Source organism: Theobroma cacao, chromosome 4 (genome assembly GCF_000208745.1).
Source record: "Theobroma cacao cultivar B97-61/B2 chromosome 4, Criollo_cocoa_genome_V2, whole genome shotgun sequence".
NCBI lineage: Eukaryota > Viridiplantae > Streptophyta > Magnoliopsida > Malvales > Malvaceae > Theobroma > Theobroma cacao.
The window spans coordinates 1234087-1367380 of NC_030853.1; the positions used below are offsets into that span (position 1 = coordinate 1234087).

General features: G+C 35.0%; 27 protein-coding genes, 1 long non-coding RNA gene and 1 pseudogene across 37 annotated transcripts in view; 16 read left to right on the plus strand and 13 right to left on the minus strand.

Annotated features, from left to right (window-relative positions):
* The window catches only part of LOC18600853 (golgin candidate 6), a 6567-nt gene extending 4619 nt beyond the window's left edge, over positions 1-1948 (plus strand). Inside the window, exons 19-20 of the mRNA XM_018120070.1 lie at positions 115-873; positions 1132-1948. Coding sequence (XP_017975559.1) covers positions 115-873; positions 1132-1686 — 1314 coding nt within the window. The 3' untranslated portion in view covers positions 1687-1948. The remainder of the gene's footprint in view (positions 1-114; positions 874-1131) is intronic.
* On the plus strand, positions 3569-6881 carry LOC18600854 (glucuronokinase 1). Its single transcript, XM_018120374.1, has 6 exons — positions 3569-4042; positions 4827-4976; positions 5270-5458; positions 5539-5655; positions 5796-5956; positions 6412-6881. Exons 1-6 carry the CDS (start codon positions 3824-3826, stop codon positions 6659-6661), a joined length of 1086 nt encoding a protein of 361 aa, XP_017975863.1. The 5' UTR covers positions 3569-3823; the 3' UTR covers positions 6662-6881.
* On the plus strand, positions 7182-11414 carry LOC18600855. Its single transcript, XM_018120478.1, has 9 exons — positions 7182-8284; positions 8949-9004; positions 9077-9159; positions 9330-9408; positions 9599-9709; positions 10046-10155; positions 10261-10344; positions 10494-10531; positions 10977-11414. The coding sequence occupies exons 1-9, from the start codon at positions 7390-7392 to the stop codon at positions 11045-11047; spliced, it is 1527 nt and encodes a 508-aa protein (XP_017975967.1). The 5' UTR covers positions 7182-7389; the 3' UTR covers positions 11048-11414.
* On the minus strand, positions 11846-17113 carry LOC18600856. Of its 4 annotated transcripts, none has more exons than XM_007031557.2 (16): positions 16829-17113; positions 16559-16732; positions 15580-15728; positions 15324-15423; positions 15033-15188; positions 14112-14216; positions 13756-13839; positions 13511-13626; positions 13308-13409; positions 13114-13227; positions 12958-13014; positions 12772-12838; positions 12631-12684; positions 12458-12532; positions 12343-12378; positions 11846-12151 (listed from the first exon to the last, which is right to left on the minus strand). In XM_007031557.2, exons 3-16 carry the CDS (start codon positions 15597-15599, stop codon positions 12023-12025), a joined length of 1215 nt encoding a protein of 404 aa, XP_007031619.2. In that variant the 5' UTR covers positions 15600-15728; positions 16559-16732; positions 16829-17113; the 3' UTR covers positions 11846-12022. The 4 variants fall into 4 exon arrangements, with proteins under 4 accessions (XP_007031619.2, XP_017975928.1, XP_007031618.2 ...); XM_018120439.1 differs by adding an exon at positions 16100-16175 and having other exon boundaries at positions 16559-16922; XM_007031556.2 differs by having other exon boundaries at positions 16559-16922.
* Positions 19720-24994, plus strand: LOC18600857. Its single transcript, XM_018119978.1, has 9 exons — positions 19720-19997; positions 21435-21528; positions 21758-21834; positions 22404-22513; positions 22687-22769; positions 23406-23459; positions 24045-24198; positions 24370-24383; positions 24728-24994. The coding sequence occupies exons 1-9, from the start codon at positions 19880-19882 to the stop codon at positions 24828-24830; spliced, it is 807 nt and encodes a 268-aa protein (XP_017975467.1). The 5' UTR covers positions 19720-19879; the 3' UTR covers positions 24831-24994.
* Positions 25404-27740, minus strand: LOC18600858 (GDSL esterase/lipase At5g14450). The gene is made up of 5 exons (XM_007031566.2): positions 27336-27740; positions 27000-27209; positions 26732-26904; positions 26251-26524; positions 25404-25969 (listed from the first exon to the last, which is right to left on the minus strand). The coding sequence occupies exons 1-5, from the start codon at positions 27580-27582 to the stop codon at positions 25722-25724; spliced, it is 1152 nt and encodes a 383-aa protein (XP_007031628.2). The 5' UTR covers positions 27583-27740; the 3' UTR covers positions 25404-25721.
* LOC18600859 (GDSL esterase/lipase At5g14450) lies at positions 28522-30281 on the minus strand. Its single transcript, XM_007031567.2, has 5 exons — positions 29901-30281; positions 29597-29803; positions 29333-29505; positions 28953-29226; positions 28522-28856 (listed from the first exon to the last, which is right to left on the minus strand). The coding sequence occupies exons 1-5, from the start codon at positions 30178-30180 to the stop codon at positions 28603-28605; spliced, it is 1188 nt and encodes a 395-aa protein (XP_007031629.2). The 5' UTR covers positions 30181-30281; the 3' UTR covers positions 28522-28602.
* LOC18600860 (GDSL esterase/lipase At5g14450) lies at positions 31338-33112 on the minus strand. The gene is made up of 5 exons (XM_007031568.2): positions 32872-33112; positions 32556-32765; positions 32287-32459; positions 31935-32202; positions 31338-31842 (listed from the first exon to the last, which is right to left on the minus strand). Exons 1-5 carry the CDS (start codon positions 33110-33112, stop codon positions 31586-31588), a joined length of 1149 nt encoding a protein of 382 aa, XP_007031630.2. The 3' UTR covers positions 31338-31585.
* LOC18600861 (transcription initiation factor TFIID subunit 13) lies at positions 34406-36524 on the plus strand. Of its 3 annotated transcripts, none has more exons than XM_007031569.2 (6): positions 34406-34574; positions 34689-34853; positions 34981-35018; positions 35736-35795; positions 35889-35963; positions 36203-36524. In XM_007031569.2, the coding sequence occupies exons 2-6, from the start codon at positions 34751-34753 to the stop codon at positions 36311-36313; spliced, it is 387 nt and encodes a 128-aa protein (XP_007031631.2). In that variant the 5' UTR covers positions 34406-34574; positions 34689-34750; the 3' UTR covers positions 36314-36524. The 3 variants fall into 3 exon arrangements, with proteins under 3 accessions (XP_007031631.2, XP_017974278.1, XP_017974277.1); XM_018118789.1 differs by having other exon boundaries at positions 34698-34853; XM_018118788.1 differs by having other exon boundaries at positions 34484-34582.
* On the plus strand, positions 38454-40925 carry LOC18600862 (surfeit locus protein 2). Its single transcript, XM_007031571.2, has 5 exons — positions 38454-38780; positions 39444-39541; positions 39623-39898; positions 40544-40592; positions 40707-40925. The coding sequence occupies exons 1-5, from the start codon at positions 38533-38535 to the stop codon at positions 40783-40785; spliced, it is 750 nt and encodes a 249-aa protein (XP_007031633.2). The 5' UTR covers positions 38454-38532; the 3' UTR covers positions 40786-40925.
* LOC18600863 lies at positions 41613-43336 on the plus strand (annotated as a pseudogene).
* Positions 43950-46190, minus strand: LOC18600864 (staphylococcal-like nuclease CAN2). Its single transcript, XM_007031574.2, has 9 exons — positions 45866-46190; positions 45618-45673; positions 45366-45480; positions 45146-45256; positions 44869-45056; positions 44715-44771; positions 44483-44642; positions 44342-44410; positions 43950-44258 (listed from the first exon to the last, which is right to left on the minus strand). Exons 1-9 carry the CDS (start codon positions 46013-46015, stop codon positions 44160-44162), a joined length of 1005 nt encoding a protein of 334 aa, XP_007031636.2. The 5' UTR covers positions 46016-46190; the 3' UTR covers positions 43950-44159.
* LOC18600866 (uridine kinase-like protein 5) lies at positions 50651-54376 on the minus strand. The gene is made up of 15 exons (XM_007031576.2): positions 54246-54376; positions 54063-54154; positions 53914-53983; positions 53707-53822; positions 53409-53505; positions 53216-53295; positions 52888-53082; positions 52720-52803; positions 52570-52630; positions 52271-52331; positions 51921-52014; positions 51751-51823; positions 51600-51682; positions 51097-51534; positions 50651-50946 (listed from the first exon to the last, which is right to left on the minus strand). The coding sequence occupies exons 1-14, from the start codon at positions 54355-54357 to the stop codon at positions 51391-51393; spliced, it is 1362 nt and encodes a 453-aa protein (XP_007031638.2). The 5' UTR covers positions 54358-54376; the 3' UTR covers positions 50651-50946; positions 51097-51390.
* On the minus strand, positions 54718-58437 carry LOC18600867 (probable methyltransferase PMT9). 2 transcript variants are annotated; one of them, XM_018120190.1, is made up of 8 exons: positions 58029-58437; positions 57630-57794; positions 57360-57542; positions 56556-57150; positions 56200-56312; positions 55849-56069; positions 55354-55694; positions 54718-55156 (listed from the first exon to the last, which is right to left on the minus strand). In XM_018120190.1, the coding sequence occupies exons 1-7, from the start codon at positions 58278-58280 to the stop codon at positions 55379-55381; spliced, it is 1845 nt and encodes a 614-aa protein (XP_017975679.1). In that variant the 5' UTR covers positions 58281-58437; the 3' UTR covers positions 54718-55156; positions 55354-55378. The 2 variants fall into 2 exon arrangements, with proteins under 2 accessions (XP_017975679.1, XP_017975680.1); XM_018120191.1 differs by having other exon boundaries at positions 54722-55237.
* LOC18600868 (E3 ubiquitin-protein ligase RGLG2) lies at positions 63608-67911 on the plus strand. 2 transcript variants are annotated; one of them, XM_018120096.1, is made up of 12 exons: positions 63608-63895; positions 64777-65161; positions 65331-65415; positions 65492-65632; positions 65715-65828; positions 65917-66014; positions 66311-66390; positions 66473-66578; positions 66691-66818; positions 66918-67155; positions 67378-67434; positions 67530-67911. In XM_018120096.1, the coding sequence occupies exons 2-12, from the start codon at positions 64835-64837 to the stop codon at positions 67611-67613; spliced, it is 1458 nt and encodes a 485-aa protein (XP_017975585.1). In that variant the 5' UTR covers positions 63608-63895; positions 64777-64834; the 3' UTR covers positions 67614-67911. The 2 variants fall into 2 exon arrangements, with proteins under 2 accessions (XP_017975585.1, XP_017975586.1); XM_018120097.1 differs by having other exon boundaries at positions 65492-65536.
* On the plus strand, positions 68856-69650 carry LOC18600869. The gene has a single exon (XM_018118779.1). It carries the CDS (start codon positions 69009-69011, stop codon positions 69387-69389), a length of 381 nt encoding a protein of 126 aa, XP_017974268.1. The 5' UTR covers positions 68856-69008; the 3' UTR covers positions 69390-69650.
* LOC18600870 (pentatricopeptide repeat-containing protein At4g35850, mitochondrial) lies at positions 70629-74973 on the plus strand. The gene is made up of 13 exons (XM_007031588.2): positions 70629-70870; positions 70986-71124; positions 71325-71487; positions 71638-71703; positions 71832-71929; positions 72194-72311; positions 72397-72603; positions 73142-73218; positions 73342-73435; positions 73863-73928; positions 74023-74100; positions 74236-74337; positions 74584-74973. The coding sequence occupies exons 1-13, from the start codon at positions 70663-70665 to the stop codon at positions 74680-74682; spliced, it is 1515 nt and encodes a 504-aa protein (XP_007031650.2). The 5' UTR covers positions 70629-70662; the 3' UTR covers positions 74683-74973.
* LOC18600871 (pre-rRNA-processing protein ESF2) lies at positions 75567-78200 on the plus strand. The gene is made up of 7 exons (XM_007031589.2): positions 75567-76097; positions 76195-76264; positions 76447-76514; positions 76626-76715; positions 76805-76935; positions 77638-77784; positions 77869-78200. The coding sequence occupies exons 1-7, from the start codon at positions 75704-75706 to the stop codon at positions 77884-77886; spliced, it is 918 nt and encodes a 305-aa protein (XP_007031651.2). The 5' UTR covers positions 75567-75703; the 3' UTR covers positions 77887-78200.
* LOC18600872 (putative disease resistance RPP13-like protein 1) lies at positions 79208-83410 on the minus strand. Its single transcript, XM_018118950.1, has 2 exons — positions 82060-83410; positions 79208-81912 (listed from the first exon to the last, which is right to left on the minus strand). The coding sequence occupies exons 1-2, from the start codon at positions 83408-83410 to the stop codon at positions 79208-79210; spliced, it is 4056 nt and encodes a 1351-aa protein (XP_017974439.1).
* On the minus strand, positions 84104-87119 carry LOC18600873 (ras-related protein RABB1b). Its single transcript, XM_007031592.2, has 6 exons — positions 86832-87119; positions 86588-86727; positions 85685-85767; positions 85104-85308; positions 84907-84975; positions 84104-84453 (listed from the first exon to the last, which is right to left on the minus strand). Exons 1-6 carry the CDS (start codon positions 86875-86877, stop codon positions 84361-84363), a joined length of 636 nt encoding a protein of 211 aa, XP_007031654.1. The 5' UTR covers positions 86878-87119; the 3' UTR covers positions 84104-84360.
* Positions 88728-92008, minus strand: LOC18600874 (proteasome subunit beta type-7-A). 2 transcript variants are annotated; one of them, XM_007031593.2, is made up of 9 exons: positions 91899-92008; positions 91616-91795; positions 90571-90712; positions 90323-90419; positions 90158-90227; positions 89955-90059; positions 89541-89639; positions 89365-89452; positions 88728-88992 (listed from the first exon to the last, which is right to left on the minus strand). In XM_007031593.2, exons 2-9 carry the CDS (start codon positions 91757-91759, stop codon positions 88916-88918), a joined length of 822 nt encoding a protein of 273 aa, XP_007031655.2. In that variant the 5' UTR covers positions 91760-91795; positions 91899-92008; the 3' UTR covers positions 88728-88915. The 2 variants fall into 2 exon arrangements, with proteins under 2 accessions (XP_007031655.2, XP_017975241.1); XM_018119752.1 differs by having other exon boundaries at positions 91616-91815; positions 91899-91972.
* Positions 92600-95542, minus strand: LOC18600875 (cytochrome P450 724B1). The gene is made up of 9 exons (XM_007031594.2): positions 95297-95542; positions 94755-95079; positions 94519-94671; positions 94176-94415; positions 93966-94052; positions 93813-93891; positions 93583-93689; positions 93124-93242; positions 92600-92855 (listed from the first exon to the last, which is right to left on the minus strand). Exons 1-9 carry the CDS (start codon positions 95497-95499, stop codon positions 92732-92734), a joined length of 1437 nt encoding a protein of 478 aa, XP_007031656.2. The 5' UTR covers positions 95500-95542; the 3' UTR covers positions 92600-92731.
* Positions 101901-103868, plus strand: LOC18600876. Its single transcript, XM_007031595.2, has 6 exons — positions 101901-102217; positions 102322-102468; positions 102567-102731; positions 102817-102870; positions 102973-103113; positions 103286-103868. Exons 1-6 carry the CDS (start codon positions 102068-102070, stop codon positions 103685-103687), a joined length of 1059 nt encoding a protein of 352 aa, XP_007031657.1. The 5' UTR covers positions 101901-102067; the 3' UTR covers positions 103688-103868.
* Positions 104223-105497, plus strand: LOC18600877. The gene is made up of 2 exons (XM_018120028.1): positions 104223-104913; positions 105017-105497. Exons 1-2 carry the CDS (start codon positions 104371-104373, stop codon positions 105377-105379), a joined length of 906 nt encoding a protein of 301 aa, XP_017975517.1. The 5' UTR covers positions 104223-104370; the 3' UTR covers positions 105380-105497.
* Positions 106606-111324, minus strand: LOC18600879. Of its 2 annotated transcripts, XM_007031598.2 has the most exons (7): positions 111117-111324; positions 109841-110186; positions 108426-108611; positions 107475-107567; positions 107262-107320; positions 106910-107060; positions 106606-106830 (listed from the first exon to the last, which is right to left on the minus strand). In XM_007031598.2, exons 2-7 carry the CDS (start codon positions 110156-110158, stop codon positions 106735-106737), a joined length of 903 nt encoding a protein of 300 aa, XP_007031660.2. In that variant the 5' UTR covers positions 110159-110186; positions 111117-111324; the 3' UTR covers positions 106606-106734. The 2 variants fall into 2 exon arrangements, with proteins under 2 accessions (XP_007031660.2, XP_017975518.1); XM_018120029.1 differs by lacking the exon at positions 111117-111324 and having other exon boundaries at positions 109841-111099.
* On the plus strand, positions 116372-120075 carry LOC18600880 (protein SIEVE ELEMENT OCCLUSION B). Its single transcript, XM_018118846.1, has 7 exons — positions 116372-116628; positions 116937-117032; positions 117116-117564; positions 117942-118051; positions 118144-118286; positions 118546-119037; positions 119199-120075. The coding sequence occupies exons 1-7, from the start codon at positions 116419-116421 to the stop codon at positions 119814-119816; spliced, it is 2118 nt and encodes a 705-aa protein (XP_017974335.1). The 5' UTR covers positions 116372-116418; the 3' UTR covers positions 119817-120075.
* On the plus strand, positions 123009-126398 carry LOC18600881 (protein SIEVE ELEMENT OCCLUSION B). Its single transcript, XM_018120292.1, has 7 exons — positions 123009-123599; positions 123675-123776; positions 123904-124352; positions 124458-124567; positions 124663-124811; positions 124895-125389; positions 125531-126398. The coding sequence occupies exons 1-7, from the start codon at positions 123102-123104 to the stop codon at positions 126170-126172; spliced, it is 2445 nt and encodes an 814-aa protein (XP_017975781.1). The 5' UTR covers positions 123009-123101; the 3' UTR covers positions 126173-126398.
* Positions 127025-130575, minus strand: LOC108661523. The gene is made up of 2 exons (XR_001927365.1): positions 130169-130575; positions 127025-129276 (listed from the first exon to the last, which is right to left on the minus strand). It is a non-coding gene; the product is annotated as an uncharacterized LOC108661523 (long non-coding RNA).
* LOC18600883 (protein ABHD17B) overlaps positions 132584-133294 on the plus strand; it is a 4480-nt gene continuing 3769 nt past the window's right edge. Inside the window, exon 1 of the mRNA XM_007031605.2 lies at positions 132584-133145. Coding sequence (XP_007031667.2) covers positions 132730-133145 — 416 coding nt within the window. The 5' untranslated portion in view covers positions 132584-132729. The remainder of the gene's footprint in view (positions 133146-133294) is intronic.

Consider the following 133294-nt stretch of genomic DNA (forward strand, 5'->3'; position numbering starts at 1 on the left):
TATGCTGTCACATTTTATGTCTCTTTTTCACTTGCATCTAGAGCAAAACGGTAACTGTATGCTTTGTATTTGCTTCTATTTTTCTGTAATATAATTTCAATGGACATCATGCAGGTTTTACGGATTGAGCTTGAAGCGCCAATGCCATCCTTAGGAGCTCCAGAGCTACTATTGCACCGTATTGTTAGGTACTTGGCTGTTGCCTCTTCCATGAAAAATAAAGATGGGAAGCCAGGTTACTCATATGTTCAACCAATTATCTTGAAACTGCTTGTCACTTGGCTAGCAGATTGCCCAAGTGCAGTGCAGTGCTTCTTAGATTCACGCCCCCACTTAACGTATATGCTTGAGTTGGTGTCAAATACATCATCAACTGTGTGTGTTAGGGGTTTGGCTGCAGTTCTCCTGGGAGAATGTGTGATTTACAATAAATCTAGTGAAAGTGGAAAGGATGGTTTTACCATAGCTGATGCCATAAGCCAGAAAATTGGGCTTACGGCATATTTTCTGAAGTTTGATGAGATGCAGAGAAGCTTCCTTTTCTCTTCAGTGAAGCCAGCTCAGTCCCATAAACCATTGACAAGGTCCACTGCTGCTAGTATGGCAGAGATTGAAGATGGTGAAGAGAGTGATTTGTCAGATCAGAAGAATGAGGATCATCCAATCCTCACATCAATATTTGATGCTCAGTTTGTTAATTTTGTGAAGAGTTTGGAAGTGTATATTCGAGAAAACATTGTAGATGTTTACAGTCGCCCTAAGAGTGATGTGGCAGTTGTGCCTGCAGAAATGGAACAAAAGGGTGGAGAAAGTGACAAGGACTATATCAAGCGGCTAAAAGCATTTGTGGAGAAACAATGCTCTGAGATACAGGTAATTGAAATTTCAAAAAAGAACTCTTTAATTGGAAACAACTTTACTGTTAAAGACTGGTATCAATTAGCAGGGTTAGCAAATTTTGTTTGTTAATTAACAGTCTGCTATCTGCCATTATTCTGAAACTTTTATATGATTGTTGATTAACTGCAGGTGTGTTTGCTTATAAGCTATGTTCTGGATCACTGTTCTGAACGTTTAAATGGATGCACTTAGCTACTGATCTTCTGTTTTCCTTCTGCTTTTTATTTATAGAAACTTCTTGGCCGGAATGCCACTTTGGCTGAGGATTTGGCAAGGACCGGTGGGAGTGGGAATTCTCAACCTGAGCTAAGGGTGGGCAGCGGCTCAGATAGGGTCCAGGCAGAGACACTTCGTAGAGATCTTCAGGAGGCATCTCAGAGGATAGAGATGCTCAAGGCAGAGAAAGCTAAGATCGAATCAGAGGCATCGATGTACCAGAATTTGGTTGGGAAGCTGGAGTCTGATCTCAAGAGTCTATCCGATGCTTACAATAGTCTTGAACAGACCAATCTCCACCTAGAAAAAGAGGTGAAAGGTTTGAAGAGCGGAGGTACATCAACCTCTCCTGATATCGAGTCAATAAAGGCCGGAGCTAGGGAAGAAGCTCAGAAGGAAAGCGAAGCAGAGCTGAATGATTTACTTGTGTGCCTTGGGCAAGAACAGAGCAAGGTGGAAAAGTTGAGTGCAAGGTTATCGGAACTAGGCGAAGATGTCTGCAAACTGCTTGAAGGTATAGGAGATGATATGGGGCTGCCTGAAGATGATGATGAAGAGGAAGAAGACTAATGAAGCTCGTGTTAGTTACACGATAAGATATGGTAATGTGTTCTTCTTCAACCTCTATTTGGGGTAAGGCTGGTTGTGTGGTGTCAGCTTCGCAAAGTTGTACATTTCGTGGGGAACTGTACAGTTAATTGTTCACAATGCATCAACTAATCTTTTCTTCATTTGGATTTAAATTATGATTGCTATTAGACCTTTCTGGGTATCTCTAGTTATGCGTTCATCACCATATCTCATTTAATTATCAAGAATTCTTGTTCACACACATTGGAGTTGGACATTTGTAACTGATTTAGATCCTTACCAACTTTCCATTTCAAGTGAATTTCAGTCGAAGACTGAAAAATCCCAAATCAGTAGGCATTTTGCAAAATACCCAAATACATTTTAACATTTGGTTTATTAATTTGTATATAATCTCTGTATTTTTCAAATTTCTCTTTTTTCAAATTAAAAAAAAACCGGAAAATTCAAAGCATAAATCAAATTAAAGAAGGCAAAGAGAACTAAGGTATCCGGAATTGATTATTATATTTATATATTCAGTATATAGAAATATTTTTATTATCATTTTAATATTTTTTCTGCAAAATATAGAAATAATTGATCTATAATTTATCATGAGAAGAATAACAAGACAAAGTATCACGAAAAGAATAATTACGTGATGGATAACATATTTTTAATATTATATTAAATTTTTAAGTCCAACGTTCAACTTTAAAAATTAAAAAAAAAAAAAGAAAAGAAAACAGGGAAGGAAAGACAGCAAGAGGAAGAACCGAGGGAGAAAATGGAAATATTTTTCCTTCCTTTTTATTCTCTTTTTTCTAATTTTCCTGATTACTCCTAATATCTCTATCTTCCTATTTTTCCTCTCTTTCTCTCTCTCTCTCTCTTCTCGCATGATTTTTCGAGTGTAAAATTTTGTAAACAATTGTATAAAAAAAATTAAAGTTAGAGATATTTTTGTAAATTATTTAAAGAAATTAAAATGAAATTATTCATTTATAAAAAAGTTATTATTTAATTTACAAAAATAAAATTATTTATAATAATTTAAACACAATAACGTCCGATTCATTTTTAATATTGTCATCGTTTATTTATAATTTAAAAAAAGAGAAAATAAATGAATGACAAACATAGTATTCATTACAAAATATATCAAAAATTGAACAAAAGAAAACATAAAAATTAGTTAACAAAAAAAAAATTAAGAAAAAGCAACTAATTTGCTTTGGTACTTATTTCCAAGAACCTAAAGTCCATCACCAATGGCAAATAATGGAATGAGAAGTCAAAAGCCAGGAGAAGAAAGTACAGTCTATTTGCAGAGAAGTGTTAGTATGGATGAATGCTGGAAGTCCTTTTGGGATGTAGAAATATCTTATCTTTGCAGTGGTTCGGCATTGCATTGATGATAAACATTTAGTGAAGAGTCTGCAAAAATTAAAAGGCCATGACATAGAATTTCAGCTGAACAGAACACAGAAAGTAATATACGAGTATTCATCCAATGACAAACACCCAAACTGTCAAAAAAATGTTCTGAAAAAGCTTTAAAAAGGGCACAAAAATGGGTTTAAGCTTCTATCTCTTTCTCTTCATTTCTTTCTCTCTACACTCCTCCATGTCAGTATACATGCCTTTCGGGAAGCTTCGAAAATGGAGTTAGCAGAACACAGAGAGAAGAAAAGAAAGAGGGAGCAGAAACCCCTAAGGCGCCTCCCATTTGCATCCAAAACCCGAAAAAGCCCTTCATATATAAGTGCAATAACCGAAAACCCGAAATTGCCCTTGACAAATTCCACAAAGACAAACACACACGTGTCGAATCGGGGGGTTGTATGTTTAGATGAACAGTCAAAGCGGGAGGGGGCGGAACTGAGTAAGGATAAGAACAAATGCTGGGTGCTGACTGCTGAGTTGTGTTTTACTCAATGTCCAGAAAAGATTCAACTGCAAGCGGGGTCCTGAAACGGTACCTGTTGGACTGCACGTATGTCTCCTATCAAGTACCGTCGACTACTACATAAAACCTGATCCCAAAGAAATAGGAGAAGTAGCGAGGAATTAGAGTTTGAAAGCTACAGAAATTCTAACGACAAAAAGCTGTATTGTTTTGCATGCGGCAAGAATGGATCAGATGAACTCAGCTGAAGCAGGTGTGATTGAACACAAAGCTTATGCTCGGGTTGGGTTACTTGGGAACCCAAGTGATGTTTACTTCGGAAAAACCATCTCTTTTAGCCTTGGAAACTTCTGGGCTTCTGTTAAATTGGAGCCTTCTCATAATCTTGTAATCAAGCCTCACCCCACTCATGATCTTGTCGAGTTCAACTCCCTCGATCACCTGGTAGATTCTCTCTATCTTTGAATCTTTTCAAATGTTTATTTCCTTGTTTGCGTGTTTATGTTGGTGGGATCTGATGACTTCTCTCTCTCTCTCTCTCTTTTCTTTGGGTAGATTGAATCTGAATATTTTGATTATATCAACATTTTCACTGGAATTTTGTGGATACCCAGATTGAGATGTGCTGGTTTTATATCGAATCTGTGTTGACAGGATTGTTTGTTGAGTTTTGGTTGGGCTTATTCTTTATTTAAAATAATTAACGACAACGAAAATGATTAATGAGGATAATTAAGCATTCTATAATGGAAATAAATTTGAGATTGATTGTTTATTGGGTAGACGTAAAGGTTCATATTTTGTTGAATGAAAGGTTAATTTGTTATTGAATTGTTGGTTGGTAATGGTCCAGAATTGTTTGCATGTGGCACTGATTTATGGGTTATATATGGAAACCTTCTTGGTTACTAAGTATTTGATGAAGAGTTTGGGTTTGAGTATTTGCAGTTTGATCTTTTTGATGCTAATATTCATTTCGAGATATATATGCTTCTCTATCCAGTGTTATCTTTTGATCTGACATTGATGCAATCCAAGCCACATGTAGTAGTTGCCTTTGCATTACCTTTTTAGCTGCTTTGGTAATGAGCATATTAATTGCAATAATGAAATAAAGTCCAATTTTCCCATGAATCATGTCTGGTTCCACGTGCATTCATAGGTGTAGGATATCCACATTGCACATTTGGCATGAATGGGGTTTGATAGCACGTTGTTTTACTTGCAGGTAAGTAGATTGCAGAGTGAAGGTTATTATGGAGGTGTACGACTGCTTATGGCAATTTGTAAAGTCTTCTATAAGCATTGTAAGGAGAACGAGATCAATCTTCAACAGGGAAACTTCACCCTATCGTATGATACTAATATCCCTCGCCAGGTAGAGCTCCAAATAGCAAATACAAGAAATTGTATATCCTTTAGTTCAAACTCATCATGCCATTTTAGTTGTGGAATGTATCATTGTTTGATGTCAACCATTTTCATTCATTTTTCTCATGATCAAGGTCTTATTGTTTCTGGTTTGTAATTTTGATTGTTCAATTTACCTAGCTGTGGTTACATTTCATGGACATTATACACAAGCTTCTTTTTTTTTTAATTCTCTGTGCATGTAATGTTCTTGTGTTATTCTTACAACATTATATATGGCTTATACCTTTAATTTCTCAGACAGGACTTTCAGGATCCAGTGCTATTGTATGTGCTGCCCTAAGCTGCCTTCTTGATTTTTACAAGGTCAGGCACTTGATTAAAGTAGAAGTCAGACCCAATCTTATCCTTAATGCAGAGAAAGAACTTGGAATTGTTGCTGGCCTTCAAGATAGAGTGGCACAGGTCTATGGAGGCCTTGTCCACATGGTATGTTATCTTTATACAAACTTGGTCAACAAATTTATTTATACATTGTAATTTATTTATGCATAAGAATTCTTCTGTAGGATTTTAGCAAGGAAAACATGGATAAGTTGGGACATGGCATCTACACACCCATGGATATTAGTCTTCTACCACCGCTCCATCTCATTTATGCTGAGAATCCAAGTGATTCTGGGAAGGTCAGCAGATGGCTATCTTTTATATTATCTAGTTCTGCCATTTAGAAGTTTGACTTTTAATTCAGGCATAAGATGCTTCTTTAACTTTTCTTAGAATCTGTAGTGTATTTGTTCATGAGCATAGATTGTTTCAAATGCAGGTACATAGCACTGTGCGACAGAGGTGGCTTAATGGTGATGAGTTTATTATATCATCAATGGCTGAAGTTGCAAATATAGCAGCAGAAGGGCAAAATGTAATACTTGAGAAGAATTATCAAAAGCTTGCAGAACTCATGAATTGTAATTTTGACCTCCGAAGGTAGGATGTTTTTGCATGTCACGAGCACTACTAATTATGATATTCTGACCTAGGATTGTCCATTTAAGTTCTTATTTGTATATATATGTATATGTTCAACTCGATAAATAAAGTAAAGAAGTTAGCTCTGTGTGTTTCTATCTTTATTACCGCTAGTTGATCTTATAATTTATCTGCAATTAAAGCAATTGGCTTAATTAGTTTTTGTTGCTGAAAATTGAAGTTGAGCTTCCTATCCAAGTTGTACTACTGGTACTCCAGTGGAGGAAACAAAGGGAGCTGTATTATCTTGTGGTTAAGAAAAGCAGAAAAACTGCTGCAAGCATTAGCTTAAGGCTTTTAGCAGATTTTATTCATTTCTGATGTTATAGTTCTTTTTCAGACAAATAAAGATGAAGATGAGCTTTGTATATATTCTGCTGAATGCTAGTATGATGTGAACGAATCTTATGCAGGAGCATGTTTGGAGATGAGTGCCTAGGCGATTTGAACATTGAAATGGTGGAGGTGGCTCGGAGAGTTGGTGCTGCTTCGAAATTTACAGGCAGTGGAGGAGCTGTGGTTGCATTCTGCCCTGATGGGCCTTCACAAGTGAAACTTCTTGAAGATGCATGTCAGAAAGCTGGATTTATTATCCAACCAATACAACTTGTTCCTTCATGTCTAAATGAAGTTGATCTCCAGACCCTGTCAGAGTCAAACTAGGAGAATTTTATACCCCTTCTGGGGTTTTTTTTTATCATTATTATATATATATATATAACTATTCAGCATTTGGGCCTCTGAGGCTGCGGATATCAGAAATGAAATAAAGAGCATTTAGGTATTGTTTGGGATTTATTGAGCTATTATTGAACTAACAATCAGTGGCTGTTCAAAGATGAAATAAAACTATGGTGAATGATGGGTTTCATGGGTGGTTCTACCTTCTTATTGCAAATTGCAAGAAATTTGTTATGGCTACTTTTAATCTTTGCAACAATTGAACACTTGATAATTTCTTATATAGAAAAAAAAGGGAAATTTGATGACATGTTCTTATTACTATGATTTGATTCATTGTCTAACTTGATAAAACTCTAATTAAACAATTTCCAATGCAAAAAATATGATGAAACACAAGTTTTTTGTAAACAAATTCATTGTTATTGTAATTACTTTGTTATGGTGCTTTTAAAAATAAAGAACTATGGGGGTTTCTTTTCTTCTTAAACCAGTGGGCCTTGCCCAAAACCTAACCTCCAAATAAAATCCTATGGAAATTGTTGATGGTCAATACCGGTGTTTGACAGGAGCTCTGCCAAAATCTACCAAAGGCTCTCTGCTAAAAGCCTAAAAGCCTGCCAAAACCCTGAACCCAAGAGACAAAAGAAATCTGTAGAGCTTCAAACTTCGAAACTTCACCATTGGCAAAATCCCTTTCTGTAACCTCAATGTCGCTTCTTTTCCTACGGCCAAAACTCGTCTCTTTTTTCACAGCAACTCAGTCCCTTCGCCTGTTGTCATCAAAATCCAATAATCTCAACAAAAAATTGATCTTTTCAAAGCCACTTTCTTCTATTTTCTTCTCCACAACATCTACTCCTTACCCGCTCCAATATGATATGATCATCAATGCCCCAACTCAGTCCCAACCCACTCCAACTCGCCGCCGACTCAGTCGACCAGACTCACCCAACTCAGCTGAGGAAGAGAACCCAGAAAAAGAATTGGGTTTTGATTCATGGGTAGAAAAGAAACTGACTTTGGATGATGAAATGGACAAGTCTAAGCGGAAATATTATAGAAAGAGAAGGAAAAGAATGTATGGGTCTGATTCTGAAGATGATGAAAAGGGGAAAAATGAAGATGGGTTTGTTGAATTGAAGCCTAAAGTTGTAGAATTCGATAGGTTACATGAGAGGGAAGAAGAGCTTTATTTTTATGATACATTTGCATATCCTTGGGAAAAAGATAAGCATTATAAAATGGTTTATCAATTGGAGAAGAAGTATTTTCCTGACCAGTGTTTTGATAAGGCTTTTCTCGAACCTGGAAAGTCAAATGAGAAAAACAAAGATCAGGGAAAAAGTAAAAAACCTGGTGATGATAAGGAGGTGGAGGATAAAGGATTGGTGTTTTTTGAGGAAGAGGGAAATTCTGGTAAGGATGTGAAAAAGGAGGTTACTGAGAAGAAGGTGGAGGAGTTTTTTAAGTGTTTGAAGAAAGTTCCCTATAACGATACTGAGGTTAGTGCTGGGGAGCCTTACCTTGTTAGTAGGAATACTGAGCTTCCCCCGAGATGGGATGGTCAGTACGGAACGGTAGTTTTGGTGAATAAGCCTAAAGGTGAGACAAGGGTTATACATATTGCTTGTTTAAATTATACTGGATTTAGTATTTTGAATGCTATGTCTTGATCAGTATGATGTTTAGATGTATTTAAATCAGTAGTTTATCTATCACAGAGTGGAGGTTTTTTTTTTTTTTTTTTTTTTTTTTTTTTTATTGTGAAAGGATTGCAGTTCTTTAAACCTTTTTGTGCATTTAGTGATATCTTAGCTTTTTTCCTTTTCTTTCTCTTTTTTTTTTTTTTTTTTGGGGGGGGGGGTGTGTGTGGTGGGGGGTGGGGGAGATGTTGATAATTGATATGTGAGCTTTTATTGTTCCTGAAGTATGAATACTTCCTTATTTGGTAGTATGTAGCTTACAATCAGATGCTAGTCAAGAGAAGCTTAGGCTAATGAGGAGAAGATGTAAGGTAATCGTGTAGGCCAGACACTGCTTGCTATGTGCTTTAGAAAATAGACTCTTGTACTTCCTGTTTATAGTTCAGAGGGTATGGAATCAAATTTGATTGGTCACCCAGCCAAATGTTAGCAGGATTATTTATCTAATTCTCTGATTGCTGATATACAAATTTTGAGAATTCTCAGAAAATAAATGTAGAATGACATTCTGAATTATCATATTGACTTGCGTTAAATGATAACATTGTTGTATTGCAAAACAGGATGGACCTCATTTACAGTTTGTGGGAAGCTGCGTCGCTTGATCAAAGTGAAAAAGGTGCTCTTTTGTTATTGTATGCCACTGTAGCTTATTTTCAGTTATATTTAACTTTTTGGACTGTGCTTACAGGTAGGGCATGCTGGAACACTTGATCCTATGGCAACTGGTCTATTGATTGTATGTGTTGGTAAAGCCACTAAGTTCGTAGAGAGGTAAATTTGATCTGATCTCATGTCTGAATTTTACAGACAAGCTCTTCAGTTTCAATGTCCAAAGCCAGGCTCCACTCCCCTCCTTTAATGCCCTAATGGCTTAAAACTGAATTTTTGTTATCTCACATGCACCAAATGAATTTATCTGAGGGGTTTGAATTCCAACGCAGATATCAAGGAATGATAAAGGGATATAGTGGAGTTTTTCGCTTAGGGGAGGCTACTTCAACTTGGGATGCTGATTCACCGGTGTGTTTATTCAGTAGTCAATTATAAATAAGATCTGCTGTTCTTTGGTCAAGTTATATACCCTCCGCCATACTGTTATGTGCTGTTTACTTAATTTTTCTCCTGCAACAAGACTACAAGAGTTCAGCATGTATTTAGTTCTAGGACATTAGACCTGCTATTATTTAATTGTCACTTTGATCTGATGTAGGTTATTCAACGTGAGCCTTGGGAGCATATCAAAGATGAGGACATAAAAAAAACTGCTGCATCCTTCTTGGGGGAGATATGGCAAGTTCCTCCAATGTTTTCTGCCATCAAGGTGAGGTTGTGTCTATGAGCTGTGGAGATGCTTTAGGGGAAAAGCTGTGTTGCTCATGCATTTTTGTATATTTTATGCGCAGAAGGCACAAGCAAATATCTATTTCAAAATAATTTGCTGAAACTGATATTTAGAAGTATATTTTGTCTGCATAGGGGATTGAGAGGTTTTATAAAACTCTGATACATATATGTGTTTGTGTTTGGAGCACTAAATAAATCAATTTTTATTCACCCTTGTTCCTAATATGTGCTGTATAGAATGCCATTTTCATCTCACCTTCACATGAACTTGGGAATTTATTGAATAACAAAACAATGTCAATGTTATGAATAGGTTGGAGGTGAAAAGATGTATGACAAAGCAAGAAGAGGAGAAAGTATTGAACTGTCACCCAGACGAATTTCAATTTTTCACTTTGACATTGAGCGTAGCTTAGAAGACAGGTACTTTGTATTTATCCTTTTTTTTCTCCTCAAAACAAAACTGGTTCAGTCCTCTTACTAGGAAGTATCATTGGAGCTGATTTTAAATTTTTGATGTCTTTGTAGACAAAACTTGATTTTCCGGGTCACATGTTCAAAAGGAACATATATCCGATCATTATGTGCAGATCTTGGGAAGGCTTTGGGCAGGTAATCATTTTTAATAGTTTGACCCTTTAAAAATTTTCTGCCGTGTTTTAAGTCATGACCTTTGATTTTATTATCTTATGATCAATGGTCTCAGCTTAATCATTCGAACATTTGGGTTGATATTTCTCTTATTTCCTTCCCCGTTTCAGTTGTGCTCATTTGACTGCTCTGCGAAGAGATTCAATCGGTAAGGTCCCTTCCTCATTTTAGAAGATTAGTGTTGATTAAATAGATCTGGATTTGTTAGTATGAAGACTTGTCATTTTTATATCATGTAGAATTTTTTTTTTTTGGTATTTACCCAAAGTCGAGGATCTAAGAACCAGATGATTTTCCTAATATAAAAGAAGATAGTAAGAAAAAGAGAAAAATTACTATAAAAGTTTATCATATCTTTGTCCTTTTGGTTTCAAGAGGTGCCCTTGCACTGGCTGCTAGACTTAATATGCATTAAAAGGTGGGCAAAAGACAGGTTTGTTTCTTTTCTGTTGCCCAAAGCCAGGCAAAATGAATAAACAGAACCCCATTTGTATTCCTTTTTCCAGCATAGAAGAAATCAAACATTCTTTAAGTGCTTTTTTTTTGTTTCAAGAGGCAATAGTTTGCTAAGAGGTCAGTTTTCCCCCGTATAGGAGAATATTCAGCAGATGACGCATGGGAGTTCAAGGAACTAGAAGAGGCAATCACTAAAGGTTATTTCTAACTTGTAGTTGCACCCTTCTGCATGTCAAAAAGCTTCAGAGACATAACACTGATGATCAATCAGGACTGAAAGCAGCAATCTCCGGCATTGGACTTATTGAACTTTTCCTCCACCTTATTCATTTGTAACAATAAAAATTGTAATAGCATTCAGTTACAGATGTAGTTATATCGTATTATGTTCATTTTTTGGCAAGTTCTACAAGATAATGTTCAAGTTTGTAAAGATTTTTCATTTCCCGAGGTGATTGTCTCACATGAACGCTTAGCAATCTAAGGGCAACTGCAAATTTGAAATCCTGTAGAACTTTGTATTATATCAGAACTCATCAATGAGTACTTGTGGCAGCCTGTTATTAGAACCTTTATGATCTTATAGCAAGTCATATTGTAACTGCTTGATAGAATTAAAATTGGTTCCATTTTCTCTATCAGATAGGCTGCATCTGCATTCAGCATTTTAAACTGTAAAACTGTTCATTCCGAACTCTACTTTGTACAAATGCTTCAATGATAAAAGGAAAGATCAGGCAGTCCAAAATAACTAATTTCCATTAACAGGCATGAAATTAACCTTAACCAAGTTTTTCTTTTTTATTTTTTGAAAGAAAAAATTGAAACAGTATCAGTAGTTCTTACACCTCTTCCCTGTTCTGGAAATGAGAAAGAGCATTGGTTTGTTGGTTAAGAGTGTAGTTACATTTGAAGCTCTCCTTTCTGCACAAATAGGGCCAAGATTGAAAAGAACGAATCATTTTGGTAATATCTTGGCAAGTAAATTTGGCCATAAAGAGGAAAATACTCTGAACAAAAATTGCCCAAAAATATAATATTAACATTGATAGAACTGTATGAACACAAAAGTGACTTATACAAAGAACATTGCATACGCTGATAGGACCCAAGTCACCTTTTTTATCAAAAAAAGAAGTTGCGTCACATCTAGAAGCCTACTTGTACAACTCTAATGCAAGTATTAAGACTCTATCCACTTATGAGCTATTAAATTGGAAGTATTCATTCCCATTGCTTTAAAATATGCTGTCTCTGCATCAGCCATCCGATCTTGGAACATAGCCCATTCTTTCCTACATCTTTCCCTCACCTGGCACACAAAATTTGCAACTTTAAACACTTTCATCAAAAGAAACAATGCAGATTCACAAAAAATGCAAGTAAGCATAGGTCTACCGTCTGCAGCCAATCTACCAAGAGAGAGGGAGACAAAAACAAATGCATGCATACATGTGCACATGTGCAGGTGGAGAGAGAGAGAGAGGAATATTTAGTGCATACCCCTTCCCATGGTGCCCTTCCACCCTCTGCATGCCCCTGTGAAAAGAAGAAAACAGCAATAAAGTATACTGTGCATATGGAAATGTAAAATAAATGCTTAATGGGATTCATGTACCTGGTTCCCAAGTGAAGGAACACCTTGATGCACAATCCACTGAGCATCTACAACCCCTATTTTCTCATGAGGAGGCTGCTTGTGGACCAAAGTTGCAAAATCAACAAAAGATCTTGAGTATATACAAGGAGGAGCCTGTTAACTAATGCAAAAGGAATAAGACAGTCACTAACCTCAACACATCTCCTAAGAGCGAAATCCAGACCCCATCCATGAACCAAGTCATTCTGCATTTCAAAGAAGAATTTATATCCTACACAGGGAAAAGGTGAGAAATGCCAACGTCCAGAAAAAATAAAATCACTGCTGCATACCTGAATCATATGCCAAGCACATCGCCATGCATCGCGAGAGAACACAGTAGCCATGATCTCAACAAATCTGAGCATTAAGTATGCAAGAATAATTAGCAAAAAATTCAAAAAGTCCTCGTAAGATGATCAAAGAAAGATGCAATATGTTCACTCAATTTAACAATGAGGATTAATTATGCTTCATACGCTGCACATGGAGGCAAATGTGGATCAGTACACCAGCCAGGTCTCTCCTCGGTAACCCTGCAGGAGGAAAAAGGAATACCAAAGGTCAAGCTATTAAAGACAACATTCCAACCTATGTGGAATTACCAATTAGGTATACCCATATAACACTCTTACTTGTGAACTTCAGTGTCATCTCTTTTCCTTGTCATTGCCCATGTCAGCCCACTATTTGGCTCTAAACCTGGCTGGGATATTTCTAAACCATGTTTTCTGACAAGTTTTATGTATCTGAGAACAAAAGGAGTTTATTTTAGCTTACTCAAAAATGTATTTTCATTCAAAGGAAGACAGAGAACTTATGGACTTACTCCTCCGCATCAAAGTGCTCCACCCCAAGATCCTCATCCCACATAAAAATGTAGTCATAGGGTGCAACAATGTCAGGGTGCAAAAAGCGCTTTGCGTACCACCTTGATGAAATTGAGTTTATGTGAAACATGACTGAGGCTTAGCAAAACCCCATAAAACCTACTAGATTAATGTAAAATTTATAGAGGAGCTAGCTGCTAACCATTTAGTCTGCTTTCGAACACTCACGTGAATAGCTCTCTTTGACCACTCAAATTCGTCCCATGCACTGGCTTGACCATCATAATGAAACAACATAATAGTGAAGTTCTCTGAGAACTGTAAGATAAAGGTGTTAGATAAGAGAGTACACACGGTACATACATACATACATACATACACACATACATATATATAAATAGCAAGAGAGTGATGAGAGAGAGAGAGAGAGAAAGAGAGAGGACTGACCTTTTTTACAGCTGCATCAATATTGTATTTCTGACTAATACCAACGGTAAAAGTTACAAGATACTTTGGTTTGATAGTTAAATCCTGCAAATGTAACCAATCAACCAGGATTAGATTAAAGAAACATATTTGAATTTGAATCACAATGGAAAAAGGGAGATAATCATCATTGCCCCCTTCGTCTTCATCTGGGTACAAGAGTCAAACATGAATATGTTATCCGACACAAATCCAACTTTGACTAAATTCTTCCCTATGTGTACATGGTGACACTTAAAACTCCCCATATATCAGATTAGGATAATTAAACATAAAAATTAAGAGTTGGAGTCAATTAAAGTGTAGAAGATGCACACCTCACTTGGCTGACCCCATAATCGACGAGGATATAAATCTGATTCAGATTCAATTATATCAGGGGGAAGTCTTTCAGCACCCCGTGGATTTGTTGGAATCCAGATCTGCCATAATTAAGGATTAACAGTTAGTGATCCTATTAAAACCTGTAAGTGTTACTGCTCACTGATTTTCCTTGAAAATTGTTATACTAACTATAGACAACTGTCAAATATTAGCCAGAAAAGAAAAGTGTGATAGTATGATCAATAAGTGGATTTTGACCTCTACCTCTAATCACAAAATGTAACAAGAACAGTGAGGCACTGTCAAAGTTCAATACATATACAAATTAATATACAAAGCAATCAGTAAGGGAGATTCACAAAGTTTCTCCAGCTTAAATTAGCAACAGTTTAACAAGTGTGCATCCATATCTACCAGAAGGATGGGTGAAATCTTTAATCTTGGTTTCTTTGGTTCATAAATGGTTCTAATTAACAATCAGAATTCCTTAATAAGACAAAACCATCAACGCAGAACCAGGAAAGTGAAAGGGTTTGAAAACTTCTAGTCAAAGCTCCCAAGCTCACATTAGCAACTTTATAACAAATAGGACTGTAAGGTACCTCATGCTTGAGGAGCCCCATACTAAAGAAAAGCAGGTTTCATTAGTTGATAGAACTGAAGTTCAGATTTTCAATTTCCCATGATCAACTATGCATAAATCAATACTTTATTTACTAATAAAACTAAAACTACATTCGTATAACTCTGACATTATTAATGCAATGCAAATTATGTATATATATGAGCAAATTCTTTGACAACTTCAAACACTTTGATAGAAATCACAATTAAACTTTTCACAATTTCAAGACAAGGGCAGCCTACAGTCTAGATCCTGAACTGTATATATAATCAAAATAAAGGGGGTTTACCTTTGTCTCATTGTCTTTGGAAGATGGCACAGACATGACCTTATTAGCCTTGAAAGTGTTAAAGGCATCAAGTAGTGCTTCGGTTGAAAGGCCAGAATATTTATCCTCAATATATGTGATATCGATGGAAGGGAATAGGCTGGATGGGAAATTCATCTACCAAAATTTAAATGTATTGAAATATACTTGTTATTCCATGTTAAGAACACGGGAAAAGGGAAAAAATGAAACAAAAGAAAATCATGTGGGAAACAACTGATATTTATGAGATACTGAGCATGGCCAGCATACCTTAGTCAATGAAATCGTTGGAAAAGATACACCTAAAAAGAAGCCAAAAATAACTCCTGCAAAAGTTGTTATCAGAAGCCTCATTGTTTCATTTGTCTTCCTGCAGCACAACAAAGGTGAATGTAACTCATGTTAATGCCACTTTTGGTGTTACCAAAACCTTGTGAACTAGGAAAAGTGCCAATGAATGGAAATGGAAAAGAAAAATTAAAAAGCTTTCTAGTTTCTAGTACAAGAATAGTATGAAAAACAATACCTCCGCAAGGGAATTCCCATTATGCTCAAGATCTTCTTAATCTACTTTTACAAAGATATAAGTTGAAACCCAAAAAAAGAAACCGGATGCCAGTCATCAAGTTTGAAGTTCAAACTGAAACCATAACCCACACAGCATGACAACCAGTGCTGAAAAAGGTTTATTAAAAATTAGTGTCAATTGAGGTTATGAGAAATATAAAACAGGCAGTTTGAACTGAATATCACATTAGATAGCCCAAAAACAGAACATTAGTTCCTATCATACTCTTGTTAGTGGTGGATTAATTTCAGCTAATTGCAACTGTACATTAGATAACAGACAGGCTTATAAAAATTGGCTATCCTCCGTGAATTAACTTGACCTATTAGCAGTAGAATTTAGCAGTTAAATCCAAAGCACTATTTCACCATTCAAAATAGACAATAAGCAGAAAATATTTCATTTTCTAATATACAGTTAACTTGGCCGAGAAAAATTTTTAACTTTAGATTTCCTTTCAGAGGAAAGGTGTGTCTACCAATCAAGTTATGCTTCAAAATAGGCACAAGGAATGCATGTCACCACCGTGACGGCTGAGAAGCGTGCTTATTAAGCTGTACAAATAAGAAAAAGTTATGAACCACTGCGAATTCCAGCATTCAAATTCAGCCAAAACCAAGCTTGCATTTTTCCTTTTTTAACCACACCAACAAACTAAAATAGCAGGGAAATAAAAGAACAACGACATGAACCAAGCAAAATTATAGTATGTTCTTCCTAACAAAATTCACATGTACAAAAAGTTTCCCTTAACATCAAACACCAAGCTAAAAACTTTCCCATCAACCCATTTAACATATTAAAAAAAAAAAACCAATTCTTTGCCGGAAATCTTAGCTCCAACCCAGAAACGCAATCATTGAATTGAACACCAAAAACCAGAAAGCGCATTCCTTTCAAAGAGAAATAACTTAATCTAATGAGAAAAACAACCTACTTGGAACCAAAGCGAGAATTCTCAATCTGGGTTTTCCCTGGAAGAGCGTGATCAGTGAAAAAATTTGAATCTTGGGAGACAGACAACTCTAGCAACCAATCAAAGCCAGTCCCAGGTTTTCGTTGCTTCCTCTTTTTCCCTCTGAGGAATCTCTCCTTTAAACCAAACTTTAAACTGTTGAAAGATTTCGTTTTTTGAAAATCATGTCAAGTTAATAAATTCTGGTCATAAATCACATTTATTGATGCGAAAAAGAATTCCATTCCTCACCGGTTTCTCTTTCTTGGGGGTAATTCTTGTGTGTATAACTTTGGACTTTTAAAAACTTTTCACCATTAGAATATGTTAAGGACTCTACCTCTTGATTTCTTTTGATTGAAACTCGAACTCCTAATCCATAGGGGTTACATTACAACAAGTGGGGCCCAATGATTGAGACCACGTTCTAACAGGCTAGGGGAACTTTTCTGCCATCTGGAAGCGCTTAGAGATATGGAACCCCAATTCCCATTGCTTTGAGACTTTAAGTTGTTTGAACATAATTGGAGTAACTGCTTGGTCTTGTGCCTAATCTTTGAAATGATTATATTATAATTGTTCTTCCATGTCCCACAAATTTGCATGCTTTTGCTTGTAAAGTTCAAATTTTGAACATTTTGGGCTTAAGTGTGGGGTGTTACTGTGTCTTTTATTACTTTCTATTGTGGGACAAAGACAAATGGAAAGTTGAAATGCATGTGGCTGTGAGGAATGAAGATTGTTAATACATAGATTACAACAAGAGATGAATTTGGAAAAGGAGGATATTTGATATAAATTTGCTTCCTTTTTCCATGTGTTTGTCATTTGATGTGGCAAAAAACTTTCCTTTTAAGATTAAACAAGAGTTAAATTTAGAAAGGAGCATCTTTTAATAATTTTATTGAAAAAACTAATAGCCTGTGAGAAAATAAATTTAGAAAGGAGAGTATTTGAATAATTTTATTAAAAAAATTAATAACTTATGAGAATAGAATGGATATCTTTTAATTGGTGCTCTTGAGTATTCAATCCGATTATATAGGATTCAAATACCTTATATTTGAATTTGAGATATATTCGAATAGTAATTTTATTACTTGTTTCAGATTCAAGTATCACCCTTTGGATGCTTGATACCCCGAATCAATTATATAAAGTTTGGGTACCTTGTATTTGGATTTGGGATGGATACATATAGTAATTTTACTATCCAAGTATATGTGGATTTAAGACAAATTCATATAATAATTTTACTACTTGTTTCAGGTTCAGATATTACCCTTTAGATACTTGATACCCGAATCAGTTTATAAATAAATATACATAAAATATATTGTATGCTTGTTTGGACAATTAAGGGCCTTGCCATGACCAAATTCATTTTTTGATATTATATAAAAAGGAATTATATTTATTTTTTTCACTTAAAGATATATATATATATATATTATTTTGTTTTTTGTGTTTAATTCTAAATGGATATTTAATAACGGATAAATTAAAGAAATTATCTTTTTTTTCGTAGGATGTTGATTGAGAAAAAGAAAATTATAAGGCATCATCTGCAAAAAAAATAAAAATAAATAAATTGCAAGTAAGTATAGGTTGAGTTTGCCTTAAAGTTAAATACTAATTGGATAAGGAAACAAGATTAAAGTGAAAAAGCAATAAGAATGATAAGCAACCAATTTGTTAATCAGCAGCTAGAAAAGCTTCATTTGTCACAAAAGAAACCATGTGCTTGTATATGATTATGACTCAATCTCTCCATTTGTGTGACAGCAAATGTATGATGAAACCAACTTTGTATTACTGGTAACAAGACAGACAATGCAATCTTCTAAGTATGTTTGTCTTATTGATTAGTGTATGATCCCTGCTTAAAGAACGAGATACAAATTTCCTTTTCCCATATTTATAGATGGACTAATGGAGGGGAGATATAGGAGGTGTGGCACTTGAAAATGATGTCGTTTAAAAGAGATTTCATCAGTTTCTACTTCTATCAAAAGCAAAGCATTCGATCGAGTAAATTTTATCTATATTTATCATGATTTTAATTTTTTTCAACATTTTTTGATTCATGTGGATATTTTTCTTTACCTCAATTAACACTATAAGAAATATTTCTATTCTCACAAGGAGTTGAGTTATTAATTTTACTTTATAAAATTATAAAAATATCTTTAAATGTGAACAAATAAATTAATTTTGAATGTATAATATTTTGATAAATTTGCAGTATAAAATTAATAGTCTTTATCTGTCGTGGGAAACAAAAAGATATCCATAATATCAAAAATTTTAACTGAAATTTACTCATGATTAAATGATTAATGCATGATCTTGGATTAAAAAAAAAAAGAAATTCAAATAACATAATACTTGAAAAAATCTTTAAACTATTCAAAAAAATTCTAATAAATCTTTATTTTTTTATTCTATTCAATTAACCCTTATGACTATCGATTGACTAATTATTATTTATCAAAATGCCAATTATCATTTTATTTTCACATAACATTGATATGACGTTAGCGTGATATGAACGTGGAGAATGAAAAATAAAACATGAATATGTTATCATTCACTATGACATGTCAATACGTCACATCATTATCAGATTATATTAAATAACGATTAACATTATTAACTATTAAGTATAAAATTTGCACTCGAATATTTACTAATTGATTGATACATGATTCTCTGTTTAGAGAGCAATAAAAAGAAATCGAGTTCTAAATCCCTGTGAGCCCAACAGATTCAATTAAATGATGATTAAGTAAGTCAATGGATATCTAATTGGGCCGACCCATTTCTTTCCAATTTTCATTTGGGCCATAGAAATTTTACCATTTTATGGTCCAAACTTAAACTCCAAGTGAGCCCACAGAAACAAAAGGAAAGAGTGGCATTGAATCTCACAAGGGGAAAATAAAAAGGAATTCTTCAAAGGAAAAAAATCTTTCCACGTGTCATTAACTAAGACAAACCCAAAAAAAAACAAAAACAGAGCAATAACTCATAAAACAAAATTATCCATCGATTTTCATTTATTTTATTTTATTTATTATTAAAGGTTTGATATTTTCTTTCTCTCAGATGAAAAACAAAATTTTATTTTTCTGTTATACTTATTAAGTATTAAATTTTCAATTCAAACTTTATTTAAAAAAAGAAAAAAAAATGAAAACTTTTGATCAAACTAAGGATTGATTGAAGTGAAAAATCTAGCTGGAAGTAATCTGGTGAAAAGGACAACATTGTATTGCCGACGAGGATAGGGAACAGGGAACGATGTCGTCGCCGGACATTGCTTTAATCTTGGAAAACTCGAGGGAGCTCGATCGGTTAAGGAAAGAGCAAGAAGACGTGCTTGTCGAAATCAACAAGCTTCACAAGAAGCTTCAAGCTAGTAAATCTCTCAACCTTTTTTGATTTTTTGCTCTTTAGCTTCCAAATTTATGATCTGGGTTGATTTATATGGTCCCTGAGATTAATGGGTTTCTTTTGGATTACCAAAATATGTTTTTTTTTTCTAAAAAATGTTTTCTTGGGTTTTTTTTAAATTTTTTTTTAGGTGGGTTTTGTTTAAAAGAGCGTAAATTTTGTTGATGAAGAATTTTATTGGACAAGGAAGTAATATTTTGTTATACATTATTGCTTATTGTTTTAATTTGTGAAGCTTTTTAATTTCTAGAAGAAAAGAAAAGTATAGTAATTTGATCAAAGAGGAAAGGTATAGATTTTCTGGGTGGTTTGAGTATTGACTTACTTTAAAACTTTGCTACATTTATGTTTGGGAAAGAAGTTAAGTTCAGCTAAGTGGAGTTTAGATAAGTGAGGTTAAAAGCTAGTATCTTTTTCACGTAGTTTTGGTGTAAAGGTTTTGCCGTTAGGATCACAAAATATGCTATTTAGCTGAAATGGCTGCTTATGGGGCCTTATTTTCATGGAGAAGGAAATTTTGTGGGTCTGGCACAGAATGCATTGATGCCTCATTGTATGCTTGGAATCCATATTGGTGGTGGTGAATTTTGCATGTAAAATAGTGTTCAATGCTTCTTGTTTAATTACCTTTAACTGGTGAGCTTCACAATATCCATTTAGTTACTTTAGTTCAGAATTTCAGTATTATCATATCATAACCTTGCTCCTGATATCTATTTTCCAAAATGTTTTGATTGATTTAATCGAGAATGTTTGCAGAAAAGATGTCAGAATGGACAATAACTGCATGAAATTGGAAGAAGAGGGAAAGCAAAAAATATTTTTTCCAATTCAATAGGGTTAAGTTTGATTAGCAGTTTCTTGGATGTGCATGCAGTCAACAACCAGGGTTATAGAAGTAGTAGCATAGAAGGAATTTTTAGATTCATATACTCATTATCATGCAAAAACTATTCATTTAGAAACTACCCGATGCATTATAAGATCACATAACCTGGTGGAATTTGTGGCTTGGTTATATAATTTCAATATCAGAGGCTTTTTGTGCATCCTAGATCTCATTTATTTGCTCCAACCTACCATTATAAAGAGTTTTGGACTTGAACCAATGGCTTTGTAGAATTATTGGTTCTTCTTCTATGATAATACTGCTGGACAATGCCTTGAAGATTGACAGGTTCAAACAATAGTTATCCAATCAATTTTTGGATTATTGTCTAGCATCAAGTGATTTACTACACTTTTAATGGATAGAAAATTTGCTGAAACTCTAGGATACAGATGATTAATCTTTAAGATTTCAGAATAGTTTTTCTTTCTTCTGTTACTTTATTTGGCCTTGTTCTTTATTAACTGTTACTGATAGTTTATACTAATCTTGGACTTCTGTATATCAATGCAGCTCCTGAGGTAGTTGAGAAACCTGGTGATTCTTCGTTATCAAGGCTAAGAACTTTATATATTCAGGCTAAAGATCTTTCAGAGAGAGAAGTATCGTATGTTCATTATCTCTGTTGAAGTCTTCTACCATTTTCTTTACCCTTTTATCTCTCTCTCTTCCCATTTTTTCCATTATGGTGATGAATATGGGGCTTGTGCAAATGTGGCCACTTTTTCATTATAAATATTTGGGGCTAGTGGATTAAAGAAGTTTTTGGTTTCGGTTCTGTAGGCCTTTTATTATTCTCAGTATTGTATTAACCCATTGTGTTGGCATTGATGCAGTATTTCCAACTTGTTACTAAGTCAACTTGATTCTTTCCTGCCATCTGGACCTCCAGGACAACAAAGAAGAAAGATGGGTTTGTGCTACCAACTATATGTATATGAGATATTTCAGTTGCTTTAACGTCTATATTCAGTTCTCCTTTTCATGACAATATTTAGGAATACTTGACTCTTGAATTCTTATAAAGCAATAAGTTAAGGTCATTTCTTGGCTAGCTTGGCACTTGACTTATCATCGAACTGTGGAAATGTTAGCTGTAAATCAAAGTGGATGTTAATAGATAAGGCTGTAACTTTTGCTATTAGATTTTCTCCGTCTTATCCTGTTGCCCTTTCCCTTTTTAAACGTGCAAATTGAGAGTAGTTTAATGAAACATGGAATTGTTTGGCTAATGACATAGGAGTTGTTGAGTTGATATGACCATGGTTCCAAATTATATCATGATAGTTAAAATCAGATCAACACTTAGTAATTAGTTGAAATTATTAAGTGTTTATGTGCTTTCTATTCTTCCAAAGCCAGAGCATTGGATATATGACATATTCCAAAACAGAAGACTCATTTCCTTAATGTGGATTTTAGATACTAGTATGAAGAGTATCTGACTTCCTATTAATGTAGCTGACACTAAACAAATTGCAGATGGTAGTGAGCAGAAAAGGAAAAGAATGAAGTCTGATTCAGATATCTCTCGCCTTTCTCCTTCTATGCGGAGTCATATCGAGGCTTGTGTTAGTCTAAAAGATGAACAGGTAAGCTTGTAAACCAAATAGGCATGCATCTCCATCGCAATCGATTATTGATATTTGTTCATAGACCTAATTTACTGCATTTGTTTTCAACTCTTATTTTTATGCTACATAACAAAGTGTACTGTTCCATATGCTTTCAAACTAAGGAGACTGAAATGTGCTGTTGTACTCAGGTAGCTGCAAGAGTCACCTCAGATGCTGAGAAGGATGAGTGGTTTGTTGTGAAAGTGATAAATTTTGATGAGAAAACGAAAGAGTAAGTATGGTTCCTGTAGGACATTTCATTTTGGCTTGTTAACTATTAAAGAAAGTTTGACATTTGCCTGGTCACACACCTGATAAATATTGCTCAGCTCCAGCACAACTTGGATTTCAATTTAGCAAGAATTGCAAAAGCAATTATGACTTTGACTATTTTCTCTATCTCTCTTGCAGTGTTAACCTTGAAATAGAGTAAATTTAGCCGTGTGAGAATGTAAGGATATGGTTCAGTACCTAAACTTTTGTCTGTTCATGTGTGTGAAAGTGTAGGTCTGTTTGTACCATGTGCCTGCATGGACTTATTTTGTAGGCATGTGTGTTTAGATGTACACAGAAACATGCATTGAAGTTTGTTCCAGCTTGATTAATCAAGCAAACAAGTCATGGCTAAAGACTTTAGCTTCATGGAATAAATAAGCCAGCCATAGCTTAGCACCTTTTGTTTGAGGTGATTGTAAGCAGCTTGGTTTCTTTTCACCCTTTGGCTGGTGTTACTATTACACAATAAATGGTCTAGAAAAGACTCAAGTGTTTTTACTTAATTGTTTGATGGAGAAACAGAGTTAAAGTGTTTGTACCTCCATTCAGAATCTTCTGGGTTCTTGTTTATAAGTTTCATGTCCATTTGCAGATTTGAAGTACTTGATGAGGAGCCAGGTGATGATGAAGAGGGCAGTGGCCAAAGGTAAGCTTTTACACTTTGGTGCTTTGTAAATTCAGTTTCATTGAAGTAATTGTTCTATGCTATACTTGTTCATGCACATTATCGACTGGCATGGGGGCAGGCTATCATCTTTTGATAGATTGAGGCTGTAATTTGAGATCAATAAATTATTTACTTCTACAGTACTAGATTAGGTGGCTTTGTTCTTCCTTTTTTTTTTTAACAAAAAGAAAAGAAATTGGTGGCTCAATTATTTGTAATGGCAGCATGCTTTAACTGTAATTTCAAGAATCCTTGAAAAGTACAAATATATTAAGGGCTCAAATTCTTTTCTGCAATCATCTTATAGAATTATTGTGCCTTGGTAATTGCTGGTTAAACTTTTACTCTTTTCAATTCTTTAAGTAACTGAAATTATTCTTGAGGCTACTGTTGGTAACTTTTATGTTTCTTGACAGTGGCTTATCTGGAGAAGATGAGTCTTCTTCATCCAAATAGTTCTTAAAAATACTTCTTAGAACTCAACTTTCTCTTTCTGATTGATTGATGGGGTACTGTGAAATTAGTCCATCTGGAAGATGATGATTTTTGTTATTGCAACTTCAGGAAGTACAAGCTGCCTGTGTCTTGCATTATACCTTTCCCCAAGCGGAATGATCCTTCCAGTACTCAAGAATTCCCTGCTGGAAGACATGTTTTGGCTGTTTATCCAGGAACAACTGCACTTTATAAGGCAACTGTCATTAGTACTCCTCGAAAGGTGACTGTTCCAGTCATCCACTGTCATCAGTGCACAGCATATAATTTTGGATCATTTTACTGTTCCGTAGATTTGCTAAACTATTATTGTTATTTGCTGACATGTTGAACTGACTGGTAATTTTCTTGTGCATGTCTGTGGGGGGCTGTCAACCATTCTGTATCTTTCCAGAGGAAATCAGATGAGTAAGTGTCATCCTTCATTCTGGTTCTAGGATAGCAGATTTTGGGAAAAAAATGGAAACAAAACAATTGTGCTGATGATTTGATGTTTAACTTTTTTTTTACTTGTTCTTATAGAATTTAATTGCGGAGAATCTCATGAAAACTCATTTCTCACCACAATCTACAAAACAGAAAACATATCAGATAAATAGGTCATATGTAATTTATGTGACAAAATTTCCTATAAACAAACAACTAAAAATTACAGAGCATAAACTTTTTCTTTTGGACGCTCTGCTGTGTATTGTTATTGTCATGGTTTTGTGTCATATACTGATATGTGTGAGCTCTTTTTGCTTCTTTAGGTATTTACTGGAATTCGATGATGATGAGGAAGACGGAGCCTTGCCTCAAAGGACGGTACCGTTTCACAAGGTGGTTCCCTTGCCAGAAGGACATCGCCAGTGAGATTGGTGTATAAATGTGTATAAGTTAGAGCTGGATTTTAGACACGTGAATCTGAACCCTAATTTCTACGAGCCCTGTGTATTCTCTTAGTAATGGAACATTGACACACTGATAACCCTTTTCGTTAATTCCAAGTTCTATGGTGCTTCTTTGTTACTAGTAAACGATAGCCATTCTTTTCTCTTCCCCTCATCAAAGTACTGCAACTTCACCCAGTCCCATCCTGGGAGCTTACCGCTTAAAGAAACTTATGAATTTAACCAAGCACCAGCTTAATGCCATCGGCATCATAAGAAAAGAAACAGCAGCTTCAACCCAAGGCATAAAATCTCCAATCTCATAACCCAAGACATATAAGACCTTTGAGTGAAGAGAAAGAGGTGAAAATTTTTCTTAGTAGATGATAGTTTGTAAGCAGATATTGTTGTCTACTTATTCATTCTTTCTAGCTTTCTCTGACCATCTGATGAGACGCTTTTCTACATAAGAGTAGTTTTGCAGCATCTGTAAACCTTAATTAGGCTTCAACTTTAAAACAGAAAAAAGAAAAGAAGAAACAAGCTAACAGGGATCTGAAGAGCCAATTTTCATCACATAATTCCAAGGATAATGATATCAGCTTTTCAAGGAGAAGTTTGTACAGGACATTTCCAAAAAAACTTGGTAAAGTCATGATTAATGAAGTGCTGCTTTGCAATTGATGACATTCCAGATATGCTCAATATACTGTTTTAGACCCAATACTATTAGACCTTCTCCAGTTTTCGAGATCAGTTGTATTTAGCCGATCCAGAAAACATCAAACCTGTTGCTCTAGTCATTATTAACTCATGTTTTGAAATCGATTTTTCACAATTGCAAATCAACACAGATTTATGTGATCACATATAGTTACTGCTTATGGCATGCTTGAGTGATTGGAATTGGTGGGTCTGCTAATGAACCATTGAGTGTATGATCAGCAACAAATTGATTTGCAGCCTGAGAGTAGTGAACTCCATCCCAGCTTATAAAAACTGAAGGGTTTTTGCAAGAACCACCATATACTTCAGTGTTGTTGATGGTTGCCTTGTTCCCACACCACACATGGTCGTAATTGACATGATATCCACAGCACACCTTTAACGGATCTGCCAATCCTGTAAACAGAAGCATAAACAGATAACTATGTGCTATAATTCAAACAAGACTCACCATCTTGGTAGTGGTCATTGCAATAACCATTAAAGTATGTACATTGAAGAAAGATAGCCTCACTTTGCATTTTGTATATTTCAACTCAGGGAAGTTGCCTTGCATTGCATTTATAATATAAATAGCAATGGAGACAAAGGCACCCATCATTGCCTGCTGGCTGCTGAAAATCCGATAGTGAATTTTGACAAAACTGTAAATGAGATTAGGTAATGATGATGATTACCTAGGTTCTTTGCATTGCTAATCATTGAATACTTAGCAGTATAGACATCCACATGAGTAATTGAAGCTTCTGGGAGCTCTGTTCTTAGCTTGATGATTCTGTCCTTAAGCTGCCTATTGAATTCCATAGCCATGTCATTTTGACCCTTGACACAACCATATTGGTCAAGATATCCGGGCTCAGGATTACGTAGGTAGAATGAGTTAACTGGCAAGCAACCGATTGGACCCGTGTTGTGTATCCAGAAGGTTCTCCCTCCTTGCTGATACAGATGCTGATATTCATATAACATACTGATCAGCTACAATTTGATTCCATGTCATAAGCATATCAGACTAAAAAATTGTTAATCCTTGTCAAAGGTTCTAACAGACTGCTATGTCCCCATATTTGATGAGGCAAGCGTTACAAAAGAAAGTCATGTATTAGACTCCCAACATGTTAAACATAGAAAATATTAAACTAGAAGAATGCTACTTACTTGGACCGCTGATCCTAACTGGTTTATGATATCTGGCATTGCTGCACGAAGCTGATCAAAACTCATTTTCCTAAAACCGACAGAAAGATCATTTTGGCCGATGTCAAATGTGTAAAGCGCCTTTGCAAAGTCCTCAGGTCTGGGAAGTTTATCTTTTTCAGAAGGATCCTTAGCTAAGAACGGCAAAAAAATGGTAAACAGTGTCAATGAACAGTGTTAACTTCATGTGGACATTTTGTTCTGTCTATTAGGCAACTTTTAATCTAACCTTGATTGTACATTTCAATAGTCCTTGCTTTAAACTGGTCGAACTGCACAATCTGCATATCTAGAGCAAATGGACTTATGCCATACTCGAAAATGGTCTCATTCTGCCTCCTTATGGTTGATCCTCCTGTAGCAAAATTTGCCCCATGCCTGAAATTTGCTCCTAAGGAATTCAAGTATGCATGAAGATATGGCAATTGTACACGCTCAGCTGCAACAAGAGGAGAAACCAAACCTGTAATCAGTCCTTGCTCTTTGACAAGAGTAAGAGATGGACATAAGTTTCCTAGTTTAACCTAGTGTGATCAAGATATTGATAACTTGAAATGTTCCTTACCTATGAAGTCTATGATGAGGCGGCCATCAGAGTCTCTACCAGCTGGCTTGTGAAAAAAAGCCTCACCATATGGAGCTCGAATTGGTTCAAAAGCAGCTGATATGCCTCCAGTGTCTGAATTTGAGTCACCAAAGTTGTAAATTGCAGGGAATTCACATGGTGGTAAATTAGCACCACCCACACACAAAACCCAGGAAAAGAAAACCCCAGCTATTAACACTCTCCCGAACTCCATTTGCTCCCCCATTTAGCTGATTCTAGGAACTTGCCAGCTTTATATCATAAATAAAACCTAAGTATCTATAAAAGACCCACACCATCTACCATATTTAATGGCATCCAGCCAATATGTCCAACGCTGCATGCTAGATATTTTTTTTGCCCTTCTAGCTCCTATGTCAAGCCTGACTGATATATGTCAAAGATTGCAGAGGATTTACTTTGTCCAGAGTGCTGTACACCGTTTGATGGAGATTGATTGGTGGAGATGAAGTGTCTTAACTGAGAAGTGACTGTATCTTGTTTGATCGTAAGTGTCATGTTACATGTAAAGCTCCTTGTCGGTGTTACGCAAAGGGGACAAAAATGTAAAGCAGCTACACTTTTCTAGGCATCGGGTCTTGAGATGGATTTGGTTGTGCGCAATCAGTGGGATACATCATACATGTGCATATGCTACATTAACCCCACATTTCATTTTCATAGCATTAGCAAGATAAGCTACAAATCAGTAACCAAATCCCAAAATCATACATGTATTACTTCTATAAAAGATCTTCTAGTAATTCTAAAAGTAGATATTCTTAAAGATGTTTTTAATTTACTCCATTGTTGGACTTTCAAGAGCTTCTTCATCAAACAAATTATTTTACTTTGACCGGTAGTTTGAAAGTGTGGTTTTGTAGGAGATTTGAACTCCCAAATTTTCATTTAGCTAGCAGATATTACTTTTGGTATATATTTAGGCAAAAGGGCAATTGGCCACAAAAAACAAATCATACTGATTATGAGACCTTGCTGTTGAATTGTTTCATAGCTGTTAGTCAATTTGACATGGAATTTTTTTTTTCTCTTCTAATTTTTCCTGAGTGATTAAATTAATACAAGCAAAGAAAGTGGAGGAAAACTGGCCATGAAGTTTATTTTTATCGAGAAAAAAATTATATAACCACAGTTATTCCACAATATCATAGTATTGTCATTACTTTGTCTCTTTTGCTAGTACCATGATTACGATGCATAGAGATGTGGCCAGCAGATCATGGTTTCATGAAGTTCTGTAACAAGCATGGGTGATGGGAATAGGGGGATCTGACAGTGAACCATTGATTAAACGATTAGCAATCCAACGATTGGCTGCCTCGGTGTAGTGCACACCATCCCAGCTGATATATAAGGAAGGGTCTTTACATGCAGCTCCAAATATTTGAGTACCATTTGGTAGAGGTAATATTCCCCCACATCCCACGTCAATTCCATTCTTATGATACCCACAACAAATCTTTTGTGCATCAACAAATCCTACAAAAAGGAAGAAAGAAAGAAAGAACCAGATTATGATAGAATGTAAGGGAATAGGTTTATGGTAGCTCAGTTTTTGTTTTTACCAGTGATTACCTTGCTGTTTTGAATTGCTGATAAGTCCGTATTTTGCAGCAAAGATATCCACATATGTTATTGCAGCTTGTGGGAGCTCTGCCCTGAGCTTGATCACTCTATTCTTGAGCTGCCTGTTGAACTCTTTTGCGATGTCATTTTGGCTTTTGACACAGCCATGCTTGTCAAGAAAGCCTGGAGGAGGATTCTTGATGCCGAGCAAGGTTGATGGCAAGCAACCACTAGGACCTGTGTTATGTATCCAAAATGTCCTTGCCCCTCGTGTATACAGATGCTGTTAAAGTAGTAATTGAATCCAGGTTGGTCATCTGGCAACACATTGAAGAAGGATTGCTACTTTTCCGATCCCAGTTAACCTTAAAAAAGAGAATGCAATTTACCTCGACTGCTATTGCCAGTTGGCTAATTATGTCTGGAATTGATGCTAGAATTTGTGCGTCGCCAACCGTCCGCAGTCCATAAGCAATGTCATTTTGCCCAATATCAAATACATAAAGAGCCTCTGGGAAGTCCTTAGGTCTTGGAAGATGGCTTCTACAAGAATATCTTTTATCTGCAAACTAAAGACAGTTCTTAGTTTCCTTAGTCTAGGAGGATTTTACTTGGAAGAGAAGTACTGGTTTGTCAAGAGTTTTGATGGTAACCTTTGTAGAGATCAGTAGTGCGTGCCTTGAATTGGTCATACTGAAAAACCTGAACATTAAGAGCAAATGGACTTAGTCCACTTTCAGCTATGGTTTTGTTTTGTGGAACAATGGTTGATCCTCCAGAAGCAAAATTGGCACCCTGCCTGAAGTTTGATCCTATTGAATCCAGAAATGCACTCAAGAATGGTAATCCAAGGCGTTCAGCTGCATACAGAAAAGTAGTGCTTATGAACCTTGAAAGACCATAATCTCAAATCCATGTTAGATAAAGAGGGAGAGCATGTTTTCATTTTTTTGTTACCAATGAAATCTATCATCAGGCGCCCATCACAAACTCTTCCAGCTGGCTTACGGAAGAAAGTTTCACCATTGGGCCATTGCCTTGGGAAAATCGCTGCTGATATAGCCCCAGTATCTGAATTGGAATCACCAAAGTTGTAAATTGCTTTGAAATTGCAAGGTGGTAAGTCCTTCACCTTGGCAGCTGCTCCCACACTCAGAAGCAATGAAACCAAGATCCCAGAAAAGATGACTCTTGCAAACTCCATTGCAGCAACAATGCTACTCACAAATTGGAACATCCACTTACCTTACTATATAGGCACCCAGAGAGCCTTGGCTTTCCATATCAGAAGAAGAAGCACATGCTTATGGGAATCAATGAACTCAGATGCTTTGACTTTCTTAATTCTATGATCCATCTTATCTTTTAAGCAATTTTGACTCCATTACACTTGGTATAAAAGTCATCTCCACCCAATATTTTATCCCACAAGTTGCCAAAGACCAATCTGTTATATGCTTCATATATATATTATTACTTTGCTGATTGAGTGGTTTTGCTTTTGGAATTATTTGCTGCTGGACTTGGGAAGAATTTGGTTTTTGTGCATCTTATTTTTTACTGTGTGGTCGATACTTTGTATCTATATATGTGATGTCTTGATATCAACATTTTGAAAGTATGATCTATTTTTAACAAATGTTGTATTGTTTTGCGATATTTAATATATCTATTTGGTTCAATAAAAAAATAATTGTTTTGATCAATATTATCGTCTCGTTTTAATTAATTAATGTTTCCACATTCTTGATAAGCAATTGTTTCACTGTCAAGTTAATTAAATTATTGAAGGTGTTTACGTAAAGAAACAGTGAGATATATATATATATTAGGCAATGGCGAACACCTTAGATACAGATGAATTATTGACTCCTAAAAGCCAAAAGACTTTAAAATTCCTATATTGCATAGACCACATGCAGCTTATGTGAATAAAAAACATTATAATAAATTTGTTTTGACATGTTATGGCCATGTAAGTTGTCAGTCTGAGAGACCTAGTTGCCAAGTGGGAAAAGGGTCAAACATACATATAATGATCTCCAGAACTGCAGCAAGTTAGCTTTGAAGGAAAGAGGAGGCAAACCTTATCAAAGCTGACTCCCCTTTTGCATGAAACATTGAAGCTTAATCAACAATCTGATGAATGTGAAGCAGTATGCGTACTACATATGCTTACAAATCTTGCAAGACATTGACTTCCTTTAGAAATGTAGATATGAAGAATACTTTTCCCTATATTTTATCATAATTACTAACCTTTGTTCACTTCAGAATGTGATAATGAGCTTGACCCAATCTTTATTATGTGCTACGGGGATAAGATTAAGGGCCAAATTTAAAATCTTTTCATATTGCTATGGTAATGGCATTCCCTCTAATTAAATTCCCAAGAATGTTGCTTACATTTCTCGTACCAAACGGACCCTTAAAGTTCACCAAAAGAAAAGTTCCAGTACAAAAGAAATAATTGTCCTACGACTAACGAGAATTGAAAAATAAACCTTTGTTCTTCTCTTATGTTTTCCTCCTATAAATTATTGCCATCAGCAGGGTTGCATAGAGATGGAGAAGTTGCTATCTGAAAATCAGTGACCTCTCAAGTCAATTTCCATGCATGATCAGTACATCTGTCAAAGTAATTACTCTAGACTGGGCTTATGGCATGCATGTGTGATTGGCAGAGGCGGATCACTGAATGAACCATTGATTATGTGATTAGCAATCCAATGATTGGCAGCCTCGGTGTAGTGGACACCATCCCAGCTGATATACTTGGAAGGATCTTCACAAGAACCGGCGTAGATTTCAGTACCATTTAGTTGCATTTTGTTGCCGCAATACACATGAATGTCATCTTCATGAAATCCACAGCAAATCTCTGCTGCATCAACAAATCCTACCAAGCAAAAGAAAAGAAACACATAAGCCATTGCTTTTGTTTATTGTCACTTAACAACATAACCTGGATGATATTCTTCATATAATTACCTTGCTGTTTTGCCTTGCCGATGAGTTCATATTTTGCAGCATACATATCCACATATGTTAAGGCAGCATCTGGTAGCTCAGTCCTAAGTTTGATCACTCTAACCTTAAGCTGCCTATTAAACTCTATAGCAAAGTCATTTTGAGATTTGAGACAGCCCTGCTTGTCAAGTTCATTAGGCTTAAGATGATAGTGTAGAGTCACAGGCAAGCAACCGATTGGGCCTGTATTATGTATCCAAAATGTCCTTGCCCCTTGATCATAGAGATTCTGTTGATTAGGGACAATGATTTTGGTTAGAGTTCTAATTTCTTTTTAATCCAGAAAACCTGTATAGAATCAATTCAAACTTACCTGGACTGCCTTAGTTAGCTGCTCAACTATGTCTGGCATTGATGCATGAAATTCTGAGTCATTCTTCAACCTGAAACCAGCAGCCATGTCATTTTGACCAATGTCAATGACATAAAGAGCCTGGGAGAAGTCCTGAGGTCTAGGGAGATGTTTTCTGTAGTAATTTTTCTTGGCTGCAAACGATAAACAAAAAAGATATAATTTCCTGAGTCTAGCGGAATAAACTTTTTGAGAAGGTAACTGATACTAGGTGATTTTTCCAGGATAACCTTGGTTGTAGAGATAGCTGGTTCGAGCCTTGAACTGATTATATTGTATAAACTGGATGTTAAGTGAGAACGGGCTTACTCCATTTAAAGACATGGATTCATTTTGTGGCCTGATGGTTGATCCGCCAATGGCGAAATTAGCACCATGCCGATAGCTTGTTCCAATGGAATCCAGGTATGGACTCAAGTGAGGCAATCCAAGATGCTCAGCTGCATAAAACAAACCCCGAGATATAAGTCATATGAACAAAGTAAAGGGCATAACGTTTTGCTTGTTGTAGAATGCAGAGAGAGCAGATGAACAATGGTTTGTTACCAATGAAATCTATTATCAGACGCCCGTCGCTGCCCCTTCCAGCCGGCCTACCGAAGAAAGTCTCTCCAGAGGGAGGCCCTGCAGGGTAGAATGCAGCTGATCCACCACCAGTATCAGAATTAGAGTCACCAAAGTTATAAACTGATCTAAAGTTGCAGGGTGGGAAGTCCTTCCCCTCCACACTTTGCACACTCAAAACAGCCAGAATCAAAACAACCACACTAGCTTTAACCATCTCCATTTCACCACCAACAAGCCTGACAACGGCTTAGTACTCAGAATGTAGACAAAAAGGCAAATCTCATAAACAATCAAATCAATGGCTTATTGTAAAAGTCATTTGTTGCTATTGTTTTTGAAATCACATGGTGCGAAGAAACAGCATTGTCACATGATGTTATTGCCAAACTCATGCCAGATAAGATAAACCTTGCAAATACTTAGTAGTCCTATTATAATATTCAAACTCTTGAATGCTTTAGCAAGAGATTAGTGTTAGGTGAGATTTTTTTTGGTGGGTAGATAGATGCTTCAATCCCTCAATTAAATAAAACATAAACAAACTTAACCCCCCTTTTTTGACATGAATCTCATTAAATCTCTATGAAGGAATTTAAAATTAATGTGATGATAACTACCCAAAGTAAATATTGACTAAATCTTCAACACCACATTATTTTTTATTTATGGACTTTTAGCGTTACATCATTTGTTAATTTAATGATTATCCATTTGAAATCATAATTTTAAAATATTGGTATAATTTTTAAATAAGTCCCTAAATTATTTCAAAAATTCAAAAAAGTCTTTATTGTTTTATTATGTTCAATCAAGTCTTTATACTTTTATTTGGATCAAATAAATTTTTATGAGTAATGATTGATTAATTATCATTAATCAAAATACCATTTGTTATTTTATATCTACATGACATTGATGATGTTGATGTGGATGGTAAAAAATACCACATGATCATATTATCTTGTCAAATTAGTATGTTATGTTATCATCAATTATAATATGTTAATATACCACATTATTATCCATTATGATATTTTAACATACCATGCTAACATCACATCACATTGAAAGATAAATGACATTTTAATTAAATTAATCATTAATTATAAAAATTTATTTAGTTCAAAATAAAAAAATAAAAATTTTGATTCAATGTAATAAAAATATAAATGTTTATTTAATTTTTTTTCAAATAATTTAAAAACTCGTTTAGATATTATACCAAATATAAAATATAAATTGATTTAGATTAAATTTATTTATCAAGATCACTACGATAAAATCAATCACAATCATGAACTACGCAGGATTCATTAGAATATGATGACAAGTTTATAATTATAAATGATGGGTCCGACATAATCTTATGGTAGAATATTTCCATGATTGTCAGTGAATGTTTAAACAATGAAGAGATGTCTTACACTTGCACGGTTTAACAATGAAAAGAAACTTTATCCTATGTTACACCGTATCAAACACAACACAAGGAAAGGAAACGATATGGGTGCCATGTCCAAATCCAAATGCCGACATTAGTCAAAGAGTCACAAATGTAAGCCGAGACTGCAGCCCAGCCCATTAAGCAATCACCATCGATCTCTTGAATTTCCTCTTCTGTCTCTGTTTCCCTTTGAATCTGTTCTTCCTCTGTATTTTTCCTTGAGGCAATCAGGGACCAGGTGAAGCAGTTGGGGTTTTATTTATTTATTTAATTTACTTTTTTACGTATTGAATTTTTCTTTCTTTTCTTTTTCTTTGATGGGTTCTCTGATAAGGATTTTATTCATCTTTAGTAAACGCAGAACTTGCTTGAATTTGTTTAATCCCAGTAGTTGAGAGACCTTTTGGGTAGAAGATGAGTAACCAATCAACAGGAACCTCTTCAAAATCGAAAGTTGGGTCTTCACAGCCCTCAGAAACTTCATTCAAGCGTAAAAGAGGAGTTTTTCAGAAAGATTGTAAGCTAACTTTCTTCCTTTATGTACTTCCATTTCTATGAGTTTTCCTGCCAGTTTCGTTTTGGTTTTTTTTTTTTTTCAATTCATTTATATATTTACATTGCTTTTACTCTGTTTGTTGTTACAGTGCAGCATATGATGTATGGTTTTGGAGATGATCCCAATGTAAGTACCCTTCACAAACTCTTGAATGGTTAAAGTTGGTTTTTTTGTTTTTGATGAGCTATGATTATTTTAATTTTTGTTTATATTCCTTGCAAGTTGTTTCTTTTATCCACATCTTTCGTGCATTGTGGCTTTAATCCTTTAGATCCTTTCATTGAATGTGATTTCAGCATACGGAGCCTCAGTGGGTTCGAATTACTTCCCATGTTATTGTCTATGAAAATGTAGTTTTTATACTATAAATCATGATAAGTTTGTCGTCTTGAGTTGGCAATTGTTTTGAGAAAGCTGGAAGCCTGGAAGTCTCACAAATTTGCAATTTTGCAATGCCTTAAAAATGTGGATACAATTAAGTTACCTGTTGTTTATTTATCTATAGAGCTACTTAACTAATATAAGGCTGATTCAAATGAGTTGGCGCTGTTGGTTATCATTCGTTTCATAGATCTTTTAAAATATTCAGATGCAATCTAGCAGAAGGATTTCTCTAATTAATTGATTTTGATTGCCATGAGTCATTCTCTATTCCATTTAGCAATGGAAACATATGCCTGCATCAAGCTCCAAACAGTCGTGCATGCTTCATTGGGAGAAAGGTTTATTAGTTCTCACCTTTGCCTGTTTTTGTGTGCTAGAATAACAGAATTTATGCATTGCGCTTGCATAATTTGCTGGAAATATGTTCATAATAATGAGTTCTATTTGTTGCTTTTTCAGCCACTTCCAGAGACTGTTTCGCTTGTGGAGGACATTGTTGTGGAATATGTAACAGATCTGGTAAGTTTCTTTGATTTGGTGATTTCTGTCATCGGTTTAGTAAGATGCCATGGCATTGTAGGTAACATTTCCGTTTCTGCCTCTATTCTGTAGGCACATAAAGCCCAAGATATTGGATCAAAGAGGGGAAAGCTATCAGTTGAGGATTTTCTTTACCTAATTCGCAAGGTACCTTTCATTGTGTTTTTATGCAGCACATTTGCTCCTGTGTTCTGGAACTTGGAATTTCACAATGTATTTTGCCTCTTCTACGGAAATACATTTCCATAAATTGTTTTAACAATTATTTGAGATTATAATCAAAGCGTGGTTTTAATGTTTTATGGTGGAGAGATGGCGTGCAATGTTTGATTGTTTTTTCTTTAATTCTTTGAAGAGTAACCCCTGTAATTGCTTTGATCCCACAGGATTTGCCCAAACTAAATCGTTCTACAGAATTGCTATCCATGCAAGAGGAGCTGAAACAAGCAAGGAAGGCATTCGAGGTTGATGAAGAGAAACTGGGAACAACAGAGTAACCCCCTTCCCCTCTCCCCTCTCCCCTCTCTCTGGCTTTCTCACCTTTGTCATCTCAGTCAAGACTAGTGTATTAAGCAGTCTGAGAAATGCTTATAATAGTATTGTTAGAAGTTAGAACAAAACGAAACTAGCTGTAAATCTCAAGTATTATGAGTGTTCAAGATGCAAATGCTTTCTTTCTGCGATGAAAGTAAAATGTAGTTCCTCTTACTGCCATTCTTGAGTATTTTTCAGTTTTGCTACTTCTTGATTGAGGAGCAGAACAAATGTAAGCAAATCTTCTTATGAAGGGGAGACATATCAAGACCGATCCTAGTCAGTCACATCCTGGGTACTGCAACTATATAATATTGTAAGGGTTTATGTTTGATGCAATGTCAGTCTGTGGAAATTTACATACTATCACTTAATTATAGACTGTCCCTTCATTAATATACCATGATAAAAATTTAAAATTTTTTTAAAATTATGAATATTTAGCTTTAAGGGTTCTCAATTTCTAATTTAATTTATTAAGGGGATGATAATATCTAATTCACTTATAATGTATAAAAACCAAAGATGTGTATCAAATATAATTGGTATAATATTTTAAAAAATCTTTGAACAATTGAAGAAAATTCAAATAAGTTTTTGTTCTTCTATTGCATTCAATTAAGTTTTAGTATTTTTATTTTGGGTTAAGTCGGCTTTTATAATTAATGATTGACTAATTTCTATTAATAAAAATATTACTTGTCATTTTATATTCATGTGATACTGGTGTGGCATTAATATAGTGTTGACATATAAGGTGAAAGTACCACATAATTATGTTATCATGCTTAATCACCATATCACATTATCATTAATTATGACATATCAGCATATCGCGTCAAGTCACATGTAAGCATACCACATCAATATCACGTAGTATAAAATGATAAATGATATTTTTGATTAAAAATAATTAATTAACTATTAATTATAAAAACTTATTTAGTTCAAAATAAAAGTTTAGAAGCTGGATTGAACACAATAAAAGAATATGTGTTTATTTGAATTTACCTAAGTAATTTAAGAATTTTTTAAAGTAGTATACCAATATTAGAGATGTAAACGGGTTGGATGCTCACTATTTTTTAGGTATCCAACCACGAAACAATTTAACTATCAAAATATTAATATTATCCAAAATAAAATCCTAATAGTAAAGCATTATTTGATAATTATCCAAATTTGTTAAATACTTGATTATACAAGGTAAATTTTTTGTATTTGGATACCCATTTAATAACACAAAGTTAAAACCCGAAAAAAAAAATTATCTTAATTCATACGTGCATAATTTACTAACAATTAAAATTAAAACCACAAAAAGTTTTATATCCTTTCGAAACCCCTAGCCTTGGTCCACATATGAAAATTTGTTTCTTGAAAATTTATGAAAACTTTACATTACATGCTTGGAAAAATTTTCTCTACTAGTAGTAAAATTTTACATATTTAAGTTTACACCATAATTCAATTGATATAAATTAATTTTATATTTATCAATTTACAAAAAATAAAAAGGTTAATTGAGGTGACAAAGTGTGTTAAAGCCTTAAAGGTAAGGAGGAAAAGTTCAAATTTCACTAAATTTAAAAATTATGTAACATTATATATAACCAATCAAAACCTATCCAAACTCGTGTGAAGTTTTAAAAGCCCCTAATTCATCATATAAAAATCTTAGCTTAATCCACTCTATGATCGAACATAAAAAATTCAAATCTTATGTTATCAACTTAAATACATGCAGGTATCGTATAACAATAATTCATTTATATTTCTAAATTTAATATTGTAAAATCAAATTTTTTATACGAAAGTAATATATCTTGCCTTCCAAGTGAGGTATGTCTCATTTGCCTAAGTAAAAGAAAGGGAAAAAGGTCTCGAAGTCCTTTGGCATCCATGGTTGAAGCCACGTTTCACAAAATAGAAAATTGAGGGTTAAATTGTAATATTGTAGGATGAAATTGCAACAAAATTGAAATTCAGAGTATCGATGTCAACAAAATAGAAGTTGGGACACCTCCCAATTCTCATGCAACCAACGACCCTCAGACATGACTCTTCCTTCTACGACGGCGTTTCAGTCGAATGAAAAACATAAAAGGGTGTCGTTTCAAGGAATCGACGACAACAACCCAAAATACAGGACGGAAGAAAGAAGAGAACAGCGGCAGCAGCAATGGAGGAGGCAAGTGAAGAAAAGAAAGGAAGCGGTAGAAGCAAAGAAGGGACCGATTTGTTGGGGCCTCCAACCTTTACGGAGCTCCCAAACGGCAGGCTCAAGTGCGTAGAGACAGGCCACGAGATGGTTGTTAAAGACAAGGATTCCTATGCTCAGAGCAAACGTTGTCGTTTAGGCCTCATCGACTTTGCTTTGTCTCACTCTAAGCCTCCTCTCAACCTGTTCAAACAAGACCCTCTTTCCCGGTAAAAGAAAAACCGAAGCTTTCTTCCTTTAATTAGATGAATTGCGTTTAAGCTTTTCTTTATAATAAAATAGAGAACCAATTTTTATTCTTTTTTGCCAAATGTTTGAACTATTTATTTAAGTTATATAAAGAAAAGGGTTATCAAAGATTGAAACTTTTAGCTAAAGGGAGTTATTCTATGAAGACCCAGAATTAAAAAAAGCATAAATTCATGTTTATGGTTAGAAATTGGAAGCATTTTCAATTTTTTTTAAGTAAAAAAACAATGGTTTTGGAAGAGATGAAATCTAACCTCTAGAAAGGTAGATATTTTAAATGGGACTTGGTTGATTGCCAATGCCAGTTTCTGTTTTGAGATTCCAATTTCCAAAAGTTCATAATATAGCCAAAATTGAGCATTCCATTAGGGTGAATTTCTACTATGTTTAGTCTTTCCTTTTTTTTTTCTTTTGATATTCCAAGGGGGAAGGGGAAATGCAGGAGCTGGGGCTAGAACCCCAGCCTTGTAGGAACCATCTAGGCCAAGCTCCGGGTTCACTTTCATGTGTTTCCTGCTAATATGTATTAGGGTGTTGTTATGTGTTTTTGATCATTTGTTTAGTTTCACTTTCACGTGTTTTCTGCGAATATGTTTCTAACTTCCTATTTGTTTGTTTTTCAGTTCAAAGTTGATTTGTAAGCTAACTGGTGATACTGTCAATAAGTCCGAGGAACATATTTGGAAGCATATCAATGGGAAGCGATTTCTCAACAAATTAGGTTAGTGTTGCTCTTGAGTTCAGTGGTTCATACATTAATTAGCATATGTTGTGATAATTCCTGGGGAATTCTTGTGAACAGAGCAAAAGGAAATGGAAAAGGAGTTAGCGAATGAAACCATGGCAGAGGAAGGTCAGCAGAAGCCAAAGCAAGAAAAAAAGAAGAAGAATAAGAAGAAGGAAAAAGCAGTTGAAGAAATTGTCTCGGAAGTTAGGGATTCTGCTGAAAATGAAAGTGATTCTGAAGAACTTGAGTTCTGGATGCCCCCAGTGGGTGATCGTTGGGACTTTGATGATGGAGGAGATCGATGGGGTTCTGGTTCAGAGTTGGAGGAAAGTGATGAAGAAAATGATACAGGTGCGCTCAGCCTCTGTAGTCAGCAGAGATACTTTTTATTTTTAAATAATCTAGGATCAAAATTTGCACTTTATAGTTTATGCTATATTTATGATGTCAATCTTTAGCATGAATGAGAATAGTGGACACTAAGGATGAGAATTTGTAGAATGAATTGTAGAATGAATTTGTTCATCATGTTCAATTTGTCAGCAGCTTGCTTCTCCAGCCACGTTTATAGCTATCAAACCCTAATATTAGACAGACTCTTTTGGTTGTTAATCTCTTTTACAAGAAGTAATATGGTCATTATAAACTATCAGATGATTGATCAGGGAATCTCACATTTAAATTATTGGATTTAATACTTCTTAGAGATGTTAAGAGGGTGTGCTAAGTTACTACTTTTATTAGCTTTCTCTGTAGATTGTTGAAATTGTTCAAACTTGTTCTGCTGCTAAATGTAAGTTTACAACAATTAAAAATTACGTAAGATTCTATTGGGACCATATTTTACAAGCACAATTCATTTCAGTGCAAAACTTGTTGGGTTTAAAAAATTGGTTGCTTTAAGTTGCCAGGAGCTGATTTAGAAATTTTTGTTGAGCTGTCTGATTTCATGTGATTGTGTCTGGTCCTCTTAATTTCATGTATTTCCTTCATCAGAGGTGGCAGTTGAAGATGGTGGAAAGGAGTCAGAAGAGCTTTCTACACGGTATAGTGCATCATTTTTTGTTTATGATCCTTCTATGTTTGTCATCTCTGAGGAGCTTTGCTTTTTCTTCTTCACATTAATGCATAGCTAATCTGTTCTTGCCCCTTGTTGCAGAACGAAGAGAATGTCCATAGAAATTGGACCCGGCAGCTTTGCCTCTAGGAAGAAGAAGAGTCGGAAAAACACAAGCTAACCCTTGCGCCTTCTGAAGCAGAGATTTTTTGGTCTGTAATTCATCAACAATTCTTTCAGTTCTGAATAGAACTTTGTAAGACCTCTGGATCAAATGGTTTTCTTTGTAGTAATTTAACTCGCTTATTTGTTTGTACTTGATTTCTGTCTCTACTTTGTGGATGCTTACCCTCTTCCGGTCTTCCCCATAATGTTCAAGAACTAGGAAGTTTAGAACATTAACGAATTCCGATATCAGAAATATTCAGAGCGATTGAGCAAAAGTTTAAGGGAAAAATCAATCTACTTATGCCTGCAAAGTATCAGAATTTGGGAATAGATTAGAAGTAGCAAGTATCAGAATGACTTGCTGCTATAAGATTTAGAAAGATGATGTTGGTTTCTCGAACGCCTTTAGTAAGAAGCAGAGGTATAGCCTCACTGCAGAATTTCCAAACCATCCATAGATTTAGAGCTTAAGCCTCCATCCTCTTAGGAGTAACAACCGTTAGGCCAATTAACTCATGTCTCCACAACAAGATTGAAATTTTTATATTGTGTAAGGTCCAATATGAAATGGAATGATAATTCATGTGCAATCCCACTTAATACACTAAATTCCATCAAAGGTTTAATTAGTTCAGCGATATGCTGACATCCTACCAAATCTCCTAGTTGCAAAGGAATCGTTATGCCTACCTGTGAAAGGAAACGGTCTGTCGCCATGAAAGCAAGATGGAAAAAACGAGAGCATCAATTAAGCCAAACAAATTCACTAAAAAAAAAGTATACACATTCCTCTGCCTTTTTCCTTCTTGATTCATTGAAAAGATTTGAAAATTAGTTTTGAATTGAAACAAGGAAAAGAAAAGAAACTGTCTGTTTTATGGAATAATCAGTTCTTTGTAAGATGAAAGTTCAAGACTTTGCGAAAGCAGTCCCATCCGACAAACTCCACAGGCCAAAACACGTAGAACCCACATCGAGAAACTGAGTGGCTTGGCAAGAAAAGGCCAGTTCGAGTGGGGTCCGAGTCGACTCAGGGCAAGTCAAGCAGAAGGAGATGGATAGCCGGGGTGACCGGGATCGAATTCCGCTGGCTCAGGTGGTTTCTGAGTTGGCAAAAGGATGGTTTCAAGACGCTGTGAAGGAGGCCAGGGCTGGTGATACCAATATGCAAGTCCTTGTTGGACAGATGTATTGCACTGGCTTTGGTGTTCCTAAAGATGTCCAAAAGGTAACCCTTTCTATTTTTCCACGCAAATTTTAGTTATGGAATCATTTTTTTTCTATGTTTGGTGTTATAGATGCTTGAAAAAGGGCTAATGTGATTCATTTTTGTAGCTTTTCATGTTGGTATGATTCTGTCCTGGTGTTCTTTGTTTTGTTGGGACTCTTGTTTGATTCATTTCCCTTTGTGGTGTGGTTACTTTATAGTCTTATGGATGCTTTGGAAAGGGCTCATTTGATTCGTTTTGGTTTATTTTCATGTTGGAATAATTTATCCTGTTTTCTGTATTTTTCTCGGGATTCTTTAGTTTTATGATGTGTGATTATCATCAGAGTCATTGCATGGTTTGCTCATTTTGCTTTTCATTTAACTGTTGAGAAGAGTGGGGATTTGGATCTTATATCTATTTCTCTTTTTTGGGTATTTCCACTGTCACTTAATGGAATATTCATTGAAATCTGAACTTTACAAGCCCACCATGTTGTTTATATCTCTTGCATTTCTCTCCAAAGAATTGGTGCTTGATGTTTCAGAGCTTATTCCTGTGTTGGTGGATGTTACCACTTACCAGGGAGGCCTCCATCCTTTTTTCAATTTCTAATTTGCTACTAGACTACTCTTCCTTGTTGCCAGTTATTGTTACTTTATTTCTTGGTTGTATCACGTATATATGATACCCTTTGTGAACTTGAGAATCCTGACTGTATTAGTTAAATCCTTTCTTCGGAAATTAGGGTTGTGCTTGAATTGGTAAAGCTTCAAGGAAGCGTTCTTCAGTTTGGAAAGTTAGTGATAAGCATCCAGGTACAGGGACTCTCTCTCTTAGAGTAGGGTCATTAACTGCTTTCAGAATTGATCTTTCTTGGGTTTCCTTCAGGTTATGATGCAAGTGACTCAGACTCTGAAGAATTGAAGCGTGATGCAAAATAAGGTCAAACTGGTATTGCTTTCAAAATTATCCATGAACATGCAAGTCGTTTCCAATCATTGGATAACTAACATTTTGTTAGTGTCTCTCTGTTTATGTTACTTAAAGAAAACAGATATTTTCCTCATTGATGGAATTATCAGACATGATTATGATAGTTATCTTGATTTTGATCCCTGTTATGGATCCTTTAATTACCCCATTTTTGTGCCTCACTCAATTATTTTTAGGTTACTTTTGAGATTTCTGACCACAGGTCTATCTCTTGTATTAGTGCACCTTGCCCTGTGGCCAGCCTTTTGATGTATAAAATTGGCCAGTGATCTTTGGTAATGACTAGTAAAGATCTTTCTGTTGATTGCTGTATCTGGGGAATTCTGTTGAGTGATTGTTTATATGCATCTTGCTTCCGCATTTGGAATTAGTAGTTTTCCCAAATGGCATGTCATTATGGGTGAATTAGTTCCTAAAGTTTATTAAGCACAAAATAGTAGTTCATTGTTGTTCCTGATACATGTCCAGAAGTGGTTTACCTCTTTTCTTTGGTTAACCATGAGAATAATGAATATAATTGCAGATGTTACTGTATTGAAAATATAGATGTCTTGTGTGTGGTTGATTCTGAGCTATTCTGTTCCTCCACCTTCTGCAGTGTGTTCTGGGTCATGTGTCCTCATTTCCAGGATTTCCTTGCCAACAGAGAGATGGTTTTTATTTCTTTCCACTCATTCTTTTTTTACTGCCATTTGTGACCTTTTCTATGTTTTTGTTAGCATTTTTTCTCTTCCAACTCTTGCTGTATTTGTTATTGAGATCATAGGTTGTGACAAGATTTTTCTTTAAAGAATTTTCATGCATGGGCATTTTTTGTTATTTGTTGTGGTATTTTTACAGAAAATCTTTGCAATCTATGTTGACTGGAAACTTACATGGAGCTGTGGTCATATGCATGCTTTGGTTGGCCAACATGAACATGCCTTTCAGTCCGTCACTGATGGTGTGTTATATGCTGCCAAATAGTTGTGTATGCCTCTGAATAACATTGTTTTCACAACTTTATTTCATTCCACTATCTTACATAAACAATGGAAGTATGAAGAGAGCAAAGACAGGAAAAAGGATGTACATATATCAAATGGTAATTGCACATGCAACCACACCCCAAAATAAGAATAATCCATAAATTCTGTTCATCCGTTCCACTCCCCAATATGTTTTGGTTCAATAAGGACAATGTTTATCTCCCTTCTCGTCTGTCCTTCCTCCACTCCCATGGCTTCTCAGGGTTTGATGATGCCCAGAGTCCGATTCGCTTTGCTCGAGCCTCCTTTTCCCACTATTATAACATAACTTATAAAGATCAGAATCAAGAGTTCTCAATTGACGGGTAAGAATGAACAAAAGTTGTTGTTTACTCACAGTTGCAAGTTCAATGCGCTGGTCATAGGCTGCATAATGCCATGCAAGTCCTTTCTTTAACATTATTTCCTATGATAGAGAGATTAGTAGATTAATTAGCTCATACTAGGTCAATCAAATGTATGCTATTAAATCGTCTACCTGCACAAAAATGCCGTTGCAGTACACATCTGCAACGCAGCGACCATAACGATCTTCCCCATAGACAAGCACTCTCAAACACTTGCCATTAACAAGCTTAACCAACTCCTGTTTGGCTTCTTTTCCATATGGCATTGAATTCTCAGGTGCATCGATACCCCTGTTTTCAATAACCATCACTTCATAAGTTTAGGATATAGAAGATTGAACTCCTACAAGTAGATAATGTTACCTTAGTCGAATTCGATACTTTCGAGCAAGAATCTCTTCATTTTGAATATTTATGACCCTGGTTATAGATGACTGTTAGAAACCATTGTCCACAATTGGTAGTACTTAAATACTTTTATGAACAGGATTTGATTAGGGGAAGTTAAATAGCTAACTGGTATCCTAATTCAATAATTTTCTGCCGAAGTTCGTCTGCCCTGGCATAATTTTTCTTAGCACGAGCTTTTGATCTACGGACAGCAGCCAGAAGAACATCTCTAGGTACGCTTGATGACTCCCTAGGATCAGCAGTGTTCACATACACATTTATACCATCCCCATCTGGCACCGTACTTCCATCTACCTGATTAAGTTAGAGAATGTTTCAGTTTCAAATCCACAATATAACTAAAAGACTTTTTATATAAATTTTGTTGATTAGATCATCCTTACTGGTAGTGTATGCATTTCAAACTCCACCCCTTCAGGCAATTTTGTTGGACCTTCAGAAAAAATTTCCACCGGGGTTGAAGGATAAGGAAGACCATAGAATTCCAGTAAACCCTTAATACATTAGAACACAGAGCATCCCTGCAATGCATTAATTCTTTTTCCTTCTATTCTAATAAAAATGGAACAAGAACAAAGTTTTGAGACTGTTGGCATTTTGTACCTCAACATCTGCCTTTTGATGTCTACTCAAGGTCTGAATAATAAGCCTAGCAACCTCTTCAGGCGTTTTGGGTGGAGGCTTTGCTTCTCTCCATGCCTGGAGTAGCTTTCCATACCTTAACGTTAATAATTTAGACAGATCATAAATTCAGAAAGTGGAAATGAACAGGATTATTGTTCATAATCAAATAAGAAATTCAAATTATTCCATCAACGGATACACTCTCTGAGACAGATTATTCATGCTAGTTACCACTTAGCCTGAGCCTTCCTCGATGATACAACATGCTGACTGAGACCTTCAGGAACCTGAAACCAGTTTACAATTTAATGAACTGATGACCAAATTTGACAAACAGATTTCACTGTTTAGCTAACAAAGTTTAGAAAGGAAATGTGGAAAAGACACGAATTAACCCATAACTACTAAATAAAATTACTGTGCGCACACAGAACAAGAAAAGAGGGCTGGATTGCTCCCGGAATGCTCATGAAATCTACCTGGGAGGTGATTTCAAAGTTGAAGAGATCATGGGCAAGAGCTGAAACCCCAGAAGCAGTTGTGGTATAAGGGGGTCCTAGAGAATCAGAATCTCCTGCGGTGGTGGGTTTGCAACATTTTCCGTATAGGAACCTAAGAGCATTTCCCATGTTGGTATCTTCTCAAATTCTCAACCTGAACTTTTGCACTAGCAGAGCTTTTGGGGACCGAGGAGACGAGAATGCTCGGAGAAAAGCACAGGAAGACTTCCCGTAGACTTATGTACTCTTTTATAGTCAAAGCATCCAATGAATTAAATGCAAATTCCTGATGGTACTGCTCACCTTTGCTCTTGACAATATTTTATTAGTATTCTTGTTCCTTGTCACCCTTAGGACCAATGATTCTTTTCTATTTTGGCACATAGGAGAGATAGAAGTAGGTGATAGAAGTAGGTAGAGATAGAGTAATTTAATTGACTGTGACAAGATTTTTGTTTAAAGAAATTTCATTCAAGGACATTTTCTTGTATTTGTTTTGGTATTTTATGGATTGCAGCAGAGTATAAAATGAATTCCTTTTCGTTTTTCTTAAAATGACCCTCAATGATTTGATTTCTGAGAAAATTTTTGCAATCTATGTTGACTGGAAAATTTACATGAAGCTCTGTTCCTGGACTCCTACCACATTATGACTGGCTGGCAAAAATATGCTGATTTGATTTATGAGGAAATCAAATCAGTCTGTTGACTGGAAAATTTACATGAAGCTCTGTTCCTGGACTCCTACCACATAAGACTGGCTAACAAAAATATGCCAGTGAATCGTACCCTGTTCCAATAGACATACAAACACAATGGACCATCCCATAATCTTTACACTACAACTAAATTGAAAATTGACAGACATTGCATGCACCCGAAGCCAGTAGCAAGCAGAAACAAAACCTGCAGGGCAGCCTGTTTCCTTTTCTTGCTTCGCCTTGCGCACATTCTCTACTTGTAGACAATCTGCAATTACCCACATTATAACAGCCACTTCCACAAAATATGACCCTGTCTCCTGCCAACCCTATCTCTTCCAACCAACTTACCCACCAATCCTTGCCATCCAGCATTCCAATGGTTAACCTATCATCCATGTTTCATCCAAATCTGGTTCGTTCCATCATAACAATATTCCATTTCATCTCCGCCATCACCCTATTCCATCCAAGAGCATCCACCTACTGAAAACACATAGCCAAAGTGAAGAGTTTGAATACTCTCTGGGAATGGTTTTATTGATTAGTATTCTGTGTTTATATACAAGTTACAACATCAATATAAAAGGAAAAACTATCTGTACAATGAAGTGTATTGTCTAAATAAAGGTAATGTCCTATAACTAGGCCTACGCTTAAGGAAATCAGATCACTAAGTATAGGCCTACGATTAAGGAAATATATCTCCTTGGCCATGGCATCACGCCAATGCTACATTTTGACTACCTGACAAAATGATTTCGACTCATCAGTGGTAGAGATGGTCGCTAAAAACATGCTGTGAGCTCTAGAAAATTTGGAGAAAGAGATATTGTGAGATACGGAATGTACTGTCGAGTTGGCTGAAGGAGGTGAAGAGTGCCAATCAGGAACAATGGGGGGCAAGGTATAATCATATACGGATAGCTGTTTCGATACTTGTCGCTGGCATTTGGTAGGAATAATAGTGTGCTTTTTTGTATGTGACGAAGAAATATTATTTTGCTGTATTACCATCCTTGGCTCAATCAGAAGGGAGGTAAGTGAATCGTCAATTTGGTTGACGTTGTTTCCAAAGGTGTTGACTCTTGGGGTTGCGTCGGTGATTTGTCTTCATATTTGGCTACCCTAACTTCTTGGACTTGTTCCAAATGAGTAGGCATCGGTGAATTATCTATTGGCTTTTGTTGTATGGTACTTCCAAGACTTGAGTATCCATGCGATTCATCAAATGGACTGGAAGAAGTGATTTGCGCATGCTAATTTGCATTCTTAGTAGTTGAGTCAGTTAACTTTCGTACTTGTTTTGTCAAATGGAAATATTTCTTCCCAAAATTGCACATCTCGCGATATATATATCTTTTTGCTTTCAAGATCATATACGCAATATCTTTTCTGTCTTGAAAGATAGCTAACAAAGATTCTCAATTTACTCCTAGAGGCAAACTTATCATGAGACTTGTTATTGACACATTCATAACAGAGGCACCCAAAGAATGTAAGATGGTCATATGAAGAGATTTGCCAAGCAATTTCTCGTATGGGGTCTAATTCTTTATGACTAAGAGTGGCATACAGTTGATCAGATGCACTGCAGTGAGTACACATTCACCCCAAAAGGTGATGGGAAGGTTGGCTTGAAATCAAAGTGCTTGTGCCACCTCTAAGAGATGACGATGCTTGCGTTCCACCGCATCATTTTGTTGAGATGTGTTTGTGTAGCTGGTTTATCTTTCTATGTTGTACTCAAAATAGTAATCCACCAAATCTTCATGTTTAAATTTCAAGCCATTATCTGTTTGCAATATCTTAATCTTTGCATTGAATTGTGTTTTAACCCATTGAAAAAAATAAAGCAAGAGATTTCTAGTTTTTGATTTATGCGTCATAAGAAAAATCCATGTTGTTTGGCTATAGTCATCAACAATAGTGAGGAAATAATGTGTTCTCGAAAAAGATGCAGTGCGATAGGAACCTTAAATATTACAATGAATTAAATCGAAAGCATGCAAACTTTTATTCTTGTGAAGAGGGAAAGGCAATCTAGTTTGTTTCACCTTACAACAAGCATCACAAAGAAAATTGTCCTTTTTAGTATAGGTGATAGATAAATTCAGAACTACTCGAAGACGATCCAAAGGAATGTGCTGTAATCGACGTTGCCACAGAATTACATTATCTTTGCCTTTAGCCAAAAGAGCCTTGCTTGCCCTCATTGGCTCCAAGAAGTATAATCCATTCTGCACTCTACCCATTCTAATCGGCTTCCTCGAGGGTACGTCTTGTATCACAAAAAAATCAAATCCAAAGATGAGAAGACAGTTCAAGTCATGAATTATTTTGCTCACAAATAACAAATTAAAACAAAAAGTCAAGCACACCCAGAACTTTATCCATAGTTAAATTATGCCTAAGATTCACTTGACCCACGGCATGCACTTAGCACAGTATCACCATTTGGGATTTGGACAGGTGAGATATTAGAATTTTCAACCATGTTGAACAAACTGTCAATTTGACGAGTGATATAATCTGTGACCCTAGTGTCAATTATTCACAAGTTGTCCTTTTTACTAGCAGAATTAACAGAAAAGTTTACATTGAAGGCATTTGAGGGCATGTTAACTGCTGGTCCAATATTAGAATTGGACTCAGTTGACTGTCAGCCCGAAAGGTCCATTAGCTGCTGATATTGGGCCTGTGTAAGCCTAGGCACCGATGAACAAGACACATGACTAGTGTCTGCTTCTCCCCCAACTGCAAATTCACTAGTTTGCTTCCCTACCACATTGTCGGAGTTCTTGCCCGATCACGCACTTGTTCTCCCTTGGGTTTCGGTTTTCGCTGCCAATCTGGTGGGTACCTAACTATCTCGTAGCTGGAATCACGAGGTATGGCCGGCTTTATCACAGTGAGTGCAACAGGAACAGTATCTTTTTTTTCCACGTTGCTCACACTGGTCATTGTGCCAATCACTTACCTTTTGTTCACTGCCACACTTAATGCCGCCGATTGCCTAGTTTCTCATCATCAGGCAACTCTTTCGGGCACCATAGATCACGATACAGCCACCACCAGTTGCTTTTCTTCTTGTGCTGCAATCACGTAAGCCCGTCCAACTGACGACAAGGGTTCCAAGCTAAGAATTTGTGAGTACACAGTTCTGTAGCTTTCATCCAATCCCATCAGAAAGTCAAATACCTTTTTTTCTCGCTCATCTCCTACATTTGTCTCGAGACACCACAAGTGCATTTTCCATAGATGCAAATTGATAAAGGTTGAAAGGTTTGTGCTTCATTCCATAAAGTTGTCAATTTTTCATAATAAATAGAGATTGAAACCTTCTCTTATTGTAAGATTGTAATTGCTTGCTTAAGTTTGTAGGCCCTAAGGGTAATGCCCTGAGTAAACTGTTCCTTGAGATTTGCCCATATGTCACTTGCATTTTCTGTATATACTGCTTCTCCCTTCAATTCTTTCGAAAAAGTATTAATTAGCTAAGATAATATTATTGCATTACACTGTACCCAGTTTTGAAATTCTGAAAAATTGATTTTCTACTTAGAAATTATTACATCCATGAACTCTTGAATTGGAGAGCATTCAAACAATTACGTCTCCAAATGAAGTAGTTATCTTCAGTTTCACTTAGAGAGGCTGTGTAGCAAGTTGTCCCCAGTTTCACTTAGGTATGAATACAGCAAACAGTACCTTGATTGATCAGATCTAGTGCTCCCTTCCCTTGGGGAGTTAGTTTTTTTATTTTTTTAAAAATATAATAATAATTTTTTAAATTAATAAAAAAAATATTTTAGTTTTTTCATAATCTTGTTTGCACTTTTAAGATAAAATATCTATTTCTAACATTAACGAACTTTCGTATAATTTCGATCAATATTTAAAAAGTAAAAATATTCTACCCCTTTTTATATGATAATTTTTAATCTTATTGGCATGCGTCATCTTACTAGTAGTATATGCATCTCAAATAGAACAGGTAATATTGTTCCGAGATCATGAAGACCCTGTGAACATTAGAATACAAAAGATTGTAGCAATGCATTAATACTTTTTTCTTCCATTCTAGTAAAAATAAAAGAAGCACAAAGTCTTGAGTACTTCAACAATATGAATAACAAGCCTAGCAAGCTCTTCAGTTGCGGTTTTGCTTCTCAATTGTAATAGCTTTCTATACCTTATTGTTGAAAATTTAGACAGACCAATGGTCTAAATCAACCGGATTATTGTTGGTAATCAAATATGAAAATTCAGTCAATTATTATGGAGTTTTAACTTGGACAGATTATCCACGATCTGCTACTTAGCATTGAGCTTGAGTCATTCATGATCTTGAAGCACCTGAAACCAGTTTACAATTTAATAAACTGATTAGGAAATCAAATAATCAAATTTTACGTAATCTATAACAATTAAAAAGATTAATGCAAGCAAACAGAATCAATCAGAACAAGAGATTTGGATTGCTCCAAGAATACTCATGAAATCTACCTGCGATCATTTCAAAGTTGAAGAGATCAGCTAAAACCAGAGGCGGACCGACATAGAGTGTAGTGGTGTCAGATGACACCATTGAAGTGCCAAAAATCTCGACTAATTATACTACTTATGCTAGAGGTTTATGTATTGGCAGAATTGGGCTGATTTGAAACAAACTAGCTAGACGAAGTCAGTAGCTTAAGTTTCTTCTAAGGTGGTAGCATCGATCTAGCTGATAGGCTTAAGCTTGGAAGCAAATTCATTAATCTGATCTAGCAGATAGGCTAAGGCTTAGAAGCGAAATCATCAATCTGTGCCAAAGTAGCGATCCCCGAATTCTCCCATCCCTGGAATCACTCCGAAGTTCCTATCTAGTGATGAATCAATCTCTGATGTCACAATTTTTAGCTTTGGGAATTTCCTACAGACTGTATGAATTCCTTCAGGTGCCTGCAACTATCAAAGTATCAGAATTTGGGAATAGATGAGAAGTAGCAAGTATCAGAATGACTTACTGCTATAAGGTTTAGAAAGATGATGTTGGTTTCTCGAACGCCTTTACTAAGAAGCAGAGATATAGCCTTCACCGCAGAGTTTCCTAACCATGCATAGATTTGAGAAAAGTCATAGAATTTGATGAGCAATGGTAAGTTTATGTTCTCAAACCTGAAGCCAGAACAGGGTCTAGCAATAAAACATGGCGGCTCGAGATGTCTGCGGGAAGCTTCTCATAAATTAACTGCAGCAATGTAATAGCTAAATTGAGAAAATTGTGCGGCGCATGTGCCTGTATGAGAGGAAGAAAGACTCGTTGAACACAGTGTTTTTCAACCCACCTGCCGCCCATTATTTCCGTCTCCATGGATGAGAATTTTGCCAATTTTGATTCCCTTACAGCAGGCTCTCAGTGCATTCTCCATGCTTTCTCCACTGGTATCAGGAAACTAGAGTTATTATCATTCATCAACAACTTCTGTAAAGGTACAAATAACAACAGCAAGAACAACTGGTAAATGACCTACTACAGATCCAAGCAGACCAATATATGGTGAGGATTTGCTCAGTATGCAGCTGACGTGCTCAACTGGTAAGAGCACGGTTTGGAAGTATTGTGAACAACCATGTTTGAAATTTAAAAAAAAAAAAAAACAAACAAAACCATATCAACAACTTGATTGTCGCCCACCTTCTGATTACAGAGACGCCACATAACCTTTTACAGAACACAACTCCAGGATACACAGAACCTGCAAAGCAATCAAAGAAGAGAACTAAGCTGAACTACGTAATCTAGAGGATGAGAGAGACCTGGTATGCAGGGTGCACGGTTATAAGTGTCAAGCATATGGCATGAAACTAAAAGAAAATAGCATGAATGTGAGTCCTGTCAGAGAGACAGACAGAACTATAAATGCTGAAGAAATAAACATTAATGTGTGACCTCTTATCTGAAAAAACATGAGAAGACATGATACTAGCAGTTACCTGTGGGTGTAATGATCTGTTTCTCTGTGAAAGGAAGGTGCCCTAGACCATGCTCCACAACCTGAAACATGGATTTCAGACCAAATGATTCCACATCATGCTGATAACTTTGACAAACAATATTCCTGTAATTCATGCCAGGTTCTTTACCAAGCGAATCAATCGATCTGCATAGAAGACAAAGTCATGCTTTGTCGTTTTGACATCACGGACAAGGGTGTGCATTCCCCGAATCTGAACTCAATACCAAAATGTTATCCAAGCCATCATAGACCTTAGAAGAATAGAGAACTGAAAGAAGTAAACGGGCCATGCTACCTGAAATGTCGAAAATATAACAAAAATATTTGGATATATCTTGCACAGATCATGCTGGCCGAGCTTGGTCCGGATATGCTGTACTATCAAATCAATTGCAACATCATTATCTCCTCCCCTGGGGATGATAACATCTGCAAACTTTTTCGATGGGAGAATGAATTCTTCAAAACTTGGCTTTACGAATCTAGAATACTGCAAAGTTACAGAAGATTGGTAAGAAATTCCTAAACAACTAATTGCATGTCAATGTAGCAATCAATGAGATTAACCAGTACAGGAACTACTGCTAGAAACAGGGGAACAATCAAAAATGACAAAGACTAACTTGATCAAGCACATTCTGAATATTCCTCCCTCTTTCAACTGTATCCCGTTGAATTCTTCTTGAAAGCCGCACATCAGAATCTGCTCTGGCAAAACTTAGCTATGAATTACTAAATGAATACTGTATGTAATGTGTGTCATCAATTTTAATGGCATTCATAAACCTACAAAATTAATAGGAAAATTTTCTAAACCTGTATCAACAAAGATCTTCATGTTCATAAGATTGCGAACTTTAGAATCATGCAGAACGAGAATTCCTTCTAAAATGATAACATCCGAGGGATTAACCTACATTAAATCAAAACCAAACAACCATAATACTTCAAATTTGTCAAATTAAGAGTATTCTGCGTAGATACATCTAATAAACATTTCTCTACGTATTGTAAATTGGTTTTAAGTTGATACTCGTCCTCAAACTAACATAGTATCAGAGCAATCAATCTTCCAGAAATACATTAAAAAGTTGGTAAATTTCTTAAATTATACCAGACGCGACGGTTCAATGCTTCGATGGCCCTTGAAATCATAGCTAGGAATGCGAACTGGTTGTCCCTTCTGTAGTTTCTCCATACAGGATACCAAAAGCTCAGTATTGAAAGCATCTGCAAAAGAAAACCAATTAAAATACATAAAAAAATTAATTTATAAAAAATAAAACAATTAAATTGGAGAATTTTGCTTTAGAGGCTTTACCGGGATGATCAAAATTGTATTCATGAGCTTTCTTTAATTGTTCTTCGTTGAGTGAGCGATAAAACGAATCCTTCGAAATTTGAAAAAAAAACACCAAATTTATTAATAAAAATAAAATTATAAAGAGAGAGAGAAATTAAAAGATTTACTTGATTAACGAGAACAACGCGTTGATCGTGAAGTTGTGAGATGATCATGTTGCAAACTGTCGTCTTGCCTGACGCAGTTCCTCCTGCAACTCCTGGATAAATTTCTTTTTTCAATTTCTCAAGAAAAATTCAAGAAATAATAATAAAATTTAGAAAAAAAGGAAAATCGAAAAGAGATGGAACCTATGACGAATGGTTGCTTGTGACAGAGACGAGGAGAATCAGAGCCATTGGATTGGACTGAAAGGTGATCTTTGATTCCGTTACTTATCACACCGATCGTTTCAGAATCCATTATCAATAAAAAACAAATGAAAAATTAAATATTGAATTATATGAAAATGAAAAAAAAATTGATTTTTGAAGCTTTCTCTGTAATTTTCTGGTTCCTCTTTTGTGCCGTTCGTGAGAAAGAAGAGAGCGAATTACGCGGGAGAAGCCTTACGTGGCGTTTTTGTTTAGTTTGATTGCCCCTTCCAACTTTAGACTAAACATAAAAAGTTTTGCCTAAAATAGAAAGGCAAATCAATCTATTTTAAAATAACGATGCTGGATTTAATTAATAATTAATTACCCAAATGAATGCTGGATTGAAAATTATATAATTTAGGTCAAAAAATTGTTAGATCAATACCACTTAGACTACAAGGTTTCAAAAATACTTGCTAAGGGATTCAGATAAGTCTTTATTCACAAAAGAAGCGAACCTTGGGTTTCTGGTGAATCAATGGAGCCCTTAAACAAGATATATTTCTAACAGGTTTTGGAAGAAAAAAACTGTTTACAAATACATCTGAAATCAAGAACATTACACAAAAGTGATATTGGTTTTAGGAATTTAACAATTACATCCCATTTAGTGCAAAAAATCCCCTTCAAATGTACCTAAGCTTTGCTCTTCTGTTCTTTAGGGATTGTGGCTCTGTATGCAGCAACCAGCAGGCAGTATATCTATATAGTTGCACGTTATACAAGATGACAATTCCTCTTGAGCTTCGGTCCTGTTATCCCTCCCGAAGGATAATAAAAATCTTCATCTCCAATGGCAATTAAACTTCCGCTTCCATCAGTGGCTATGACTTTCCAGAGTGCAACTAAAATTTTTGAAAGCAAAAGAGCGAGAACAAAGCCGATTTAGACAATAACCAAAGCTTCAGTTCAATATGATGTCTATCCTATAAAAGTATCATTAAAAATCAGTATATATTACTTGCAAGACAATCAGAAAATGCAGAGATTTAACTATGTAGACTAATACAAATCAAGGAAAGATATTAGGTTAAGTAAATACCTGACAGAAAAAAAAAAAAGTACATTCACATTGTCATAAACCCATCACTCCACAACTTCTTTCTGGCAATTAACACCCTTTCTTCACCAGCAGAGAGAGCATCAGTTCTTGGTTCAACTTCTGATAACCAGCCATCCCACCGCAAGGCAGTGATAAATTTCTGGATATGATTTATCATTGAGTGTTTATCTCTTATAATAACAAATCCATCTGGTCGAAGTATTCTATCCATTTCAATCAGGAGGTCCTCTGCACTACAACCACGCTCCTCGATCTCAGAAAACACTGCCCAGGCATGAAGAAGATCGTATGTTCGTGGGTATGTGGAAAAAGCTTCACACCTACAAAAACAAAGGTGTAAAAGATGAATACACATATCCGAGTAATGATATATGATATAAAGAGCCAAAAATCAGACATGCAATTTTTTCCATAACTAAAGGAAAGGAGGAAAATGGAGTCAAGGATGTATATATATTTAAAATAAATGCATACCAATCATGAACAGTTCCTATCAAGCCTCGGTCATAAATAATTTTCAATCTCGCAGACATTTTGACAGGAGCAACATTCATTACCCAGACATCTTTATCTTTAAGGGCAGCAGCAAAACCCCCAAGGTTTGAGTTCATATCCATGACATTTCTGAAGGAATTCTTCTGTATAACAGATCTCATCTGCTTCCAATACTCAATCACTCTAAAATGCCATATTTTCTGGATCATAAGAATTTGTCAGTCACCAAAAGGCTAAGGCTATATACAGGAAAGTAATAGTCAAATCAAGATGAAGAAAGCTGGATATAACTACACCACTTGAAATTCTTATGTGATCTCAGAAACTTACAGTGTCTTCATGGAATTCCTCAGGACTAACACCAATTTCTTCAAGGCGAGGTGGTGCTGTAGTAAGCCTCTGTGGCCAAGGAAGTAGTCCACTCCATCTTTCTTTATGCATCTCTGCATTATCATGCAAGAATTGAATTAACACTTGGGAAGAGTCCTGATCCTAGTTTCAAATTTTACAGACAGTAGATCACTATCATCATGTTGTTGGGGGAAAATTTCTCAATAACACAACATGGGATAATTTATGCAGGCAAACAACATGAAATTTCTAACAACCGGTTAAATAGATTGTAGAACAAGAAAGCAACCCACAACTTTCAATCCCATCTATATCCACATGGTAGTTCTACTTACTTGCTGAGTATGGAGTGATGCATGCCTTCATAGACACATTCCAACTTGCATCTGGGTCATCGCCAGAACTGCACAAAGGAGGCCGAGTCCCAGGATCTCTCTTCAAGTAACAACTATTGCTCAGAGGCTTCGCCCATATAACAGTTTGGCCTCTCTTCACAGCAACTTTCCAGCACATTCTTTTCAAAAGGTTGTACATTGCATTCCAGATCTTTCTGTTTTCTGGATCTTGTTCATAGGCTTCAGGAGAAGAATATGCAAAGTACCCTCCTGGTCTCAGTAATCTGTCAAGTTCCAACAGGAGAATCCCATCTCTCTGAAGCCAGTCAATTCGGCATCGTGAACAATGAGCTAGCTCAAATGATCTACTTGGATAAGGAAGCCTTTTTGTTCCCAACACACCAAGGGTTGATGGGATACCCCTCTCTAGTGCAAATTGTATTTGATTCTCATGTACATCATTAGGTGCAAGGGACATAGCTATAATATCAAGGGGTAGGAGATAGGCTCCAAAACTTGCAACTCCACATCCCACATCAAGAACATTTCTAATACTTCCACCATTGTGCAGTTTATCCCCAGGAAATTTTAGCATCTACAGAAAATAAAATGATTCCACATCAGCTCCAAAAAGATCACATCTCTTTTATGAAGGAAAAGTTGCAATTATTGGCCTGGTCGAGGAGAAATAGTTCATTTTCCCAAAAACAAAACGATCAGATTCTACCAAATGCATAACATTATTTCCGTTCTTGCCTATTGGCAAACAACCAAAGGATCATTCACCCTATTACTAAGATATACCTGAGCAAGACCAGTGATGTACTTATCAGCACCATCATGAAAATGGGTTCCACCACCAGGAAATTTTATTTTCTCCCCATCAACAACCATCCAGTGCTGGTCAGATTTCTCCTCTGCAAGATGCGTATGGGGTATATTTGCTTTCCACACTTCATCTCTACTTGCAGGCCATCTTATAGGGATCTGAAATTCTAAAAGCAATTTCATTGGTATCAAAAGTAACTGAAACTGTAAAAACTCTTAGCTTAAGCAAAAAGAACAATTACCAACCTTGTAACCTCTTGGTGGGGGGATTAAGCAATTGTAACGACGCTCAGGTGGTGGACAATGCCGTTCATAGTGTTCCATTACTGTCAAATTAGGCTTTAATTTCAACTGGTATATAAGGTTCCTATCTAAGCAGGGTATCAACTCTGAATATTTTATGTCACATATCTGTAAACTCATAAAACACCATCATTTAGCTAAATTAGTAAACAAAATCCAGAAGAAACTTAATTTCATTTGACAATCAAAAATTAAAAAATTATATATAAACACAAAATCAACAAAACCCACGTTAAAAACAAAAGAAAATAGCAGTCTTTAGTGAAATATAGAGCTGAAAAGCAAACATATAGAAAAAATTCCCAAAATGGAAAATTCAACTAACATAAATGCTGTACTTACAGGGATGCTTTTAGGAACTTCCGGGTAGTGCCCTTGCTCGTCAAGCAAATCATCCAAATCCCGGTTCCTTGAAAACCCGCCAAAAACCGGGTCCGATCCATCCAACCGAGAACCAGTATTATTGGATCTCCTCGACCCTGGAGCAAATGAAGATCCATAGTACAAACAAAGTAACCCGAGAACCCCGATTAACCCAATTAAAAGATAAGTTAATAGCTTTGTAGTGTGAATTTGCTCGTTCTTTTGCTTCATTTTAGGACCCGGAAATCCCAAATTCTCCCGACTCACTTTAAACCCTTTTTTTTTTTCCCTTTTTTTAGGGTTAAAATGAGAGTGAGCTTACAAGAAGCTCTCCCCAGATTTAGCTGGGCTGATTTTCGCGGGATTGAGTTGAAGAGAGGGTGAAAAAGGACAGGATCCGGTTATTTTTCTTTCGGTTCTTGCGAATGATCAGCTGCGGTTGAGTTGATTCGTTGAAAAATTTTAAACCAATAATATGTTTACATGTGGCATCCAGTGGATAGGTCAGGCTTTGACGTTTGAGTGGTATCGGACTGAGGAGGGGCAGGAAGGTCTTTATATGACAGAGTTTAATTAAAATGTAACGCCTTGGGGAAGAGAGTGAAGAATACGGTCAAATTGGAACGATTTGTGGCATTCACGAAGAGGGTAAGAAAGTGGAAAGTTTGGCTGAGGTTTAGGTGGAAAATAGAACAGGACAAGATCCTTAGATCAGCTTTTGCTTGTGAAGTGGGTTAATTTTGATTCTACCCATTGGATTTTTCTAATTTAAATTTATTGTTAATTATTAATTAATTTTTAGTAGAAAATTGTTTAATTTTTTTTCTTCACGGCTTTACACCAAGTTCACTTGTAACCCGTGTGATTAATATAGTAAAATATTTTTAAAATATTTAAAAACCCACTTTTAACAATAAAAAACATATTAATTATTATTTAATTGTGTACCTAAATTTAGGGACATACAAAAGTTGGTTAAAATCAATTTAATTGAATTAATATTTAAAATTCAATTAATTCAATTTGATTAATTTGGTTAAAGAAGTCTATTTGATTCAGTTAAAAAAATTTTAAGTTAGCTAATCGAATTAATCGACTTTAAATGAGTAAAAAATTAAATTACATTATTTACTATGTAATATTTGTTTGTTGGTTTATTTATTATATAATTAAATATAAAAACAAATGAGTTTGAATACATTCAAGCTTATGACTATAAAAAAATATTAGTTAAATAAATTAAAATCGAATTAACTGAATTAAGTCGGTTAATTAATTAATGTAAAAAAGTTGGTTGATTTAATTAAAATATACAAAGAAATCGATTAAGTTGAGTAATAATATTTTTTGATCAATTTAACTAACTTAACGAATTGTTCACCTCTATTTAAACTAATATTAAATCTATACGATAGAATATTTAACATTTGCAAATTAAGTTGATGATACTTCTTTTTTTTTTAATGTGAAATTGCTTTGGGTTCCAAAGAGTCCTTTACTTGATAATTATTATTGCAATGGTGACTAAGAAGATTTCTCAAGTAAAGAGAGAATAAAATTTGTGGAGTATTTCAATTTTGAATATGCAAGCTTGTCTTTTATTCAACTATGGTGTAGTGAGTAGATGTGAGAATCTTCCATGTTAAGATTGTTTTATTTTCATCTTCACTTATATATCTGCCATTGTACTTACTTATTGTCCTATCAAAAGATATCTCATTTATTACTATTCACTTGATTTTTTTTAATATTTTAAAATATATATTATTTTAAATATTTAATTATAAAAATATCACATGATCGTATTATAATATAATATCATTATCTAATATAACATAATATGATTGGTGATATTTTAATTAATAATAAATAATCAATCCTTAGTCATGAGAGTATATTTGTTCTAAGCTTGATTAAATGTAATAAAAAATAAATAATTATTAAAATTTTCTTGAATTATTCAAAAAAAAATATAGATATTATGATAAAAATATGTCAACTATCTGAATAGAGAATTGAAATGCTGACTTTATGTACAATGAGAGCTTGGTTAAGGTGGGGAATGAAAATCCCAAAATCTGGTCCTTAACTTAGGAAGGGATTTACTTAGGAAGGGATTTATTTTATTTAATTTATTCATGTATATCCGAATAAGCCAGTAGTCCAATGATCGACCAAGGGGTTTAGTAGAACTCTCATATTTCAAAAGTTTTAAATTTTTATAATATATTTTATTTTTTTAAATATTAAAATTTTAATATGATTATTTTATAAATATTATCTTTATTCTTAAACACGTAATCTGGATTATGTCACTGTCAATAGTTATGGATTTTCGCCTAACTTGTGGGGCTTTTATTATAATAATAAAAGTTGTATATTTTAAAAGAAAAAAAAAAGGACAGCAACTGGTAATGTAATTTAATAGAATCAAGTGGTCACGAGTGGAAGACATGACATTTGCATTTAAAAGGCTAGGCAAAGGTCGGTGTGGCCCTCAGGCACTGCACTCTAGCTGTGTCCGGGGGGGAGCACCGCACCGTCTCTCACCGCCGTTCACATTTGTTTTTTTCCATTCCAGCACGTGATAGCAACTGTCCATGGTTGGCAGTGTTACAGAGATAGAAACGTTGAAAAATACTCATCCAACATGAAAATGACGAACGAAAGAAAAGAAACGTGTCAGAAATATTGCCGAAAGCCCTATCCAAATTCTCTTCCGAATTGGGATACCATCAACCAATTCAAACCACAGCCTGCCTTCTTGGTCCTCCTTTCCATGGTTGCCTTAGTATAATTATAAATTACGACCTATGTTATTAATTAAAAAAATATACTTAATAAGTAATAAAAGATTCATATTTATATACTTATGATGCACTTTATCTGATTCGTAACATTTTATTTTACTCAATTCCTGTAAAGTAGATAAACTCTTACACTAGTTTAGATTTATTTTGACTTTTATATCTTTTATAAAGGTTTTATATTAGTGAAAATCTAAATTTGCTTTAATATCAAATATCATGAATCGAAACTTAAATTCAATCTTGCGTGATTTTAAATTGTGAAAATAAAATTTAAATAAACTTATAAATCACGAACTTACATTCTAAATTCAAAATATATACTGATAAATGGTGGAATATCTATATTTATATATTTTAGACTTATCTCATTTTTTATTATTGTGAGATTCATGATATTGGTCATGTAGTATATTCAAAGAAAATATCACGTAATAAGTAATAAATGTGTTGGCATGTACACGAGTTAATTTGAAAAACCACATGAGTTGGATGTTAGTTTTTAACAAGTAATTAATTTAAATATTAAATTTTATAATCCATGATATTAATAAAATGATTTTTTAAAATGAAATGATTATATCAATTTTGTTTTTAAAAAAGTTAAGTGATAAAATGGATTCTTTCCTTTTAAAAAAAATATTTTTCAAATTTGATGCAATGATTGATATTAAAGATTTAATAATAATAATAATAATTTCAAGGCGTTGAATAAAGTTTTTGTTTGAAATAGTCTTCACATTAGCATTTGACATGGCTTTATATATTTTATTATTTGGATGTTTACCAGGAAGTTTTTTAGTGGTTAGATGTTGCACATGTGTACTTAGCTTTGCAAAGACCGAATAAGGGGAGAAAAATATATATTTTTAAAATAATTCTTCATCAACAAGGAATTTTAATTAATTTTTTAAAATTATTACACAGGTTTGATTAAATTCTAAGCATTTATAAAATCCATAATTTTATTTGAAAGACTTGAAATATTCAGCTTTGGTTGCAATATTTTGGTATTAAAAATGGATTTGATGTCTGTAGAAAAGTCATAAAGAACCCAGGGATTGCTTCTTTTCAACAAATTCTTTCAAAAGTATGAGGCAAAATCTTAATCTGAAAAAAGTCAAAGTAGGGAACAGAGAATGAAATTAAACCCAACAAATATTCTCATAAAACTTTTGAAAGCTCCAATGTTCCAAGAAATTTTCATAATTTGTCAACTTAGTTACATTTTACTAGTTATTTCAATGATATGATCACACTAATTTTGACTTTTAAATCTCCAATTTCAATTGTTTTTAACTAGAATATTCTGTGCATTCAGATGGTATTTTTCAGTATAATATTTAATTTTTTTAATTATTTAAAAATATTCAAATAAATTTTTATTCTTTATTACATTTAACCAAAATATTATACTTTTATTTTGAATTAAATAAACTCTTACTAGTCAAAATATTATTTATCATTTTATATTATGTGATGCTAATTTTATAATTGACATGTTATAATAAATGATGATGTGACATGTTGATATGAATTACTGACAAAACAATATGATATTTTTTACTCTCCATAGAGTATCACGCGAGTATAAAATGATAAATAATATTTTTAATTAATAGTAATTAATCAATTTTTAATCGTAAGAGTCTATTTGACTCATATTAAAAATATAAGATGTTGATTGAAAGTAATAGAAAAATAAAGATTTAATAAAATTTTTTTAAATAATTAAAAAAATTTTAAACATTATATAAAAAATAATTAATGTTTGTTTAAAAGTCACGGATTGTTTCCTTCAAAAAGAGAAAACACGAGGCAAAATCTTAAAAGTGGGGATCTGATAATGAAATTAAACCCAACAAATATTCTCAAAAAACCTTTCAAACCTCCGATGTTCCTCGTAATTTTCATAATTTGTCGACTTTAGTTACATATTCACTTGTTGTTTCAATAAACCAACTTTGACTTTGAAATCCCCAATTTCAATGGTAGTTAACAAGAACTAGAATCTCTTTAGTGTTCATATGGATGCTTCACAATAAGTTCATATTCCAGATTGGAATATTAGAGTGAAAACTTACATTTTGATCAACAGACTTGCCATAATTTTTTTGTACTTAGATTGACCCCTTGTAGTTTCTTTGACCAGAATAGAAAGGGAGAAGAGTTTCTAGATGAGCAAAAACCAAACAGGGCTTTAAACAACAGGTTCCAACTTGTCTTGTTCACACCCATATCTCAGAAACCCCAAGCACAAGTTCCATTATCCAATAATATCTCTTGGACATTGTTATCCCCAAACAATTCCTATTTGGCAGCAACTCACATCAAAATGTCTATGTCAAAAGGATAAAGTCTTAGAAACTTGTAGGGATTCTAGTCAGCTGGTAAGCATCATCTTCATTGCATCACAACTCTTCATCAAATGAATCATTGTTTGGGATTCATAGACTTTTTACCTATTGAATTTCTAAATGAAATTGATAATTTTTTTTTAACATTTGAAGCCACAATAAATTTAATTATAATTTACTCATCCTGCGTTTGATAAATGATTTGATTTAAATTCGTCCCATAATCGAATATAGGTATTCAAAATATCTGTATAATACCCAATTCTATTTAATAAATTGACTAAAAAATTTTTTCAACTAACTTTTATTATTTTTGAAAAAGAAAAATAGATTTTAATTATTTTTTTTTTCCAGAAGGAGATAAAGAATACTGAAACATGGACAGCATGACATGGGTATAAGTTTAGCTGTGATGGGTGGTCACGTGTGCAGAGAAGAAACCCATAAAATTCCAAACCTAGCAAATTCCATGTGATGCCCATCCGACAGTTTCATGATAAGAAGAAAAGAAAACAATTTAATAAAGCAAACATCGAAAAAGATTGTCTACTTTTCATTCATGGATTCCACACTTTAAATTTTTAATACTTTATCTCAAAATTCAAAAGCAGAAAAGATACCCAGATCATCCTTTTGAAGCTCTGCAACTCTGGGAAGTACAGACTCTCCGAGTTCAATCGAAGGTATGGAAAATCTTCATGACCCAGTTCTAAAAATTGTTGACTTTTGGCTTTTAGATCTTGAAAATGTGCTTCCCTTTTAGTCTTAAGCAATTAATAGCCGGCAAGCTTAATGGGTCTCTCTTTAATTCATGGCTTTTCCTTTTTATTTTTTTTTTCATTTTTGGCTTGGCGCTGAAACGTCGTTTCGTTGACTGCAGCCGCCGTTTTACTTTTCTTTTCTTTGGAGTGAATTTAAATGTGTTTATGGTGGCGATGGATAAATTCTATTAAGATATGCCGTGTTTGGTAATCTTTAAGCCGTTTGGATTGAGTCTTGGAAAAGAGGATGATTTTAGTGGCAAATTAGTTCCAACTGAGCAATTTTGGAAGTATGCTTAACCGGGAAGGCTCTTCTTTGGCTGTTTTAAGGTCGGTGAAGGGAAGCTTACGTTTGTGAATTGGTCTCTTGAGGTTTTTTGGTAAAGGTGGATAATAGGAACTTTCTTGGAGAGGCTAAATAGTGTATATCCTATTAAGTTTTAATTTCTTGCTTGCTTATATATATTTTGAATGCTTGCTTTGGTGAGTTTTCTATTTTGATTGGTTTGGTGACATCTTATATTGCATTCTAGAGGGGAGAAGATTAGATAAAATATTATCTGCTTGTTTGGTTTTGGCTTTTATTGGTCTTAGATTGATTTCGTGTGTGGTATAGTGAAAAGAAGAAGAGGGTTTTGGAAAAAGATTTCAGGAGGTTGTTTGGAAATTTCATTCCTTAATTGTCTTTCATTAGTGGCTTCTGGTTGTTCTTGGTGTTTATATCGGGGCTTTTTGCTTTTAGGTATTTTTGTGTTTGGCCTGTAGGTGTTGATTTAGATTGGTTTGCTTGATTTGGTGTGCCGAGGAAGGAAGCAGTTGTTTCGTTAGGAATTGGGAATTTCTTGTAGATATTTTAGTTGATGGGGAGTAGTAGTTCAAGGGAGGGGAGTTGGAGGCAGAATTCATCAATCCGTTCAAATTCACCTTCATGGAGTTCTCATCAGGGGTATCCTCAGTCCTCGTATGGTCATGAAAGCCAGGGTTATGCACCTCGTGAAAGCCAGGGTTATGCACCTCAATATAGCTACGCCTCCCCACAGTATTATCCACCTACACAGGACCCACAGTATCATCCACCTACACAAGACCCACATTATTATCCACCTACACAAGACCATGACAGGGATAAAAGGACGCTCGACAGGAGGTATTCAAGAATTGCAGACAATTACAACTCCTTAGATCAGGTAATATCTACATTGTTTTCTTTAATCAGAAGTTTTTCGATTTTATACTTTTGCCTTTTCCCAGCAACAAATTGTTACTGAATGTATTCTGTAGGTCTATTTTCTGGTGTTGTTGGTCAAGTTGATGAAGTAATTGTTGGGTGGCATGAATTATTTTCCTTGATTGCAGGTGACAGAGGCTCTTGCTAATGCTGGCCTTGAATCTTCCAATCTCATTGTTGGTATTGATTTTACAAAAAGCAACGAGTGGACAGGTTATGATCTATCTGAAATGCTGGTAATGTATGTTATGAGCATAGTAGAACCTACTGAATGTGGCTTTTTTTGTAGGCAAAAGATCATTCAATAGAAAAAGTTTGCACCACATTGGAGATGGTTTAAATCCCTACGAACAAGCAATATCAATCATCGGGAAAACCTTAGCTGCCTTTGATGAGGATAATTTAATTCCTTGTTTTGGATTTGGAGATGGTATGTATTTAATTTATTTTCCCTATTAGGATGCCTATTTATTTAAATGCAGATGCTAAGAATTACTCCTAATTGTTGGCAGCATCAACACATGATCAAGATGTCTTCAGTTTTTACCCAAGTGAGAGATTTTGTAATGGATTCGAGGATGTCTTAAGCCGCTATAGAGAAATTGTGCCTCATCTACGACTCGCAGGTTTCCATTACACTCCTGTTTTTCATTATTGTTTTGAGTTACCTCTTGAAGCCTATCCAACTAAATGATTATTACAATCTCTTTCCAGGACCTACATCATTTGCTCCTATCATTGAAATGGCTATGACAATTGTTGAGCAAAGCGGTGGCCAGTACCATGTGTTATTGATAATTGCTGATGGGCAGGTAGTTTGCTCTCTCTGTGTGTGTGGGTATTCGTTTAATTAGGTTTTAAAGAAGTAGATTATAGATAATACTACTCAGGTGATTACCTTGAAAGCAAAAATGAGCAGAAAGGAAACTTGTGTTAACATTGGCGTGGGAAAATGAATTAAAAAATGCTGACATTATTGTTTGCCGTACCATTTATGATTATTCTTGCAATGCTTTATTATTATTGTTATTATTTTTTGATAGTGGTTTAGAATTTTTATTATAGTGTTAGAGATGTTTAATATCACTAATACTGATGGTTGTTTCAGGTAACTAGAAGTGTTGATACTCAGCGTGGCCAACTAAGTCCACAAGAGCAGAAGACTGTTGATGCCATAGTGCAAGCAAGGTGAACATGATGTAAACCTGTTACATCCACAATATTTTGTCTGTGCAACCATTTCCCTTCTTACTTGTTTCTTATATTACAGCAAGCTTCCTCTGTCGATTATATTGGTTGGTGTTGGAGATGGACCTTGGGACATGATGAAAGAGTTTGATGATAACATTCCTGCTCGAGCATTTGATAATTTTCAGGTAACTTCTGAGTGCATACAAAATGTTTCATTTAGATATCATTTGTCTTTTGTTTATATGCTATTATTGTCATGCTTCAGTTATTAAGGTTTTTCTCCTTTTGGTTCTCTAGTTTGTGAATTTCACAGAGATTATGTCAAAGAATACAGCTCCATCCCGAAAGGAGACAGAATTTGCTCTAGCTGCTTTAATGGAGATTCCTTCACAGTACAAAGCAACCATTGAGCTTAATATTCTGGGGTAATAACTCATTATGTGTTGGCCATTTTGAAAGGTTTTTCTATTAACCCTTTGCAACTCAAATTTTAATGGTGATTTTCAATTTATTTTGTTGTGCAGTGGTCGAAAGGGAAATGTTCCTGAGAGAGTTCCCCTACCTCCTCCTACATATGGTGCAGCATCTTTCAACAGCTCAAAACCTTCCCATTCTACCAGTTTCCAATATGGTGCAACATCTTTCAGCAGCTCAAAACCTTCTAATCCCACCAGTTTCCAACCAAGCGTCCCTCCTCATCCTGAAGATAGTAGTTCTGTCAGCTCAGCTCCCCCAGCTCCAAGTTCCACTTATGATAGCCAGGTATGAGAAATTTGATGTAGTTGTTCAGTTGGCCCATATATCTTCTATAATAACAGGCTGCATTGGCATTCCATTTTTTGAACTGAAACCTGAAATTGGGAGGCTCAACTGCCTTTTTCTAGATGCCTCAATTCTTCCTCCCTTCCACCTATTTTACTCTTTCACTGTATATTTGGTTGTTTATCTCGAAGGCTAATATCGCCTTTTGGTTGTTTTGAACAGCTTTGTCCCATTTGCCTTAGTAACTCAAAAGACATGGCATTTGGTTGTGGCCATCAGGTAAATCTCTCTAATGCTTTTCCTTCACTTCTTGGTTTAGATGTTTGTAGAGGAAGGTGCTGACATCAACCCACTCTTACTTTTTGTTTTGTCAGACCTGTGAAGATTGTGCAAAAGATCTCCAAACCTGCCCGATATGTCGAAGTCCAATTCAAACCAAAATAAAGCTCTACTTCTGATTTTGTTTTTCCTAAAATTTTTTTTGCCCATCATTCTTTGTAATTTGTTATTGAGAAGATGCAAATAGGGATAGGTCTGATGAAGTCAGTTTCTGGTGTCTATGACCCAAGGAAGTCATCCTTTGTACATTCTCTTTTGGTTTGAACCCTCTGTACATTTCTGCTATTTCACTATTTCATTTATTCATCTTTGTTGCCCTTAAGTCAAGATCAATGCTCCTTCCATATATTTGTCCACGTGAAAATCTATGACAGAAGCTGATGGATATTTAATAAATCAGCTGGAATTTGGTCTACAGTGCAGAAATTTACAGTTATTGGGATGTAAATTGGGTCTATTTCTGATGATGGTTTGACAAAAATCAGGCCTGGTTGTTAATGACTAATTGACTATGACCTACTATTTTCCTGAGGTGGCTGTTAAATTTGAGCCTTGGGTTGTTGTCAGGTCTGCATCTATCTCATTATTATGCTTGGAATAATTCATTCTTCAACTAAATCTTAGTTACTTATCAATAATAAGGTCACACCACATTATTGCTGTTTCATGATAAGAGTGTTAATTACCTTGCTTTGGAGATTCTAAACTTGTCCCATGTCTTCCCATAGGCTGGAATAATCAATTCCAAATTTTAGTGGATTTGTGGGAAATAGTGAATTCTAATTCTTCTGACCCTGCTGCAATGATAGCATAAGACTGAACATGTGACATAAAACTATAAAAAAGACATCAAGCGAGGCGCGAAGTAGGGACAGTTCTGCACTGCTGCAGAAAAATTTTGGAAGGTGATCTTTCAGCTAAAGAATAGCACATGCAATTGTGAAATAACAATATTTGTGAGCTTTCATTTAATGGCTTTGGTACAAAAATATACAGATCTAATCTCTACTTATTTATTGACCCAGAGCAGGCAGACATACATGGTAATTGGGAGGATGATGTTCTGTTTTCCTTCTTGATTTCCATTATTCTGGTTCCAAAACTATATGTATACACAAATCAATGAATCCCACAAATTTAGTTATATGTTTAACATAAATGAAAGAGGAAGTAAAAATTACAATTAAGGAGCAAAGCATGCACTGTAAGTATCAATCTTGAACCTTTAAAGAGGATAACAAGCATTAACTTCAAGTCTTTACTTAGAATATCAATATCTTAATTCATATATTGAATAATAGTTATAATGATGCAAACCGCCCATAATCACCAACCCTTGCATTTAATGCACTCAACTGTTCTAGATAGACAAAACTCTGTATTTCAGTCGAGATTAAAAGGTGAACAACTCATTCCCATCAGGTTCCGCAACCATTGAAAGAGACTAGCCACCTTCGTTTGCCTACTTACCTGGGTTATCTTCTGTTTCTGAAATTCCCAAGTGTACGATTGAGATGGCCGCAGCTGCCAAGTTCTCTTACCAGAGATTGAGAAATGGAGATGATGAGCTTGATGTTGATGATATAGGAGAGAGACTGACTGGGAGATCAAGAAGCTTTTACAGGCTTAAAAGGATACCTGTTAGGAGGAGATTCAGGCTTAAGGTTCCAAGCTTGAAAAGATTCTTGAGGGGGAAGATTAAGCTAGTCAGGCTTTCGTTTGCTAAGGTGATGAAGAGATTGAAAGACAGTCAGTCTCATTTTGGTGATCTTTTTGTTGGAAACTATGTATTCATTCAAGTCAATCCTACCACCATGAAATGCTTTGCAAAATCTTGTGAAGGCCCTGGCCTTAAAGCCTTGCCTTCCAGGTACTCTTTCCCTAGAATTGCTTGATGCTCTTATTGTCTTTAATGTAAAAGCAGAAGTTTTAACTTTTCCTTTCAGGCTTTGAATGTCTTCCTACTTTTCCTTCTCCTAGATCTTGACTGGTATAGGATAGCTATAACTATTTGCAACCCCTCTACTGCAGTCTGTAATAATCCAGGATTGAACTGTAACCAAAAGGGATCAGCTACAGTATGAATCTTGGAAACCATGTAATACAATTTCATCAAAGAAAGAATAGAAGTTCTGGAAAAGATTTCTATGTTTATTTCCTTGATACAAATCAAATACCTATGTGGTTTAATCATAACTCAATTTCAATAGCTAATGTTGCATGTGGCATTCCAGTTCAGGATTTCTTAATCAATGGATGCTATAGCATTGAAGATAATTCAGAATATTGTTTGCTGCCAAGTAATCGATTCATGTTAAGATAACTGTGACAGTTATCTCTTTTTATCTGCAACAGGTGCATCAGTAACACATCAGTCATGGTAAAATTGAATAACAACCCCAGTTTTTGCTTCCTTTTTAACTTAATCCAGAGAGGAAAATGGTTTAAGAAAGTAGCAAACACAATCTATGCCAAGAAATGGTGCTTGTGAGCATTGAATAGCAAGTGAGATGTGTCTGAATTCCTGTCACAACCAGGAAGGCATTAACTCTCTCCATCATGGAGATGTGAGAACCTTTACTAATTGTCTTGATGTAATCAGCAGCAAAATGAATGAATCATGTGATCTGGCAGGAGTTGGGAGGATGGGAGTTAGAAGTCAATGCCTAACCCCAAGAAAGTTGACTCTAGACACGTTTTGCTATTGTTGGCACTTGGCAGCAGCACCCGTGGCTTTGGTTTGGACATAGAAATTAGTTGTGGCACTAAATGAATCATTTATCCATTCCCATATTCCAACCCATGGTTTTGTATATTAAAATTAAGGATTATTGTTCTACACACCTCTAGACTGTAAACAATCTTTAAGGCATGTTGGGTTTTTTTTTTTTTTTTCCAAACACTGAATGCTACTGCTATCTATATGATAAAAAATTCGATATCTTAATAAAGATAAATAAAATATTAAAAAAATAAAATATTTAAAATATTTTTAATTTTTAATTATAATTATATATAAATTTATTAATTTTTAAAATATATATTGTTTCAAATGCGTTAATACCTGAACATAAAATATCTAATATATATTTTTTTTCTTTTCACTCTTTCCCTCTCCCTGAAATCGCATGCACTCTGCCATCAGAGATTCTTTATTTGGTCTTATTAATGAGGCCCAAGAACCCTTCAAGGAAGGGTAGACTTGTTTTTGGGCCAAGTGGGTCAATACCCTTATCAAAACGCACCGGTTTGGCTCCATTACAAATAATTAAAGCAGAGGGTTCTGGGTTTTCTGGTTTTGGGAGCAGAGGCAAACCCTCCACTGGTTTTCTTCATTTTGCTTCATCAATGAAGTTCCTCTTTCGATCCGTTTCCGGTAAAAAAATTCAAAACTTTACAAATACCCATTTCTTTTGTTGACGAGATTCATCGAACTGAGAGCTTATCTCGCTTCCTTTCTTGTTCTGTTTTCTTTTTTTTGTTGTTCAAAGCTGGTTACAACAGGCCTCTGCTTCAAGCTCTGGGTTGCCGCCGGTTGTCGGATGTAACTGCACTAAAAGCCAAACGAAACTATGCTGAAAATGTCTCTGAATACAACACTGTCCTCACTTCTCTTGTCTCAAAACGAAGGTCCTGTCTTTTCACTTGTTGCTCTATCTGGGCCTTTTATTATTATTATTAGAATTTTATGCTACATTTTAGCCATTTCTTCATTATGAATCAATTATGGTTTGGCTTCATAGCAATTTTTTAGGAAGCAAAAGCAAGAGTAAATGAGTAATAAATAGGCATCGCCTTATTTGTTTGTGAATTGGGTGTTGGTGATGCAGGAATTTTCTGTTGAGGGATGTTTATGATGATATGATGCTGGATGGGGTGCAGCCAACTAGAGATACTTTCCAGGCTTTGATTATAGGAACCATGAGAGGGGCACGCCTGCAAGATGCTTTATATTTTAGAGATGAAATGAAGGCCATGGGATTAGTCCCTGAGGTATGTCGTGCTCTTTTTCTTTCCTAACTCTTTCTTAATTTTGCAAGTTTTACTTCCCATTTTTCATATTAATTTTGCCAACTCAAAATTGGCTGTTTCAATAATTTGTTAATTATATTAATATGACTTAAATTTCTATTTGTTCAATAGGTCGCTTTGTACAACCATTTGATCTCAACCTGTGGGAAGTGCAAGAATTCTGACCTTGCAATTCAGGTATGCCTCTCATGTGTTTGTAGCGATCTTTTATTTGTTTACTTTCTGTGTTCCGTTTGTAGCATTTACATCTATCAGTTTCTTTATGACCTCTAATTATTGAACCTCGTTGTTCTCTTTCATATAAGATTCTGGAAGAAATGAAGAGATATGATGTGAAGCCTAATGGACAAACTTACGTTGCTTTACTTAATGCATGTGCAGCAGCTGGACGATTAGATCGAGTGTATGCTACTATTTCTTTGGTGTAACTTTCTGTTTTTAAGTTCAATGACTGTGCTCAGATTCCTTGGTTTTTGGAATGCTTGTCCCTTAGCTGTGATAATATGCTGGTTCTTATGCTGCACAACAGTTAGAATGAATCACTTCTATATGATGAGAACTTTTGATATGTTCTTGCAAACAAGTGTCTGTCTCTTGCCTGTGACTTACGAAAGAAGATTTTGTAATTTTGAAAATTATGAAACTAACGTGCATGTAAATGCTGTAGGTTAGCAATAGTCCGTGATATGACTGCTGCTGGTGCTGCATTGAACAAGTACTGCTATGCTGGACTTATAACTGCACATATGAACAAGATGCCTAGAGCAGATGATATAGCAACAAAAGTAATAATTAGGCTTTTTCTCTACTTTGACTAGTGCTTCATTCATTCCTCTTTGTAGTTTTCTAAAATTTCCCTCTCCTCTCTAGATTATTGAGTTTGCCGAGCAGTCGAAAGGATGGTCATCTGTTGAAGCGTCAACTGGAAATGCTGCAAATGTGATGGCTGGCATTCCTGAAGAAGAGTTATACAACCTACCTACTGCTGACGTTGTTCATAGGCGCGGTTTCTTAAACAGGCAGCTAACTGTATACCATGTTGCATTTCATGCTTGTGCAGACCTTAGGAATGTAGAGGTATTGTCTCACACACTTCCAGAGATCAAATTTGTACCTCTCTCTGTCTCTCTCTCAAAGTACATATGCACACGTTCTGAGACATATGAAGTATTATATTATTGTTTTTGCTCTTCATAATTATGTCAATACATATACTTGTGCATCACAAGATGATATTATTGTTGCAATCCCTGACCCTTGTTTTCTGCTGTGAAGTTTTGCTATATCGTGGTCATATAGGTATATATTCTTGCAGCAAGCTTTTAATTGACATTAAGTTAACAGTTTTCAAGTTTACTTACTTGGCTATAGACTCCATTCTGCCCCCATCAACTAGTTATCAATCTGGATACACTAATAGCATAATCTATATGCCGTTTGGATGTTTAACCCACTGGAAAGTTACCTACCTTATAGATCTTTCCCCAAAACTTACTTTTTTAGTAAACCATGAAGCAGTCGCACTTTATCCATTTGTTTGCTTAGCATGTTTTATGTACTGTGTAACTATTTTTCTATTGAATTTTATTCATATATTTATCTTTGGTCATGGTAGGCTATTGAAACTTTACTGGAGATGCTCAAGAAGGATCGTAAAACACCGGACACCTTTATTGTCTGGCAAACTATGAGGTATACATTGTTTTGCATTTATTTGTCATTGATTCGGCCATTTTGACAGAAAAAGCTTTTAGGTTGTTGACAACTTCCCTTTACTACTCTGTCTTTCTGTTTTTGCACCCTTTTCCTGATTAGATGCTATTTCCATGCTGGAGACATTGACCGTGGTGTTCAAATTTTTCAAGAGTACTTAAATGGAGGGAAGCCTCCTACAGTGGAACTTTATGCAGTGAGTTTTACATCGCAATATCCATTTCTTGCTAAGATATAATTCTTTCAAATTTTTCTATTTTCTCAGTGCTGTCTGGATGCTTTTCCATTGGTTTCTTTGTCTCTATTTTGGAAAGTTCTGAGGATTTATATTGTGGTAACATTGGGTCTCCTAATTTCTAATGTATCATTTTACTGCTTAAACTGCATTATACATTCATGATATAGTGAAGTTCGCTTTTGCTTGGAAGTGGAGATAATATAAGATCGTCTTTCTAGTTAGAAATATGTGGCTGGCTTGCAGGGTGTTTTTACATTCTATTGGCATAAATTGAGCATGTCTACTTGATAAAAGGCTGGTTTTTAATATGATTAATCAATGATATACGGTTTAATATAGTTGAAAGAGGATAATCATTAAGTTATTGCAACTTCTTTGGTTGTAGACAGTTGTTGAGGGAGCCATGGTTGGGTATACTCCCAGAGGAATGCAACTTGCTCAAGAAACACTGGTATGTACGATAGGGCATAGTTAATTCATTAAACTTCTTGAGTATCATTATTGTCTTGGTCATGTTGAATATGGTTTTTCTTGGCTTAATGCAGGTCAATATGACTTCGAGGAACTTCTTCTTGAACCCTAAAATGGGAAGTGATCTCCTCCTTGTAGCTGCTGGTGAGAAGGTAAGCAAACATTTAAGTTGGTGGACATTTTCCGGGAAGGTGTATTTATCCGCCCTTGTTCACTATATTTGCTTCATTATTTTGTGAATGCTTGTGCAATCTCCTGTTCTTAGAACTTTTATGTTTCTGATGCAGACTGGTGGATATACAAATGCAAACTATATATGGGATCTGATGCAGGCTCGTAATATAGTTCCTACTCTTCCTGCAGTGGAAGCTTATTACAATGGCCTTAAAGTAATTCTTCTTACCTCTTATACTATCATTTACCAAAGTAATAGTTGTCTTTCATTTGTTCATTATCCCTTTGTCTATGTAGTGTGAGGAACATAAAATGTTTCATAAACGTAAAATATGCTGTAATTTATGCAAGAGCTTGTAATCAGGTCTATGTTTGGTCAAACTGCTGTGCCATGACTGAAACCTATGGACTTGACAATCTGAATTGTGTAAATTTACATATTTTCTTCTCTCTTATTGCAGGACCGTGAGATACCTGAAGATGACCCAAGATTGCAATTAGTTTCTCGTACTTTAAACAACCTGCAGCGTAGATTCAGAACAGGACCCGGACGACCTTAATTGAATCAATGTCATGGTTATATTTGTTTTACCCAGTAATGTTGGCATATTGAAGTAGGAACTTGAGGCAGAATCTTCTTTGCAATAATGGCTAAAGATGAATGAATTAGTTCCATAAAAGAAGAGATGGATGAGTTTGGCCTGAGGCATACATTGGGTGGTTTTATATTGTAACTGAAGTTGTTTTGTTAGTTAATTCAGTTGAGATTTTTTCTTTTTTCCGGAACAAAAAGAGATAATATATTACTGCATTATTATATAAATTAATAAAAAGGGCAGGTTCTTATATGAGTTGATGGTCAGAAATTGTCTTTAATAGTCTATTACCCAATTTTACTCTAATCCATAACCTATTATGTTATTATCAACAGAGTTAACTCGTTTGTTGTAACTTGTCGACGAGTTAACTCAACTCAGCCGGATACCTAAACATAGGTTATTAACAATTATATTAGTAAATACGAATATGAAACAATAAATTAATGTGTTGATGACTTAATTAATTAAATACGTATACAAATATGTTTATATATGTATGCAGAATGTCTATTGAATATATTATGATATGTTATGATATGATGTTTTAAATATGTCGATATGATTAATACATGAAATACGATAATCTTAATTTAAATCTGTTTAATTTTGTGTTCTCGAATTTTATAAAAAGATCATGTAAAAACTAGAGAGAGTCTTTTTTAAAGGTGGTTAATATAATTAAAAAAGATTGGAATTAAATAAATTTAAAACCATTTAGAAAATATTTGTGTTATAATAAGTTTATTAAAGGTTTTTCTTTTTTTTTTATGTTACAATTATTTTTGGAAATAGTGTATTCAAAGTTGGGCTATAAAAGTATGAAAGCCAATGGTGAATGGCCCAATAAGGCCATGGTCCCTGCAATGCCCTTCTTCTCGTCGAAACCAACTATAATTGCCCTTCTCAGTCTTCCAAAGTAAGCCGACCAGAAACTGGAAAGCAGGTTCTTCTCTTTGAAACCGATTCCAAACTGAGCCGACAGATGCAGAAACTGGAAAATAACAAGGCGAAGAAAATGAAAAAGAATAAAAGAAGAGAGAAGCAAAAGTTAAAGGAAACTTCAATTTCCAATCTTGAGGAGGAAGATGATGAACAACAGGACGAAGGGTTAGATGAAACTGACCAGGAAGCCGCAAAGGGTGACGAGGAAAAACAAGAGGCTGATGATGATGAAGCTGATGGTTTGGAAGATGGGAATGGCGTACCCAATAAGAAGAAGAAGAAGAAGAAGGAGAAGTTGTTGAAGGAAGCAGCTGAGGCTGATAACCGTGGGGTTTGTTACTTGAGCAGGATTCCACCTCATATGGATCATGTCAAACTACGGCAGTTGCTTTCTCAGTATGGGGAAATACTTAGGATTTATCTTACTCCTTCAGGTGAGCAAATATCATTGAAAATTTTCCCTCATAATGGGTTGCCTTTTAGTTATTATCATGAGAAAAGTATTGATTTTTATTGATTTTACTAATGCAGGTCATCCACCCCAAGTAAAGGGTAAGCGTACAAGACCCTCCAAGGTTCAAGAACAAGAATTTTCTGAAGGGTATGTCTCGTATAGCTTAACCAAATTTTTTTCATATAGTTGTGAATTTTTAAAGATTTCCCCTTTTACTTTTACAGTTTATATTTTGGCATTAAGAATTTCTGGAGGTTTTTACTTTGCCTCAAAGCTTAAAGATGTTGTGATGATATGGTTCAACAATTTTTCTCATGTTTATTCTGTAGGTGGGTTGAATTTGCTAGGAAAGGGATTGCAAAGAGGGTTGCTAATATGTTAAATGGTGAACAAGTTGGTATGAGGATTAATTACAATATAGTTCTTCTTCTTTGTAATTTCAGTAACATGGTGTGTCCTCTTTGAAGGTCTTTTTCCCTATATTTCTGATCTTTGTCACTCTGTTTAGGTGGGAGGAAGAGGTCATCATTCTATTATGATCTTTGGAATATCAAGTACTTAAGTAAATTCAAATGGGATGATCTTACCGAAGAAATTGGTAACTCATTGTATTGTGTTCTTTGTTTCACAATGATTTTGGTGTTATTTGTTGCTCGTCTTAGTTTTTTTTTTTTTTTTCTCATGTAGCTTACAAGAGTGCAATTCGGGAGCAGAAGCTAGCTTTAGAAATTTCTGCTGCCAAGAGGGAGCGGGATTTCTATCTCTCTAAAGTTGACCAATCTCATGCACTAAATTCAATTGAAGAACGAATGAAGAAGGTAAACAACTTAAATTTTCTATGTGACACGTTGTCATCAATGTAACAGCTTACATTTTCAATTTAACTAGTTGTGGCTTAGCTACATAATGCTTCATATTTGTTCTCAAAGATACCACTCCAGTGCATGTTCCACCCTAAGGTGATATAATTTTTCTTGGCTGAATTTCATGTGCATAGTATCATGCTCATTGCTTCCAAGTTCTAACATTGGCAAATTATGTCTTCCTAGCCATTATCAGTGAAGCACCCTCTTCCTATTTGGGTTACTCTTTTTACCTGATCTCTTTCATATTCTAGTTTGGGTGGCATGTTTTTACATCAATCATCTTTGATATGTCAAGAGTGATTCAGATTGGAAAGAAGGTAAATCCCTTTTCCTTCTTGAGTTCTTTCCATTCTGGATCACTTAGAGGTTCAAGTAATCAAATTATTCGTCCACGTTCTTAGAAGGTGACCTTTTGTAATTTCATTTATAGATAACTGTATGCTTATCCAAAATCCATTAAAAGCTTCTAATAAGATTTTTTCACACTTGGTTTACTCTTCACATAATGATGGATTGCTGCATTTATTTCTAGTTAGCAGCAATCAGTTGACAGTAACTTTTTGGTTTAGTCTGTAATTGCCTCAACAAAAAAAAAAAAAGAATAAATATGTAATTGTGCATGTTCGGTTCCCTCATGTCTATGACTTTCCACAGAAGCAAAAGGTGCAACAGGAGTCTGGAACAAATTCTGAGCTGCCTGTTAGCCAGAAGAAGGTGATTCGCCAATTCCCTCAGAAAAAGCCAGTCACAGTTGATAAATCTGAAAGCAAACCGCAACTCTCTAAAGATATTCTGGCTGGGGTGAGTATTACTTGATAAGCAACAATTGTATCTGTTTTCTGTTCTACCCTGTTCCCTGAAGCTTGCTTCCAATGTTCTTTGCAGATATTTGCTGGTTCTTAGTGATCAAGTTCAAAGTGCTAGGTTGGCAGTCAATTGCAGAAGATTTGCATTCTGGGTGTAAGGTTTATGTTTGTGCATTGTATAGCCACTCTCATGTGGGTTAAGAAATAGAGAAAATCTTTGATTAAGCAGACAGCAACTAGGGCAAGGCCAGGTTGTTAGCACCATACAACTTTTGTAGTCTTCATGCAGAGGTGGGACTAATTTAGTTTTATCATCATACAGTTTTGAATCTGGATTTACACCAAATGTAACCAACATTTTCCCTGTATTTGGGTATGATTTATTCCAATATTAAACATTTCTTTATGTGAGGACTCATCTTGGTGGACATCTGTTCCTTTTCAAGCATCCATCATTTTTCAATTAATGTTCATTTTTAACAGTTCAAAGCAGTTAAGGACTTATACCATGATGAACATCTGATAATCCTAATCCATACCTAATTGATGATTAAAAAAATTTAAATTAGTATATCAATTAGTACTGTCAAGTCTATTTTACTTAATTTTATACAACTAAACTGGAACATATATAAATTATAAAGTTAAGTTACATTGAATAACTGTGTAGCTTCCTGTCTTCTCTAATTAATTTTTTCAAAGGATAAGAACCGGCACAAAGGTTTATTAAAATCTTACTTCAATAATTAATGAATAAAAAATTTAAAAATTAGGATTAACTTGATTATTTCATATATAATGATCACATCATATCAGAGAAAGAGAATGTTAATGGTTTTAATATAACGCATGATCGAATCATCGGTTCAATAGATACGACCATCGATTTTAATGTCTAAGCTTTTAATTAACATTTTAATTATTAAATCAAATAAAATTTTGCATTCACACTATATTTAATAACAAAATCTTATTTTTGAAATGTGAATTTAATACAAAGTGATTTTCCTAAATTTTGAAATATCTAATAATCTATATTTAGTTCATTATCAGTTATCTTTCTCATACTAATAATCACTCACACAAAACACTTATGCAAAACAACTTGAAATATCTCTACTGAAATATCTTTGTTGCAATTTGCAAGAAGCAAAATAGATTAATTAAGTTGAATTCATCTAATAAATTAATTTTCCATGAACTTATAAGAAGGGATTCAAGGGTTCAACTAAACTAAATAAAAGTATCAGAATTAAATATAATTACACAGTTTAATAGATCAAAATAAACCCACAAATTTAAGTGAAGTGTTGTAAAATATTTCAATCAGGAAAACTTTTTCCAAAAAAACATGTGAGCATAAGTGCAGGGACATCTCTGCTCCAACCCTCATCTGCTGGAAAATGTTGCCTTGAAAGTCATTTCCACTCTTGTTCATGATCATGAATAAATCTATAACCTATATTAACATGAGGAATGTGTGCTATCTTGAACCGTTCTAGTCCTTTATTTCTGTTGCAGTGTTGCTCTAGCAGAGGACAATTACGGATACATAGTACCAAAAGTGAGGGTGGTAGACCATCTTTAGGCAGAGATGTGAGCTTTGGGCAGTCTGAAATACTCAAACTTGCCAGAGAGTTGAGGTATCTGAAGCCCCTGGAGGATAGGTATCTCAAGTTTGGGAAATCTTCAATGTCCAGCCTAGTTAGAGAAGTAGGCAGCTTCATTCCTATCTCTTCTTGTGGAAATGACTCAACATCTTGACATCCACTAATGATGAGTTCTTTTAGAGACTTGAGCTTGTGCAATCCCCAGTGAAATAATGGCTTACATATTTCGGGACCTGTGATTTCAACTGATGTCAGATTGGGAGGAAAACCTTTGTCTGGGAAGGATGTGATGCTGGGACAACCACCTATAACCAAGCGTTGAAGAGAGGTAAGGTTGTGGAAGCAGTTGGGCAGGGTCTCAAGTTTGTGACAGCAGCTGATCCATAGCAATATCAGGTTGGCAGCGGGGAACCCTCCCTCTGGAAAGGAAACAAAAGTCCAGGCACTACCTATATAAAATATTTTCAGATTATTGAGGTTGTATAGACACTCAGGTAGTGATTTAAGATTTCCACAATCCAATATTGAAATGTATTCAAGAGATGAATCCTTCTGGAACCTTTTGGATATTGACTCCAACTCTGTGCAACCATAAATATCAAGGTGCTTAAGTGCAGATGGTAACTTTCCCCCGGATGTTACCTCTTTCAGTCTTGTGCAAAGTGAAACCTTGAGGTATTGAAGTGTAACAGGTAACTCCCCTCTGGCTGACAAGCATGTAAGCAACGGACATGATTTAATAATTAACTCTTTAAGAAGACATGTGTTTCTGGTGTTGATATTCTCTTCCTCATCTAGCAAACACTGTAAGCCAAAACAATCTTTGATTGCTAATTTTCTAAGACTTGGAGGCAAAATGGACTCCCTAAATAAAACACGTCCCTTGTACCATGTAATGTATAGCTCTCTAAGACAAGCAATGTCGGGGAAGGCTTTTCGCAACTTCTCAAACCTTTCACAACAATTCAAAGTTAAACATTCAACACTGAAAGGGATCCCCAATTGTAGCTTCTTGTTTGCATCCTCCTCTGTCTCCAAGGAAATGAGTGGTGAAAAACTACTAATTTCTAAATAGCGTACAAAATTGAGGCTCCACAGAGACATCAGATCCTTACAAAGACTGAGCTTTAAATTATTTACCTTTTTCAACCCTTGCATGAAGCCCTCTGTTAGGCATGTCAACTTAGGAATGTTTGAAAGTTGCATCAAGTCCAGTGTGCTGAAGTCAACTGTGCTGGTTTGCACCACTTCTTTGCAGCCCTCTATCTTCAATTCACTAAGCATTGGGAGGCTAGGAATTGTAACTACTAACTGCTCACACTGACGAATGACAAGCTTTTCTAAAGATGGTAGATAGCTGGGTAGTTTTCCAGATAACTTGGGGCAATTGCTGATTGTGAGCTCGCACAGGCGAGGAAACTCGGTGTTAGCAACATTGGAAGAAAACCTCCAATCCTTCCACTCTTGCATATCTTCAAACTCTAAAGTCTCAAGTGCTGGAAAAGGCTCTAAGACAGCTTTCCCGTAAAACTCTGGGCCAAGACCCTTGACAGCAGACAATCTTCTGATACACAAGTCCTTGAGTGATGGCAATTGCCCTAGTGGAGGAAAAGATATGCACCTCTCACAATTATCTAACTGCAGGTGCACCATATGTGAGAACGAAGAATCTCCGAGCCATTTAGGAAATTTTGTGCCACCATAACACTCAATGCTGAGCTTTTCCAACTTGGTAGAAGGTTGTAGCTTCTCTATTACATCAGTTTCAACAGTTTCATCTCTTGAATTATCAAATTTAAAGCTCCATTTCAGTGACAAGATCTTTAAGCTCATATCTTTTAACCCAGCATTTGATGCTTCCTGAGAATCAACCACATTTTCCAACCTCTTAATACTGAAGGACTCTTGAATCAACTTCAATTTCTTTAAATCTCCTATTCCTGACCCAACATTTTTTCCCACTACGAATGCAGGCAACATACAGAGATTTTTCAATTCCTTCATTCCCATTGGCATCTCTTCTATTGAATTCACATTAGTGACATCTAGATATTGCAGGTTGATTAGCTTGTACATATTTGCAGGCCACTTCTTAATATAGGAACAACTTTTCAATATCAATGTCTGTAGATTCAAGAGATTACTTGTTGATTCAGGTAAGTTTCTAATTGTAGTATAAGAAAGGTTAAGGTACCTTAGATGTTTCAGATCACCAATTGATTCCGGAAGAAATCTAATGTAATATCCACTTAAAGATAGCACCCTTAGGCATCTTAACTTGGGAAGTAAATCAAGAGCTTTACTAGTCAGGTAGCCCTTGTCAAGATTTGGTTTCCCTTGTAGTGGAAGAAAGGTCCTTAACCACTCAACACTGTAAAGTTCTTCAATTCTTTTGTGGTTGTCATGTCTGCCACGAAGATAAGCAGAATGGCGAGCACTTTTGGATACCTTGGATTGCTTATCATCATCTAACTTGCACTGCAATCTAAAACACAGGTCTCGTGCAGCCCATTCTGCCAGATCAACGATTAAATCATGCATAAAAAATCATGATGAATCCCCACTTGATTGTTGAAAAAGTGACCTGCAAAGTAGCTCTTGAAAGTATTCATGGCCCAGATCCTGGATTCGTTGATTCTCTTCCCCCTGCTGAATCAAACCTTCAGCCATCCATAACAGGATCAACTCTATATCTTCAAATTCATAGTGCTTCAGTAAAGAACTGTAAGCAAAGCACCGTTTCAAATGTGAAGGCAGATAGTGGTAGCTCAATCTTAACACTGGGCGTATATCATTTTCCTCACCATATAGACTCCATATGTTTCCATTCAGTACATTCTCCCATTCATCTCTTTCTTTACAATATAAAAGGCCACCAAGAATCCTAGCTGCCAATGGTGAGCCTTTGCATTTTTCAACAACTTTGTGGCGAACCAAATCCAAATTTCGACTTGTTTCAAAGTCTCTGTTTGGAAGTGCATGATCCACAAACACAGACCAACAATCATTGTCTGTTAGAGGATTCAACTTCACATAATCAGTGGCTCCCATTATTACAGCAACATTTCTGTCTCTTGTAGTCACAAGGACCTTACTTCCTGGTGCTCCAGCCATTAATGCAAACTTCAGGCTTTCCCACTGACCAGCAATATTCTCTCTGTGGACATTGTCTAGAAGAAGAAAGAATCGTTTTTGAGATAACTCCTCTCTTAGTCTAAGTAAAGTATAGAACCCTTCCAAGTCCCAAGAACAGTTACATATATTCAACAGAGCTTCCTTTGCTACATCAAAGTCATTATCTGATGCATCAAGCCACAGTTTTCTATCAAAATCTTTCAACGCTTCATCATTGTAAATAAGCCGAGCAAGTGTTGTCTTACCAACCCCAGCCATGCCTACGATGGGTATTACAGAAAAATCACCACCACTTGATCTGTCCCTTAATACCAATTCAACCATCTTCTTTTTATCTTCATCTCTGCCATAAACACTAAATTGTGTAGGAAAACATGAAGTCAATGGCTTCTTTTGTGCATTAGAAGACATTCCTCCAAAAATCTTTTCTAATCCGAGAATAGTTCTACGGTTTGAGATTTGCTCTAACCGGGTAGTGATAGAATCTATCCTGGACCCAGTACTAACAGTAAATTGAACAGCTATTGCATTCAAAAAAGTGGATTGAGTTGGAACTTGATCATGCACCTCACGAGTGGTAGCCTGACGTCCTGCCATCAGCTTGCATCGTAGAGCTTCTGTGGCAACTTCATCCAGTATATCTTCCGCGTCATAAAGCAAATCTCTGAGATCAGACATCCACATCTTGGCAGCTCCATTGGTTAGTTGCTTGGTTTCTGCATCTTTAAGCACATCCTGAATTGTTGACAACATTTTCCTCCACTTCAGCTTTTCCTGAACAACCCCATGCAATGGAAAGTCCAACAATTCATCAGATGCCAATCTGCCAAGCAGAACCTGAAGCAACCCTGCGAGAAAGGGCTCTCCTGCAGCCATGTTTTCCTGGTATTAATGAGATAAAAATGAAAATATACCAGGTAGAGGATCTCTTAGCTGGGGAGGTATAAGAAACTTAAGTTTTTCCCTGTTATTAGCTGGCTGAAACTGGGTTGCGATGAAAGTCAAATTGATGTATTCTGCTTCCAGGATCTACTTGAGCACATGGCATCATCAATAAACTAAAGTCAGCACAGCTCGGTTTTGATCAAAAATTTTTTATTAAGAACAAGTCAAATTAATATATCTTATTGATTGCATTTTATTTAATTTAATCTCTATATTTAAAATCGAAACAATTTAATCTTTGAATTTTAAAAATTATTTCAATTTAATCTCTCTTCTTAACAACGACATCCAATTTTACCATTAATCCTGTCATCCATCACTTTTCAGGTTTTGTTCATTTTAACCGTTCAAACCAGCGAAGGACTTGAACCATGATGAACCTCTGATTTTAGACTTTCAGTCTTTAATGGTAGAAACGAGCTCGCTCAGTTTCAAACTAATATATTCCTCAGAGGAATGATGTGCAAATTTTATAGATCAATAGGGGCTAAAAATGTAACCCCATGCAACTACTGTAGTACAAAACTTGCGTCCACAATGATTAGACTAAGGAACTGATTCGATTGAACTTTCTTAACCATTCACATTCTGGGAAAACGTCAAGCATCTGTAGCTAAGTAAGGATGCAAAAACTGAAAACACATGGCATTAGATTGGTTTATATACGTTACTGTGCAAATAAGTCGAATTAAATTAACTGAAGGTGACCAGAAATTCCTAGTTCAGTAACAACGAAATGAAAAGAAAAGACTAGCTCTATACATCGAGTGTTCTGACAAAGTTCGACAACACCTTTAAGGATATATTCATCAAAGCAATGTGGTGTGGAAATATAATGGACAGAAGGATCAAATACAGGCAGCAGATTGTTTCCATCCCTTTTAACCACAACAGCCACCTCTCTGAGCAACTGCTCCATCTCTTGCGCCTGATGGACCTTGGGCACGCCCATAGCCAATCTTGATGCCAGATGACTACAATAGTTTCAAAGAAAAAGATCTTTAAGTATGACATAACTTTAGAGTTCTTATGAAAGGAAAACTATGAAGCTGAAGCCGTCTCTCGATTGATGAAAGATGCTTCTAGGTTCTAACCACATTAAACATGTTTTATAACCCTCCCATACAAAAACCAAATTATCTAAATCTTGACTTTCTTTAGTTTCCAAGTGTATAAAGAAGAGCAAAAATTTCGGATGCCCAGATTGCCCAATCAGATCAACTAAAGCAATGCCAATATTCTATATAAAGAGAGTTCGCCCTTCTACAAGACACATTCAATGCACATGCACGCTAAATCTTTATAACAATTATTTTCAAGTTACTTTAATTCTAGCATGATGAACCAGACAAAAAGACATCCAGATTCAAGCAAATGCCATATCTTCGGTTCTAGACATCCCTAAACTAAAATGGCTTAATGATTACCTCATTGGATACATCAAAGACACCTTCCTGAATATTCTGAAGGATCTTTGCAGCGGTCTTTATGAAGGCCTACAGGATAATTAAGTATTTTAGCTAAAATACCATTGAACGGAATAAAAATAACATTATAATTCCAACTAAACAGATAGCACCAGACACAAAACAATATGATGTGCCACTTAGGGCTTAACGCTAACCTCCTCAACATTTTGAGCTGTTCTGGCAGATGCTTCCAAGAATAAAAGCCCATTTTCCTTTGCAAACTGTTCACCCTCTTCTTTGCTAACAGCCCTTCGGTGAGCAAGATCACACTTGTTCCCAATGAGCATGATTGTCATGTTGGGATTTGCATGCTGCCGTGCATCCTCCAACCAGCTTGCTAGATGATTAAATGTCTCTCTCCTGGTCAAGAGTAAAACTTTGCAGTTGAGTTGAAGAAAATTAAAAATATTCCAGAACTACATTTGACCAGAAAAAAATTAAAAAAAAAAGGCAGATAGGCACTGTAAGCTCTAAAACTTGTAATAATAAAAAAAAACAATTGGTCTTCGCATTTTAATCCAGAGGAAATCCAATTAAGCAGTTGCTAAAACCCAAGGGAAAGGAAAAATTAGAAGCAGGTACGGAAAAAACGGAAGCCAGTGGAACCTTCATCTCTTCCAAACCAATTATTTAAGAATGCTTGCACATCACAACCTTGTTTTAACTGTTTCACTAATCTCCACTAGCTTGGGGGAAAACCATATAATTCCACACCTAAAGACAATTTGTCTCTCACCTGGTTATATCATAGACCAGAAGAGCTCCTGCTGCTCCTCTGTAGTAAGATCTGGTGATAGACCTGAAGGATTCTTGCCCAGCCTGAAATAGACGCAAACAAAAGCTCTTTGCTCAAAATCCATCAAATCATTCAGCAATGGAATAAAAAATGATTACACACAACCAAACAAAATACTGATAATTGAGATAACATAGGCCATTAAATGGACTGGTCAAGCTATGTTTCAATGGTTCCACATTCTCTGAGTAGGAAGCAACTGACAAAGGAATCACTAACACTTCGTGATAGTCTCCTTCATGAAAGGAGCTCCTATGAAACATCTGACAAATACCTAACATCTACTATACCGCTGAAAGTATAATTTCCTAGAACTAGTCATTACAAGGACTAACTTACACTTTTCTTGCAAGATTACCAAGTTCAAAAGCTTTCCTGTATCCTCTGTTCACTCTCACCAATCCCACACCAATCGAAACACAAATCAACTGAAAACCAATGAAGCAAAAAACAACTGCCCCTTTTCCCTCATAAAAGGAATTTCAATTCCCACGAAATTCTACTCGAAAATCAATCCAAAATTCCCTGTCACCATCCTAACACTTTTTTTGGCTCCTAAACTAAATTCTTCTTTTAATACCTTTTTTTCCTAAACAGCCAAACAAAACGTAAATATAGAAGAAATAGACATAAAAAGTGAAGATTTTACTTTTCAAAAAAAAAAAAAAGTGAAGATTTTTACAGAATCCCAAATATTTCCTAACACTCTCTTTGGCTCCTATACCTAAATTAATCATACCCCACAGCTAAAAAATCAATTCCTTTTAATAAACTTTTCACCAAGCAATCAAACGAAGCATAAAAAAGGAAGAAAAAAAAGTATTAAAAAGTGAGGATTTTTACAGTATCCCAAATCTGAAGCTTGATGGGTCTGCCATCAATGGTGACCATCCTGGCACCGAATTCAACGCCGATGGTTAGATCATGAACCGGTTGGAACCTCTTGTCTGTAAACTGCAGGAGCAAACATGATTTCCCTACGCCTGCAACACACCCAATCAAACCCCATAAACAATTTTTTTAAAAAAAAAACCCGAAACTCTTTCTAAAAAATAATAACAATAAAATCCAAAATTGGGAATTCTACCGGTGTCTCCGATGATTATGTACTTGAAAAGATAATCGTATGACATGGTTCTTTACGACGCCGTTTCAAGCTCCTTCGCTCTCTCTGTATAAAATTTTTTCAGAAGAGAGAAGAGACGAGAGTTTGGGGGAAGAGAGAGAGGGGGAGAGGAATGCAGAAGAAAGGAATACGATGACGTTTGATGAACCGACAAGTTATCTGTTTGTCGTTGCTTAGTTCAAGTTTTGGTTTGGTTGGAATTGGGAGTTGCTCCCTTTTTTTTTCTGTGATGGGTCTTTTGATACGTATCTAGCAGCTTTTTAAGCCTTTTTCTTTTCATAGTCTAAGACTCTAATTAATTAAATTAATCTAGTTTTAATTACTATATTTGGTTCTCTTTTCGGGTTGTTTTAGTTTGGGTTTGCTTGCTTTATCTATCTTCATCCCACCTTGTGCTTCTTCTTTTTTCTTTTTATTTTAATTTAGATTTTGTGATCATGGAACATGGATAAGCATGTTCACATTTATTCATTTGGATTTGGCACATTAAACCTTTTATGGAAAAATAAATAAATAAATAGGAAGAAAGAAAATTACATACATTTGAAAAAAAAGTCTAATGATACTTTTAATGTGCATGCTAATTTTAGATCTCATGCATAAAATTTATATTTCAGCATAATACTAAAAAAATCTTTAAATTATGTTTAAAAAATTTAAATAAATTTTTTATTTTTTTATTACATCTAGTCAACTTCTTATATTTTTATTTTGGGTTAAGCAAACTTTTAAAACTAATAGTTGATTAATTGACCTTAATCAAAATGTCATTTGTTATTTTATACTCACGTAATCATCCATTATGACAAGTCAGCATACCACATTAGTGTCATGTAATATATAAAATGGCAAGTTACATTTTGACTAAATCAATTATTAAAATCCTAAAAGTTTATTTGACTTCAGAGCAAAAATATAAAGATTTAATTGGGAATAAAATTTATTTAATTTATTTTTAAATATTATACTTTATGTTTACAATGTATGTTAGAATGTGGGAAGCTTTAGATTCAAATTCATGCAAAAGGATAGCACATGAATTTTCCTATAAATGTGTGATGAACATCTATGAAGATCTTGAATCATAGATAACCTAGGGGTGCTCAGATAAGAAGATTTTGTTTGGTCCTAGAGAAAGGCCCGCGCAATGGTTCGAGCTCAACCAGCTTAAAGTGAAAAAAAGTTCAAAGATGCAAAGCCAGTTAAAAAACAGCTTAAAGGTTCAAGTATTAAGGTCCAAAAAGTTTAAAATCAACCTAAAATTCCTCATCAACCTCAATTCAACTTAAATTAAGTCACCATGTATCAAACAATAGGAAGATGCAAGAATGCTCCCAATTGCCTGTTTTCTTTTAGGTCAAATGCAAGCGTATGAAGTTATATTACCAATGGCATTAAAGGCAAAGGGGCCTTGCCCTCCAAGGCATCTTTGTCCACATTCTAAAGGTCAACTTCTTCAAGCTAGGGTTGATGAATAGCCCACCAAGCCACGCCTCTTTAAGTAGTTGCCGTGTGCTTTGATCCAATTCAGTCCCAATCCATTTTGCCTCTTTTACTTTATATCTCGTTGTCAAAATCAACTACTCCTTTCTGCTGACCGAAGCTTCCTGCCTTCTCTACAACAACCCTTCCTCCCCTAGAAGATTCTCTAGAGGGAAACCCATGACAGAGGATAACATGCCAACATGGCTATCCATAAAGCAGGCAACAGGGAAATGAAAACTAATAGTAGCACTAAAGAATCCAGATTTGATCTTTTGATTTTCAACTAAGGAGGTCACTGGAATAGAACAAAGCATTGGATTTATGAGATAATAGGATAAGACTTACCATATATTAGCTGGTCTGAGACTAGCAAAGATAAAAAAGAAATGGTGATGGAAAGATAATTCCATGTGAATCATATCATTACTAAATTGTTTAAAACACCTCATAAGATTAACCAACAAAATCTTAGGTGACATATAACAATTGCAGAAGAAAAACAGTTCTTTAACAGAGAACAAGTGCGGCTACAAATCTGATCCGATAACAGTTCAATAGTTTCACTCTTCCATCGCATCTCCTCCTTCAATGATCTCCACTTTCTCTTTCAATGGTGTGATTTTTGTCAAGAGGACCTCTGCAACCATAGAAATTAAAGACAAGAAAAAGGAAATGAAACAACCTACAACAGTAACTTGGAAAATAATAAGTAATGTTGTTTCAAGATAAAAACAATGCAGAGTTAAGGAGTAATTTCCATGCCTAGTTGCTTAAAACAGCTATTAGACCAATGCACAGCCTTGCTGACATTTAAATTCTCTGCCATTTCATGTTGACCAAACATGCTGGTTGCCTAGTTCAATCATGCTACATCCAGACCTTTGCTAAAAGAAACATAGCTTTTTTTCTTCTTCTTGTTCTTTTACAGAAAGTGAAAACGCATAGAAATCAATATATATATATATATATATAGTAAAAATGGGTTGAAATTGTAAAGCATATGACTAACCTGTCTTCTTGGGAAAAGAATAGCCCTTGGAGCTGGTGTAAGTGCGAGGATTAGGTTGTAGATGGTTCCTCAAGTATTCCTTGCCAGCCTGAGGCACAATTCATTAAAATGAGAAATTTGCATCAACATGAACATAGGATGTCCGTTCCTAAAGTGGCTAGGGAGTAACAACAAACCTTGGTAATTACACAAATATCAACATTGCTTCCACTTCCTAGGTCATTGAAGATACCAGAGCATATAGCCTCAGTGACAAGTGCTATTCCTTCATCTCTCTGCAAAGAGGAAAGTCAGTGACCCAGATTCTATGAACCAAAAATAGGTGTAGTTGCTGCATATTGAATAACACTGATTTATTTTACTTTTACACTGTGTATGCATAAAAAATTTTATTTTACATGGAAGACACATGTCGCAAAAGATTTTACATCCAAACCAAATCATATTTGTAAAACATGTTAAGGTAGTCTATGTTTCAAGCTTCAAAATATTGCAAGAATGGAAATAGGTGAACTTACAGTAAGGCCTCTCTGTATTTTGATTCAAATACAGCATCAAAATATTGCAAGAATGGAAATAGGTGAACTTACAGTAAGGACTTCTCTGTATTTTGATTCAAATACAGCCATTGCTGCAAGAGAACCAGAACCCATTGTAGCAAATGGCAATGTGTCGGTTGATCCATGAGGGTATATCTACAGAATCACCATTTCAGTGATAAGAAATCAAACTAATACAGAAGAAAAAAAAGCTACTGTCGTTTTGAAGTGCCAAACAGTTGAAAAAAACTCACAGTATGCAAATGAGGCCCAGTGACATCAACCCCACCAAGTACCAAAGCAGCCGAGACATAGCCTTGGTAGCTGGACAAATTGCCAAGCAGTTAGAATCACATATTCTCTATAGATTATGTAGAGGTATGTTGTCAGCCAAAGAATATCAAAAAGAGAAACTTTACTTGAAAAGGTGCCTCTTGAGAAGGGTCAATGCTGTAACAACCCTCGACTCTCTACCAGTATGATAGCGGTGTAATTGAAGCTGTGAACTGACCATGTCTGGGGATATGTATAACACCACAACAAATGGTTAGCTATAGTAACATGAGAAAGTGAATGTAACAGTTTAAAACCTAGGTGTTAAGCATTCAATTGCAAAAGAATTACTGATGTTTGCAGAACCATATTCAACACCAATTTCAGAAAGTACCAGTTACTGCCTCTGTATCAGCAGCAGTTCCAGCTCCACAACAGTAAATATTTGGTGCCATGTAATGAATTTTCTCACAATTCTTATCACAAACTATAGGTCCTTCAGTTGCTCTTGTGTCTGCCCCAAGAATAACGCCATCCTATACAAAAATTCAAGTGAGAATAATGGCATCACATAAATAGCATCAGAACTAAGCTGGACAGGATAGCCTAGTTATGCAAAACAAATTAGGACAGATAAGCTGCAAATTTCTGCATATCTATCTTCCACATGTTTGAAGATGAAGAAAAGCAGATGAGAAGTTGACAATAATATGGTGCCGACTCTATTTTGGTCTTTATAAGTTCTGCAGCAGAGATTAACCAACAATAACAATCTCTGCTTCTGTCCTATGAACTACTAATCAACAATATAACCCACAAAGAACCATGACCACCGTTTAAAATAAAATCACCCAACAAGCCAATCACATTGGTAAAACATTCCAACAAAATTTAATCCCATAATTAGTTTCTCTAGTTCACTTTTGTAGGGCCCATCATTTGTTGCTATGATACAAAGCTTAAGCTACAAGCACAAGAGCACAAATTGAAATCACAAAGTGGCCACTTCAGCAAAATCCTAAAGCCTAGGACTATAACCAACTATTTCCAAATTCACCTTCAAATAAACCCACTTGGAAGAACCAACAACTGGGTAACGACCGACAACACTCTAATTCAACTTCTCTATGTCTATAGCATTCTTTCATCAGCATAATACATCCCTTCTTCGACTCTTTAATCTAAAAATCAACAATTAAAACCGCCAAACAAGAGTTAAAAGTTCCCATTACTAACCAATCAAAAACCCGCATGAGTATCTAATTAATACACTAACTACAGCTAAAAGAGACCATTTCTATTCGTAAAATAAGAAAACAGATATTAAAACCCAGATTGAATTCTAAATTATATGCTAAAATCAGATAAAAACACATTTATCTTGGTAAAATAAGAAAAAAGATTGAAACCCAGAATTCAATTTCCCTCATACTTAGTACCTGGAAGATCAAGCCAACAATTGTGGTACCCGTTTTACGAAAGGACGGCGGATTGACACCTTTCTTTGAAAGCATCTCATTTCTTTTACAAAGATCGAAGCTAAACCCGCCCTTTGGAGGCATTTCGACCACCGACTTCGACATTTTTCTTTTTTTCTTCAAATGAATTGAATCTTTGACCTAAAAAAGAATGGGAAAAGCTAAAATCTGAATAAATTTGAAGCAAAACAAAAAACCAAAGCAGCGGTTAGAATTAGTAAAGATTATATGCGGGTGAGCTCACCGGAAAGTCGAGAGAGAATCCAATCGGAGGGCAGAGGTGGAAGTTCAGTGAAGGAGAAAAACTGATCGGCTTTAACCTTCGAGAAAACCTATTAGACAAGAAAAGAGTTTTTCGTTTTTTGCTAATAAGGGTCTCCTTACTAACTTATTTCTCATTACGTTCTACTTACAAAAGTTATTACATAAAGCGGCTTTGGATTTGTTTGTGTTTTCATTTGTGCCTCCCAAATTTTGCTTGATCAACAATCCCCCGGTATAAAGATATTTGTTAAGAACCTTAAGGCTAATATTATTTATAAAAATATTTTTACATTAAATATAGATATTGAAAGATAATTTGATGATTTTTATATTTGAAATAAAAATTACAAATTAAAATATGATTTGACCATTGAATTTATTGAAAATTCGCATTTTCACAATCCAATTCTTATTCCTTGCAATGGGTACGGGAAATTAATATTTTGGTGCAATCCTTATCTTATTGGAGTAAGTTTTTCTTTATTACTGTTAAATTCACTTATCGTCACAATTCATATACGACATTTTCGAATTTTGATACTGTATTATTATTATTATTATTATTGTTGTTGCACTAGTTTAAGAGATTGATCCTCAACCTACATAAACACATGCATTTTCTTTGATTTTTAATTTCTTCAAAGAAATTTATCCATGACAACATCATGTACATAACTTGGCTGAGGCACCAATGGGAAACAAAGGCTTTCCATACCACTGAACTTTACACCTGAATTTACCATTCTTCCAATGGATATAAACAAATATTAATTTCATAAAAGAGTAGTATGTATCTTATTATTGTGTTTATACTCAAGTAGTACAATTAGGTTTCTTTTCCAGCATAGCTTCTACTGGCTCAATCTCCAAAAGCAAGCCTCTCCTGAACTCCACATAGGGGTAAGCAAGAGGGAAATCATCTGCCATTGTTTTCCACCTGGTGAAGAAAATATTGTCCATTAAGATACAAATCCCAAACCCAAAACAGTAGGGTGTAGACTAAAGTCTATGCTGCTGCCTAGCAAGGTTAAATAGAAAATTTTCAGATGACTTAAAGAAAACATGAAAGCTAATTATTGTGCTGGTTCCTGAGTGGGATGCAATGGCCTTTGCAGGATCAATTATCCCGACCATTTGACACATGTATAATTAATCAATGTATCCCATTATTATATGTAATGGGGACTTTGATGCTGAAATTTTACCTATAATTCAGGACAAGATGATGAAGGAAGAATGCAATCTCTACTTTAGCAAGCTCAGCCCCTGGACATAGCCGAGGACCACCACCAAATGGCATCACCTTTTTGCTTGTTGCTTTATCCTGTGCAAAATATGGCCCCGACCATTGGATTACAGAAGAGGAAGAAAAAACAAACAAAATAACATTGTTTTTGTGGGCTAATGCCGGCCTTTATATATATATATATATATATATATATATATACATGTGTGTGTGTGTGTCAAGCAAGGTATCATGGCTAGCTATTGCCTTGGTCTCTTTTTCATTCATTTCTTTTTGTCCTTTTTTCTATATATGACCCTTTCATCCTGTATTGAGCTGCTCAAGGAATGGATTTATTTGCTATACATGTAACATGCATGATAGCTAGCATGCATGTCGACATTCATTTGAGGAGCTTTTGAGACAAGGGGATACGTACAGTCCATCTCCAAGGATTAAACTCCAAAGGATTTTCATGAAGAGATGGATCAAAGTGAGCTGCTGTGAAGACAGGAAGAACCTTCCATCCCGAGGGAATGAAATATCCTGCAATGAATGACAAGATTCATCTTCAAAATGTGAGAATTAATACCGCTAGGAACCAAAACCCAATAGAAAACAGTAAAAATCAACATGAAAAGTAAACAAAAATGAAGAAAAAAAATGAACCTTTGAATTTGACATCTTGAAGAGCTATCCTGTGCACAAATTTGACCACATTCCCACACCTCATTGCTTCATAAACAACCTAGACACAAAAAACCATTAAGTTTCCTTTGATACCTTGTAGACAAAAATTGGTAATTCTTACTACTTTCTTACATTGCAGGTGAATTCCATTTTCTGGTAATCTTCCCAGCTCAAGGGTTCTCCATCCTCTTTGCTGTTCCTTATTGCATTATGTTCTTGCTGGTTATAATTGNTTTATTTTATTTTTAAAAAAAATTAAAACAAAAAAAGAAAAACTTTAGCAATTATTTATGCATGCATGGAGAGAGAGAGAGAGAGAGAGAGAGAGAGAGAGAGAGTTACCTTTAATTTTTCTATAGCATCTGGAGCATGGGCAAGAAAGTAGACAATCAAGGCCATCAGTGTTGCTGTTGTTTCATAGCCTCCAAGCAAAATGTCCAACACAATGCTAACTGTTTCTTCATCACTCAAACTACCTTTTGACAAAATTATATCCAAGAAATCTCCTTCTTCAAGCCCCAACTTCTCCTTTTTCCTTTCTTTTATAATCTCTCTAACAGTTGCCGAAAGCCTTGCTCTAGCCTGCAAAAGATAGTGAAAAAGGTAGCCATAGATGTTAGAATCAGAGAACTTGAAGCATAGCATAGCCTAAGTTCAGTTGCTGAAATTTTCTTTATGTCAGTACCTTCACCGCACTGGCGTAAGGTGTTCCAGGGATGTATACTGGCAAAGACACAAAACCTTTCATGTAAGTTAGAAAATCTTCCAGGATCTTGACGGCCAGTGGCTCCTCTGGTTCAATACTCAAGAGATGCTTCAACATAAGGTTGAGTGTGAACTGCATAGGAGAAAGCAAGATCAATGGTGGATTTGAACATGCATGAGGCTGAAACAAAAGATTCACAGTCTTCGATCTCCCACCTTTTTCACTTCTTTATAGAAGCCAATTTGTTTACAATTTTTCCATGAATTCATCATCGAGATTGACATCTTTTCGACACAATTAGCGAAGTTCGGCTTTGATTTAGAGGCACTGATGAAGCTGGCCCCAACATTTCGTAGCTTTTTGTGAACATCCCCAGAAACAATAAGCAAAGAGAACTTGCCAAGAATGCCATGCATGGCCTTGGGGTAACTGACCCGAAAAAACTTCTCTTCATTCTGAAGAACAAACCAGTTAAGCTCATGGTCGCAGGAAACTACTGTTGGGGAACCAAACAGATGAGATTTGAACACTCTTCCGTACCTGCCTTGCAGCAATGGAACATTTCGAGTGTTATTAATTAAATATTTGAAAGGCAGTTCAGCCAATCAGATATGAAACAAGACTATGATTAATTGTACAATAACTAGGCAAGGCTACTTAGCAGCCAAGAAATATAATACTTGAAGGTAAAAGACTCTCAAAAAATGAAAATGACAATGATGATAGTGATTCTTGCTTAACTATTCTCGTTACATACCTAGAGCAATGTTCTTGCAAGAAGTTTCCCATGGAGTTTGATCTGTGAGGCTTAAGGAAACCAAGAGTCTCCCCACACAAAGGCCACCCCATACTCCCATGGGGCAAGTTTGCAGGCTCTTGTTTTGCAAAAACTTGTAGAAGGAAATGGAGTCCTAGCCCTAGCAAGAGAGATAACAAGAGGAGGGGGAAGAGACCAACCATTTTTGCTTGATATGATCCCTTGCAACAATTTTCCTTTTATACAATTTTGTCTGTCTCCCTAAGGGCCGGATTTATGTGTTTAAACCAAATCCACCAGGATTCTTTGTTGTAGTTATGAAATCTGAAAAAGGCAAATAGTTAAAGCTTTGGATCGTGATCTGGATTTATTTCCTTTTAAATTAATTATATGGCAAGTAATTTGACAAATTGATACAAAAGAAAACATGCATGTCGGAGATAATACAGATATGTGGCAAATTGGTATAATGGTAATTGTGGCTGTTTAATTTTTAATGCAAAATTAACTTTGGTTTTAATCTAATAATATATTCGTTGCAAGTAATAAGAATGTTTTTACATCTTTTTACTAGAAAAAGGAAAATGACATTATTAGATTATGTATGCATCTCAGTACCTTGCAAGATGTCAGGATCTTAGCGTGGAATCATGTGCATCCCACATTAAAGAGATATGCTTCCAACGGTAGAGTTATAAATCCCACATTGAAAGGAAATTCTTAAAGAGAAGTCAAGGGAGGATGTCTCATGAATCTCATATTGACTGTGTATTAGAGTGATATTGGATATTTAAAGATTCATACCACTTTTAACTTGTAAAGTGCTTTTTATGAAAAAAAATTATGAAGCCAGCAAGTTAAAGTAGGCAATACTTTACAAAGACAAAATTATGAGGCTAGCGAATTAAATTAGACAATACTTCACAGAGTTAGTGTGAACCCTAACATAGGGCCTAACAAATTGCATATGAGATTTTGATTATATGACACAATTTAGACTTAATTTTAATAGCTTAAGAAATAGATAAAACTTAAAGTATATATCCTTTATTTAAAGAGTTGAATTTGAATCTCTCATGTTTCTACATGTTCATCCATGTTACCTTAAGTCAACAAAAAAATATTAAAATGATATAATATGTAGATATATATTGTATCATTATCCTTAGATATTAGTAGTAATTGAAATAAAAATTAAAGGGCACTGAGGCTCACCTAACCCCTCTCCTCCCCTACACCCATAAAGTCTAAAACTATAATTTACTTCCAAAATGGCAAACATTCTTCCAAGGGCATAGATGCGACCAAATTCTCCATTGTAACCAGGCCCTCCAATACCTAAAGACCCTTTATTTTTTTTGTCCAACCTATATGAACACTAGACCCAGGAGTAGTGAAAGTATTGGACAAGTATAAAAATGGAACCAGGGTTCCCTAAAGGAAGAGCAAAGAGGGTCCATTTGGTTGGTGGGTTTCAACCCTTTATGCAAGCTTAAAGAGAACAAAACTTTCAAAACCTTTTGATTGGGTTTTCTCTTTTGGTGCTCTAAACGGTGTTTGATAGGGATGTTTGCACCAGACATCCGACCAAAAACACTTGCTACTGTTCAACTCTCTTTGCCTCAATTCAGAACACATTTCTAGGCTTTTTGCAGCTATGAGTTCCCCCATTGGATATGCGTACGGACCCCTGGTGGAGGCAAAACCCGAATAAAAGAGGAGAGCTTGGTTTTAATTTTATTCTGTTATCATCAGATGTGCATGGTGCACGTGCAATGGATCATGGTCCCATTTCACTATCAAATGGTTGGCATCTAGAAGAACTAATTAGCTGGATATCATTCATTTTTCAATTGTCATGATTGCAATGCCTCTTTTGGCTTTTCCTTTTATACATACATACATACATACATATATATATATATATATATATATATATATATATATTTACAACAAGTAAAATATATCTTGACCTTGGAAACCTTCATAACTTGAGCCATATGTCTTTGATGTTTTTGTTTTATATATTGCTGTTCAGACCTTGGCAAGCTCTCGGGAGTGTTATTCGATCTGGCACTTGATTCCTGTCGGGGTTGTCTTTGTTCCATTGTTGGTCCTTTGGTCATGGTTCTGGCATATCCCACTATGTTTGGAAACTTTGTCCTTAATTGCTCTAGATTACAATAAAAATTTGTCTTGCCTGTGAAAAAGAATGGTACTTTTTTATCATTCAAGATTGGCTTAGGAGGCGTGCTCATTTCAAATGAAGTCATGAAAACTACCTGGCCCATGCATTGCACATGGTATCAACTATCTACTAATTTTACATATAAAATACACACTAGATTACCTCAATTGTCTTGTGATCATGTCAACTCATCGATCATATATTACGTGAGTAAAAAAACCACTTAATGTCGAGTCTAACGACGATTAAATTTCCGTTAAAGTTAAGAAATTGTTTAAAACTAAATCAAAATTTAAAAATTCATTTGAATATAATAAAAAGTGAAAAATTAATTTAATTCAAAAAGAGTTGTTTTAGAGTTTAAACCTTAGATTTAAAAATAATTTGCTGCACCCAAAGTTCATTATTTATAACTAATTAATTTCTCAGCCTTTTGACAATTGAGGCAGCAAAGTCTTGGTAATGAAAATTCAGTGAGGCTTAAGGCGCAAGTTGTTTGCCTTAAATTATCATCATTCACTCACTGAATGACAGGGTGGTTCTCCTCTTTTCCTCATTATATAATTAATAATCTTACTATTACTTTTTCATTTTAGCTTCAAGAATTAAGTTGTATATATGGCATTAAAATCTCTCACCACCTGTCATTAAAAGGCTTGAGAAGGTATGCGTACACTAGAAAGTAGAAATCCATGATATTGTATTGAATGAGAGGGCAAAAAGTAGCAAGCAATCCCAATCATGGTAGCTCCCTACTCCACTTTTGTTTTTCCTCCATTTTCAATCTGATCCATTGTTTCCCTGTCTACCCCACCAATGCATGCTTCATCCCTCGTGTAAATAGATGCATATGCAAAGAGTGTAGTTGTGAGTACAAATGTGGTCTCTTGGTAGCCCTTATTCTTCTTTAGAAGAGGAAAATTTAGTTCTTCCATGTGTTAGGCCTTAATTAAGACTGCCTGATCATTCATTAGGTCGACCATGGGATTGAATCTTTTCTCTTTGTCTGAAGAAAGGTGAGGGAGACCCCCTTTCTCTCCGGGAATGGGTGGGGAGCAACAATCATTTTGAGACATTTTTTCTTTTCACAAAACATCATCTCACATGATGCCTTTTTATGAGACCTCATTGCACGTTTGGTGCAGCCCAAATCATGATTTGTTCTTGTCTTCTCTTGCCACTTTGAAGTTGAGTTTTCCATCTCTTCTAGCAAAAGATTGTTTGATTTATAAGCTACACCCTTTTTTCCCCACTTTTCAAAGAACCTTTTTTTGAATTTGAATACATCGAATCTCATAAGGTTTTTGGTTCAAAATAGTCGGCAGCATTTAACTCATTTGAAAGGGTTTTAAATGCTTTAATCTCAAGTCTTAATTGCTCCCGTGGTTTCTAGGGATGTCAACGGGTACTCCATTATAGGGTACCCGCGGGTACCCTACCCGGTTACACCGGGTTAGAGTACTCTATAAAAGGGTTCGAGTAGTGATTTTACTACCCCAATTGGATTCGAGTAGGGTTCGAGTACCACCCCTTGGATACCCGTTACCTGAACTCGATTATTATTTATGAACATTTTTATTATTATTTTAATAATTAAATTAAAAATTTACAATTTCTATAAACTTTACAAGCAATTTTTTTTGTTAAAAACTAACAAATATATGAAAAGTATGATTACTCTAATTATTAATATGATGACATTAATATATTTTAAATTAAAAAAATTATTAGATTGTTAATTATGTTTAAATNCAAATATATGAAAAGTATGGTTACTCTAATTATTAATATGATGACATTAATATATTAAACTAAAAAATTATTAGATTGTTAATTTGAATATTATATCATATTATAAAGGAATATAATTACTATTATATATATATACTTTTAATATACATATATTTGCTTTCTATTTTGTGTTAACATTACAAAAATTATGACTTATAAAATTATTAATTATAATATATATATCATTATTTATATAATATTATAATATATATACTTAAAGAAAGCTTTTGAGATTAGAATAGTTTTGGAACCTAAATGTTTTTTTTTAATTTCATGAAATTAAGAACAAATCTTTATAATTAATTAAATTAATTCATGAAACTATTATTATTAATTAACTAGTAATATCTTTTAATATATATAGTTTATATATTGTGTTAATTTATAAGAAATATAATTACTATTTTATATATTAAAATATTTTTTATATATGCGTGTGTGTATATATATGTACTTTAAATATAAATATATTTACTTTTTATTTTGTATTAACATTACAAAAATTATAACTAATAAAATTATTAATTACAGTATATATACATTTGTTTATATAAACTTATAACATATAAATATAAAGAGGAGTTATCATATTAGAAAAGTTAATTGGATAATTGGGTACCAATGAAGAAAATTTTAATAATGTTTTTATTTAATTGGATATTTAAACAGGGTTAAGGTAATTATAGGGTAGTAGGAATGTATTAGGGTTAGGGTTAGGGTTAGGGTAGTAATTTTTAAATGATTCGGATAGTTAATCGGGTTAGGGTAGTTAATTTTTAATAGGGTTAGAGTTCGGGTACCTCGAAATTATAGTGTACCCGACCCGTTGCCATCCCTAGTGGTTTCATCACCTTAAAGTGCGTTTGATGCTTTACAATATAACGTGATTACAAGAAATAATGGTAAATCAATATTTTTTACTTCGCCAAGCAAGTGATAAAAGTAACATTACGTACCCTGATTTTTTATGGTAAGGTGATTTTCTCTACTAGGCTTAATGGAATGTTACATTATATTGATTTTTTTTTCTCTTGCCAAACATTGTAAAGTAATTTTAGATATAATATCTAAAAAAAACTCTTAAATTATTTAGAAAAATTCAATAAATCCTTATTCTTTTATTACCTTCAATCAAACCTTTGTATTTCTATTTTGAATTAAATAAGTTTTTATATTTTTAAGATAAGCCAAATACATCCTTACAACTAATTGTTGACTTAATCAAAATGTCACTTGTTATTCTATGTCATCTGACGTTGACATAGTATGTTGATATGTTATAATTATTGATGACGTAACATGTTAATGTGACATGATAGCATGACTATGAAATATTTTTCATCCTCCACATCAGTGCTATGTAATGAGTATAAAACAATAAGTAACTTTTTTGACTAATGATAATTAGTCAATTATTATTTATAAGAGTTTATTTGACTCAAAATAAAAGATAGAAGCTTAATTAAATATAATAAAAGAATAAGAATTTATTTAAATTTTTTTAAATAGTTTAGAAATTTTTTTGATCATTATGTCATAATTTTACCACTCACATTACCTCGTACCAAATGTCTCCTAAAAGCAAAATGGGTTTTCTCTTTCTTTTAACTTAAGCAATAGCTTAATAGTAATAATAGCATAGAACTAATTTTTTTGTAAAATCATTCGGAATTCAAACACCCTTTTATCCAACTCAAGCATTAAAAGCAGAGAAAAAGACTGTGCTGCAACTCCAAAAAAAAAAAGAGTTTTGATTGTTGTTCTCTCAAATCAATTAATTATCAAACTAGGGGCCTTTATGACTTGAGCCCATTAGTGGGGCTGGTAAATGATCATAAAAAAGCCCAATATGGGGCCCATTATGACCCAAGTTCTGTGGGCTTCAAATGGATGTCTGGAAGTGTTTACACCCACAAATCACCAAGCTTTTCTGTAATCATCTGAATGTGTTTCGCATGGAAAGTCCAACTCAGGAAAACATGGAACAAGTTTCAGATTCCTGAAAACATATGCTCGCTATCCACGCAAAAGAATATGTAAACCAATCTTCTTCACTTCATTGAATATAACTACAGGAAATATTTATATGGACAGGAAGCTTCAGGTCCCGTGACAGAGCTCAAAACAGGGAAACAAAATGATCCTGAAAGAGGAGCAGAAAGTTTCTATTGCGGAGAAATAATGGAAAGAGCAGTTGCCAGGGAGAGGCAAACCATTTTGAGAATACACGAGACATGCATTAGGAGCTCTTCGTCCTTGTAATCAGCAGCAGCAGCAGCCTGCAGGCAACCATAAGAGGAAATGGGTCATAAGGAAGGAGCCTTCCAAAGCCTGAAAGCTATGGTAGTAGCCTGGAAAAGTTTGTAGAGTTCTGCCGATTTGCAACCACATATTTCATTTGGGAATGGCATTGATAAGTGGCTGCTAAATCATCAATTGACTTCCCCAATCTGTCGTTCCTCTGCTATAACTACATGAACGATTATTGAACTTTCCACCCCTTTGCCATGAAATGTGTCTTTCTTCAGAAAAAGCATTAAATGTCCTCCCAGTCAAACTCCTATTAATTAAGCTCCCCTTGCATTTCACAAACAAACAATTAGCGTATTAATTAAGACTTCTCTCTCTCTCTGACATTTGATTCTATCTGTGACTTAACCTTTGATTAGATAGGCAAATCTATCAAAGCTTGTTGCTAATTAATACTGCTACTACACACTCTCAAGCAAAGTCCGTCCACATTGACCGAGTTCCCAGAGCAGGATTGTCGACAACCATTCTCATTCACTGTTATGGCCTCGTACTTGTTGCTAGTAATTCTCATACATTCTTCACCATTTCTTTCACAAGCCAAACAAAACGGCATCGATTCCTTCAAATGTGTGAATATATACCAACAACCAGCTTTCAGTCATCGGAAACTTAGACATCACAAACTTCAGGTACTTGCTTCTGCCTCCGAGCCTTGTTTATTATTACTGGGTAATATTGCCTGAAGTGCTAGCTTCAAGCAAATTACTAACACATTTGATATTTATGTTATTAGACGAAGCCAAATATACCTCAGTTCCCAGGAGCTACATTTTCAAGATCAGATGTCAACAACGACCATGGCTGCCCCAAAGGGACAGTACCCATTCATGCTAACCCTTCAATTCACCCACAAAATGACATTAACAGTGGAGTAAAATATGTGCGTTATTGATTTCAATTAAATCTTATCTACTCCCCAACTGATATGATTAAAAACTTTTCATTGGCTGACTGAAATCCATTGCCCAAACTCTTCAGTTTGCAACAATTTCGACACCTCCAGGTGAGAAGACATATCGTGGAGGTGCAGCAATTATGGGAGTATTCAATCCTGTGGTAAAGCAGATGCAATCCAGTAGGGCTAATGTGTGGGTACAAAATGGTCCTACATCTGATTTAAACAGCATTGAAGCTGGCTGGGCGGTAAAGCCTCTCTCATACACAAGATTTGCAGATTAATACTCTTACTTGCTAATGTTTATAATTATATCTTCAATGTTAATCACAGGTGCATCCAAATTTATATGGTGACAATTATACAAGACTTACTGCATATTGGACAGTAAGAATCTGAGTACTCCTTTTCCCTTCTTTTTTCCTTATTTGTAACCACAGCTGATGGAAATAACCTTGATCTAAATGAATTGAGTTGTAAATTTTACAGGCTGATGATTTTCGGACAACCGGCTGTTACAATTTACTGTGTCCAGGTTTTGTGCAAATAGATACTTCTGTATTCCTGGGTCAAGCTTATCTGATTAATCTAGATCACCCAATGATGATTGAACAAATTGGAATTTTTCAGGTAATGCTCAATGTTCTTTCCTCTTGAATTTTGATACATGGTAGAATACTGAACGAATAAGTATTGGAAGCCATCTTTCTGCCAGAAGTCTAGTTAGCATTAGAGTTCAGATTCATCAAACTGGTATGCTTACTACTTAAAACTGAATCAAGAGTCTTTGTTTCTGGTGTAGGATAATGTGACTGGTAACTGGTGGTTAGTGACTCAAATGAACTACTTAATCATACCTGTGGGATATTGGCCAAAGAAGATTTTTACTTATTTAACTCTGGGGGCAGACGTTGTTAAATATGGTGGGACAACAAGTACTTACTTGCAGCAACTGGATAGGCCGCCAATGGGGAGTGGGAAGTATCCTGGCGATCTGGGGTGGGTGTTCGGTTTCTTTACGAGGATTCGATATGTGAATGATAGCTACAATCTGATTGATGCTGACCATAGAAAGATGAACAAGGTTTTGGATTCTGTTTGTTATGGTTTGATGTATTTTACTGCTGGAGGTGCCATGAAAGAAGCCATGAAGTTTGGGGGACCAGGTGGAACGCCTGACAGATGTAAACAGTTGCCTCCATAACGAAGGAATTAAGAGAGCTGCAACTCTCGAGTAATAACCTCTGCTATGTACTAATTCATATTACAATGAACAAGCTTGGTACGTACAGTAAAAGATGCGAATGTCCTCAAGGATAGCCCTTTTGCAATCAATGTGTATATGTACCATCCTTATGAAACCAAGCATCGGATTTGATTTTCGTTTCTCCACGTAAAAAAATATAGTTATATTTGTTGATTATAAAATAATTTATTAATCTTACGGATTAAGTAAGTTGAAATTTCACAAAAACTTCGTATCAAAATTGAATCAACATCAATGAACATTATTTAAGATATTACTCTCAATTGCCTTTACGGATCAACATTTATTAATTAGTGCAACTTGCTAGTAGATCTACATTATTACAAATTAAGAACTTTACAAAAAGTCACATGAAACATATTTGGTTGATGCAAATTGTGACGCTATTAATAGAATTTGATAATAATATAATTTATTTAATTCATTATCAAATATGGGCCTCTATGACATTGAACCCATCATATAAAAGCCCAACATGAGCAATTTTGACACAAGTTTTGTGGGCCCCTAATGTTTATCTGCAAGTGTTTACAGCCACAAACCTCCAAGCTTTTCTGCAATCATATGAATCTGTTTCTCACGGAAAGTCCCCCTCAGGAAAAATTGGAACAGTTAAACATATGCTCCCTATTCACGCAAAACCCAAGCCATGGCACCCCTCCATTGCAGCAAATCCACAAACTTCCTCTCCTCTTCGGTTCAAAACCAGGCTTCTTCCACTTAAAATTTCTAGCACTTTGAATGAAAACGAGGAAGCAAACCATTACAAAGCAGGTAGAATCAAACGCCTGGTGCTTACCAATGAAGGCAGAACCAAACTCAACACGTTTCCTGACAGGGAATTCTATGCTTTTCCGCGCTTCGTGACTCATGTTGATGATGGCTTCATTGCCACATTGACAGATTTGTATAGGGAGCGATTAAGGCCTGGCTCGGAGATTCTTGATATCATGAGCTCATGGATTAGTCATCTGCCAAAGGAAGTTGTGTACAAAAGAGTGGTTGGACATGGACTTAATGCTCAGGAGCTTGCCAAGAACCCTAGGCTGGATTACTTCTTTGTCAAGGATCTAAACCAGGATCAAAAACTTGAGATGGCAGATGGAAGTTTCGACGCCGTGCTATGCACTGTTAGTGTACAGTACCTTCAGCAACCTGAGAAGGTGAGCTGATGTTATTTTGTTTATCAGAACATGAAGTTTATATAGGAATCAATGAAAGGGGTCTGAAGTCTGAACTGACCAAGTTCATGATTACTCGTTCTAGGTATTTGCAGAAGTTTTTCGGGTGCTTAGGCCAGGAGGGGTATTCATTGTAAGCTTTAGCAATAGACTATTTTATGAGAAAGCCATCAGTGCCTGGAGAGATGGAACTGCATATGGTCGTGTACAACTGATTCTGCAGTATTTCCAGTGCATCGAAGGATTTACGCAGCCAGAAGTGATCCGAAAATTACCAACTGCTGCTAATGCTCAAGATGACAAATCACCATTCAGTTGGTTCATGAAGTGGCTCGGATTGTTTTCTGGTTCAGACCCTTTTTATGCCGTCATAGCTTACAAGAACTTCAAACCTGTATATGAATGTGATGAAATTCTTCATTCAGCTAGATTGTGTGACTCAAGATGAATCTAAAGAAACCAAGAAAAAAGCTAGAAAAAAAACGAGAGAGAAAACCATGTGTATTTGTAACTCTAAACTGTTATATCTCTCGACTAATGAATCCTTTACTGAAATTCAGTATTTATACATGTCCCCAATGACAATGGTTAACTGCTAACTACAGTTAATATCATTAACTATAATTTAATTAAATTAAGGTATGACCTCTTTACACTCCCCCTCAAGATGTTTATATATGTTTAAAATACACATCTTGCTAAGCAAAAACTGAAAATCCCCAGGTAATAATGCCTTCGCAAAGAAGTCTGCTAGCTGCATCTTCGTCGGCACATATTTCGGTTGAATCAAACTAGCAATCACCTTTTTTCTAACAAAGTGACTGTCCACTTCAATACACTTGGTTCTCTCGTGGAAAACATGATCTTTGCATATGCTCAATGCTAACTGATTATCACAAACATCTCCACAGCACCTACATGTTCAAAGCCAAAGTCTTTAGCAAGAATAGAAGCCAAATGACTTCACTGCTAGTAGTAGGGATAGCTCTGTATTTAGCTTTTATTGAACTCTTGGCCACAACAGTTTACTTCTTGGATTTCCAATTCACTAAAGAGTTACCAAGAAAGATTACAAACCATGTTACTGGCTTCCTTGTTGTAAGGCATCCTACCCAATCACTGTCACAATATGCCTTTATCTACATTAGTTGCAGATAAGAGAAGTATGCCAAGTCCCGGTAAATACTTCAAAATTCTGTAAGTAGCTTGTAGATATAGGCTTCTCCAGGAACTAAGATAAAATTTGTACTACACATACAATGTTCGGCCTAGTAAATGTCTAATATGGTAGTTTTCCTACCAATTGTTTATATATCAAACTATTTTCCAGCAAATCAGAATTTTTAGCATTGGATATTTTGTGATTGTAATCAATTGGTGTAAATGTAGGCTTTGCTGCTAGTAGATCATGTTTTCCAATTAAATCCAAAGCATATTTCCTTTGACACAATAGAATCCCTTTGTGTGATCTAGTAATTTCTATCCCAAGAAAATATTTTGGCTTTCCAAGATCCTTCAACTTAAAATTAGATCTCAAAAACTATTTTGAAATGTTTATTAATGGTTGTGATTGCATCAACAAAGACGATTGAAATTTCGCACGAAGTACGGCATTATAGGCTTCATTTAGGGTTGGGAATGACTTCAATAACAAAATCTATGACCTTAGTTATGAGTATGAACTATTCAATCCATTTAGAAATCAAAAAACATGATCCATTGATACAAATAAGTAAATTTCTTATAATAGTTCTATTTACATCTGTCACAATCACAATAAGGTAAAGGTCTATAATTATGTAATTATGTTCGGGTTGTACTACACTGTGAATGTGCAAGCATTTTGGCTTTCTCAACTGCTTCTACATGGTAATATAATCTCCATAGTGTTACATTTTTCTGCAAGACATAGTCCTGGAACAGATTAGACATTCTCAAATAACTCAAAAAACCATATACCTTACAGCTATTTCTTTACCTCTTGTTCCAAATCAACAAAAATTTCTTCACCACGAGATTTTCCAGCTGGCCTACCACGTTGGATAATATCAACAACACGGACAAGATTTTCCTGAGGCAGCTTCTGAATCAACTTTTGCAGCTGCTGCTTCTCAATAAGTGTCATGGGCCTGTAGAATGAAGCTACACTGATGGAGGTCAGGTGAAACAAGGCAGCACTATAATATCCCATTTAAAAAAACTTTTCTGCTGAGATATTTAATGCATATTTGAAAGGTAAAATTCATAATAGGAGCCTATTACCCTGTTGCTAAATAACATTATGTCTAGAGCACACTCAAGCTATAAATTCCTTGGGAAGAAAAACATACCTACACTTGGACATTATAGTATCTAAAGTTTCTTCAAGCTTCTGCTCCATATGCAATAGCTGGAAATATGAAAAAAGAAGATACCACCTTAGTTCAGCTATAAACAATAATTTACGATATTATTAGACATATAATTTTCCATAGAGGCAAAGATGAAATAGAAGAGTATGAAATTGCTATATATTATAAAAAATGACAATTTCCGAAAATCACCGTTGAGGATAGTTCATCAGAATATTTTTTCATTGTTTGCTCTACCAGCAAAGGGTTATCGTTCTCTAGAAGGAACCGCAAGTCATCTTCCACCTAGAAAGAATGAGAAAGTAAAACGAAAACCACATTTTTAATAAGTTACTAATAATGATGCCTGATTTTGTAAAGCACACGCTCAAAGTGCCTCTGCTGATTCAAATAACACATGCATACATCAATATAGATACATGAACATCAATAATATGTGCAAATGGGTGCAGAAATTAATCGATGCTACATATAAATGAAATGCCACCAATGTTCTATAGCCAACAACCTAATTATAAATGTTAGATAGCAAAAGCACTTTCATGTCTCCAACCTGTCCAGTTTCAGTATACATGTTATATAATCTAATATGCTACTTCAAGAAAATGCATGTGCTCATTTTCTTTTATCATGCAAGAAATATACAAAGGTAAATCGATACCAAGATTCAACAATGATGATGAAGAGTAAAGGCATAATATTTAAAAAAATTTTTAAATCATTTAAGAAAATTCAAATAAACTTTTTTTCTTTTATTACGTTAAATCAAACCTCTATATTTTTATTACTTTTATTTAGAATCAAATAAACACTTACGACTAATGATTGACTTGATTAAAATATCATATATCATTTTTATACAACGTGAGACTGACGTGATATGTTAACATGTCATAATGGATGATGAATCGTAACATGTTGATGTGCTTTTTTTTGCCCTCCACATCACCATCACATTGGCCTAAAATGACTAATGATATTTTGATTAATAACAATTAATCAACCATTAATCATAAAAATTTATTTAATTCAAAATAAAAACACAGAAACTTAATTAAACGTAATAAAAAAATAAAAATTTACTTGAATTTTCTTGATAACTTAAGAGTTTTTTTGAGCATTATATCAAGAGTAAAATATAACCTCTACGCAAGATTCAGATTTTATAGGACAAGAATTTGCAGTGATGCTAGCCGATGAGCAAGAAGATGACATCTTAGGTTTCTTGCTTGCAATTTTGGCTACATTATCATTTGATGCTGCCACCAATGAATTGTTGCTTTTGAGCTTATACCGTAACTGAGACATGGCCACAACAGGATCTAACATCTGCAATAATCACATTATTAAGTTGTTACAATGTTTTTTTGGCCACAACAGGATGTAACATCTACAATAATCACATTTTTAAGTTGTTATATTCACATAATACTCAAAAAAGCCTTTAAATTATTTAAAAAAATTCAAATAAGTCCTTATTTTCTATTGTGTCACTGTATTTTTATTTTAGATCAAATAAACTTTTATAACTAATAGTTAACTCATTGCAATTAGTCAAAATATTACTTGTCATTTTATACTTATGTGCTCCTTATATAACATTAATGTGGAAGGTGAAAAATATCACATGATCATATCATCATACCACATTATCATCTATTATGACATGTCAACATGTCACGTCGGTACCATGTGATATAAAATGACAAGTGACATTATAACAAAGTCAACTATTAGTTATAAAAACTTATTTGGCTCAAAATAAAAGTATAAGAACTTGATTGATTTTTCTTGAATAGTTTAAGAGTTTTAGATATTATGCCAATTTTTTTTTTCATATAAAAGATGGGAACTAAAAACAAATCTACATGAGTGCATCATTGTTCATTTACTAGTTAAAGGAAATATAAAGAAAGTAACATAAAGAGGCAATTCAAGTAATCAAAAAAGAAAGGCACCATTGAGGCTGCAAGCCATAAGCTGCCACAAGGTGATAAGTGCCAAAAAGGGGATCATGTAAGTGATATTACATATGAACATGTTTGTACAATAAATTTAAAATAGCATACTGAATGCCAACAATTCATACCAACAATAATAATACTGTTTCCATAACCTGCTATCAGGAAAAAAATACCACAGTGGTTCAGCCTTAGAACAACTAAAAAGGGAGGGGAAAAAAAGAAAAACGAGAGAACGATGGAACCTAAGATTCCTCCTATGACTCTATTCAATATTGGAGCCTAAGTTGATCACTAGAAACAAAATTAGCGCTTGAAAGAAGTACTACATACAATTATGAAAGCGATATAGTGCATGAGTACACAAGCATAAGGGCAATAAGACTTCCAATTTTATTTTATGGATGGTTTCAATATGTCTTAGGAGTGACTACAACTAAAGAAATAGCATATTGTACTCTATACTGACTCTAGAAGTTTTGTGAGTACAAGAACCATAAACATTCCTAATAAATCAAATTCTAGAAATCTTCAACAGTTGGAACCATTACTTATGTATCATCAAAAAAGAGAGTAGAAAGGAGTGAGAATCTATACCTCATCAATTTCCATTGAAAGATCATTCACACTCTGCCTAAGTAATGCCTTCAATTTTCCATTTTTGAAATCTGAAAACCCAGCACCTATGCTGTGTTCAAATAATGAACTAGCATCTTGATGGCTACAGTCCATAGCCTCTTTTCCATTGACCATCCCATATTTGCCTTGGGACAACTCAGATGCATTGGAAGTGGACAGGGTACTCTCATTTTGAGACAAAAGATCAGCTATTTCACGAGCATAGAAGCCAAAGAAATCTGGTCCAGCTTTAAATTGCTTGACCGATCCAAATGAATCTGTATATGCCTCTGACATGACAGATAGACTACAGCTCTAGATACAACTATATTTCATTACAACGATGCCACCAAATCAGTTTAGATTAACAACTAAAGCATAATAGGACGAAGCACCATCATATATAATAGTTCTACTTGCTTAAAGCAAACATTAATGAAAAAATTCTATTAACATGTACAAAATTTAAAACTACTAAGAAAACTACTCTAAACTTTTTCAAATCATTATTAATAGATATTAGTTTTAATAAATTCGCGAGTTTCCTTCATAGTATTGCATTGATTTCCAATCGAGGAATGTACCTGACCAGTCTCTATATCATTCCAAAATGTTCATTTATTCTCTCCACTCCAATTTCAATCAATTTAATCCATGTACTCTACGAAAGACATCATCAAACTAAAAATACGACACAAAGAATGTTATGCGCTAACACTAACATATAACCAATCGAAGAACACAGTTTTTTTTTTTTTCTTCTAAAAAAAGAAAAGCCACTTATCCTACTCCAGAAATTAAAATCAAAAAAGTTTTATCTTAGCTTATAAGTTATACATACAGCCCCTTCCTCCTAAAATCAACAGTTTGATATCTCATTAGGACAAAATTAAACTCAAGTGTTCAACCTCAATCAAGCTTCAAAATTAGACAATGGAAACTGATAATTCAAGGTGAATTATGAATAACCCATTAAAATTGGCAGAAAATATTCAAACCCATTAAAATTGGCAGAATCTATTCAAACCCATTATGAAAGTTTGAAAATTTCGACCCTCCATTGAGGAAAAAAAATAAATTTTGACACACATCGCTTTCAAAGAAATCATCAACAAAAAGAACAAATTAAAACAAAAAAAAAGACAAAATAATCCAATCAGCCAAAATATTCACGAACGAGCTTTTCCAGCAGAACAATTGAAATAAATCGAAGGAAACGAAACTTTAAAAGTTTTCAAAGCTGAAAAATACAAACCTTTTTCTTTATTTTACTTTAATGTAAAGACGAATGCTGCCCATCAAAGAAAGGGCTTTGTTCCAAATTTCTTAGCCATATATTTGGCCAGGAAGGTGATATTTGGCCGGACGAGAGGCTAGCGTTAAGGTTTAACCATTTAGGATAAGAAGAGGGAAAATTTAGGGGGTTCTAGTCACGATTCCCCGCCCTTGTAAAGATGAGACGTGGCAAGGTTAGTCCTCATTTATTTTTTATATAATGTTTAAATAAAATTTTAAATCACTTAAAAATTTTAAATAATTATTTATTTTTTTATTACTTTAAATCAAATTCTTATATTTTAATTTTGCATCAAATAAATACTTATAACTATTGATTGATTAATTGTTATTAATTAAAATTTTATTTGTTAATTTATATTCACATGATATTGATATAACGTTAATGTGGATGATACAAAATATTATATGACCACGTTATCATGCTAAATTAATATATTACGTTACCATTAATTATGATATGTCAACATAACACATCATTATCAATTATGATATATTAACATGCTACATCAACATTATTTAGCATAGAATCATAAATGATATTCTAATTAAGTCAATTATTAATTATAAAGGTTTATTTTACTTAAAATAAAAATATAAGGACTTATTTGATTTTAAATAAAAGTATAAAAGTTTGATTGAATGTAATAAGAGTATAATGGTTTATTTGAATTTTTTCAAATAGTTTAAGAGAATTTTTAAATATTATGCCTTCATTTTTTACATTTTTTATTTGACATAATCTAAATAAGCTCCAAAACTATACGAGAAAAATCAATTAAACTCTTATATTTTTGTTAAGTTTAATTAGGTTTTTATATTTTTATTAATTTCAATTAAGTTCTCATTCTTCTAGTTTATATTAAACAAGTTCTGATAATTAACTATTGGTTAACTATTGTTGTCAATTTAATACAATATCATCTATCACGTGATATTTTTTAAAAAAAAAGTCTGTCACATGACATGTTGACATGTTATTTTGAATAATGACACTACCACGTGACGGATGATGTGCTTAAAGATGTTACTAATTTTTTACAAAAAATAAAATTTTAAAATTTAATCATTCGAAAAAACAAATCCCTATCACTGTTCATCATCAACTATCGAGCTCTAGTCATAAAACCAAATCCTTCATCTGTATAAAAACTTTTTTTAGCTATCAAACCAGTCATCACATTTCCTTCTCTGAAAACAAGACAAATAAAGACTTCTCATTGACGATGAAGTAGGCTTTGAATAGCTTGGATTAGGCTTGAATTGGAACATGGATGAATCAGGAAGTAATGACTTGTGTCACAAGTTTACTGTCAACTTGAAGATCAATATTTCGATGAGCCAAGTCCCAAGCTAGGCTTAATCCCTGACATACTCCCTAAAGTTCTGCTGGAAGATAGTTTGCTAAATGATTTAAATCCCATTCCCCATTTGGCAATATAAATTCATTGACACAACTTTGGTCTTCAATATCCATTCCCATTGATCGAGCAGCATCTATTAGAGTGCGTTCTCCTATCCAAATATCTAGCCAAAAACTTGTTAGGTAATGGCCCAACGAATATTTGTTTTAGAATCTTCCAAGGGCAACTTATAAAATTATTAGTGTTACATTTATACTTATGTCAATAGAACATACCAAAGTGATGTAATTAACTTTTAAGTGATAAAAACTATTAACATAATTTTTTATATATACAAATGATCATATAACAGAGATAATAACTATAATCTATAATAAACTTTATTTATATGACTATACTTAATAATTTTATTAATTATTCTCTTTGTTCATATAATATATTGTTTGTTAGTTATTATATATACAAATTTTATATATGTAACAACATAACATATAATTTGTCTTATAACGTATATGATAAAGTAATACAAAATAATATATCATAATATTAATGTTATTATATAAAGATTGTACATATTTGATATACTATATAAAATTAATGTATAACTTATACATATTAATATGTAAGTAATTACTACTATTATAAATTAATATATAATATATTATGTTTATCTATAAATATTATTTTATATATGTAAAATATTATGTATAATATTTAAAGCTTATATAATAAAGTTTATTATAAATATATCAAAGTTTATTATTTTTACTAATGCCTTATTAATTATTATAATATACAAAATAATAAATGTGTAAAAAATCATTGGGGTTAGAAATCGAATTTACATGTACATGAAAAACAACCCAAGCACTTACCAATTTTACCAACAAATCATTTTGATAAATGTTGAAAATATAATTTATCTATTACACCTTAGCCCTTCAATCTCAAATCAAATATTAACTTTAAGCTTACGTTTGGTACTTTATAATGCAATGTGATTATAGCTAATATAATTGTAAGTAATATGATTACAAGTAATGTGATTGCAGATAATATAATATTGCAACATTTAGTATATAAACAAAGTAATTAATGATTAAAATGTAAGGAAGATAATATTGCAGCATTTGGTTTACAAGTACTTTATTATAAATATAATGTCAATTTCTAGAATTATCCCTATTTATTAAAATGCAAGTTTAATATACTTATATATTTTATTATTAATTTTTATATAATATCATCTCTTAAATATATTTTTAATGTCACATATTTTATTTTTATTTTTTTCCTTTAAAAGATAATATAAATTTTATTAATAGTCACTATGACTATTGAGAATAACAAAAAGATATTCCTTGAAATCTATATACAAAAAATTATAATATTATAAAATGTTTTTAATAAAGTAACAAGTTGAAAGGTAAAATATCTTTAATTATATTGCAAAGTGCAATACAACCTGATTCTATTAGTTTTGAACTACAATCATATTATATCTATTGATTATAATATGATTGCACTATAATCTTACAATGCTATTTAGATTCATGCATACTTCTACTCCTTCTCACTCGACTGTAGCAAAACAAGTATTAGGGTATGTAAAAGTAAGTCTAGATTATGGCATTTTGTATAGCAAAGCTTGCAGCTTAGACCTTAGAGGCTACTTTAGCAGTGATTGGAGATGGAATATTGATGATTCCAAGAGTACTACCAGGTATGTATTCTCTTTTGAAAATGGTATTTTCTCTGGGAATTCAAGAAAACAGGAGGTGGAGGGAGGCATTATCTTTTGCTGAAGTTGAGTGTATCTTACTATCAATGGTAGCCAACCATGCTGTCTGGCTAAGAAAAATGTTGTTATGATCAACTTGCTGACGCTATGACAAAGAATATGTCTATTGATAAAATCATGAAGATGAGATCAAATTTAGGTGTAACCAAATTTAATCTCAAGGAGATGGGTTAGAATTATCAGTAAAATGAATATGTAATAAATTTTGTTATATTTAATTCAAGTTAATATGATATATGCAGTAATTTTTTACTTTGATAATAAATAAAAACCCAAATCATCAAACATGCATGGCACAAAAATCAAAGCATTGAAATGAGTGCAAGCATTTCAAATTTTCAATCACAAATTCATAATTAGAAAAGGGAATCATAATTGCAGCAGCTAGTAGCAACAAAAAAAAAAAAAACCCAAATGGAAAATCATTAAGCCCTACAGTTTACTTTTAATTTTAATCATTTGGAAAGGGGATTCAAGGCTGATGGTAGCAGCTAGACTCGAGACCGACAGTAGAAGCTAGTGACTAAGATCAGATCGCCACAACAACAAGCAACAACAAAGAAAAGAAACTTGTGATTGTTTAAGACTAAGAGAGTGAGAAATGAGAATGCGAGGACTGAGGAGAGAGTCACCGGTGTAGGTATAGTCTGATGGTGATTGGTCTAGAGTCGAGAAGGCGAGGTCAGTGGAGTGGTGAGTTGAGTGGAAGAGTGTAAAAGTCTCTAAAATTCTAAAGACCAAGAAGAAGCTTAGTAAATTAAATTAGTCATGATCATTTACATTTTAATTTCTAAATTAAGTTATATTATTGTTAATAGGTTAGATTTTAGATTAAGTTTTCTTGTTTTTTAATTTTTGAATAATAACTAAGTTGTCTTGTTAATATAGGTTATATACACTAAATAGTAATTCGATTAAAATCTAAATAACTAATTTGACTAATTAATATATTAATAAGTTGCTATGTCCATACATATTAATAATATACTTTACATTACTATATACATTACTTACAAATATATTAATATACTATTATAGTATATTGTTAATATATATAGTTTTTGAGCATATATATATGGTATATATATATTGACTAAATATTATATTAATAAGAAATCTAAATTACTAATTTGACTAGTTAGTATATTAATAAGTTACTATATATTTTAAATTAATATTTATGCAGTTAAATTATGTTAAATATTATTTGCAAAAAATGAATCATATTAAATATTTCCTCTATATTTTCCACTATCCTGAATTGTAATCATGAAATGATAGATATTTTAATTAGACTGACATTTTAATAAAAATATTGTTTAGCTAATAGTTTTTATTTATATGAATACAGATATAGAAAATATATTTTTAAAATTGATGAAGGGTACATAGATTTATTAGTTAATTCTTAACTTTCATTAATGTAAAAAAAGAAGAAACAAAATTATCATTAAGGTAACTCCAAAGTCTAACATGTTTTGAATTTCTTATCATACAATTAATTTCATAATTTTTTTTTCTATTTTTAACAAAAACAAAAGAAAAAAAAAATTCAGATCAACTAAATTCAAACATTCATGGATTTGGATTCTTTGTCGTTCAACAAAGCAGTGGTGTATGATAGTCAGAACCTTTCCAGTGCTTAAACAACAAGCAAAGAACAAAGCCATGACTTGTACACCTTTGCCTTTGTTTTATTCCCCATTAGGACATTGAAACAAATCTATCAAGCAAGGAAGCACAAAGTACTCTCTAAACCACTGGATAACAGGAGGAACATATTGTTTTAAGCATTGATACATGGTTAAAAACCAGACACAGCCTGTTTGATGATGCAGGTTTTTCATGTAGTAAATCTACTGCTGCAGATTCATCGGCCCCTTTCAATAGTGAATATGCTTTGATTTTATGTGTATTCCTGAAGTTTCAAGGATGAAACCACATTGGAAGCAAGCAAGGAAGTAGATCCAACTTGGCTTTTACACTTCATGTAATCTTATATAAAGGCCAGGGCTTACTCCCAAGATAAACATATAGCCTTTGTTATTTCGCTCCCACCACCCTAAACATTCATTAATTCTGCATTAGAAGCCTACATGGAGTCCAAGCTAACACCTGCAGCCAAAATGCAGCAGCAACCCATTGTAGGTGAGAAACTGAAGTTCTCAGCATCTGAAGACGGTGTGATGTTAAAGCAAATTCAGGCAAGTCATGCTCCCGACGGGCGTGTCATAAATGTCAGACCTCTTCTGCGTATCGTTGAAGACATCTTCAATCGTGCTGCGCCAAGTGCCATTGTTGCACCGGTGAAACTTCCTATTCTGATCACTCTATTTTTTCTTCTATTTTACATTACTTTTTCCTACTCTTAGAGCTAATAAATTTTGCCAATGATGATACTACTATATATCATGGGCGTTTGAGTATTGTAATGGTGTCTGAATTATTCTGGTAACTTAGATAATTAGTAGAACTTGGACTGGATTTATATATATCAAAGAAATTTTTGATGCTGTAGAATTTAAACTCCATAAAGTTATACAAGCCATCTTCTTTCTTTTATTTTTATTTTCTAGCACTAGCTTATGCTGTTAATTCATTTTTTGTCTAACAGGCACATACTGAAGAAGTGGAAGACCAGACCTACCAAGCCGATGTCATTGACATGATTGAGGCTTTGTCGTTTCTCATTGATCGGATTTCCAGCGAGGTTAGTATCTCTCTTTCTCTCTCCCTGATCTCTCTATAAATGCTGGAAGATGTATGTGTGACTAAACAGTTCTGGTATTGCAGATTGCGTTCAAATGCACTGAAACTGGGGAAGCACATGCAACTACAATGTCCATATTGAACATCGTATCCAACTATCCTTGGGATGCCAAATTAGTGATAGCTTTATCGGCTTTTGCAGTTAATTATGGGGAGTTCTGGCTCCTTGCCCAGAGTTACACCTCAAACCAACTAGCCAAAAATCTGGCTATCCTCAGACAAGTACCTGAAATCTTACAGCACTCTAGCATGCTGAAGTATCGGTTTGAAACTACTAAAAATCTCATCAGAGCTATGGTAGACATTGCCAAGTGTATAGTTGACTTTAAGGAGCTACCATCGAAGTACATTTCAGCTGATGTCACTGCAATGTCCACAGCCATGGACCATATACCAATTGCTATCTACTGGACTATCAGAAGCATGTTGGCAAGTGCATCTCAGATTACTGGCCTCTCAGGATTTGGGAATGAGTACGTCTTTGATATTTTTAGCATAAATTATGTTATCGATCTCTAATTTATGAAATCCAATCACCTAGAAAACTCCAAGGTTGCAGAGGGTATGTACCAATTTGCCATCATTTACATACTGCTGCATTTTGTAGAACTTAAAATATCTGAGAGCCTGCTACAGGTCCTTGTTTGTTGCTTGCCAGTGACCCAAACATTAATTATCGCTATCTACTAGAAGAAGTTCTGTGACTCGTATAATTATTGTAAACTATTTTGGTACTTGTTTAAGAGTATAGCTTATTTAGCCATAATTTCTATTATCCTTATGAAGAAATAGAAAAATCATTTAAGCTTTTGATGCTGGTGTGAGAAACATGAGATTTTGTTGGTTTCAGGTATCTTTTATCCACTATGGAGTCCTGGGAGCTATCAAGCTTGGTTCACAAGCTTGATAGCATGCACAGCCACCTAGTTGGTCTGCTATCTGCCTGCCATAAGCACATAGGTGAGCTTACCATGGCTAACACAATATTATCAATGGTAGATGCAGCATTTACATGATTACAATTTAACGGGGCTAAAAACCTCCTGGTGCAGATGAAAGAAAATTTTTAGAAGCCTATCAGAACCTTCTGTATTTGTATGAGACAGCCCAGATTGACAACATTAAGATTCTTAAGGCACTGATTAACCCAAAGGATGATCCACTACCACTGATTCATGGAGCCACAAACAGAAGGGTTTGCTCTTGTTTTTAATTCTTCACTGTTTTATTTTGGATATATTTCTTTAAGCCATTAAAAGGAAACTTAAAATTATTTACTTCTGTTGTATAACATACAAATGTAATTATAATTTATGCTCATCGACTAATACTTTGGGATTAATCTTACAGTTAAAGAAAATTTAGTAAGCTTTTTTCCAGTCCTGATAGACGATGCTGGTTTATTGCTTTTCTGCTCCCTGATCGGTCATCCTCCCTTTATTTGACAAAACCAGGTTAATATTGATGTTCTAAGGAAAAGAAATGTTCTACTGCTCATATCAGATCTAGACATCTTGCAAGATAAGATTGCCATTCTTGAACAGATATACAATGAGTCCCGGAGCCAACCGTCAAGGCTGGAAAGTCAATATGAGTTTGTGTGGCTCCCAGTGCTAGACCCATCTGTGCCATTGTCTGAAATCAAGAAAGATAAATTTGAGAATTTAAAGGCTCTTATGACATGGTACACTTTGCAACACCCTTCACTGATTGATCGGGCAGTGTTCAAGTTTATCAAGGAAGTGTGGCATTTTGAGAAGAAGCCTATTCTTGTGGTTCTAGATCCACAAGGACGGGTCACATGCCCAAATGCACTTTACATGATGTGGATTTGGGGTTCTTTGGCCTTCCCTTTCACCACTGAAAGGGAAACTGCTTTATGGAGGGCAGAGACTTGGAGACTTGAGTTGCTTGTGGGTGGCATTGATCCTGTGATTCTGAACTGGGTATGTCTATCTAATCTAATATGTCTTAGTAACTGCTACCACTAACTAAAAGAATTGAATGTATGCAATTTTTACTCAAGTTTCCAGTACTGATTTTCTTTTTCTGTATCCACAAAAACTCCCTCATGGTTTAGTGTATATGAAATTCTCCTATTTATCAGATATCAGAAGGAAGATTCATATTCCTGTATGGAGGAGAGGACATGGACTGGATTAGAAAATTCACAAACGCTGTACGCACTTTTGCAAGAGCTTCTGGTCTTTCCTTGGAAATGGTTTATGTGGGAAAAAGCAATCCAAAGGAACGTGTCAGCAGAAACATGGCTACTATTACTGCAGAAAAGCTCAGCTTCTGCTTGCCAAACCTGACTGCAGTTTGGTACTTCTGGATTAGGATAGAGAGCATGTGGTACTCCAAGTACCAACTTGGCAAAGAAGATGAGAATGATCCTATAACTCGGGAAATCATGACATTGCTTACATATGATGGCAGTGGAGATGGATGGGCTTTGCTTAGTAGAGGTTCAGCAGAGTTGACAAGAGCCAAGGGAAGTGCATTTTTAACTTGCTTAACGGAGTATAATCTGTGGGCAGCGGACCTGCAGACAAAAGGTTTGGTGCCAGCAGTGCATGATTACTTTTTACAGCATCCAGCCCCACATCATTGCAACCGACTTGAGTTACCAGGTACTACTGGTAGAATTCCAGAAAGAGTGACCTGCTCTGACTGTGGACGTATGATGGAGAGGTACATCCTGTACCGGTGCTGCGATGAATAAAGGAACATAAGCATAGATGCTGCTATGCTACTATTGATGATGAACTGATAATAATGATGAGAAGATGTTCCTTTTATATATTAAAGGCTTGCAATAATTTAAACAAGTATGAGCTTTAAGAAACTGTGTGCTTGTATTTGATATTTCTCTCTCAAATTGCACCATGTAAGAAAATATCTGAGTTAAACCTTGTGGTTTAACATACAGATATTATGTGAGTTCTGTATTAAGATATAATAACAAGTCTTTTGATTACAGTATTCTATTTTTGTCTTGGATATGATCATTGATAATAAGAGAATTCAGAACTGAATGTACCACCATATGAGTAAAAATTGCAGAAGATAATGAATGTTGGCCATGCATAATTTCTGTCAATTTTGGCCAGAAGATATGAAAGAAAAAAGATGGAGGAAATATCAGTAAGATGCATTTAATTGCCACTAGCAAAGACAAAAAAAGAAAAGAATAAAAACAATGGAGTCTTTAGCTTCTTTCAGCAAGAAAGTACAGTAATCTTTCAGGAATTTCATATTTCTTTCGAAGGAATGCAAGAAATAGAATCCAGAATGGAACCCAACACTGCCTAGATGCAGAAGAAAAGTTACTATTCTTTATGTGACAACTATATGCTAATTTAATTTGTATGATCAAGATAAGAATTCTTTCCATCCAAATTCTTATATAGATATAATTAAAGTATGGTAATGCCCTTGTGTTGCTAACTGCAAGATGCTTGCTTAGGTTTAATTGATAAGTCAGGTGCATGCAAAATTACATCATATAGCCTATGTCCTCAATTAGAACTGAGAAAGGTAGTTTAGGGGTTGGGTTGAATCTGTGGTATGGTGGTGAGAGAGCTGCAACTAGACGAATTAAACACACCAGTTAAGATATGATATTACCATCTGAGTTTAGGTCAAATCTGCAATGTGAATATTTAAATTTAGAGAAACTAAGATGGTGACAAAGTTCATGCTCTTTGAAGATTGTCTTATTGCTAACTAATTCCCCTTGCAGATACTACTACTACATACATCCATAACTATCATGACAACCATCTGCTGGACTTAACTTCCCTGAAAATTTTCAATCTGGTATAAGTTCCAACTGGGATTAGGCTTATTGTGATTGAGAAGGGTTAGATCTACAAGCTGGATTACTTGAAAAGTGTGGAATATCAACTTCATGCTAAAAATAAAAAGAAAAAGTTAAGCAGATTGACCAGCAGCTTTGTAACCACATCATAAAAACTAATTACCCTTCATTTCAATAATCAAAGATACAACAACAAAAAAACTTTATTGTATTCATTTGAAAGAAAAGAAAGTGCTGTTCTATTTCACCAGCAATGCAAATACTTTGATTTTTTGCTAAGTTGCAGTGTTTACATCTAAGGTCTGTGTCTTGAGTTTCATGTCTGTGACTATTCAGTTTCATTAATTGCTTCACTTAGCATCTGATCAGCTTTCCTAACCAGTAACGGATCGATATTCTTTGGACTTCAACATAAAATAAGCCACCTCAAAGATCTTGTAATTCAGTTAGAACTTTGTTTACTTTATGAGAATACTGTTTAATTCAACTATTAAGATGTTGGCTTGAATTCCACACTTTTTTTCTTTTTGTCATACATGTTGAGGACCCTACTTGTTATATTATGTACCCCATACAGAATCAAATTTTCTAACCTGCACGTCACTGTAATAACCTACGAAGTAAGGGTAATTAGCCAAAAATGCATACTAAGAAATTATCAAGAGTTGAATCTTTACCATGCCTTTCAGCATGCATGAACATATCCACATTATAAGATGTGAGCTGTAGATATATAAATCTGGAAGATAAGCAGAATGAAGGAGGCTAAGATATGAAGAAGAAGAACTTCAAAAATAAGTGAGCAAGACTGAAAGAGCTGCACGCACCGTTTCATTGAAGAAGAAAATAAAGGAGGAATGGAACGCATTGTGTCACTAATACCTGCCTTCCATGGTTACCATTTAAAACTTTATTCTTCTTACTGTACTCTTTTCAAATGTTAGTTAGTCTGTTATCAATATTTAGTTAATTGTTATTTCTCTCTCATCAGCTGATTAGCTGAAAACCCTTTGTGTATATACTCCGTAATTTAATTTTTCTCTAATGAGAATTTACCTGACATTCTTACATATTCTCTTACTCTCTACCCCGCTTTCTTGGGTATTTTTGTCACCCATAAAAGGATAATCTGTAACCTATGTAGGTTCTAATGATTGCCATGCCGTTTTGGTTACATTTTGAACCTTTCAAAGGCGTTTACTGTACTGATAAGACAAGCAGAGATGCTATAGGGAAAGAAAGGAGCTCCTTTAGAGCAGTAAAGCTGAAGCTGTTTCCCAGTCCAGTTGATCATTGGCTGTCATTAGAAAGGAAGCTAAAACCATATGACATAATTAAATTCCTTTTGCAGACAATTATAATTAAAAGCAAACAATCAAATCTAACAAAGGATATAAATGCTAGGTTTGCTGGGGCTGCCAAGTAAATTTTCCCACTTGCCTTAGAAAAAGCAAAGAATAAAATCTCTCACTTTTCTTCATGTCAATCTTTGTTGTTGTAGGAGAGAAAAATTCTGAGTCATGGGCATACGTAAAAAACGGAATCAAGCAAGGAAGCTAAGCACAGCACTGGCTATCAGCATGTTTCTCGTTCGCTTTTTATTTGACGGCCATGATTGTTTATTTTGAAGCTTGTGATACTGTATATTCTCATCCGGGACCGTCTGTTTATAGCTTTTTTGTAATCTGTACCTCAATCCTATACCAAAAGTATAACTGTTGCATGCTCTGCTCCAAATCAATATCCTGACAAGGTTAGCCAAAGTTTTTCTGCTTAATATCTCTGAAACTTCAACTGGTGCTGAGGTACGTAGCTCAAGAATTTGGATTTAAGGTCCCACAATGGAGTTCTAAAGTGTTCAATCCTGTTGCTATCAAGGAGTCTTGAACTACATTAAAATCAAACAACCATGTTAAACACTGCTGCAGGGTAACCGGCAAACGGTAATAAAGTGAGAGGAGGAGGGACAGTAGGACCACTTAAAGTAATAGGCTTCTTCTTAACGATCCAGCAATTTAATTGGATACGAAGCAAGGAAGTTGATTCAAGTAAGCTTTATTCCTTTTGGGATGGCTATAAATAGGCTGGTCTCATGGCAGGCAAAGACACAAAACCATCTTCTCCTCTTCTCTTCTGCACCCAAAACCCGAGTTTTCTTCTTGCCTTTCTTTTTTTCTGTAATCTCCAATGGCTCAGAAGACAAGCCCCGGTGCTCTTCAGGCACCAATGAACGCACCCCTGAACAATCCCGCTGCTGCTGCTCAGGCACTCCTCCATAACCCTGGTGCTGCCCACGCATTCTTGAATAATCCTGGTGCTGCTACTCAGGCACTCCTCACTACTGCTGGTGCTACTCAGCCACTCCTGAGCAACCCTGGTGTTGGTCAGCAAATCACCAGCCATCCTGGTGCAATTCAGCCACACATCAGCACTCCTGGTACTAATCAGCCATTTATCAGCAAACCTAGTGCTGCTCAGGCGCTCATGAAGAGTCCTAGTGCCAGTCATGCACTCATCCGGAGTGACCGTGGGAGCATGTTAAGTATGTCAGATGACAATGTGATGATGAAGCAAATTATGACAACCCATGCCCCTGATGGCCGAGAAGTTGATGTCAGACCTCTTCTCTATCTGGTTGAGGACATTCTCAATCGTGCCACCCAACATGTTGATTTCCTTGTTAAGGTAGGATAACATAAGCTGCACTTGTCCTGTTAAATAAATTGTTGAAAACGCTCACCTTTCTGATGTTCACTGCAGGGTACTCTAGCTCAAATTGAATTGGAAGAAAAAGCCCAGCAAGCAAATTATATAGCTATGCTTGAAGCTCTAACGTATATCATTGATCGAATTGCATGCGAGGTTCTGCAAATGACAATCAGACAATTCTCTTTTTTCTTTACAACTGAAAAAAAATTAGTACAATCATGGCATATTTATTATTCACAAATACTAATATCTCAATGTTACAAACATTTTTAACTGCCAGCTATCATACAAGGCTATGGGAGGTTCGGATGCACACGCAACAACAACAGCAATATTCAACTTGCTATCAAGTTATGCATGGGATGCTAAGCTAGTGCTGTCCCTATCAGCCTTTGCCCTGAACTATGGAGAATTCTGGCTTCTTGCTCAGATTTACTCAACAAACCAACTTGCCAAGTCAATGGCAATCCTGAAGCAACTGCCATCAATCCTGGAACACACTGCTCCTCTGAAACCACGGTTTGATGCACTCAACAATTTAATCAGGACAATGATGGATGTGACTAGATGTGTTGTTGAGTTCAAGGAGCTACCATCAATGTACATTTCACAGGAGGTACCGGCACTGGCCACTGCCATGACCCATATCCCAACTGCTGTCTACTGGACCATCAGGAGTATGGTGGCTTGTGCCACCCAGATTAGCAGCCTCACTAGCATGGGTCATGAGTATGTTTTGCTTGATCATCTTATATGCAACACTTTATTATACAGGGCCATGAGTTTGTAATTTAAGGTTAAAATAGTTGGATTAATAGTTTTCTTTAATTTCAGGTTTGCAATATCAACCTCAGAGTCGTGGGAGTTGTCCTCCTTGGCTCACAAACTCAAGAACATATATGAACATCTGAAACAGCAGCTCAGTCTTTGCTACAAATACATAGGTTTGTAGTTATGGGAGCACATGCTGTTAGATAATGCAACACCAGAAAACTTAATTGAAGATTCTCATGGATGATTTTATCATTGTTAATTGCAGATGAAAGGAAAGATGTTGAAACTTACCAGATGCTTCTGAATCTCTTTGACCCGAGCGTGATGCACATTGACAACATGAGAATTCTCAAGGCCTTGATTTATGCCAGGGATGATAAATTGCCCCTTCTCGACGGTTCTACAAAGAGACATGTATGGCCCTTTTTCAATTTTTATTTGCCGAAGTTTTAATTGTAGGATATATTTCAAAATTGTTGTTGTATTGGCATTCACAGGTTAGCCTAGACGTGCTGAGAAGGAAAAATGTGCTCTTGCTCATATCAAGCCTGGACTTCTCCAGTGATGAGCTTGCGATTCTTGAGCAGATATATAATGAGTCCAGGGTCCATGCGACAAGGCTAGAGAGTCAGTATGAGGTTGTTTGGATCCCAGTTGTGGACCATTCTGTTGTCCCATTGACTGGTGAAATTCAGACCAAATTTGAGAACCTGCGAAGTACCATGCCATGGTACTCGGTGCAGGACCCTAAATTCATAGAGAAGCCAGTCATCAGGTTCATCAAGGAGGTTTGGCACTTCAGGAACAAGCCAATCCTTGTGGTGCTAGACCCTCAAGGGAAGGTAGTTTGCCCTAATGCAATCCACATGATGTGGATTTGGGGAAGCAATGCATTCCCCTTCACTAGCTTGAGGGAAGAAGCTCTCTGGAGGGAAGAGACATGGAGGCTTGAGCTACTGGTTGATGGCATTGACCCAATAATCCTCAATTGGGTATATATATATATTTACATATTCAAACTTCACCAATTTTTCATTAAGCAGTTGGAAAATATATATAATATAGATGTTTACTACTTCAACTGCATGCATCTAAGATTAGATTTTGATTTGGAATTATTCTGCTTTGATCAGATTAAAGAGGACAAATACATTTTCTTGTTTGGAGGGGACGATGTTGAGTGGGTGAGAAAATTTGCAACCGCAGCACGCAGTGTTGCGACTGCAGCTCGTATTCCTCTAGAGATGGTCTATGTGGGGAAAAGCAGCAAAAGGGAGCAAGTCAGGAAGGTGACAGCAATTATCAATGCGGAGAAGCTTAGCTACGCCTGGCAAGATCAGGCCATGGTGTGGTTCTTCTGGACCAGGTTAGAGAGTATGCTGTTTTCCAAGATTCAGTTAGGCAGGGCTGATGACCATGACCCCATGATGCAACAAATCAAGAAGCTGCTTAGCTATGACAGAGAAGGTGGATGGGCAGTGTTCAGCAGGGGGTCTAATACCATGGTGAATGGCCATTCCTCCACAGTTTTGCCTGCATTGGGAGGCTATGACGAATGGAAGGTGAAGGTGCCTGAAATAGGTTTTGAATCGGCTTTCAAGGAGTACCATGACAGGCTCCATGATGTCGCTCACCCTTGCTGCCGCTTCGAGTTCCCGACCACCACAAGGATCCCCGAAAACATGAGGTGCCCTGAGTGCCGCCGCTTCATGGAGAAATACACCACTTTCCTCTGCTGCCATGATGAGCAAGGCATTCCAGGCTCACTGTTTTAAGCTGCAGGGAGGCTTCCCTGTTTTTCCTACTACTATTGCCTACACTAAATAATGACGGCCTGTAGGATTGGGGCTCAAATCTACAATTTTCTTACAAACTTTCACTTGGCCTGTTAACGGTTGTGTTTGACATGAACTGCCAATGGCCACTATGTGGCCCAAGCTGGCAACCTATAGTAGTTTACAATATTTTAATAAAATCAATATGTTTGATTACCTCATTATACTTTGGGAACTCCTTTTTCTTTGCTTTTCATTCTGCATTTCTTTAGAAGAATGCATCTTTTCTTGGTTTGAAGATTAATAATGCCCCATCATATGAAGTGAGCATTATTTTTTGCTTTTAAGATATAAAAATCACCTCCTCAATTTCCATATTTTTATTTTGATTTTTTTTTTTACATTTACTGCTATTAAGCATTTTAATGAGAAATCACTGCAAATTCTTTTTGATTTTCTTTTTCTAAAGAACAAAAAAAATACAAAATACTAGATATTTCGGATTTAATAATTGTAACATTGGTTCATGCTTAGATGTAAGGGAAAAAATTTTAAAAAAAAGTTTTAAAATTCTTTTTATTCAATATTCCTTCTTTATAATGGTATAAAAATACAAATAATTTCCTCTTTGTAGTTTCCCATTTTTTGTTTTTGTTAAATAAATGCTTTTCTTATGCTAAAACCCTGCAGAAAAAACTTTGTTTTACTTTGGACGTCAATGGCTTCCTCTCCTTTCAAAAGGTTCTTAGAAAACCATCACTCACGAGGCTCGTCTCTGCTTTCCACTACTCTCAACCACCAAACCCAGCTGCTTACCAATTCGTTCTTAACAGCCAAACCATGACCAACAAGCCAGCTTTCTCAAAACTTTTAGGGTTCACTCAAAGCAGAGAACTTGACCAATTGTAAAGCTTCCATTTTTTATCCAGGTTTTTTCATTTGGGTTGTCTTTAAACCCCATTTCATCATCTGGGTCTATCTCATATGAGTCAGAAGATGAACTTTCGTTTGGTTGATAGTGTGAAGAAAAAGAGGAAGAGGAAGATGAAGAAGCACAAATACAAGAAGCTGAGGAAACGTCTTAGGAGAAAGATTTAGGTTCATTCATTTTTGGTGAGAGTTTCTAATGTTTTTTAATAGGCAAATGTGTTAGATTGTCGTTTTAGTTGCCTGATTTTGTGTTTTGTAGAATGAAATGTCAATACTTTTAGTAGAAAAATTTTTAAAACAGGGATTTTTATGTTCAAAAAATCCAATTTTGAAGTTAGAATTCATGAATTCTGGATGAAATTATGTCATTGTTGGAGTTCAATCTATCAAAGTAAATTTGTATATAGCTGGAATATAGTCAATTGATTTTCATTTTTCAGTTAAGTTTTTGTGTTGGTTGTGACCAATGCATCTAAACAGATTACTTTGTTCTTTTTTCATATCTGTATTTTGTGTTTGGAAAAGCTACTTTCTTCGTGGAAGACTAATAATGCAAACTTTGGCCCTTTTGACGGTTCTTAAAGAAAGCTTCTTTTTCTTCATCCTCTTTTAATTATTAAAAAAAAAACTTTGTTCAATAGTCAATACATTGTGTTGCATATCTGTAAGACATCCATAAAACAACGATATTATGTATGGTTGTGCTTTTGAGCAGCAGCAGGCTCAATGTCTGATTGATGGTGTAGGAATGATGAACTTTATCTAGTATGTGTGAAAAGTAAAAACTATTCCAATGACTGCTGCCTGCTGCCTCTGATTCTGTTTGCTCTCTTCTTGCTGTGTTGTTCCTTGGTTGCTTTGTTTTCTGTTGTGTTGCTGCTGTCTTTGTGTGGATGGATGTTCGAGATTCCTCTTCTTCGCTCGAATCTTTTCCTGCTGTTTCTGTTGATGTTCACTGTCTGGCTTCTCTCTTGTTGCTGTTTCTGTTTGTTTGGCCTTCTTGCTGCTGTTTGTCTCTTGCATCTGTTGATGCTTCTGTTCTTCTTGCTGCTTTTGGCCCCAATGGTTTTCGCTTGTTTTGCTGCTCTTGGGTTTTTGGTTTTGTTCCTGGTGTTCTGTTTGTGGACACTTTTTCATCTTTTATATCCTCCTGTACATTGGTTCCTGTTTTCTTTCAAGGAATTTTTTGTTCCTTGTTGATTAATGAAATCCTTCTATTTTTCCAAAAAAAAAAAAAAAGTGGAGGCATTTGTAGCAATATTATGAACTTTAGGTGCTAAATATGGTGCTTCTGGAAGGATTGGGGAATTTGTTTCTCATACATTTTTTACTTGTTTGAAAGCCATTGATGGTGTTTTGTTAGCAATCTATCCTATTGATTGTCAAGGAAGATTTCTTTTTCTTCTTCTATTTGGTTCTTGTATTTAACAATAGAACTGTGGTAATTCCAACTATGAAATTTGTTATAGATTTGATTAGATTATATGAATTCTGAGTTCTTGTCACAGTGCAGAAGGTGTGAAGTGGCAACTTTTGACTTGTCATTGGATAAATTGGTAGTTCAATAAAGCTGCCAATTCTGAAAGTTGAAACCTTGCCAGAAGGAATTATTAGCCTTATAATTTTAGTGCAATTTATACATGGAACTTTCTTTCTGTCCCAAATTCTGCCCTTAATTAAACCAAATTGGTTGTCCTTCTGCTCGAATGGTGAGTTGAAACTTGAGCAGTCTTCCTGCTTCAGCAAGTTAAACAACCTCTAGTTACCGTCTAACATTAACATGAATATAAGTGGGATAATACCAAGACAGGTTTTCATGTTTCTATCTAAATAGGATATCTTTTTCCTGGATCTAGAGCCTGTTTTAAAAGTAACAACTACAAAATGTTTTTAAATTATGTTTCAGTCATTGACAGACATACAATTATACACATGTATGTAGTGGATAAAATCTGTGTAGAGATTTCTAGTAATGGTTGTGTCTTATGTTCTGCCAAGTTCAATTCCAGAGAGGTACAATTTGGAAGGGATATATATATTACACTCAGGAGTTTGGAGCTTTCATCTATGGGTGCTCGTTGCTAATGGGAACTCCTTGGACCTATTCATGACATTGTTGGAGCAAGGATGGGCAAAAGTGCTGTTTGTCCGCATTTCACCATGTTGATGATCAACTGTAATAGTTTATGAAAATTTAGTCAATGCAATCACTAAAGATTGGAGAATACAAGAATTGAAATGTTTGTAGAAAAATATTTTTATCTTGCAGACTGCAGAGAATCAGCATGAGAAAAGCATCATAAGCTAATGTTCTGTAAAAAGCAATGAGGCAGTTTGTTAGGAGGTTGCTAATGTCAGTTTTAGCTTAGGAATGGTTGAATGCAGGTCTATTGTGTCAAAGTGTGACCACGCAAACCTTGTTTTGGATGGAAAGGAAGCTGTGTGTTGTTCATGATGGTTGTTGATTTACAACTTTGCAGCCTACCAAGAAACAACTAACTAGAGGTCAAATGCAATCTGATTTTCCAACCAACTCTGCTTTCTGTGTACAACTTTGAGATAATGGTTAATATTAAGTTAACAGTGTTGGAAGATGCTTCAGAATCTTAGATGTTGAGAGGATAGAGGAAGATATCTTCGGTAAAAGTAGTAGGAACAAGAGAATACTGAAAATGAGGCTTGAGGTGACTGTCATCATGATGGATTAATAATCTATGGAGAGTTTTAATAGGTAACTGGTATACCACATGTAGCCTAAGAAAGTAAGTTGGGAAGTGCCTGTGGAGTGGTGTGTAAATATATACAACTACAATAGATTTGTGTAACCTACTGTGAAGCAATTTTTTATGGCAGTTGAGCATAATTGAACATGATCCAAATGTTTCATTTAACCTCATTCAGGACTTTGGATGTGCATTTGTGACTTTCTGTCTGTACATGTGTGTATGTATTTGTGCATTTATGATTTTCTTCTCGTTTTCTTTCTCTTCCTTGTGGCCCACTGTTCTTAATAAAGGGGGCAGCATCTCTTAAATAATTGACCAATTTTAAATCACTCATGCTTACTTGCTTAGTGCTAGTCAGCACCTCAGTACCTTCTGCTACCCTAAAATTGTTGAGCTCTCCTCCCATGTAACCTTTGAAAATCTGTTCTCTTCAGCCTCAGATTAGACCATAACATCTTGGATTGCTGAATGTTTCTGAAATATAGTAAATATACATTTCTCAGATGGTATACAATATTGTTCATAGTTTACATATAGGGTGTGGATACCTTAGATGCGTGAATGGTGTCTCAGTAGGCTTCATTGGCTGCGGCTGAATGAATTTACAGTTACTAGTTTTCTGAAACTAGAACCACAGGGAAGTTGAATTTGAACTCCATTCATGGTTTTCTTTGTTCTCCTTTTCAAACTTCTCCACTGCAGACATGTCTGATCATCCCATCACAATAACAAGAAGATGATGGTAAAGATGAGTGAGACCCCAGTGACCCACTACTTCTCTTTTCATTGCTTAATGTTATGGACCCCATGATGACACAAACATCCCTTTATTCTTTTTATTGGTCTCATCTCTCGTTATCCTTTTGATTGTATCGGTAGTTATTAAGTCTTTTTCTTCCCCATAAAATTAGGGCTTGCCTTTTCTTGTGACCTTGGTTCCAAGCCCTGAAAGTTGGGTCCATGAGGTTAGTGGTTAATATGTTGCACTAGTCCTTTGGAGGCAGGGACTCCCAGGCTCCCACTACATTGGCCCCACTTGCAGCATTTCTAGACCAGAAATCCAACGTGATCTGTTTTGAGTTTTTGACCAACTTGGCATCTGGCTAGATTTCTCGTGAACTTTTTTTCTGCCAGGGCTGTCTTGGGATCTCAGATCAACAGAAGATTTCCCTACCTGGTTCATTATGAGCATGATATCAAATCAACCCTTGCTTTGTTTTTGCATGTTGGTTTTCAATGGCTTCCTACTAGTAATCTCGAAGATGTACTTTAACACAGGGTTAAAGTGCTTGAAAGGCACTATGTCCTGCCATTTTTCTCTTCAAACATCATGATTCTTTCCATGGTGAGGTCACTACTTTTTTCCTTGGTAGCCAAGTTATTGATCCATCCTTGGAGGGTTGTTATTTGAGGGGTGCACGTGCTAGGCATTTAGTGCTGGTTTCAAGACACATAGGGATTGAAGCAATGCCAAGAAAGAAGGGGGACTAACCCATCTGTTCAATTGTATTTTTCTATCAATATGCAATTATGTCCTCCATTTAAGCAGAAAAGAGCTTGAGGCCATGTGATGTTTTCTAGCATACAAAAAAGTTTACTAACTAGATTTCCATTTTCACCTGGCCAGTAATCTAAGCCAGATTTTGGTAGGTTAAAAAGTTATAGACCTTTCTGCACTTTTTGGTTGCTTAAATGTGGCTAAAACATGTTCTGCTACCCCACCTTGAACACTTAAATTACTGCTCCATTTTGGACCAACTACTATACTTAATCAAGGAATCTAACAAAAATTTTGTGACTATGGCATGTTAGGTATGCTAATTTTGTAAGTTCTAAGAGATTGGTCCCATATGTTCAAATCACTCACCTTGATTTCCATTTAGGTTCAACCTGTGAAGTTGAAAGGAAAAAAATAGACATTGTCTTGTCCAAAATCCTTAATTGCTCAAGGCTTTATCTTCTTTTAACCTGGGATTTCTCCTCTTTTGGCTCTGGAGATTGTATGTCAATCAAATTCTCAAAAACACTGACCTGAAATCAATATTAGGAGTTTCCAAAGATATGGGATTCCATGGTATTCAAGCAAAATGCTCAAGGCATGCTGGAAAAACTTTTCTAAATTAAAGAAATGTAAGGAATATTTGTGATGAACCCCAAAGAAGCTAAACGATAGAAAGAGTTTTTCTTGGTTTTCCAAACTTATCTAGCTGGTTCTTAGTCATTGAGGTTTAAATTACTTGTTTGGAAGTTACCTAATTCCTCCTCATTTGCCACCCTAAACCGAATGTCATAATTGGTGTAAGAGTCCTATCATTTGGGACAAGAAAGCATATCATTTTTCTTTGTACTGTGGAAAAGAGAATGCTTTCAATGAAATGATCAAGATATACACATATGTAAAAGACTTCTATTAAATTTAATCGAACTTTAAATTTATTAATTAATCTTGACTTTGGGCAAATTCAACTATACGTTTAACTAATAAGTATGATTAATAGTAAGGCGTAAATCTTTATAACCATTTTAACTAGTAGTAGCACAAGGTTTTGGCTATAATCAAAGTTCTAATGGTTCAATGAATCAACTTTATCCACATGGGAGTTCATGGGGTTGTTAGGTATTAGTAGTACCCTTCCCCTTTGCCATTTTGCCATCAAATTTTCCTGTCCATTTCCCTTGAGCCCATGACCCTACAAACAAATTATACAAAAAAAAAAAAAAAAGTTTCAATTTTAAGGACCCAACAGAGGAAAAGCATCCCTCTATTCTGTCTCTCTCTCTTGAGTACTTAATAGCCACTACAAAGAACAAAATCCTCTCTTTTTCTTTCTCTCTGAAAAAGTTTTATCTTCTGGAGAAAAGAATAACTGAAAGCAAAAAAAAAAAAAAGGGAATGTCTATATGCATCAATTCCAACTCCTCCTGACCAAACCAACAAAAAGAAAAAAAACTGAAAGCAGAGCAAAAACAGAGCAAAGCAGAGGGAACAACAGAGAGAGAAAAGAAAAGGCAGAGATGGGAGGAGTGACGTCTTCAATGGCGGCAAAGTTTGCTTTTTTCCCACCAAACCCACCGTCATACAAGCTTGTAACTGATGAATTAACTGGCCTTTTGCTTCTAAGTCCTTTTCCTCATAGAGAAAACGTTGAGGTTCTTAGGCTTCCAACTCGGCGTGGCACGGAGATTGTAGCTATTTACATCAGGCATCCTATGGCTACTTCCACTTTGCTTTACTCTCATGGAAACGCTGCCGATCTGGGTCAGATGTATGAGCTTTTCATTGAATTGAGCATCCACTTGAGGGTCAATCTTATGGGGTACACTCTGTTTTCAGCTGCTTTTTTTTCTTATTCTTTTGTGTAAAAAAGTTTGGAACTTTTCTTTATTATTTGGTGGGTGTTTGGTGATTTTGGCATCTGGGTTTTCGGAATTCTGTGGCTTTTTGCTGTTCTCTTAATGATTTTGT

Bases quoted from the DNA above. Each gene is read 5' to 3' on its own strand.
- LOC18600874 (XM_007031593.2), bottom strand. From the start codon at position 91,759: ATGTCGAAGTCGGTGGTCGAAATGCCTCCAAAGGGCGGGTTTAGCTTC. The intron at 90,713-91,615 runs GTACTAAGTATG...ATTTTTGTATAG, and splicing joins TTGTTGGCTTGATCTTCCAG to GATGGCGTTATTCTTGGGGC. The intron at 90,420-90,570 runs GTACTTTCTGAA...ACATATCCCCAG, and splicing joins TGATACAGAGGCAGTAACTG to ACATGGTCAGTTCACAGCTT.
- LOC18600861 (XM_007031569.2), top strand. From the start codon at position 34,751: ATGAGTAACCAATCAACAGGAACCTCTTCAAAATCGAAAGTTGGGTCT. The intron at 34,854-34,980 runs GTAAGCTAACTT...TTGTTGTTACAG, and splicing joins AGGAGTTTTTCAGAAAGATT to TGCAGCATATGATGTATGGT. The intron at 35,796-35,888 runs GTAAGTTTCTTT...TCTATTCTGTAG, and splicing joins TGGAATATGTAACAGATCTG to GCACATAAAGCCCAAGATAT.
- LOC18600856 (XM_007031557.2), bottom strand. From the start codon at position 15,599: ATGGGAATTCCCTTGCGGAG. The intron at 15,424-15,579 runs GTATTGTTTTTC...GTTGTGCTGCAG, and splicing joins ATGGGAATTCCCTTGCGGAG to GAAGACAAATGAAACAATGA. The intron at 13,627-13,755 runs GTCAGTCCTCTC...TTTATCTTACAG, and splicing joins TTGATGCAGCTGTAAAAAAG to TTCTCAGAGAACTTCACTAT.
- LOC18600881 (XM_018120292.1), top strand. From the start codon at position 123,102: ATGGCTCAGAAGACAAGCCCCGGTGCTCTTCAGGCACCAATGAACGCA. The intron at 123,600-123,674 runs GTAGGATAACAT...TGTTCACTGCAG, and splicing joins ATGTTGATTTCCTTGTTAAG to GGTACTCTAGCTCAAATTGA. The intron at 124,568-124,662 runs GTTTGTAGTTAT...TGTTAATTGCAG, and splicing joins TCTTTGCTACAAATACATAG to ATGAAAGGAAAGATGTTGAA.
- LOC18600877 (XM_018120028.1), top strand. From the start codon at position 104,371: ATGCTCCCTATTCACGCAAAACCCAAGCCATGGCACCCCTCCATTGCA. The intron at 104,914-105,016 runs GTGAGCTGATGT...TACTCGTTCTAG, and splicing joins ACCTTCAGCAACCTGAGAAG to GTATTTGCAGAAGTTTTTCG.
- LOC18600868 (XM_018120096.1), top strand. From the start codon at position 64,835: ATGGGGAGTAGTAGTTCAAGGGAGGGGAGTTGGAGGCAGAATTCATCA. The intron at 65,416-65,491 runs GTTATGATCTAT...CTTTTTTTGTAG, and splicing joins AAAAAGCAACGAGTGGACAG to GCAAAAGATCATTCAATAGA. The intron at 66,579-66,690 runs GTAACTTCTGAG...TTGGTTCTCTAG, and splicing joins GAGCATTTGATAATTTTCAG to TTTGTGAATTTCACAGAGAT.
- LOC18600857 (XM_018119978.1), top strand. From the start codon at position 19,880: ATGTCGTCGCCGGACATTGCTTTAATCTTGGAAAACTCGAGGGAGCTC. The intron at 19,998-21,434 runs GTAAATCTCTCA...ATATCAATGCAG, and splicing joins TCACAAGAAGCTTCAAGCTA to CTCCTGAGGTAGTTGAGAAA. The intron at 21,835-22,403 runs GTTTGTGCTACC...AACAAATTGCAG, and splicing joins ACAACAAAGAAGAAAGATGG to ATGGTAGTGAGCAGAAAAGG.
- LOC18600855 (XM_018120478.1), top strand. From the start codon at position 7,390: ATGTCGCTTCTTTTCCTACGGCCAAAACTCGTCTCTTTTTTCACAGCA. The intron at 9,005-9,076 runs GTGCTCTTTTGT...CTGTGCTTACAG, and splicing joins GCTTGATCAAAGTGAAAAAG to GTAGGGCATGCTGGAACACT. The intron at 9,409-9,598 runs GTGTGTTTATTC...GATCTGATGTAG, and splicing joins CTTGGGATGCTGATTCACCG to GTTATTCAACGTGAGCCTTG.
- LOC18600860 (XM_007031568.2), bottom strand. From the start codon at position 33,112: ATGGAGATGGTTAAAGCTAGTGTGGTTGTTTTGATTCTGGCTGTTTTG. The intron at 32,460-32,555 runs GTTATCCTGGAA...TATCGTTTGCAG, and splicing joins CAGCTATCTCTACAACCAAG to CCAAGAAAAATTACTACAGA. The intron at 31,843-31,934 runs GTAATTATATGA...TTTGCTTGGTAG, and splicing joins CGGCAAGGCAAAACAGCAAG to GATTTGTTGATGCAGCAGAG.
- LOC18600880 (XM_018118846.1), top strand. From the start codon at position 116,419: ATGGAGTCCAAGCTAACACCTGCAGCCAAAATGCAGCAGCAACCCATT. The intron at 117,033-117,115 runs GTTAGTATCTCT...CTGGTATTGCAG, and splicing joins TTGATCGGATTTCCAGCGAG to ATTGCGTTCAAATGCACTGA. The intron at 119,038-119,198 runs GTATGTCTATCT...CCTATTTATCAG, and splicing joins ATCCTGTGATTCTGAACTGG to ATATCAGAAGGAAGATTCAT.
- LOC18600873 (XM_007031592.2), bottom strand. From the start codon at position 86,877: ATGTCATACGATTATCTTTTCAAGTACATAATCATCGGAGACACCG. The intron at 86,728-86,831 runs GTAGAATTCCCA...GGTGTGTTGCAG, and splicing joins CATAATCATCGGAGACACCG to GCGTAGGGAAATCATGTTTG. The intron at 85,309-85,684 runs GTGAGAGACAAA...ACTCTTGACCAG, and splicing joins CTGGTCTATGATATAACCAG to GAGAGAGACATTTAATCATC.
- LOC18600870 (XM_007031588.2), top strand. From the start codon at position 70,663: ATGAGGCCCAAGAACCCTTCAAGGAAGGGTAGACTTGTTTTTGGGCCA. The intron at 70,871-70,985 runs GTAAAAAAATTC...TGTTGTTCAAAG, and splicing joins CCTCTTTCGATCCGTTTCCG to CTGGTTACAACAGGCCTCTG. The intron at 73,436-73,862 runs GTGAGTTTTACA...CTTTGGTTGTAG, and splicing joins CTACAGTGGAACTTTATGCA to ACAGTTGTTGAGGGAGCCAT.
- LOC18600869 (XM_018118779.1), top strand. From the start codon at position 69,009: ATGGCCGCAGCTGCCAAGTTCTCTTACCAGAGATTGAGAAATGGAGAT.
- LOC18600872 (XM_018118950.1), bottom strand. From the start codon at position 83,410: ATGGCTGCAGGAGAGCCCTTTCTCGCAGGGTTGCTTCAGGTTCTGCTT. The intron at 81,913-82,059 runs GTTTGATTCAGC...TTGATCTGGCAG, and splicing joins CCTGTTATGGATGGCTGAAG to AATGGGCTGCACGAGACCTG.
- LOC18600866 (XM_007031576.2), bottom strand. From the start codon at position 54,357: ATGGATTCTGAAACGATCGGTGTGATAAGTAACGGAATCAAAGATCAC. The intron at 52,804-52,887 runs GTAGCATGGCCC...TATTGAGTTCAG, and splicing joins TTATATTTTCGACATTTCAG to ATTCGGGGAATGCACACCCT. The intron at 51,824-51,920 runs GTGGGTTGAAAA...ACATTGCTGCAG, and splicing joins ACGGAAATAATGGGCGGCAG to TTAATTTATGAGAAGCTTCC.
- LOC18600875 (XM_007031594.2), bottom strand. From the start codon at position 95,499: ATGGTTGGTCTCTTCCCCCTCCTCTTGTTATCTCTCTTGCTAGGGCTA. The intron at 93,892-93,965 runs GTAAGAAAGTAG...TTTTGTGTCTAG, and splicing joins AAATGGAATTCACCTGCAAT to GTTGTTTATGAAGCAATGAG. The intron at 93,690-93,812 runs GTTCATTTTTTT...CATTCATTGCAG, and splicing joins TCAAGATGTCAAATTCAAAG to GATATTTCATTCCCTCGGGA.
- LOC18600862 (XM_007031571.2), top strand. From the start codon at position 38,533: ATGGAGGAGGCAAGTGAAGAAAAGAAAGGAAGCGGTAGAAGCAAAGAA. The intron at 39,542-39,622 runs GTTAGTGTTGCT...TCTTGTGAACAG, and splicing joins GCGATTTCTCAACAAATTAG to AGCAAAAGGAAATGGAAAAG. The intron at 40,593-40,706 runs GTATAGTGCATC...CCCTTGTTGCAG, and splicing joins TCAGAAGAGCTTTCTACACG to AACGAAGAGAATGTCCATAG.
- LOC18600858 (XM_007031566.2), bottom strand. From the start codon at position 27,582: ATGGGGGAGCAAATGGAGTTCGGGAGAGTGTTAATAGCTGGGGTTTTC. The intron at 26,525-26,731 runs GTAAGTAGCATT...TATGAATATCAG, and splicing joins AGTTAGGATCAGCGGTCCAA to CATCTGTATCAGCAAGGAGG. The intron at 25,970-26,250 runs GTAATCATCATC...TTCTGTTTACAG, and splicing joins TAGCAATGCAAAGAACCTAG to GATTGGCAGATCCGTTAAAG.
- LOC18600876 (XM_007031595.2), top strand. From the start codon at position 102,068: ATGGCCTCGTACTTGTTGCTAGTAATTCTCATACATTCTTCACCATTT. The intron at 102,469-102,566 runs GTGCGTTATTGA...CAAACTCTTCAG, and splicing joins TTAACAGTGGAGTAAAATAT to TTTGCAACAATTTCGACACC. The intron at 103,114-103,285 runs GTAATGCTCAAT...TTTCTGGTGTAG, and splicing joins AACAAATTGGAATTTTTCAG to GATAATGTGACTGGTAACTG.
- LOC18600871 (XM_007031589.2), top strand. From the start codon at position 75,704: ATGCAGAAACTGGAAAATAACAAGGCGAAGAAAATGAAAAAGAATAAA. The intron at 76,098-76,194 runs GTGAGCAAATAT...TTACTAATGCAG, and splicing joins GATTTATCTTACTCCTTCAG to GTCATCCACCCCAAGTAAAG. The intron at 76,716-76,804 runs GTAACTCATTGT...TTTCTCATGTAG, and splicing joins TGATCTTACCGAAGAAATTG to CTTACAAGAGTGCAATTCGG.
- LOC18600854 (XM_018120374.1), top strand. From the start codon at position 3,824: ATGGATCAGATGAACTCAGCTGAAGCAGGTGTGATTGAACACAAAGCT. The intron at 5,459-5,538 runs GTATGTTATCTT...ATTCTTCTGTAG, and splicing joins ATGGAGGCCTTGTCCACATG to GATTTTAGCAAGGAAAACAT. The intron at 5,957-6,411 runs GTAGGATGTTTT...AATCTTATGCAG, and splicing joins TGTAATTTTGACCTCCGAAG to GAGCATGTTTGGAGATGAGT.
- LOC18600864 (XM_007031574.2), bottom strand. From the start codon at position 46,015: ATGGGAAATGCTCTTAGGTTCCTATACGGAAAATGTTGCAAACCCACC. The intron at 45,257-45,365 runs GTACAAAATGCC...TAATGTATTAAG, and splicing joins ATCAAAAGGCAGATGTTGAG to GGTTTACTGGAATTCTATGG. The intron at 45,057-45,145 runs GTAAGGATGATC...TAACTTAATCAG, and splicing joins TTGAAATGCATACACTACCA to GTAGATGGAAGTACGGTGCC.
- LOC18600859 (XM_007031567.2), bottom strand. From the start codon at position 30,180: ATGTTCCAATTTGTGAGTAGCATTGTTGCTGCAATGGAGTTTGCAAGA. The intron at 29,227-29,332 runs GTAAATTGCATT...CTACTTTAACAG, and splicing joins AACTGGCAATAGCAGTCGAG to CATCTGTATACACGAGGGGC. The intron at 28,857-28,952 runs GTAATCACTGGT...TCCTTTTTGTAG, and splicing joins CAGCAATTCAAAACAGCAAG to GATTTGTTGATGCACAAAAG.
- LOC18600867 (XM_018120190.1), bottom strand. From the start codon at position 58,280: ATGAAGCAAAAGAACGAGCAAATTCACACTACAAAGCTATTAACTTAT. The intron at 57,795-58,028 runs GTAAGTACAGCA...ATGAGTTTACAG, and splicing joins AAGTTCCTAAAAGCATCCCT to ATATGTGACATAAAATATTC. The intron at 57,151-57,359 runs GTATATCTTAGT...TATTTTCTGTAG, and splicing joins ACATCACTGGTCTTGCTCAG to ATGCTAAAATTTCCTGGGGA.
- LOC18600879 (XM_007031598.2), bottom strand. From the start codon at position 110,158: ATGTCAGAGGCATATACAGATTCATTTGGATCGGTCAAGCAATTTAAA. The intron at 107,321-107,474 runs GTGATTTTCGGA...TCATATTTCCAG, and splicing joins CTGATGAACTATCCTCAACG to CTATTGCATATGGAGCAGAA. The intron at 107,061-107,261 runs GTATGTTTTTCT...TTCATTCTACAG, and splicing joins ACTATAATGTCCAAGTGTAG to GCCCATGACACTTATTGAGA.